The 144,179-nt window shown below is 34.9% G+C and overlaps 1 protein-coding gene across 2 annotated transcripts; it reads left to right on the top strand.

The window, feature by feature from the left end:
• Positions 1 to 47,762: 47,762 nt before the first annotated feature.
• On the top strand, positions 47,763 to 141,673 carry MTN1 (methylthioadenosine nucleosidase 1). 2 transcript variants are annotated; one of them, XM_089828784.1, is made up of 9 exons: positions 47,839 to 48,071; positions 48,265 to 48,328; positions 80,239 to 80,330; positions 80,584 to 80,690; positions 82,309 to 82,383; positions 83,013 to 83,087; positions 83,298 to 83,390; positions 96,133 to 96,230; positions 141,037 to 141,093. In XM_089828784.1, exons 1-8 carry the CDS (start codon positions 47,978 to 47,980, stop codon positions 96,214 to 96,216), a joined length of 684 nt encoding a protein of 227 aa, XP_089684910.1. In that variant the 5' UTR covers positions 47,839 to 47,977; the 3' UTR covers positions 96,217 to 96,230; positions 141,037 to 141,093. The 2 variants fall into 2 exon arrangements, with proteins under 2 accessions (XP_089684909.1, XP_089684910.1); XM_089828783.1 differs by lacking the exon at positions 96,133 to 96,230 and having other exon boundaries at positions 47,763 to 48,071; positions 141,037 to 141,673.
• The last annotated feature ends 2,506 nt before the right edge of the window (positions 141,674 to 144,179 follow it).

The following is a 144,179-nucleotide window of genomic DNA, read 5'->3' as shown; positions in this document are numbered from 1 at the left end:
TTAATAGAGTGGTCTTAATTGGCCTTTGTAAATCTCCTAATATAGTACTAACTTAGTGTGATGTTAAATCCTTTAATAAAGGTAGACCTAACAATATTTTAAGATATTAATAGGGAAGACCACTCACAGGGTAGATCATCAGAAGTGATCAAACATTGTAGCCCTAACAGGTACACTTTATTGTTGCAGTAGTGAAGATCTTTGTGGGTGTCATCCCCACCATATTTTTACCTTCACCTTGGAGGGTTTATGCATTAAAAAATCTTTGTGTCAAGTGCTTTATGTGTTTGTGAGTTTTATTCACACAATTAGATGCTAGATTTAATTTTATATTGTAGTGAATGTTTGATTTAGTATAAGGTTGAATAGAGATAGGGGTTAATGGTGAAGTTATCCAATATGGTTCATGTTTGAAGTGTTAAAGTTTTATAGATTTTGATTCACCCCCACTCTCAGTATCTTACTTTCCCTATTAGATTTCCAACATATCCTTGCTACTATTTTCCACACAACTCCATTACTCCTCTTGGTCTTTTCTATTTAGACTTCCTTAATGTTGTTATGGGCATCTTTCATGTCAAGAAAGGTTTTGGGTAAGCTTAACAACTTCATAGTAGTGTGGAAAAACACTCATACAATATTCTCACCCTTTTGTGTCCTTGAGCAGGTTCCAGAGCTCCTGTCAACTTGGTCACCATGTTCTAAATATCTCAATATTTTGGTAATTGATTGATGGTCTCTTTGGTATATTAGGTTCATAAACCTTGATAAGCTATTTAAAAAATAAAAATAAAAATTAGAGCTTTTTATTCCATCGTTTTTTCTTTCTTCATATATATATATATATACATATATATATATATATATACATATATATACATATATATATACATATACATATATATATACATATACATATATATATGTATATATATATACATATATACATATACATATATATGTATATATATATACATATATACATATACATATATATGTATATATATACATATATGTATATATATATATATATATATATATATATATGTATATGTATATATATATGTATATATATGTATATATATATGTATATGTATATATATATATATATATATATATATATATATGTATATGTATATATATATATATGTATATAATTTAATGGAAAATATAATTGTTGACTTATCAATATTCAAAATGACCTTGACTCTTGTAGATTTTTTCTGTATTTTATGGAGATTGCTAATGTGGCACTTGTTTTTTAGGTGTAGTCTTTACATTAAAACCATTTGATGCATTGGGGAATCTAAAGGTTACTAACAAGAAAATTTTAAGACCAAAATCAAGATGAAGACAAACAAAGAAAAAGGGGGTCACCATTTCCATAGAGGTGGGAATGGGGCATGTATTGTAGAACCACAATATAACCTCAATATAACTAGGTGAGGGAGAGAATCATTAGTTATTCATCCTCCAACTATAGGCTTATGATCCCCTACCCTATCATTCACATGGGTGGACATACAAGGCTAGGTACGATTTGTATATGAATTTGGAGTTTAAACCTTATACAACTTATAGTCAGTTATGTTGTGGTGTCCATAACACACGCCCCATTCCTCACTAGGAATGGGGACCCCCTACTTTTTCGACTCCTAGACTCACAGTTTGAGATTTGAGAGAAGAAAATTTGGTTAGGAGTTAGAATTTTAGAGTCAAGAAGTCAAAAAAACACAAATGAATGTCCTCGAAAGGTTGCTGAGATCATTGTTTGGCATGAGAGTTTCCTAAAAAGTTCTAAAAGAGGAATGCAAGGGATGTTCATAAGAGATCGAATCCACGAAATGACACCAATGTTCTGACTACACAATCTAAGCATAGTCAAGATATAGAATAAGAAAAAAAAGAAAAAAAAAGAAAAAGAAAAGAAAAGATGGTGTTAAGTCTGAAGGATTCTAAAGATCTAAAATGGCTAAAGATATGTTGCAAACCAAAGTGTCCTGTATTCAAAAGTATTGTTTCATCGAACGAAACATGTTGAATGACATGGAGTAATTATTAAAAAGGCCAAAAATTAAAAGAACGTGGCATCCTATCAAGAGCCCTCAAACTAATTCTCTCATCTGGTCAAGCAATTGATTGATAAAAGGCCTTCATGGAGATTCTAAATAAATGAGCTAGGAGGAGTGGAAGATTGTTTTGAGTTGTCAAAAAACTTTGATTGACTACATCCTGACACATTAAAGGGAACGAATACACAATACACACACTGAGCTTGAAGGTTTTGACTTTTGAGATTTTGATTGCAAAATCATTTGAAATACGCTCGAGGTGTTCAAAGTTTGGTTGGTGTTTGACACACATCAGAGGAATGTTTGTTGATGAAGAAATGCCTTGGTCATTTCTTCCTTTTTCCGGGGTTATTTGTTGTGGTGTCCACAACACATGCCCCATTCCTTACTAGGAATGGGGACCCCTACTTTTTCGACTCCTGCACTCATAGTTCAAGAGTTGGGAGAAGAAAATTTGGTTAGAAGTTAGAATTTTAGAGTCAAAAATTCGAAAAAACACAAAAAAATAAGAAGTTAAAAAAAATCAAAAAATTAGAAAAACATTATTAAAAAAAATCAAAAAATTAGAACATAAAAAATTAGAAAAATATAAAAAATTATAAAATTTTGAAAACAAAAGAGAGAGAGAAGGAAAAAAGCACAATGCATTTTTTGTCGCATGTGATTTTCTACCATCCATGTAGCACACCCCTGCACATCCTCACGTGCACCGCACAGCAAGCGTCTGCGCATACTATGTCATGTTGCTTGGCATGCACTTGTAGGCATCATGCAGTGCACAAGCAGGGCGCACCCGTGCGCACCACACAGAGTGCACCACTTGACATGTGCTTGTGTGTGCCATGCAGCATGCATCTACACGTGCTCACATGTGCACCCCCATATGTCACGTTAAGTAACACTACTCGACACGCATTTGTGGGCGTTGCGTAGCATGTGTGTCTGCGCACATGCCACATGCGCTTGCGTACACCATGCAGTGCGCAATCATCCTCTGATCGCATGAACTTGCGCATGCCTCCCTACCACCACTCTCACATGCACATTTTGTGCCACGTTCTCGCGTGCACACCACATCATGCCTACACGCATTCACCGAGTCGCACACACGCATATCTCCTTTTCATATCACTTTAGACTCTTCACTATTTTTTGCCAGTAGTTAATTAAAGAAATGTCTTTTATGGTTTGTAGGTTTTTCATTATTTTCAACTAACAAATGTCATTTTTGTGTCATGTAGATGAAAAGGTATCCTTAACTTGTCGAGGTCATAACTATTGACTCAGAGCTCAAAATTCAAAACCGTCTACACTGTTGGAAAGAAGAACTGAAGGTCTAATTTTAGTCCCTAAAACAAGGAGCCTTTGGTTGCCCAATTTTAAGGACCGACGAAGGTTTCAACTTTAAATTTTGTGCAGAAGACCTCCGAAAAAGCTATTTTAAAATGCCTAGAAAAACTTGGGAAAAAATATGAAAAAGTTTCAAACATTTGATCATTTGGATCACTTGGTTTCTCATCGGGAAGGATAGGGCAGTTGGAGAAAAGACAAAGGTCGAAGATACAGAGGTTGGACACACGAAGCAGAATAGGTTCCTCATCTTTTGTAGCTATTAATGACAAGATTCGACACAGGTGCCTTGGGATTTTAGATTGAAGAAGCAGAAGGAGTTCAAGTTTATGAAAGTGATTGGCTATAAAGAGGGTATAAATGATCAAAAGGGGGCAAAGTATGTACACAAAAAGTAATATAAAACCCCATTTGAGCAAGACCCAGAAACTGTTTTCAAAATTGACAATTTTGATTTTTTGGCGATTTGAGCTATTGAGGTGCGCAAGTCCACAGGTCTATAGCTTCACATTTTCATGCAGCTCCACAGCTCCACATTTTCATGCAGCTCCATAGGTCCACAGCTCTGCATTTTCATACAAGTCCATAGCTCCACAATTCAAAAGTGCACCGACAATTAACTGCCAGTTCTAAAAATAACGCTTTCCATGCATCGAGAATGCATTCTGACGGTAGTTTAACTTCAACACACACCTAGTAAAGGACCAGCTTCTATTTTTGGCACTTCTTGACAATTCCACTTTGACTCAGAGCTTTCTCATTCTTTCTTCTCTCATAATTCTTTATTTTTCAACATGTAAAGGCTAATGCATCCAATTAATGAATAAAATATGGATGGAGTCCCTCTAAGCTCCAGATTAATTGTTAGTCTGTATATATTTAGTCTGTTTTAATGTTTTGAAAGCATTTTACTGCATGAAGATATCTCTCACTCTCAACATAAATTGAGGAGACGATTTCTTATAAATACCTCATTGTAAAATGTAACAAAGGCCACCATTATTATGCAAAAGAATTATGCTTTTGGTGCTCACATTTGGAGTTTAGTGATTCTTGCCTTGATGTGTCATTGTTTTGTGGATTTTATTCACGAAATTGTGATTAAACCAAAAGTTTGTTGCATGATTTCTATTTGTATGATTCTATAGTTTTGGTGTTTGCTACAGGTATACGAATTCCACTGACGTAACGAGCTTGAGAAGAGATCAACAAAATTGTGTATGCATAGCTTTCCGTCTTGCATGAGTGCACTTTCTGTGGCCTTGCGATTTGATGGAAGGTGAAACATCATTTCGGTCATTAAAATTTCTCATTGACAATTACATCAATGGCTTCAAGGAAGTGTTGCTCCTATTTTTATTGGTTTTCCATCAATTTATTCCAAAGCTTAACTCATAGCGTGTTGTGTTATGTAGCTTATGTCGAATTAGGATTTTCAATTTCAAGTTATTTGCTTTTAGTTTTGTTATTTTCTTTACTAACCCCCTTTGTTAGAATAGGAACGCATTTTAGTTGCATTGGTAGTTTACATTCATTCAAAAAAAATAAAAATACAAAATTTTGTTCTTTTGTGTGTGATTCTAAGACAACAAACAGATCCACTTTGATTTCGAAACAAAAGAAAGTGATTAGTACTAGCAAAGGCCTCCTTGTGAAAAATCACATTTATCTTCAACTGAGCAGATTTTGGTGCGTCACAAGACAAATATGGAACCTTTGAGTTGATCCCTAAAAGGATTAGATTTTCAAGAGAGGATATCACGCAACAGATTCCTACCGTTGGCCTCATGCAATACGGGTCCCCAACAAGTTACACAATATACGTACCTCTTAACTAGTATGACCTTTGACTAAAACATGTATCTAGTTCATGTGAAATGATGGTCACATGCAACTATACTACACCATCTTGGCTAGGGTTTAAAAATATTCTATCATGTCTCTTGCTATTTGTATTTGGCACCCTTACTCAACTTTTATAAAATTAATAGAGCTCAAGTAAATCATTAGCCTTAATAACAATCGATACGCTAACTACCAATGTTTACTAACATCAACAATCATAATAAGATTCAAGGGATTGTGACCTACTAACAAGCAACTACTTGATTATCTGTTGACTTAATGATCAAAATGACCTTTAAGGGATTGTGACAAATTAAAAAGATATTATCAATTGTATATTGACTCAATCCCATAATTATATGCAAGGGACGGAGACTTACTAAAAAACATATTGTGTTTCTTAAATTAAATTAATAATGTGTAATGCATAACTTCATTTTATCAAAATTAACATGATATTTAGGCTATTTAAGACCTTCTTACAACTACATGGACATTATCCATCTCTCTTCCACATTAATTTGTGTTTTAATCTAATAGTTAATCTATAAATAAATCCCTATAACAACAATTGATCAAGTCATACATGATGAAGAAAATGACTCTACTATTTTACAAAGATAAGTGTTCAATCCACAAACACATTTACTATGGAACTTTATTATAAAGAAATTGCAATTTTGATTCTTGATATTATTTACTCTTCTGATTCATTAACACAAGGGCAAGGTAATTTAAAATTGAATATATACAACTCTTTTATTTAAGCAGTTTAAAACCAATTTTTGATGGTGAATTACATCTTGACTCAATATATAAATGCACATATTTACTAGTTGAAAATGAGCTTAAAACATGCAATCAATTACTTTAAAAAGCATCCAACATAAATGCATTTGATTCATGATCAATTATAACTAAGTACACAATGTTAATATTTTTATTTTTTTAATACAAAATTCAAACATTCAAGGCTTAGACCTTTTATTTATTTTATTTTATAAAAAAAAAAACATTTGGATAGAGCTTTCACATGCTTGTACAATTGCTTAGTTAAAAATTTGAGAAAACTAACTTCACAGATCGCCAAGAACACCTACATGCAAATAACCTGTACTGAAGAGAAACCAAAAAAGGAAAAAGTAGAGCTTGGAAAATATCAATTGTGTGAGAGCAAATTTGTATTCCAAGTTACACAAACAAAAAGTACAAAAGTTCAACCTTAAAGGTGAATGAAACCCTAAAGGAAAAGAAAACAAGTTTTGCGCATTATAATGAATATAAAATATGTAAAGCCCACACTAGTACCCTATTATAGATCTTGATGAAATAAATATGATTAGGAGAAAATTAAGTTATTATTGACATTTTTGTTATTAATAATGATTTATGAGATCCTATTAGAGACTAAAGCAGATTTTGGTTATTATAAGTGTAATACATGTTCAATAACATTAGTTTGAATAGATAAGATAGCATGAAAATGAGACTCAATATGTTCAAGTCGAGAACTTGGTTGCGAGATTCAAGGTATGATCTATAAGGCAATTAGGAAAGATAAATTAACATTCACTCTAGTGAGAACAACAATGAATGTAGGTTATAATGACAACAAGAAATATGATTACATTTGAAAATTGGTTTTAAATTATGATGACATAATTATGGAAACATTCTAAAAATCCGAGGAATTAACCCTAGAAACTCACATACAAACCCCTCATAAAGTGAAAAAGGGATATTTCTAGGAATGTTGCTATGTTAACTTGATTGACAGGATACTTGTTAACTAGTTTGCACATTAGTGATTTTCACTTAGGACATATATGTTAAGATCCATTTTATTTGTTTTCATGATTTACCAAAGAGGACTTTAGAGTTTCATTGTTATGTTAGAAAGAGTTGTGATAATATTCAGAATGATAATGAGTTATGTTAAGAAAGATAATTGTTGATACACATATTTGATATTTCAATGTTTTGAATATTCATGAGAATGATTAGATGAAAGTTAATTGTATATGTTATGCGAATTATGTGATATTGGGTTATTCTACACTTATTTGTATGTATTTTTATATTATTTCATTGGGCTATTGATGTTTAAGTTGAGTGTGCAAGAAAATTGAACCATGGAAATTATTTGGGGAAACAAGGTTCAAACCTATGTAAACATGGTAAAGCCAAGGTGAATCTTTAGAAGATTGAAAACCTCATTGTATTGTGTTTATTTCATAATTTGATTGTGCATGGGTATTATAAGTTTAATGTTCATGATTAAATTAGTGACATGTCATCATGATGTGTAAAGTATTTAATGTGTGTGTGTAATTTGACACTGTGTTGTCTATGTGTAAATGACATTCATATAGGATTTTTGGGCATGAAGTCACTTAACCTAACTTAATTCCATTATGAAATTAACCCACCTTGGAGAGTGTTAGGATGAGTCACCTTCATGATGGTTTTCAAATTTAAAATTTGGAAGGAACTTTAGAGAGCCTAAAAGTGGTTCCCAAGTGTTATTTTGGTGAAAATAAGTCTTCCACATGGTAGTATTATAGGTTGGGGGTCTAAATATACCCATAAGTTGGCCTAGGGGACTTAGGAGACCCTCTAAACTAGTCATTTTCAAGCCAATTCGAAAATTAGAGTGTCACGTGACTTCTTTCCTCACCCCTCCACTTGGTTAAGTTCTTATTGGTAGAAAGGTACAAAGGTGTAAGGGGGGGGCGGGGGGGTGGGTAGGTGTAGTGCCGACCCCTAGGTTACATTTTTTCTATCATTGTTGAACTCTTTTAGGGCTAGTTTTATGTTGATGGTAAGCAGTATTGTTTTAAGACTATCAGATATTATGCTATGGATTCAATTGATGTGATTAATTAGACTTTACATTTCATGTATGCGTGATGATTATTACATTATTTTCAGTTATTTATTCTATGTTTTTTCTTATGGATACTTACACCATACTTGCATGTGTATGGTGTGCATGTTTGTTCTTGGATGTTGTTTCTGATGTGGTTAAGGAAGGGAGTCGTAGTCACCTGCTAGTCAGGATCTACATGATGCACCACTTCCTACCATTGCCTGTTTAGCTTAGCATATATATATATATATATATATATATATATATATATATATATATATATATATATAGTATGTACATGCATGGTTTTTATGCAGGTTGCAGGTACCGGGTATCGACTTCCCTGAATTGCCAGGATGAGCATACCCTATCGCATTATCTCAATGGTAAGAGAGGGGAGATAAATTCTCAAGTCCAAATCCCAACCCTTTAAGCCATTTGTCCTAATTGAAAATTAGGACAAGTATCTGAGTTGAGTACCCTCTAAATGCATCAGATGATGTAATTCATGATATTAACCCTTGGTTTGATTTTGTATGTATTTTTGCTATGATGGATTTTCATATTTTACCTTGTGAGTCTTTGGAGTATTTTCTATTAATCAAGCCTAATTAAAAGATTTAATTAATGGTTTAATTTAATGGAAAATTAATATGGTATTTTAATATTTATTTTATTTAATTAATTGAGAAATTAATTAAATAAAATAATTAAATTTGAAGATAAAAGTTATAATTTTAAAGTTGGAATGTGATAATATTTATTTAAGTTAATAAATATTTTAGCAATTAAGTTTCGAAAATGAATTTAAAAGTGGAAAGGATATTAAAATTATTAAAAGATTATAGGTTGCATAATGTGTGCATGTGATTAAAAATATAAATATATTAAGATAAAACAAGTGGATTTATTAAAGTGAGTGCATGGGATTTAAAAATTAATAAATTAAATTGAAAAGAGTAAAGTGAATATTAAATAAATTAATGTGCATTATTCTAAAATTTGTTCACATAGGAGTATGCGAACTCTTGTAAGTTGTCATGTTGACGACACAGGAGTTTGCACTCTAATTATGCACATGTTGTCTACACTTAGGAGTTAGCATATTATTTGAGCACATGGTGTCTACAACATTCTAGACACCTCATCATCTTTATCTTCTTATCATGAAAGTTATGTGTCATGCTTATCTCCTAGTTCTTTCTAGACACATTCTAGATGCATCTTAGAGGACTTTAAATAGAGGCTCTCCTAGTGTGTGTATGGACAAGCTTACATGCATTCGAGAAGCTCATATGCTTCTACATGCTCATATGCTTCTACAAGCACTTCTAGTCACTTGGGGGTTTCGATTGGTTTGATTCTTGGAGAAATGGCAATGTTGGAGAAGGAAGGGATTTTTCTATAGAATTTTGAGGCGTAGCAAATTAGCATCAGTATCTAGGTGCACTCGTGATTTTCACATATTCCATTTGCACTCTTTCCCTTCCTATTTTTATCGTGTCTGTTATATGTGTTTGAATATACTCCATGAATGAATCTCTAATCTTGAAATCAGAATCTAGATATGTATGTTAATTTTTATTTGGTTGCAAAGAAACATTAGGAAACCCTAGTTTTATTTATGAAAGAAATTCATCACAAACGGCCCTATCGCTGACCCTTACATAGACCCAAACTCATACATTCATAACTTTTTATCTAGACCAAATCTATTCAATCGCTCCAATCAAATTTGGTGCAACTTGGCCCTCTCCAACATATTTCAAATTCGGCTCAATCCAATGGTTTATTAGGGAGATATGGCCCCTGTATTGGGACTGTTTTATTCAATGACTGTCATTCCTCCATTTTCCATAACCAGGAGTTCTTTGTGCTTAAACTTCACAAAAATAATCTATCAAAGCATGGAATGAATTAAAAACTAAACCAACATAGATTTAAGACATTTATAATCAAGATTTGGAAATTGATTCGGGTTTAGGTTCTAATTAAAATAGAATCTTATTATTATGCATTAGTTTTATATGATTTATTATCTAATCTATTCAAATCAAATTTAATTAAGATTAGTTAATAGTAGAAGAAGTGTAATTAACTATTAGTTGATTTAAGTAAATGGATTTTTAAATGAGGGCAAAAGAAAAGAGATATTAATAAGTGTTTAGTAGAATTAAATAATTGAATTATTAATGAGATTGATTTTACTTAAAATCAATGAAGATTATTTTAAATAAATGATTTTCCTTGAAGTGTTTTAAGGAAATTGTAAACTAATTATTTGAAATTTGATAAGTATTATTCTTATGATTTGAATAATGGGAGATGCTCTTGGAATTAAGGGAGTTTCATTTAATTATTAGTAACATTGATTTTAGTAAATAATGCAATGATTTTATTAAAAGTCATGGGAATTAGTTTAATGATTTAAATAAGTAAATAATTATCTTTTGACTATTTTAGAAAATTGTTTTAAAATAATAGAGGGATAATTCTAGGTTGACTTGGAGATTAAACGAAGAATCTTATATACTTGAAGTATACTTGCAAACAGAAACTAAAACCTCCATACTCAATTCAACTATGTAATTTTAGCAAACCAAAAACATGCGCTTGCATTGTGTTTTCTCTATGCTTCTGTTTTGGGTTTTGGGTTTACTAGTGTTGACCAGTTATAGGAGGTCTACCAAAGGCTCGGGTTTTATGATTGTAATGTCATGATGATGTCTTTTGATCTCAATTCTTTTAAAACCCAACCATGGTAATGTGATGGCATGCTCTATGAGATGTTTGTATTTGCTGATTGTTATTGCTTTCCAGTCTTCTTGTGTGAAGCTAAGGTGTATGTATTTGAGACACTTGACTTAACCATTTTTTGAGTCATTGATTAGTTATCCTTGGATTACTTTCCAGTTGCCTTGATGGGACTGAAGTGTTGTTTTATTCTTGATGATGGCATGTTGTGATATGTTTTGACTCAACCATTTTGGAGTCTTCGATCAGTATGATTCTAAGATACTTTTTGGTTGCTTGTTGAGAACCAATGGATATTGTGATTATCAATGATACCTTCAGTTGCCAATAGAGAATTGTTGTGGTCATGATTATTAATAGATGCTTTTCAGTTGCTCATGGAGATTTGATGTTTTTATTGTGGATTATCTTTTGGTATTTTTCCATTCACTTGTGTGATTTTGAGATTTATGATTCCATGAGTTTAGGGTAGGTTATCTACTTGTAGTGTCAGGAAGTGGCTTGCAATGGGGGTTGGGGCCTTAAGTGACTGCCAGAAAAACTCATTGTAGGTTGTTTTAATAAGTGAAAATATTTACACTAAATGGGGATTAAATGAACCTAATAAGATAATTGTATGTTCTTGCCCATGCCTCGAGTGCTAGTACAGACTAGGATGGGAGTAGAGAGAACGCTTGGTTGCAACCTTGATTTCTATAGTATGCCTCGTTAGTATGAGAGGATACTAGTGGCCGCATAGGGATCACTAGGGGGCCGGGGTCTATTGAGAGACTACCAGGGTAACTCTAGAATGATCCATGCAATGACACTTTCCCACTTACATAGTAGATTTCCTACATGTCTTTGTGTGCATCTAGCATTAGATGTCAGTTTATGATTAGAACATTTGAGTTAGTATACTTTTAAGGTTCCTAGACTTAGAGAGTATTTATGCTATGTGATTTTGATATCTTGTTTGGGACTTGAGATTATCTCTTCAGCACGGTGGGAGTGGACCATTTAGGTACCACATGGTCGAGTGGTAGTGTTTTATCACTCTTATCATTTGAGATCCATCTAAGACACCATAGCTGATGCATTCTTTGTTGACATCTATCTTCATTTTGTTCTTGGATCTTATGATGGATGTTATTTACGGGTATGTTTTCTTACATTGAGGATTTGCATATGTTAGATGATGTTATCTTATGCTTTACTTTGCATGTTAGATTACTTTCTGCATATGATGTAGTATGATTTAGGAGTGACATTCCTACTATGTTAATACCAATGATCTTTTCGGTGATTTGGAATTTTATGCACGGAGGGATGGCAAGGATCCACGATGGTCTAATGATGCTATTTACGGTTGGGAGGAACCATGCACTTAGATATTTATGTTTGATTACTTATGGTTATCTCCTATGATGATGTATCATGTATAAGTTGTGGTTTCATTTATGTTATTGTATCATGGATTAGAGTTAGGATGATGATGTACTTTATTTACATGGATGTATATTCTTTTAAGCCTTTCATACCCTGTGGCATGTACAGCAGATGATTGAGCAATCGAAAATGTAATTTAAGAATGTTGGCTTTTCAGTATTATATCATGTGGATGTAGTATTAGATGGAATCATTAATAATAGTTAATTTAGATGTAATTCAACATTAAGGGATCTTTAAAGAATGTAACATGTTATGTATGTATGTTATGTTTACTTTCAGTTGGGATATTGTTATTGCTTTCACTACTATGTTATGAATGGTTTTACTTTCATGGTTTTAAAAAAAAATGCTACCAAACTTAGTGAAACTTTAGGTTAATTCTTTGGATCTCTTGGCGGGGCACTACAGTAGCTGGGGTTTGAAGTAGAGGTCTTTTTAGGGAGCTTGTGCCAAACTTAGGGGTTGTTCGCCCACTCTCTAATTGTAGAGACACTTAGGGTTTGTAGGAGAAAACTTGGAAGAAAAAGAAGGAAGCTCTTCATCACCATTTCATAACCATTAGCTTGGAAAGAGGTTAGTGCTTCATGCCATGAATTTTCTTATCTCTTGAGAGTTGAATAATGGAGATTTGCAAAAGTGTTCTTGTAGGGTTTATGTGTTGCATGTGGTGTATGTAGTAGTTATTGTGTATGTAAATGAGCATGTTGGATTTACTTGCATTTGATCTTGTTTCTTGAATTTTTTGTGGTGGATTGAATGTTATGTTGGGTGTGAAGGCTTCACTCACCCTTGGGAGGGAAGAGAAGCCTTGGGGTGAAGGGGTTAGTTGGGCTTGACATTAGAGTTGAGAAATCCTTCTCTTGGAGAGTGGGGTAGATTTCATGGAGTATGGGCTCCATTGAAGCCATATGCTTTTCTATTGTTCTATGGGAAGTATAGGTGAGGATATGTGAAGAGGAGTAAGTATTGATAGCCTTGTTGGGGCATGTGTTATTGATAGCCTTGTTGTGGCATGTTTTCTTGGAAGCCTTATTGAATATTGCAATTTTTTCTATGGGAGGTATAAGTGAGGATATGTGAAGAAGAGTAAGTGTTGATAGCCTTGTTGAGGGATGTGTTATTAATAGCTTTGTTGTGGCATGTTTCTTGGAGCCTTATTGAAATATTACAATTGTAAGATTTGTTATTTCATGTAAGGATATGGCATTCTCCTCCTTGAAGAGCCCACCTTCACCCAATGTTTATGATTCCATCTGTGAATTATTGTGCAAGCCTTGGTTGGGGACTGTAAATGTGTTATTAAACTATGGTATTCATGTTGGTTGTTGTTGTTGTGATGTTGTTTGTATGTACCCCAGTTGAGCCTTGTTTCCCCTAGCTCGGGGGTGGCCTCCTTGAGGCCTAGGTTGGGAGGTGAGCCTCCATGGTTCATCATTTTTATCTCATTTGTAGGTTCTTATTGAAAGATCTTGGAAGCTTGGAGATCTTATTGTCTTTCCATGTGCATAGGAGATGAAGACATTTTTTGTTGTATTTTTTTGTTGTATTTGAGTTGAGGCTGTGAGAAAACTCCATTTTGTTGTGTATTTAAATGTATTGCAAGAGTAGTGTTATTGCTTCTCATTGATAAGGAGATTTGGTGAAACATCTATGTTTGGTGCATAGCATTCCATTTTGTTATCATACTATAAAGATTTCAACATCTTTTGAGTACTGTAGAAATTATTTGGAAAACATGTATTATGTGTAGGAAGATAAGCTATCATGTTTTTTTTAAAGTTATTGTGCTCCTTCACTTCTATGTAGATTGTGAGAAAGAGCCTAATTTTCATGGAATGATATTATCATTGCAACTCTCTTGTATAATATTTGTATGTGCATCATTGAATTGGATCTTTGCATGAGAATCCAAAGTTAGATTTGAGCAAATGATTTACCAAATTTCATTATACATAGATAAGTATATTTAGTTAGTTTATGCTTAATTTTGTCATGATATATGTGAAATCTTGTAATGATTTTAATGTTCAAATGTTTAAACAAGCAAAACCATTAATCTAGACTACATATAGTATATTTAGCAATTCTAAAATTACTAATGAAATGACATATCAAGAAACATCTTTGACTATAGGAATGGAAGAATCAAATTGAGAACATATATGCATAAGTGTATAGAATTAACTTGTTGTAGGTGTCATCCAATTCTCTGGAAAATGTATGGAGAACCAATTTAAGTCTTTCCCCAATATACATAGCATTATATATATATATATATATATATATATATATATATATATATATATATATATATCATCTGACCCTTATGTCACCCCTCCCTTGAGTACATCACCAAAAAGAAATAAAACAATAACAATAAATGCATTCATAAGTAAATGTTTATGTCAGAATTAAGGAGCATAGGGTCTAGACCACCTAAGATTAGAGCTAGGAAGTACTAATAGGAAATTTAACCCCACCAAAAGTTTTAAATAAAAAAAACTCTTAACAATTCTCAAATGTAAAATGTTATAATAAATTTAAAACCTCTATAGATCCCATACATACCTTTTTGCAGCAATATCATTATAAATCAAGAAGGAGCTATGGAGTAGACAACCTTGCCTTGCTGCATTAAATAAAGGGGTAATGATGGTACTTGCTTGTATCATTTCTTCCTAGGCGTTAGCATTTGAGAAGAAAACTTGTAAAGTTTTAAATGATCTGACTTCCCACCTACCTCCACTCATATCTAGGCATTATCTTAACAAAAGTCAACAAGGTAGGATTTAATTCAGTTTTGATGTGCTTTGTTATGCAAGCAAAAAATTTCCATATCCATATTACCTAGGAGAAACATGCACTTGGGAATGGGGGAGGGGTAAATAGCACTAGACTGGGTGATATGACAGATTGCAGCAAATTAATCATGTGTGAAAGGATGCCTAGCTTTATGTGTTTAGGGATATGATGGTAATTTACGTGGGGTTCATATTTAAGGTTAGTATTAGGATTAGCATGGTTGAGGAAAGTATAGGTTCTAATAAATATGATGTCGAGTTAGATGTGATTAGGACATAGAAAGTTTGGGGTGTTTTCCTTAAAATATATATATATATTCATAAAAGGGTTTGAATAGTGGATTTTATCTCCTTTTGATTATATTTTTGATTCATGAATTTGCAAGTTATGATTATAGTGAAATTGATTTATAAGTTGATTATAGTTATTAAATCATTTTAAAGGTAATTTTAATATGTAAATTATTTTAAAGATATTTGATTATAGTATGAAGTGATTATAGATCTTTGGGAATGTAATAAGTATATATAATATATACCATTTAGAGATTATTTGTTAAGGGTAGCATAGATAGGATACACAAACAGGACATTTAACTTTAAACTTGTTATGATAAACAAATGTCTAGTTATTATTATTTTTAGCCATAATTGATGATGATATGAGATTGGTGTAAGGAATTATAGGATTGGACAATAATTTGATCTAATTATTATTAGCATTAATTGCGAATATAGTAAATTTAATTTTAATATTAAATAATAATAATGATAACAATTAAAATAAAAGATGTATATTAAGAATAGAAGGAAAGGTGATTTAAAAATAATAATTATAATAATAATTAAATAATAATAATAAAATTAATATAAAGATAACCCTAACATTAATAAAATGATTAATTGATAAAATATCTTCTAGTTGCAATCTTTAAAACTTCTACAACTACATTAACACAAAATTTGAATCTCAATTGCACATCAAAGTGTCTTAGTTTGAGTGCAAAAGATTAAGGGCTTGTAATCATAACATCTTAACATAGATTATGGGCTTGCAACCCAGACCCCGAGTGGAGAAATCTTTGACTTGTCAGCTAACTTAAAAAAGTCCAAGTTAAAGTATAGATCTTCTTATCTATCAACAAATTTAGAACAGTCAGGCAATGTTCGAATCTTCATCATAATCTGTAATCTTAGAATGCAACTTACACATCTAGTTATACAAAGTAACATTCAAGTATAGCCACAACCTAATAGGAGTGTAAACCCTTTCATATTGTACACTGAGCTATTCGACTAAATAATAAACATTAATGTATCTTTCAAAAAAAAAAAAAAAAATTGTGTTGTGTTTTGACTCATGAAATTAAGGCATGACAAAATATTAATTATATGCACCTAAGAGAAAGCTTAAGTAACTAGAGTAATAAATGACTTAATTAATTAAATCAACATGATCTAATTAATAAGTGTAACAAATAATTACTCTAACACCCCCCCTTAAGTGAAGCTCAGGAGGTAAGCAACCTAGCAAAGCTAAGAAAGCACAAAAATGGGTCCCGGCAACAATGCCTAATTAGGTACCCAAAACAAGGAAATCTCTGTAAACTGGAGACACGTGAGAAAACCTAGTGGGAAAAACTTCTCTCCAAAAAGAGATGAAAAAACAACAAAAATAAATGCCTCAAGAGACTCTCACAAAACCATAAGTACACCCCCCCCCCCCATGAGAGAGAGAAGAGACACCAAAGCCCCCCCAGAATGATGGAGCCCTTGTAGAAATGAGTGAACCAGTGGAACTTTAATGTGAAAGGAACAAGGACACAAAATAAGGAAACTTTTGAAAGATTAGAAGGCCTAACTAATGCTCAAAGTAGAAAACATGAAGATCTAGAAAGGGAATCCCCAATGCAGGTGTGCTGACACTGTCATGAAGGAGGAGATGAATGTCCTCTATAGAATCCTCAACAAGTGTACTTGGAGGCTCGATGAATGGAGTTGGAGGGTCCAGTAGAGTGGAAGAAGAATCTTACTATAGAGAAAAAAACCTCAACTAGATGTGGTGTGGTAGTCAAAATAGTGATCTCGAGAACAAAACAAAGGTTCAAGTGTCTTGACTGCACCACATGATGCTCTCACGAAAGAGAAGAGTTGTGATCTAATAGTGGAGATGGTGGACCAAAGTGTGAAAAAGTGTAGAGACGAGTGGTATGATCTATTGTCCCTACAACAATAAGGCATCCTATTATACTATTTCAAATGAAGACTAAATCTATTGTAAACTCAAATGTCTTCCCTGATCCACTGCGTGTAATTTGATAAATTGAGAGAAGGTTTGCAAATAGAGATGGAACATACAATACATTATTAAATGTGCCACCCTAAATGCCAACTGAACCTTTCCTGCAAACTATTAAGGTAGTGTTATTCCCCATTAGAATATGAGGAATTGGAGAAGCCTCAATAGTGGACAAGACCCCTTAAGAAGATTCCATATGGTGAGAAGCAACTAAATCCAATATCCAAGGGACCTGGGAAGGGGATGCAATGGAAGCCCGTAATGTTTGATCCTATCCAAAATTTGGTGTAGATGTCAAAGAGATGGAAGAAGACTGAAAAGCAGACCCTTATGAGGTAGAAGAGGATGGAGATGAAATAGTTTTCTTCTGAAGAAGAGCTTGCAAATTTGCAATCTGTTTCTCATAGCCATCAAATCTCTTCTAAAAATAATGTGACTCATCATGAGGTCCCTTCTGATAATAGGACTAGGTAGGAGACTTAGTCTTCTTTTCCTCCTTCTTAGAAGAAGATGATGAACCAATAGAGTGTTAAGAAGGGGAATCTAATATCTCCTTTGGCTTCTATGTATCCTAAGGTGACTTGGCAAGCAATGGCTATGAATATGAACCTATAAGTGAATCCATCTGAGTGAGCTTGGATTGCTCACGAGTTGACCTATCATAGAATGTCTCAAAAGAGGGCATAATATGTCATGCACCTAGAGCATCCATAGTGGAGTAGAAGGTAGAAGTGAAAATCTAATAAGGACCTCAAATCTTTGAGAGTATCGGAAAGATACACTCATCATCTAACTTTCTTTCCAGCAGCCTATAAAATAGATCGAAGAGACTTGAATTTCATCAAGAAATCCTCAATGTTGGTGAATGATTTAGGAACCAAGGAGGTGAACTCTACATCTAGTTGTAGAACCTTGAACTAATTCATTGTGCCAAACTATTGGAGTCTACAAGTGGGAAGAATACTTCTTAGAGGGGGAGGGGGTGTGAATCAGAAGTACCAAACTTTAAGCTATAAAACTTTTAATTGAAATCAATACATGCATGTAACATTTCTAATTAACATGAAAGCAAAGGCATGCATGAAAATATACAAAACAATATTTGATCACCTAGAAACCCTCCAAAATGAGAAGGTAAAACTGGGGTGGGGATGACACCCACAACTTATCACTGCAGAAATATGTAACTTGTCAAGGTTACAAAGTTTGCCCATCATCAATGGTCTGCCCTATGAGAGGCTTGCCTTGTTAAAGGCTCCAACACCCTATTAATGGTGTACATGTCTAAAGGATTTACAAACATTCACTTGGAATGTCACCCTATTAAAGGATTTACAATATGGTTGTTAAACCAACCTATCTTCACAGGATTTTCATTCTCCTAATATAATGGCTAGAAAGTATAGTAGAATGTGTTGACCTGATAACTTACAATCTTCAATTGCTGATTTCAAATTGATGTTCAGTCCATTTTGATCTGATCCTTCTTTGATCTAATATGATTCTATTTGAAGTGTTGATATTTTGTTGTGTTAACTAATGCTGCAATGATATCAGTGTTGATATTTTGTTGTGTTAACTAATGCTGCAATGATATCATTCTTCTTCTAAGTCTTTTCACCCCTTTCACTTCCTTCAAACTTCACTAGTATTCTCTCCTTGCATGCATTCTTTGCTCGCATACTCTCTCTTACATTCCTAATTTATGGGGTTTCAAGCTCCTTCAAAAGGTTTCATGTCTTAGGATTAGTTATGAATCTACAATTGAGATTCATCCATCTCTCCTGCTCAAATCTTTCCATTTTTCTGATTGGTTTCATGTAGATTTCATAGGGAATGAAATAGATTTGATCTTATCTTTTAATCCTTCAAGATTCATCATATATTGGCTCAAAAAATGGTTTACATCTTAGTTTGTGAGGGCACGAACTCTTATGTTGATTATGTGTTACTCGGCACTTACTAATTACTGATGCTTGGTACATATAGGAATTCTATCTTGCTCGGCACCTATAGTTTACTCGGCACATATATTGGTTCGGCATCTATTAGTCACTTGGCATCTGAATGACTCAGCACTATTTATCTGCTTGGCATCTAAATAACTCAGCACTTGATGAATTTTTGGCTTGGCACATACTGTAACTCAACCTCAACTAAGAAAGTTTCTTAACTGTTTTGATACTCAATCGTCAAAATCATTTTGAGATCAATAATCTCCCCCTTTGACATGAGTGTCAAAAAAAATTAACTATACATGATGAATCTAATCTCTTCAAGTGTAATATACATGTGTTCAGCATATATACAAAACTTCAAAAAATGTTCAAAATTTTGTGAAGATACCTCAAAATTTGTAACTCCCTCTAAGCTAATGTGCCTTTTCTATCTCCAAAACTTCTCATGCTGAATTTGTCTCTCTTTATCTCTGCCTTTTTTTTGTCATTCTTTCTCTATCTGCTCTAGCTGACTCCTCCTTTCACACATCTTCCCTTGTAGTTATTGTTTCCTTTTGGCTTTTCTATTTCTCCCCCTCAAAATTTATCTCCCCAAAATATTATCTCCCCCTTTTTGATACTTATGTCAAAGCGGTCTATACATTAACTAAATATTTAGCCAAAAAGGATTTATTTACCCCCATTACTATCCTCAGAGCAACACCCCAATTTTCAAGTGCAATTTCTAGTGATTTTATCTAGATGGATGACTCTACTACAAGGTGAACTAGGCCCTCAAATGTAGAAAGATTGGGGTCTTTCTTTAACACATTTTCAACATGGGCCAATTCTTTCTACAAAATTTCCATGTGTGGGGTTATGGCAGATTGAATCTATATCAATTTGGCCTTTTTATTTGCCTCATATGTTGTTAACACAGCTAATTCCTTCTAAGTGTAAAGTGCAATGTTAAAATGCTTCTCACTTTGAGCTAGATCATTGGGTAGTTTCATGCTTGATATCTTTTGGTTGGTTTCTTGTGCGAAAATTGATGTGTCACACAATCTTGAGTACAATGAGAATATGTTCTCAAGTATTGCCTTTACCTTTTCAATCTTCTTGGCCAGTTCAACTTGTGAAAATGCAATTTCAGTAGAGATTTTCTCATTTACCTTTGCCTGAAATTTCCTTTCTAAACATTCTAGTAGTTTTGCATTTGTGTCAAGGTCTTCATTCTGTACCTGGTCCACTATATTGGATAGTTTCTCCATAATGGGCTTAGTTTCATTAGGTACCTGCAAGCTAAATGCATCTAGAAAGATGTCTTTTATTTTAATCAAAGCTTGCCTTTGTTTATACTCATTTTTTAGTATCTCTTGCTTCTTCTTCCTCTCAAGTGCCTCTTGCACTTCATTTATCTTATCAATATTCATGGTTTCATGGTCATACTTGGGAATGACTATGTCCTCATCTAATGTAGGGTCTCCACAGTGAAGTACCCTTGCTACCTTTGTAGAGCTCGATCCTAGTGTTGAAATTTGAAGTGGCATTGCTTCAATTCTTGGCTTTTGAGATGTTCCAGTTGGAGTCCCTATTGTAGGAAAATTTATCAATGTTTGTATTGCCTCTTGCTCCTTCTCCTTAAGACTTTCCTTGTCCTCTTCAGATCTCCCCTTATCAATTACTATGATCTTTGGGGGTGTACCTTATTCTTGTGATATAGAGACAGAGGTATCCTTTTGTCCTATTTGATCCTTTATTAGCTTCTCAACAATTCTAATGACTGGTATTGTGGACTCAACCTTTGCAGATGTGTCTACTACTATTTGCACTATTGGTTGTCCACTTGTAGCTATTGGGATATGAGAAGGTGGTTCTTGTGCATTCACCTTATCCCTTGGGATATCAGTTACATCCTTTTATAATTCTTCCACACTCACTAAGACTGGATTTGTACACAATTGTGCTTGTTGTGTAGTCTGATGAAGAATCTTTTTAAGATCCTCTATAGTTAGTGGATTTATGTTTTGACCAGAATTGTTACGAACATCTTGAATAGTTACTGTATCTATAGGTGTGGGAGTTACATGTGGAGGACTTGGTTGTGGCAATTATGTGTCTTGCACACTCTATTCTTGTTGTTGCTCCTTAGCAGTTGCCATACCATCTTTTTGTGTCTCCTTCTCCACTTTTTCATCTTCCTTTTCTTTTTCACCTTCTTCCTCTGTATCATTGTCCTCTTCTTCTTCATTGTTTCTTCCCTCAAAGGGATTTGCCTCTCCTTCTTTCACAGTTGTGAGGCCATAAATTAATTTCCACATTTGAGTGGACTTTTTGACAACATCCTCAATTTTATTTTGTAGAATATTTAATGCTCTATATTTGGGTGCAAATTTGCTCCCATGCTTCTTATTTTCCTTACTAATTTTTCCTTTAGTGAGTTCAGCCATGACTTGAGCCAATGTTGACTCTCTTATTTATTTCTCCATATTGAGGTAGTAATGCCATTTATTTTCTACAATAGAATATAACTCCTTAGGCATTGAATTGTCAAGTTCAAGTGGAGTGTTCTTGAACTTGGCCATCATAGTGTAGACTGACTCTTCAACTATGTTATGTTCTTCTCTAGTCAACTTATTAAAATTAATGCCTTTTAAGCATAATGTTATCACATATATTTTCCAAATCAAACTTAGTGGTGTGACTTACCACTCTGAATTGGCCAATGTCATCAAACTCTATTCTTTCTTCATTTGATTTAGGAGGTGCAACATACTTTCTTCTTAACCTCTTCTTGGTTGTACCTTCCTATTTAGTAGCCTTCTTCTTTTCTTGCTCCTTAGCCTCCTTTTTTGTAGCTCTTTTATTTTCCCTTGTAGTAGGCTTTGGTGGGCTTGGCTTAGTTGTCTTCTTGCCTTTGGGATAAGCTATAGGCTATTTTTGGGCTTTTTTTTTCTTTGGCTTTGGCTTAGGTGCATCCTTGGCTTGCTCTTCCTCCTCAACACCTTCTACTTCTTCTACATCTTCTCCCATGCCTTGAGTCAATGCAAGTGGCCCTTGATCTTGATCTTCTTCATTCTCATCTTCCTCTTCATCCTCCTGCTCACCTTCTGTTGTGCCCTCACCAAATCTAGCCTTAAGCTTTTTCACCAATTTGTCCTTTTTCTTCAAATTTGAAGCAGTTTTCAACTCCATATCCACCTTGGATCTGACAACATCATAAGTGCCAAAGGGTTGAGCACTTTTGTCAATGTCTTCTGCAAGCAATGTTGTGATTATTGCAAATGCCTCATCAATATTGATTTTATATCCAACTGGCCTTAGCCATCTCACCCTTGGTACTGCTACTTAGATGTATATGAAATCAATGTCCACTAAGAAACATATGTCATTGATGTGTTGTTTAACAAGAGAGACATGTATCCTTAGTCTCTGTTTCATTGACTTCTTAAAGTCTTCAAAGTAGCTGGTCATTATAGTTTCAAAGTTTGCCCCCATCTGTTCTATGTATTCATTCACCAGTACTACTATTGACCTATTTGTTTTCTAGCTTACCTTTCCAAAAGAAGGGAATTCATTCTGAGCATAGAAAAATAAACATATCAAAATTGATCCAAATTTACATTAGGCTCCCTTGGACCTTCTTATGGCTCCCAAGTTCTCCATAATCTGTTGTAATTGCAGCTTAGTTAGATCATAAGTATGATCCTTCTTAACAATTTTGTATCCCATATCAACTGCAATACAAGGTACACTGTTGAGTTGGCTTAACTGATAGAATTTATGAGATATGACTCTAACAACAAATTCTACAAGAGGATCTTTGATTGTTTCAATTGTCATCCCTCTCTTGTTCCACTTTGCCCCAATGTTCTTCTCTGTGGCTTCTTTAGAATCACTCCTTAGGGTCTTTGGCCATTCTAGGGTTGGATACCCAATTACTCTATGTATAATTCTTTTAGATAGTTTAATGGGTCCATCTTCCAACCATAGGCATCCATCATGGATTCTACTCAACACAATTCTTACCCATTCCATTTTAAATACTATAGGGAAATCTAGGGCACAAGTTAAGCCCTTCCTCTCAACAATCTAAAACTCTTCCTTCAACACCCCATTCTCACAAAGTTTGTCATATGCTTCCCTAATCTCCATGTCACCAATTGCACCTATTTTAAAATTATAACACCTTCTAACATCTTGCACCATCACAACTTTAGGTGGAATAATGGATAAATGTCCTGCAGGGTCATTTTTGTATGCAACTTTGGGAATTGGTCTAACATCTGGTTGTTTAACTTCATTGCTAACCAACTAAACCCAAAATGGTTCCTTGACATGGGGTTTCCTAGAGCTAGATGCCATTTTTGAAAACTAGGGTTTCAAGATGTAAAAATTGCTTAATTGCATAGCTTGACACTAGTGTAAATACCTCAAATCAATGAAATGATGTTGAATCTTCATTGAAATCTTTGCAAAAGCATCAATCTCTACTTAGAAACCATTTCTATGCTCTTATTGCTCTCTCTATGTTTGTGATGATGAAAAATGATTGAAAAATTGACCTTATACCTTTCATTTCATAGCATTTAATGCTTAGTGCATATACAATTATCCACTCAGTTCCTTATGCAATTCTATTTCACTAAGCTTCCATTGATTTTTCAACACTCGGCATTCATTGAAATTTTCCCTTACTCAACTTCAAAGGAATTTCCCCTCACTTGGCATCCACTACTAACTCAGCTTCTAATGACTTTGGCAAACAACTCAACATATACTAGGATTTTACTCGGCATCTAAAGACAACTTTCCTTACTTAGCAACAATGTGAAAGTTTTGAAGATTTAATTATGGATCTTTATTCATGCTAATCTATCCTTCTTAGTATTGATTTAGTCTTAGAATTGATGTATGATAAAACATTTAAATATCAGTCCCTCATACCTTCTTTTGTTCAGTTGGATGAATTGTGACCACTTAACCTTTTGGGTGAAGTAATCCCTCCATTTGATGTGTTGCATCCATCTTTCTTCTTCTATGTTTTATTTATTTCTCTTCTAACATACTCAACATCTACCTTACCTTTTCCTTTGTTTGAGTCAGAGTTAGGTGCCTTTATCCTTGTTGGGCAGTGCTTGCTAACGTGTCATGTCTTTAAACAACTAAAGCATGTAGTTTGGCTCAACCATCTGTTGTAACTTCCACTAAAGTGTGTTCTTATGCAGTTCTCTAGAATGTGTCCATATTCTTGATAGTAGTAACAACTATGCCTAGTATTGCAATCCTAATTATAGTGATGTCCATGACTATTTGACCTTGCTAGTTGGTTTGGTGTCCACATAGGCTTGGATCTGCATTCAAAAGCTCTATGTCCATACTTCTTGCAATTGTATTAGCGACCTTCAAATCTTGGTGTCCTGATGGTTCTAGTCCTACAATCATGTGCCTGATGACCTTGCTTATTGCACTTGTGATAGTGACCCATGTTTTTAGGTTTGTCATGTTGATTAGCATTCTTGCTCCTACACACATTAGAGCTATGTCCCTTTTTACCACAAAAATTACAAGTGGATTTTGTGTTCTTACCTTTTTCACTTCTTTCTTCTGTAGTCTTTGATGACTCTCCTTCTTTAGTTCTGGTGTATCCTAGTCCTGAAGTGTCATTGTTGGATCATGATGATTTTAGTAGCTATTAAAAGTACTTGATAGCTTCATTAGGATTTTTGAAGCTCTCTACAACTTCCTTCTGTCTTCTCAAGTCATTTTGCAGTTGTTCATTTTGCATCTTCAGTGTGGAGAACTCAATGTCCTTGACATTCAGCTCATGATGGGCATTCATCATTTGGCTTAGGGTGTCTAGTTGCATGTTGGAAACTCTTGCAAGCTCAATTGACTTCTCCTCTAGTATATTAGCAAGGTTTCTCTTATCATCTTCTATCATAGCTTTATCTTCAATAACTCTCTTTTTTTGTTCAGTCACTTCACAAAGCATCATGACTTGTGATTCTTGTTCAATCTTGAGAGTTCTAATCTCTTCTACTTGAGCTCTGTTCTTCTCCATTAGGTCTACAATTTCTACATCAAAATCCTTAGAATCTCCATTGGCAAACACTTTTGTGGTGTCAATCTCCTTGTACTGTGTATCATTCTCAGCTATGGTGATTTATTTTCTTCTATTTAGGGATTTCCTCAATTCTTCCCTAGCCTCTTCCAGAGAATGTAGAATGAGATGTATTTCAATCTCCTGATTCTGTATAATCTTCCCAAGCTTGTAGACTTCCATTTGTAGATCTTTTCTTCAAGCTATAAGGCTTCTCCTTGTAAGAACTAGGCTCTGATACAAATTGTTGGAGTTTACAAGTGGGAAGAATACTTCTAAGAAGGGGGCAGGGGGTGAATCAGAAGTACCAAACTTTAATCTATAAAACTTTTAACTGACATCAATACATGCATGTAAAATTTCTAATTAACATGAAAGTAAAGGCATGCATGAAAATGAACAACACAATATTTGATCACCCAGAAAACCTCCAAAATGAGAAGGTAAAACTAAGGTAGATCACTGCAACAATATGTAACTTGTCAAGGTTACAAAGTTTGACCATCATCAATGGTTTGCCCTATGAGAGGCCTACCCTATTAAAGGCTCCAACATCCTATTAATGGTGTACCTATCTAAAGGAATTACAAACATTCACTTGGAATGTCACCCTGTTAAAGGATTTACAATATGGTTGTTAAACTAACCTATCTTTGTAGGATTTTCATTCTCCTAATACAATGGCTAGAAAGTATAGTAGAATGTGTTGACCTGATAACTTATAATTTTCAATTGCTGATTTTAGATCGATGTTCAATCCATTCTGATTTGATCCTTCTTTGATCTGATATGATTCTGTTTGAAGTGCTAATACTTTGTTCTATTAACTAATGCTACAATGTTGTCCTTCTTCTTCTAAGTCTTTTCACCACTTTCACTTCCTTCAAACTTCGCTTGTATTCTCTCCTTGCATGCATTCTCTGCTCACATACTCTCTCTTACATTCTTGAATTATGGGGTTTTGACCTCCTTAAAAAGGTTTCATGTATTAGGGTTAGGTATGAATCTACGATTGAGATTCATCCATCTTTCTGGCTCAAATCTTTCCATTTTTTTTATTGGTTGCATGTAGATTTCATATGGAATGAAATGAATTCAATCTTATCTTTTAATCCTTTGAGATTCATCATGTGTCAACTCAAAAAATGGTTTACATCTTAGTTTGTGAGGTCACAAACTCTTATGTTGATTTTGTGTTACTTGGCACTTACTGATTACTGATGCTCGACACATATAGGAATTATGTCTTGCTTGACACCTATAGTTTACTTAGCACATATACTAGCTTGACATCTATTAGTCACTCGACATTTGAATGACTCAACACTATCTATCTACTCAACATCTAAATAACTTGGCACTTGATGAATTTCTAGCTTGGCACATACTGTAACTCGACATCAACTAAGAAAGTTTCTTACGTGTGTTGACACTCAATTGTCAAAATCATTTTGAGATCAACACAAACAAGGTGGAAAACTTGTCCCACATAGCCTTGGGTGTATTCAAACCATCCAAGTCAAACAATAACCCATCTAAAATATTCATTGCAATAAGGCCCATTGCATCATCCATCTTATTGTGTTGCATAACAACCTCATAAGACCTCTGTAGAACTGGCTGAGCCACATTGAGGCATGACCATAACCCTTATTCCTTAAGCAATCTGGTCATCTATCATTTTTAAGTCTGGTAGTTGTGAGGTGTAAGGCAAGTGACATAAGAGTCTACCATTGAGAGAAAAAGATTAAAGTAGATGGGTCGACTTTGAAGTAAATTACAAAAAAGAAAATGCTCCCCTCACCACGTATAAATATATCCCTCAAATACCAAAGCAACAATTACTGAAAGCACAAAAACTAAGAAAAGAACCTAGATTTTGGATGCAAAGAGAGAGGAAACTAAAGCCTCTACTTCAATGCCAAAAACATGAGCTCAAATGGACTTGGAATCTCAAAACTAGCTTTTTGGCACTTCTTTTAGATTGAAAAAAGACCGCCATATGTGCAAGTTATGGCCAAAAAATTAATTGCTGCTCCAAAATCAAGCTCTCTAGAAAATTACAGTCACCACAAAAAAATTGATGGTTGTACAGCCGTCAACTAACCATCACCAATAAAAATCCAACTGTCAAAAAGATGATGTCAATAGGCCGATAAATGATGTCAGTTGACCATGAAATGACATCAGTAGATGGACCCGTGAAGATGATGTTAGCAGCTAAGATGGTGATGTCAGACACTGAGAAGATGACATCAGGCTAAGCAGTGGTGGTCGGGTGGCAAGTTGGTTCTACTCCACAGTGGCGGTGGCTGAAGAGGGTGGCACCATTGGTGTCAGCGATGGCTGGGCTGAGAAGAGGTGGTTAGAGGGTGGCCTACCGACAGTGGCTAGGAGTAGGTTACACTGCAGCTGTGCAACTGTTGCTGACTGAGTTCGTGCCAAGCACAAACTGTGCTCTGGTGATGGTGGGGTGGCTACTAAGTGAAGCGGCCTATGCAGTCTCTTTTTTTTATTTATTTTTTATCTCACATCCGTATGGCCCTCTGGGAGGCAAAAAAAAATTGCTAGAAGCTACAGTGACCAAAAATCAAAAAATATATATGAATTTTGACTATATCAGGCCTTGTGAGTGTGATGGTAGCATCTGTTTTGGCCTAATGTGAGCCAAAAAAAGCCCTCCTCCTGATTGAAGGAAGAAAACTCGAAAAAGCTGAGGTTCCTAACTCTGAATCACGGCTTCAAAAATATTCAAACTAGGAATTTGTTTTGGCTAAGAACACCTGCATGCAAATAACCTGTACTAAAGAGAACCTAGAAAAGGAAAAAATAGAGCTTGGAAAATCTCAACGGTGTGAGAGTGAAATTGTATTCCAAGTTATGAAAATAAAACGTACAAAAGTTTAACCTTAAAGGTGAATGAAACCCTAAAGGGAAAGAAAACTAGGTTTGCACATTATATGCACCTAAGAGAAAGCTTAAGTAACTAGAGGAATAAATGACTTAATTAATTAAATCAACACAATCTAATTAATAAGCATAACAAATAATTACTCTAATAAAAAATATATCTAACATAAATGCATTTGATTCATGATCAATTATAACTCAATACACAATGTTAATAGTTTTAAAAAAAGAAAAAAAAATTCAAACATTCAAGGCTTAGGCCTTTTATTTATTTTTAAAAATATATACATTTGGATAGAGCTTTCACATGCTTGTATAGTTGCTTAGTTAAACTTTTGAGATGAGGTTTCCTATGTTTATCCTTCAATTCAATTCTAGATACTGATATTGAAACTATTCAACAAATGATCTCAAATAGTTCTACACATCTATATGAAAGTCCTATCTTGATTCAAATGACAATCATGCAAATTAACATATGATCTTAGTTTAAATGAATAATATATTGGCATAATTGATGTAGATGTATTAAAGAGTTGATAGGAGAGTTATATGATGTCTTGAAGCACATGTTTGATGATGGTTGAATCAATTATCATGTTTTCATTGATGTCAACTTGATAGTCTATATTGAACTACTTATTAAGAAGTTAACCTCTTACCACACATATGAAAAATCAAGTGTGCAATTGGTTTGTATGGTGAGTTAGTATGCACAATTGGTATAGGAGATTTAAAGATGTCTTTAGCTGCTAGGTTGGTAATTTTATATACTACACATTAGTATTGAGTGAGTTATGAATGACTGAAGTAAAATAATTTTATCGAGTTGGTCAATTTTTATTGGTAAACGAATGATTTGATTGGTTTATCAAATCTATGATGTTTCAAGTGATGAAATCCAAGATTTATGAAGCTTACTAAGTTGTTAGACCAATGTTAAAATTATGTTTTATTTGGTTTACATAATGTAATTTTTTTTTAATCAATTGAACAAAGTTTAAGGAGAAAATTGAATAATAAGTTGAATGTTTAAGTTTGACCATGAATCAAGACATTTAGGTCATTTATGATAGATATTGTGAGTTGCTAAGTTGGTTGATGATGTGGCAATGATGTGGAAGCACAAATATTTGATGGATCAGTTATATATTGAATCTTTTGATGGATTTTCTTGGAATTGTGTTCGCTTATTAGAAAAAGTGAAAAGGGTAGATGTTTGATGTAAGATTGATGCTTGATGGAAGAAGTTGATCGTATAGTACCAACTAATGATGGATTAGGATTGTGCAATACATTTTTGTCAAACACTAATGAACATCATAATGTAAAACTATTGGAAGCATGAATGTTGATGATATTCCTATGGGGGAGTATTGTAGAAACATGATTAGATCGTTACCGTGATGATATGTTACATTCATAACTGCATTTTTTATTGATGTCAACATAGCAGTTTTCTGTGGTATCTAACAGAAGAACAATGAAAAGATCAAGTTGCTATGGACAAAGTACTTTTAGTAGTGAGGTTAAAGGGAGATTATACTATGTGTCTAGTATACAAAGGTAACCTCGAAAGCATAAGATATTGAGTTTGGAAGAAGTTATGCAAGTTTTGGTGAAGACTATTTTGAGATAGAGTTTATAGAGGCATGTTCTGGTAAACTTGTTATATCTCTTAGTAGATTTGTTATTATAAGAAGTTGAAGTTAAAGATGTGGAGAAGACATTTTGGAAATGACATGGCTAAGTTTGCTTGTCATAATGATATGTGTATGGAAAAATATTCAAGTTGCAAGGCAGAAGATTAATGTTATCTCTAAGTGTAATGTGCTCTTAATGTGGTCCTATAATAATTAATTAAGAATGTGTAACAACTAACTCAAGGAATTATTTTATGGATCTAGTATAAAGTAAGGACATTTTCCTTTATCATAAAAAAGGAAGTATGGATGAATGCAAATGATTGAAGAGCAGAATGCAAAGTTGAGCAATGCAGAGTGAAAGTAAAGGAAACTTCATTGCTGAGGTTTTATTGTGTGATCTAAAGTTTGACACTTTTATCCAAGGTTCATGACCTGGTCTGCAAGGTTCGACAGTGATTGGTATAGTTGACAAGACAGAGGAAAGAAGTCATCGTACAATACACATAATTATTTTACAAGGAATAGTTGAGAGATTAGTTAGACAGTGAGTTCAGTGGTCTTGTCCAAGAAGTTGTTTGGACAACGGGTCTTTATGTCTTCTACAACTCCTAACAAGGTTGGCACAACTCCTAACATGGTTGGAATCTTCTAACAAGGATTCAAAGTATCCTAACATGGACTCATATGTACTAAATGTTGTAATAGAATCTTAACAGGGTTCATCCTTTAACAAGGAATATTTATATTACTACATCATCTTGTGGGCATCATTCCCACTAGGGTTTTCTCTAGTTAACATATTTGGTGTAATTGTCTATGTGAATCTTGTTATGGTTATTGTTTACTTTGGTTGAATGGATATGATTGTTTAAGGTTGATAAATGTTTTAATTATTCAATAACTAATTCAACCCCTCCCCCCCCCATGCCCATTTTTCTTGGTGGACTATTATTTGTAACAATTGGTATCAGAGTATCAAGTCCTTGAAGATAAAGTTAAACAACTTTGGGAGATCCATGGCGAACATATTCATGAAAGATAGTCCCAAGTCTGGAAGAGGAAATTTTGACACCTGGATGGTGGAAATTCTTGGTGAGTTATCAAATTTGTGTAAAGAATAGAGTATTGAGTTTTTAGATCCAGAATCCTTATGATGTATTCAAAAGAATAGAAGCACAAGCAAAGATAAGTCTAGATCTAAAGAAGACATAAAGATAAAGGAAGGTATTGATCTACTTACAAAAAGAGAGCCAGAAGGTATGGAATTTTTTATTTGTTGGACATGTAAAGAATTTGGTCATTTTTCATCTACATGCCCTAAGAGAGTAAGAAAGACTAGAAAGAGTTCATTTTCGATGAAGATGAAGAATTTAAACCATGTATGGAAAGATTCTTGAATGATTGTGATGATAAAGATAATGAACCTGAATTAGTTAAGAAAGAGGAAGTATTAGAAGAGATAGCTTTGGTAACTATTGTTGATCCAAAGGCTAACCATGAAAATGTGGAAGTTATCATTAGCAATGATTTATAGAATGGGAATCAGATTGAAGAGAAAAGATTCAATCCTAGAGTAGAAGAAAGAGTTGAATTAAAGACTCCTAAACAAAATGGCATTATAAAGAGAAGAAATAGGTTAGTGATAGAAGCAACAAGAGCTATGTTAGCTAATAATGATGTATCCAAGATGTTTTGGAGAGAAGTTGTAAATACAATAGTCTGCACTATGAGCAGAGTGCAAGTCAGGAAAGACACAAATAAGACCCCTTATGAATTATGGTTGTTCACTCACCTATAGTTAAGTATTTCAAAAAAATTGGCAGTAAGTGTTATATCAAAAGAGATGATGATATTAGTAAGTTTGATGCTAGAAGTGATGAAGGTATGTTTCTTGGTTATTCATTGAAAAGCAAGGCTTGTAGATGTTATAATATGAGAACTAAGACTATTATGGAAAGTGCAAATGTAAGAGTTGATGAGAAATTCAAGATACAAGAAAGAATAGTTGATTACAATTTAGATAATGAAGTATTCCTTGAGACTAACAATGATTTGCACAATGAAGGAGAGCTAAGGTAGAAACAAAGCTTTGAACCTTTAGTAGAACCAAGAGTTGGATAACAACTCCTACTGTGGGTGAGAATATGACAAAGAATCATCCACTTGAGCAGATCATCAGAAGTAGAGATAAAGGTGTGATGACAAGAAGCAGAATCAATGAAGAACTATGTTTGATATCTCAAGTTTAACCTAAGAATGCAGATGAATCATGTAAAGTTGACTATTCAAAGCAAGCTATAAAAGAGGAATTGGATCAGATAGTAAAGAATGAGACATGGGAATTGGTCCCCAAACCAGCAAACAAGAATGTGATAGGAACTAAATGGGTATTCAGGAACAAGATAAATGAACAAGGCAAAGTTGTAAGGAACAAGGCAAGATTGATATATAAAGTTTACTCACAACAAGAAGGAATGAACTATGATGAAACCTATGCTCCTGTGGCAAGAATTGTAGCAGTAAGGTTATTTTTAGCATATGCATCATATAAGAAATTCAAAGTATATCAAATGGATGTCAAGTCAAAATTTTTGAATGGAGAACTTGAAGAAGAGGTATACAATGAACAACATAAAGGTTGTCCTTTAATGGATGATAAGGACATAGTATGCAGATTGAAGAAAGCATTGTTTGGCTTGTGTAGACACCTAAAATTGTCCAAATCCCCTTATCCTGACTAATTAAGTAGATATTTATTATTTATTTAATTACCTTACCTTTAATTAAATAAATTTACATTTATTTAATTTCATTTGCCTTTCCTTGATTTAAACAAACTAAGGTTTATTTAAATCCCAACCTATTCCCCTTGCATCCTAACCCATCCCCTTTAATTAAGTACTTTGTTTACTTAACTAATCCTTGCCTAATCCCTCTTGGAATTAAATATTAAATTTAATCCTATTTGAGCACATGGCTCCTAACTTTAACCCTCACCTAGCCTCACTTCCCTAACCTAACCCTTCCTTCTAACCTAGGTTAATCCACTAATTAATCCTAGTTTCCCATCTAATTACATCATTAATCATTTACACAATCCTAATCAAAGGATTAGCAAACCCTAGTCACATGTAACATGTGACTCTTACACACTTACAACTTTGTCCCCCTTCACATGTGAACCAAAGGTGTCTCACACATGTGTGAGAAACTTTGAGCCTCCAACCCTCTTAGACCTGTCATAGACATGTCACATCAAAGATTGCTCACACATGTGTGAGCATATTACCCCCTTTGAATGGTCAAAACCCTAATCCACATGGAGTCTACTTGGCCTCCACCTCATGGACACCTCATTTATCCTAAGGGATCCTAGCCATTCATCTTGCATTCAATCTTAGCCATCCATTTCATCTCTTTTCCTATAAAAGGAGAGCCCTCTCCTCATTTTAAAAGGAGCACTATCTACCCCATTGTTATGCTGCAAGATTTGTGAGCACCCACATCCCACAACAATGTGAAATCATCAATCACTTGGTGATTTGTGAAGTTTGCATAGTGCTATTTTGATTTCATGTTATGTTTAGTTACATGTTTATCTTTCATATTTTGAGGTTTGCATAATCATGTAGGAATATGCATTAGTTGCTTAGTGTTATTTCCTTGATTACATTTTAATGCAATACATTTTGGTTTTAAAAAAAAATTCTTTTAAAATTTTAAAAAAAAAATTTTAAAAAATAAAAAAAATTGATATTTCATTTGAAAAAATAAAAGAAGTTTTATTTTCACAAAAAATAAAATTTAGCTTTTTAAGAAAGTCATTCAGATCTTACATTTCTTTTTTTTAAAGTAAAAATGTCAAAAAACTTTTTAAAAAATTTGCTTGACGTTCTCCTAACCATCAAATTTTTTCTCGCAAGTTGCTGATGTCAACACTGCATCAGCTGTCCACATGCCCTTTAAAACCATAAAGAGCAGCCTTTGGTTTTTTGCTCATAACTTGAGCATACGAACTCCATTTTTGAAAAATAAAATATCGTCGAAAAGCTGGTTCTGAGCTCATCGCGTTGATGTTGGTCTCATGAGATTTTGATACTATTTATATCTCTATTTTTCCTATCAAAGACTAAACTTTGTGCTAACCTTCTCATTGCAGGGTTGTTTCACGTTTGTCCTACATTTTCGCTGCCCTACAGGGATATCTTCTCACTAACCATATTGCTTGCAAGTATTGCCTTAATTTTGTTTTGGGATGAACTTGTATGCTTAAACACTCATCTTTGAATGCATGGTTAAATGCTAAAACAGTCGAACACAGTCTTGAATGGGTAAAAGCATAGATCTGTGTCACCGTTTGTGATACAAAAACCTGTTTTGGTCAAATCTCATTTCTCTATCAAAACTCAATTTTAAAAAAAAACTAAAAATACCCTTTTATAGATTTCAGATTCAATATCATCATTATATAAATTTTTGAGTGTTTTGATTAGTTATAATATGCTATAATCTAAAAATATTATAAGTCGATATTTCAACATTTCAGAAGATGCTCTCTCAAAAAATGAAAAAAAATAGTAAATCATATCAAAAAAATAAAAAATATATATTTATCACTAGAGGAGAGAATCCTCTTCATGAATATGTAATTTTTTTTCAAAAAGGTATAGATTTGATAGGGAAGTTTTGACGGGAGGAAAAAACTGTTGGATTCTGACAAGGTCGAACTTGAGTACTTATAACAAAGAAAATATACATCAAAAATAATTATTTCTTTTTTTGTGCACTAGCTATACATGTCATCTATAAAATATTTTCAAATCATAACAAAAAAAGATGATTCACACATACTTGTTTGACGGGAACTACATCCTATATTTTTTACAGTTAAAAAAGGGACTTCAAAATAAAATAAAATGAATAAATTCTTAGTCAAAAAAATAATAAAAATTATAGGCATAAAATTCATAAAATTCTACACATTTCATCAGTTTACATCATCTTCATATTTTAAACGCAAATACCATTTTTTTTGTCATTAATGTTGAACTGTCACATTCTGATATCACTTTTCTTTATAAAAGGTGACACAGGTTTGTGCTTTTACCTGAATGCCTTAAGGAAATGGACATGTATGCTTAGGCTAGCAAACATTTAGAATTGGTGCTTAAAATGAACTCACACAATCTTGAATGCCTTAAGGGAAATTGATTTCATTTTCAACAATTTTGCTTATGCACACGCTCAATTTACTTTCTTGTTGACGAATCCGTGCTTTCATTTATGTTGATAACGATTTCAAGTTGGAAAGAACATTGTATGGTTTAATCACATGTGTCTTCAACATAGATTACATAACTTAAAGTTTCATTGGAAAAGAACATGTGTCTGTTAAACCCCAAGGCCACTTACATATTCTCTCCCCTCACGCCTTTGGGCGATCTTGGGTGCATAAGAAATAAGTGGTCTTGTTCTTCTTTTTAGGAGGCTTGCTTGGGGATTTCATCACCCCTTGGGATGACCTCAACTCTAGTGTTCTGGCGGAGTATAAAAAATCGGGAGGTGAATTGAAAGACACTTCTCTTGGAAGCATAATATTGTCACTCTTGGCTAAGCCCCAAAGAACTTTATACCTTTGGGAAGTGAAGGAGGAGATTTGCGTTACCATCTCCCCTCGGCTATGTGGCAATATTTTCTTTCATCTACAGATTTGGGCCTCACGTACCTTGTGTATATCAAGGACACCCTCTAGTTGATCCTTGTACATCCTAGTTGCAACCTCATAGGATTGTTGGTGTGTTTAACATGCTTGAGTGTTTAAAACCTCCCCATTTGAAGGGGACATACTGACTACCTTTGCCTTGTATATATTTCATTGTATATATTTTGCATCTCAAATTTGAAAAATCAAAAAACATCAAAAAACATAAAAATCCAAAAAATTATAAAAGTTCAAAAATCCAAAAAAAAATCAAAAAACTTTCAAAAACAACAAAAACAAGTCTTGGTTTAGGTTCCCTCAGTCAAGTTGTCCACATCAATTCCACATCACTTCTTCTTTCCATCACGTTCATCACCCTCATCCATCTCTTGTCTTAATCATTCAAACCATTCCTCCACATCTTAATCATCTCCATTCATCCAAATCATTTCCTTGTCATTCAATTTCATCCATAATCTTCATCCTAATCATGATTCATTATCTGCATCAAGATCCAATTCCTTCATTCAATGATTCATCCTCATGATTCTTAATCCAATCCCTTGTCAAATTCAATAATTTCTAATCAATTTTTAATTCAATCCATTTACATCTTCAATCCAAAATCAATCAATCTTTCTTCATCTATCCAAATCTTCTTCTAATTCAATTTTTCACTTTGGACATAGGAGCATTTTCACGAACATTGGACTTTAATTCCAACATTCACTTGTTTGTAATATCATAGGGTTTTTATCGAATCAAATCAAACCCTCATCCAATCAATATCCAATCAAATCACATCAAATCAAATCAAATTCAATCAAATCAAATCAAGTGCAATCCTTATCATATCAAGTCCAATCTATTCAAATCAAATCAAAGCAAAGTCCAAACTTTCTCCTAGTCCTAAGTTCATATTCCATCCATCCTCAAATCTTTCATCACTCTTCTTCTAACATCTATGGATTTGAATTTGCTTAATCAACTGGTTGACAATCTTCAAAGACAATATGGAGTTATACCTCCCATTCAACCTACATATTAGATCTATCCTCAACACTTCATATCCAACTCTAATCCATCTCATGTCCATTATTCTTCTACCTTTGACAAGGGAAATCCACCTCATTATCCTTCAACTACATACACCTCCATTCATAGTCCACACCATTCCTCAAATGCACATACCCTTGCCATGGAAATGGAACAATTAAAGAATTATCTCCTAGCAAGTCAATAGCAAGAGGCCACCTTCCATGCCATGTGTCCTCTTCCCCCATGTTTCGAAGATCCTAGTTCTCATGCCCCATCCAACCCCAACCCTCCATGCAATCCCCTACCCATCGTTCAACCTTCACATAATCCTAATCCTCCAAAAACCTCATCCCCATCTCATAAGGGGTTTTTCACATCACTCTTGGCTAAGTGTAAAGAACAAGATAAAGTAATCCAATCACCGGAAGTGATACCCCTAATTCCATCTCACAACCTTCCTCCAAAGCATGACATTATAGATGCCTCTTCTCCTCTAGATCCAAGCATTTCTTCATCCCATCGTTCCCTTATCCCTCAAGATCCATTTATCCCTCCTAGTCCATCTCATGATTCCCTTCCTAATCAAGATCAAGGCATTCCATGTACTTCCAATTCCACTCCATCTTATGAGTTCACCTCCATAGATCCTCCACTTCATGAAGAACTTCCTTCCATGCCATCCATTAATACTCCTCCATGTCAAGATCAAATCACTCCATCTCATGATCCATGTATTCCACTCCATGATCCTCTTTCAAGTCAAGATCAAAGCACCCCTCCATTTTCCTTTCATGATTCCACTCCATCTCGCAATCCTATTATCCCTTATAATCCCCCTTGTGAGCCTAATCTTCTACATGACCCTATCACACCTATCCAATCCACTCACGAACCCCATCTATCTCGACTTACATCTTGTATTGAAAATGATAAGTATCCCATTGAAGAAACAATCTCTCAAGATGTTGGTATACCTTCCACTCCTTCCAAATCCAAAACTCCTCCATCCAATCCTAAAGCTTTCCATCATTCATCTTCCAAGTCCATTTTAGGACCTTATATCATATTCCCATTCCTTCCTCACTTCCATCCATTCTAGGTCCTTATGTTCCCCCATCAAACCCTTCATCCCTTCCATCCATTTTGGATCCCTACATACATTCATCCACCATATCCATGTCTTCCACTTCATCTACTCATGCTCCTAGCAAAGATCAACAAAGGCACACATCCTTGAATTCCTTCCAATGTTCACCATCTGTACGCTCTTCATCTCCTTTACCTTCATGCACCCATACCATAGCCAATGGAAGCAAATTGAATGCTATAGAAAAAGTGAATAAAGTCAAAAATCTGCAAAAGCCCAAGGATCAACATGTCCCCTCTAAACGACATGTTCAAGAAAAGACATATATAATCCAAAGCAAAATCAAAAGGCCACAAAGGCTGAAAGTGCAAAAAGAAAAAATTTTGTGGATACCAAAGCTACTTAATGTAGCAATGAATCTCAAAGAAAGATTCCAAATGACATCCAATTTTGCTAATCCAAAGGCTTCCCGCATTCATCATTCATCCCAACTTCCATTTTCTAAATCCATTTTGGATCCTTATGCCCCAAAATCCACCATTCCAAATCTGTCATCTCCTTCATCCATTTTGGGTCCATATATCCCAAAATTTAAACTTTCTCCCACATACCCTCCACAATTTCCTCCTTTCCATCACCCTTCAAGGTGTGTGCCAATGGCGATCTTTTCGTCTCCTTCGTCCACTCACTCACAAGTCTTCCAACCTAGTGTCCACCAACCATGTCTTTCTCCCACCCCCGCCACCCCATTAATCCAACCTTTTTCATAAGACATTCACTACCCTAACAACATGTATGAGAAAATAGCAAAAATTCCTTGAAAATAACAAAGAAAGAAAAAAGGAAAAAATACCAAGGGATACCATCCATGAAAATAGATGCTTGAGACTGCCCTTCATTCTCCTATCATGTATCCATTGCCTTCCAATTTTGCTTATCCATCCATTCACTTTTCCTCTTCCACTTGCACTCTACACTGGGGGCAAGCTCCATCCATACCAAACTTCCATACATATCTTCCATACTTCCATTTACCATTCATTATCCCTTTCCATCTTTGATCTTGACTTTCACTTTCCTTTCATCCATCCATATGCACTTTCCATATCCCTTGCGCATTGTCCATACATTTTCCTACATATTTCCATAATTCTTCCATATATTTGATCTTGACATACTATCCATCTCTTGCATTCCATAGTCCTTGTCATGTTCATTTCATCCCTCTTCCATCCATACACCTACATACTTCCATCCTTATTCTATATGTCCTTGATCTTGGTTGTCCCTACCTTTCCTCCATTTCATGTCCCACATTTCATCCATACTCCCATATCCTTATCCCTTTTTCATATCCTCCCTCCCATATCCCTTATTCATTCCCCTTTCATACCCATGTTCGTGATCAATACTAGAGGCACAATAACAAAATGTTTATACATGCTTTGGAAGAAGACATGCCATCTTTTCCTCCGCATGATATCCTTCATACCATGTTTCCATTTTCACACATCCTTTCCAACCATATTTTCTTCCATTTTCCTATCCTTGGTATGGGGCATTTGGACTCCTTTGAAACATGGTCCTTGGCTCCGCATTTTCCAACACCATATCATTTGGCCCCTCATATCCTTTCACCATTCCTGTCATCCACTGACTCACATTGCTTTCCCATCCATTTACCATGCCTTGGTTCTCCCTTGTCATTGGTCCTAATCCATTCTATTCCACATTCATTCACTCAATTCATTTCTATCCATTATATGCATTCATTCATATAACATTAAATCTCATTCTTCCAACTCACTGCAATCAAATTCATTTATCCTCTAATTCAATCAAATTTCCCTTCTTCTAATCCTTTCACATCAAATCAATATCGATTCTACTCTAATCATTCTTCATCCTATCAACATCATTCTTCCAATCTCATCCATGTTCATTCTTCTATCCGCCATAAAATCAAAAAATCAAAAAAATCACAATCACTTGTGCAATCAATACTAATCCAATCAATCTAATCTTTCCATCTTGTACATCAATCCTTAATCAATTCATCAATTTGACCTATTCAGCTGATAACCAATTAACCATATTCAAACATTCTCATGGATGAATCCTTCCCAATCCTTGGATGTGCATTATGCTTAGCATTAGCTTTGCCATCCTTAATCACTCATCATCAATCAATCCATTAATGAGTTTTCAGCTTGACTAGGGGCAGATTTTTGCTTTGCTTTTGGTTTATCGTGCATGATTTCTTGTTACTTGTATGCATTAGTATGTTTTGCATTTATCATGTTCTTTGCATCCTATTGACCCCAGGAATCATGGTCTTCCATATCATGGTTTCATAAGGCATATGGTTGTATTAGATCTCTGTTTTTACGTACTTGACACATTGTCATCTTGGTTCCTCATACCTTGGTGCATAGTGTTGAATACAATATCAAACTTAGGTTGTTCACACCATTGCAGCATAACTCCCTTCCATCCTCCCATCCATTTCGAGAGAACATCCATGTTCTCCTTTCCACCCTTGTCATCCTTCCTCATCCTTCCATGACTGGGGCATCATGCTACTAGTCTTATCCTCCTAGCCACTATATTTTATTCTTCTTTGATATAACATTACTAATGCTATATCAAAGAGGGGCAAAATGTAGACACCTAAAATTGTCCAAATCCCCTTATCCTCAGGTAATTAAATAGATATTTATTATTTATTTAATTACCTTACCTTTAATTAAATAAATTTCCATTTATTTAATTTCATTTGCCTTTCCTTGATTTAAACAAACTAAGGTTTATTTAAATCCTAACCTATTCCCCTTGCATCCTAACCCATCCCCTTTAATTAAGTACTTTGTTTACTTAATTAATCCTTGCCTAATCCCTCTTGAAATTAAATATTAAATTTAATCCTATTTGAGCACATGGCTCCTAACTTTAACCCTCATCTAGCCTCACTTCCCCAACCTAACCCATCCTTCTAACCTAGGTTAATCCACTAATTAATCCTAGTTTTCCATCTAATTACATCATTAATCATTTACACAATCCTAATCAAAGGATTAGTAAACCCTAGTCACATGTGACATGTGACTCTTACACACTTACAACTTTGTCCCCCTTCACATGTGAACCAAAGGTGTCTCACACATGTGTGAGAAACCTTGAGCCTCCAACCCTCTTACACCCGTCATAGACATGTCACATCAAAGATTGCTCACACATGTATGAGCATATTACCCCCTTTGAATGGTCAAAACCCTAATCCACATGGAGTCTACTTGGCCTCCACCTCATGGACACCTCATTGATCCTGAGGGATCCTAGCCATTCATCTTGCATTCAATCTTAGCCATCCATTTCATCTCTTTTCCTATAAAAGGAGAGCCCTCTCCTCATTTTAAAAGGAGCACTATCTACCCCATTGTTATGCTATAGAATTTGTGAGCAACCACATACCACAACAATGTGAAAACATCAATCACTTGGTGATTTGTAAGGTTTGCATAGTGCTATTTTGATTTCATGTTATGTTTAGTTACATGTTTATCTTTCATATTTTGAGGTTTGCATAATCATGTAGGAATATGCATTAGTTGCTTAGTGTTATTTTCTTGATTACATTTTTATTCAATACAGCTTGAAGCAAGCATTCAAAACTTGATATGCAAGGTTAGACAAGCATTTGACAAAGCTTGGATATAGAACAAGTATGGTAGATAACAATCTCTATTGAAAATAAATTGATGATGGATTAATGATTTTGGTAGTATTTGTTGATGATATCATATTTGAAGGAAATGATGATGAAAGTGACAAGTTTGCAAAAGAAATGAAGAAGGAATTTGAAATGAGTATGATAGGAGAAATGACATATTTTCTAGGATTACAGATTGTGTGGGATAAAGAAGGAATCTTTATTTCTTAGACTAAGTATTTGAAAGAATTACTGAAAAGGTTTGGTTTAGAAACATGTAAACCCATTGGAACACCTATGGTAACCAGACACAAGTTATCTACAAAGGATGAGACACCTACCATTGAGCAGAAGAAGTACAGATCTATGATCAAAAGTTTTCAATATCTAACTCACACAAGGCTGGATATAGCAAATGCAGTTGGATTTGTTGCAAGATTCCAAGCTGATCCTAGAGAAGCACATTATGCAACAGTCAAAAGGATATTTGGATACTTGAAAGGAACACCAGAGTTTAGATTGTGATATTATAAATCTAATGATTTCACTCTATATGCTTATTCTGATGTTGATTGGGCAGATAGTGTGGATGACAGAAAGAACACTAGTGGTGGAGCTTTCTTTCTTGGAGGAAGATTAGTTTCTTGGCTAAGCAAGAAGAAGGATTGTACCTCAAAAAGTACAACAGAAGCATAATATGTTGTAGCAGCAAATAATTGTAATCAAGTTGTTTGAATGAAGTAGATGCTAAAGGATATAAGGATAGAATTCAATGAACCTATTGTCATACATTGTGACAATACAAACACAATAAATATGTCTAAGAATCTAGTGTTGCATTCTAAGACCAAGCACATCTCTATCAAGTATCACATGTTGAGAGAGAAAGTTGATGAAAAGGAAATTAGATTGGAGTATGTGAGTACTAAAGAGCAGATTGTAAATATTTTCACTAAGCCTCTTCCCAAAGATAATTTTGAGTATTTGTGAGGTATGCTAGGGGATATGCCCCTTCCTACATCAGAGTAGAAGATGCAGAATGCATCAGTCTAGTGTAACAAAGCACCATTGTTTGTCTGGATTGAATGTTAATGCTTCCTATATGGGGGAGTATTTGTGATGGACAAAGTCATCTAGGACTCTTGTTGGATGTTGTTTTTGAACAGTGTCGTTGGACACTTGAGCTAAGTCAAAAATAATTGTTGTAGAGTTTGATGGTTGCTAAAACCTTTGACATTGATGTTAATGGGGGAAAAGTTTAGCATGAAAAACAATTTGAGTACATTGAAGGGAGAAGAAAATAGTTTGGGAGAAGTACAACATGGGGGAATGATTGATGAAGAGGATTTGAAAAGAAAGGTTAATAGTCTTTTGCAATTGGTATTCTTGGAACTAGATGTTTTTCACCTATGTTGCCATTAATGCCAAAGGGGGCGATTCTTGGAAGCATGAATGTTGATAATATTCCTATGGGGGAGTATTGTAGAAACATGATTAGATCATTATCATGATGATATGTTACATTCATGATTGTGTTTGTCATTGATGTCAACATAGTAGTTTTTTGTGGTATCTGACAAAAGAACAACAAAAATATCAAGTTGGTATAGGCAGATTATTGAGTACTTTCAGTAGAGAGGTTAAAGGGAGATTAACTATGTGTCTAGTATACAAAGGTAGCCTCAGAAGCACAAGATATTAAGTCTAGAAGAAGTTATGCAAGTTTCGGTGAAGACTGTTATGAGATAGAATTTATAGAGGCATGTTCTGGTAAACTTGTTATATCTCTTAGCAAAGTTGTTATTATGAGAAGCCGAAGTTAAAGATGTGAAGAAGACATGTTGGTGATGACGTGGCTAAGTCCGCTCATCATAATGATACGTGTACATAAAGATATTCAAGTTGCAAGGCAAAAGATTAATGTTATCGCTAAGTGTAATGTGTTCTTAATGTAGTCCTATAATAATTAATTGAGAAGGCATAACAACTGACTCAAGGAATTGTTTTATGGATTTGATATAAACGAAGGACAATTTCCTTTATCATAAAAAAGGAAGTATGGATGAATGCGAATGATTGAAGAGCAGAATGTGAAGCTGAGTAGTGCAGAGTAGAAGTGAAAGAAACTTCATTGCCAAGGTTTTATTGTGTGATCCAAAGTTTGATACTTGGATCCGAGGTTCGTGACCTAGCCTACAAGATCTGATAGTGATTGGTATGGTTGACAGGACAGAGGAAAGAAGTTATAGTACAATACACACAATTATTTTGTAAGGAATAGTTGAGAGATTAGTTGAACAATGAGTTTAATGGTCTTACCCCAGGAGCTGTTTGGACAGTGGGTCCTTCTATCTTCTACAACTCCTAACAGGGTTGGAATCTTCTAACAAGGATTCAGAGTCTCCTAACAGGGACTCATATGTACTAAGTGTTGTAATAGGCTCCTAATAGGGTCTATCCTCTAACAAAGAATATTTATATTAATACATCATCTCATGGGCATCATTCCCACCAGGGTTTTCCCTCTGATCAAGGGTTTTCCTAGTTAAGATATCTGGTGTAATTGTCTATGTGCACCTTGTTATGGTTACTATTTATTTTGGTTGAATGGATAAGATTGTTTAAGGTTGATAAATGTTTTAATTATTGGATAACTGATTCACCCCCCTCTCCCCCCCTCTCTTAGTTATCTTGGTGGACTATTATTTCTAACAAATACATCTAGGATTGGAGTTACGTAATAATGAAACATATATGTATATGGAAAAGAGTTATTTTATAGAGTGTGAGAGAAGAGATCAGCGGTTGTGATCGACAAGGGTTTTGCAATCAAGATGGTAGTTAAAAGCCTACTAGGAGATGTATACGGTGAACTAAAAATGACATGTTCAAGCAATGCAAATGGTTATTTCTGGATCATTATAATTGGTTAATCCTAATAGGTTGACAAGTTAAAAGCCTTAAACAAGGTTGATTTTAAGAGGGTAAGTAAGATCTTTAGCAGTATATGAAGTTAATTCCTTTAACCAAGTGGCTCATTAATTCAAGTTAGAAAACCCTTTCATATGGTTACCCCTAATAGGGTAAAGCTCCTAATAGGACTAGAGGTAAATACCTTGCTCAGGTGACTCTTAACTGGGTTTGTTCTTAACTAGACATTGTTATTAGAAGTTCCTAATAGGGCCAACCCCTTAACACTGTGCATTTTAGAAGAGTGCAAAATATTTGTGGCTATCAATTCCTGTTGTGGTTTTTTCCTTTGACATAAGGTTTCCATGATAAAAATCTCTATGTTATTGTGTTACTTGTGGATGCTTCTACATGTTTCTTTATGGTTAAGTTTTAGAAGTTAACTTGAATGGATGAATGAATAAATTTATGATGAGTTTGGTTTTGGTTAATCAATTTGATAAGTTATTTTTTGAAGTTTGAAGTTGGTGGATTACTTATTCACCCCTCCCCACTCAATAATCTAGAACCTTGGTATGTTAACATAATATGAGCTTGGCTCAAATGAATCACATCCAAAACTAAAGATTTTCTTGGCTTGAATGAATAATGTATTGAATGAAATCCAGTTTCTTTATGTTATGATAATTCATTCTTATTGTTCCCATTAGAGCTTAGCAAAATTGCTTCTTTTTACAATTACACATTGTGAAAAGAAGATCGAGTTATATTCTTGAAATTCCTTCATGACCCTTCTTATAAGATTGAATATGTAACTAAACACAAAATCATTAGAATCGAATTTGAGAAAATTTAATGATAACATGCATGTTTGTCTATACATGCACACACACACAAATATAAATGCATGTATGTGTGTGTGTGCGTTTGTCTGTATAATATATACACATAAATATAGGCACACACAGGTGCGCACATACACTCACAAAAATATATAATTGTATCGGGCACGCGCGCACACACACACACACACAAGCGCGTGCACACACACATGCATGCATATAGTTGATAGTGTAACTTTATAAATACATGTTTGTATACACACATGTGCGCGCACACACACACACACAAATGTGTGTGTGGGTGCCAATATAATAAAAACTTGTCACTCACAGTTTCATAACAAATTACATTAATCTATCGATATATGTAAAATACATATTTCCAATGGGAACATTACATCTCCTAAAATGCAATTTTAACAATTCTACGAACGAGGGATGTAAAAAGAAAACTTGCTACATATGAATGACACCTACATTAACAATCATGGTAGACCATTACACAATGCACTTAAAACACAATTACAAATCATATAAGAAATTGAAAATAAAATGGGCAAAAAATTAAATGACACCTAAAGCACTCAAAGGAGTATTTAAGAGTACTAGGAAGAACATGAAATGATAGTTCAAGGATTCAAACAAAAGTTCTAGTCACTAAAAGACACAATTGATACTTAAGGACACACAAATATTAATTTAATAGACACATATGTAATTTAAATAGTTTTAAATGACCATAAAATTTTCTAAAAAAACCTAGATTTTGAAACAACCATTAGACTAGAAACATGAATTTCTATGTTGTGGGCAACATAATTAACATGACATTGACAACATTTCAATGTTTTGAAATCTATAACAATATATAATTATGATATCTAACAATCACATTCAATTCAACTCTAGTCCTATCTTTTTTTTTCCAAAGTAAACACTTTTGATCCAAAACAATGAGATCATTATTGAAGTTGAACTCTATAAAGAAAGAGATTACTAAGTAAATTTAACTTAGAACTCAAAATCAAATCTTAATTTTTGTTTTCCGTACGACAAGTCTAGCTAGCATCCCAATAAAATTTAAACCTTGAAGATATGAAAAACATCACTACAACTTCAAAATCACAATACACTATCAATTTAATTATCAACCTTATCTCTTATTAATATAAATGTATTATTATTATTATTAGTTCCTGCCGAAGGCAGGATACTATAGCATTCAGTGAAATGCTACTTTCCAATTAAAGTATCCAATCATATTCTTTTATTTTTCAAAAACTTTTAACTCTATATAGTTCTAAAATATATTGATATTTTACTAATTTGCAGAAAAGTATTTATTTCTAATCTTATTGGTTGCATCCTTGCTACAGTCATGAGTTAGCTTTTATTTTTTCACTTTTATTTATTTTTGGTTGAAACTTTATAGCTACCATTAATATGATAGACAACTCACTCAAATGAAATAAATAAGTTTGACAATATGTAAGAATATCTTTGCTACCATTAATATGATAAGACAACTTGCTGAAATGAAATAAATAAGTTTGACAATATGTAAGAATATCTTCTTCATGTTTTGACATATGTTTTCTTGAAAAATTAAATTAAAATATATTTCTCCATAACTTTAGACTTTTCCACAATGTAAATATTTGGAAAATCTAGTTTTATAATGTGAATTAGTTTAACAAATAAAGAAATAAAGCTTTATATCTTTTTTTCTATCTTTATATTTTTTAATTACAAAAAATAAAAATAACGTTTAATAAAAGTCATAAAGTAGTAATATAAACATGTAAGTCTTAGAATAAAATTCTTTTGTAAAAGTTGCAAATTGAACATTGTAAATTACAATTTAATTTTGCTTAAAGGAGAATCTAAATACTTGAATTATATAAGACTTAAGCTAAACATATATAAGTATTAAGAAATCAATTGACATTCTACTAAGATGACTGGTTGTATAACTATATAATATATAAGATGGATACCCTCCTCTCTGTAAACCTGGGTCAGAATATGTCTATCCCCTACTATTGAAAGGGCACGAACATAAGAATTTGGATATTTTTCTGTAAAGGCAATAGCGGAAGAAAGATCTGGATAAGCTACTTTAGCAAGATCTGGAACAACTACGGGACCTAGCTATATTGCATACATTTTTAATATTTTAATACTTTGATCTTATAAGCTTTTGGCAGGAACTTGACGCTATGCGTCCTTGTTTACCTATTGCTCACATTATTTAAATAGCTCATATATATCTACGTTTATATCTTATTCCCACACAATTATCAATAACCAATATACATTTTTTGCCCTTTTTGAAGCCGGGACATTCTATATTCTACCAGTCAACCTAGGCCCATAAATAGGCCACAACGTGGTGGAGCTCCATTGGACACGAGCACTATTTTTTTTTATATCCCACTAGATCTTTCGTGGGTCCCAGTCCCGCACTAGTGCTACACGAATTCGATGCATGATTTTATTGGTCAGTTTTATCGTATAAAACCAGTTCAAAGGGTCTTCGGAGACTCGAATATAAACTGGTACACAGGCTTTTAGAATAGGATTCTGCTTCGGAATTTTGGAAGGAAAACAAAACCATTCAAGCGCTGGAAGAATCGAAACTGCGACCTGTAAACAGTGTGTGTTAGATCAGTGATGGCGCCTTCACAAGATCCAACGCAAACTGTTCCAACTGAGCCTCAAGAGCAACAAGAGGAACGTCCTATTTCAAGCATTCTCTTAGTAATCGGTATGTATAAATGAGATTCTTTTGTAATTATTTTTTCATGCTTGAGTGGTTGAAGCCCTAGGTCTCACAATCTACATCATCTCGGTGACAATCTTTATGATTTACGTCAGCCAAGCATAATGCTTTCACCGCAAACTCTCTCTCCAATCTCCATGCAAGTGCTAACAATGTTTATTTGGAATTTGTTGGTCAGCAATGCAAGCAGAGGCGGTTCCTTTAGTCAGCAAGTTTACTCTTTCGGAGGACCAAGATTCACCGTAAGTTAGAGAGTTTTCCCCCTTTTGGTGTCTCTAATTGTGTAACGTTCTTTGATTCAGCCTTAGAAGACCATCAAATTTGTTGAAATTTTAGTATATATTCCCTTTCAAATCCAATTTTTGTGAATTTAGGCATCTTACTCGGTTTGTGTGCTGTTGGCGCAGTATATATCAGTCCTTTTACATTTTCTGGATCACCTTATTATGTGGCTGTTGGTCAGTTTTTTGATAATAAAACAAAGTTTTACAAGAACCATGCTGGAAATTTTTTACTTGACATCTAAGATCATGCTCCGTTATCCATCGTTAAGAGGAAAATTGTGTATATAGGTTGTAGTCTGTAGATTAAAGCTCTTTATACATAACTCTGTTACGTTCTGCCATTTGGAAAGACAAATATAATTAATTAATGACCATCACTTCATAGTGCTTTTAAATTATTGAAAATTAGAAAGAAATAGCAATTGCTACCAATCTTCATCTTACAACAATTATGTACTGCTACTCATGGAAGATGGTTGATTTTAATTTATCAATGATTAGTCCACATGATTGATCTTAATCCTTCCACTTGATTATGAGCAATTTTGCAAATCTTTTTGATTTCCTCAATCTTTTGAGAGCCTATGTTATTTCAATGCGAATATGGTGATTGGTATAATACTATATTTTTTTTTAAATATTGAAAATTTGAAAGAGATAGCAATTGCTACCAATTTCTATCTTACAACAATTATGTACTGCTACACATCTAAGATGGTTGATTTTAATTCATTAATGATTAGTCTACATGATTGACCTTAATCCTTCCGCTTTCAGATAAAGAGCATTATTGCGAATCTTTATAATTTCCTTAAGCTATCTTTTGAGAGGCTATGTTATTTCAATGCAAAAATGGTGATTGGTATAATACTATAAAATGTTTGCTCTGTAATAGCCGACTTACCGAATCATCTTTTATATCAAAATCCTCCTCTTTTTAATCCTATTATATACAGAATGACCAGTTTCACCGATGTATGTCTCATTAAAGTAATAAATATCACAATTTGGGTTAATTCTAGTCAATTCATGGAAGCTTTTAGCAATTCATTCAGCTTATTATGCCTTACAATTTACAGGGAGTAAAAATAGTATGTATGTGTCTTTTTTTCATAATTCTTGATATCCTCCTCTAAGCAGGAAAAGAAAGCCACTTCACAACTTGATGCTTCTAATGATTTTGTCTTTCCTACTTGAAAACCCTGGCAAGATGCTTTCCTTAATTTAAAAACCAAATGGTGTGTGAAGGTTTTCTTCAATATGCCAATCTTTACAAATATTAAAAGCTCTAGTATCAGGGTTTCAAGGACCTCTTCTGTTTAAGCCTGGTTTGATTTGATGAAACATGCAGATGACACTTTTCATGGAGAAGACTTTCTGTACTTATATTTTCAAATATTTTGAAAGTTTTCTCGGATAGCTGGCTTGAGTTTATTAATAGGTAAATTCTAGTTGTTTAACAGTTCTCTGCCCTGATAAACAAGAAAAATTCAGTATTAGGTGCGACTATTCAGGACACTGACACATCTCAATGTTTTGCCAAGGCTTAAAAATCTCTATGTTATATATCAATAAGCCTATTAAATATTTTGACAAGAATGATTGTGGTTCTGAATAACAATAAAACCAAGCCTTTGTCAAATAATTTTCATGCTTTGATCACTGCTACTTTTTGTGAGGTTTCCATGCCTTCATCCCATTGCAAATGGCGATCCCTTCTTTTGTTTGCAGCTCCAGTTTGCTTAGGCGCATAGGGAGTTTGGCAAGTGTCTTTTTTCAGTGAGAAGAGTTTAGCAGAGAAAGGGGAAAAAGTCTGAAACCGGTAGGTCCTTGGACTTGAGAGTGAAGCCTTCTTCAAGAATAGGGTCAGTTGACTTTGAGCAAGGTGAAAATGATGAGGATGAACAAGTGGGGGTGTTAACAATCAAGTCAAATATTAGACCAAGTACAACCAAAGATGAGACTACTCCTTGCAAATCCCCTTCATTAGGCTTGAGAGGGCTTGGGAGATGCTTAAAATAATAAAGTATGAGACAACGAGGCATAGAAGGCAAAATCCTCAGGGCATGGTGGAATCTGCCTGCCACTTAGGATTCATTATCCTTGCCTATCTCTGATTTCCGCCTTCTTACCAAGCCTCAAAATCCTGGTCCACCCTCAAGTTCTGCCTAGGCATTCAAGTCTTAAGTTGATAAGTGAGCAATATGGCATAGAGGCTCATTTTCTAGGAGAAAATTGAAAATCAGACTGAGAAAAGTGGAGACAATCATGAAATCAGACTTCAAGACATGTTCAATTCAGATTGAAATAGCTACCAATCCTCGTTGAAACCAAATTGCAATAATGAAGAGGTGAGAGGGTGTGAAAATGGTATAATATAAGTTCAAGAGTTGAAATTGTAAGACAATGTCAAAATCCTGAGATAGGGGGGAATCTGCTCCCTACCTAGGGTTCCCAGTCCTCAGAAGGGTAGTGTTTCTACCCTTAAACATAAGGAACGGAGGGTGTTACTTGAGATCACAGAGTAAAGCAAACTCAATTCCTCCTCCAAATATGATTGCGATGAGCAAACTTGAGGTCCAAAGCAAGCACAAACTGAATCCAAATGGGCAAAAGTTGAGGAAGATGTCAAGTAAGAATCCTCTAGAGGGAGCAGAATCCACTTTCCTCTTAGGATTCACAATCCTAGAAACAATGGAAATTCTGCCTTTTGATCAGCTTAACAAATGAAGATGAAATAGGGAGATTTTGCAAGACAAGTTTGGTGATGAAAATGAAGTGAAAAATGCAAGAGGGACAGCGGAATCCACTGCCCTTTTAGGATTCATAATCTCAGTGACCCCAAGAATTCCACCTGCCTATCTGATCACCCAGAGTTCCAATCAACTTAAGGCAAATTAGAATGACAACCCAAAGTAAAACAATGACATTGAGTGGTAGATTCATCAAGGGAGAAGTACTGATAGTTTGGAAGACAAATGGCAATGTTAAACAAAGAAAAAGGAATGCTTGGGGACCAGCAGAATCCGTTGCATTCCCAGGATTCAAAATCCTGAGACACCCAAGATTTCTGCCTAGTCTTGGAGAGAAGAGAATGGGGGTATGGAGAAGACATATTCATATTCCTAATTGAACTCATGAATTCCGCCTTGCATTAATGATGAAAACATGAATACACATAGAGGTTGGGATCAAATCTAGAAGGGTGAGGTCATGAAATTGATGATAAGTTGCAATGAGGAAGTCAGATCTGAATCAAAGGGAAAATAATGAAGATGAAGGAAATGAATATTAGATGTAAATACATGAGAAGTTGAGGTAACGAGCAGATGCAAAATGAAAATCCTAGAGGGACAGTGGATTCTGCTGCCCTCTTAGGATTCCTAATCCTTGAAAGGGCTATAATTTTGCCCTTACTAAGCAATTGCATTCTCCCAATCTCAACTCAGAATCATAACCAAATGAGCACAAAGGAGACAATGATGAGATATTTGAATGGCCTTTATGAAAACATGAGGAAGGTTTGAAACAAGAATCCTTAGGAGGTGGTGGAATCTGCTTACCTCCCAGGCTTCTGAATCCTCTCACCACCCTAAATTTCGCCCAACTATATTGGGGAATCTCTGCCTTGAGTTAATGATAATTATAATGCAAACCAAACCCTCAGTTTGCACAATGAGGAAGAAGAATGAAGAATAATGGGATAGGAGTGATAGAATGTTGACAGGAAGATGAAAAGTCAGATTGATTGATTTAGCCATTGAACTAAGACCAAAAGCAAAGGATGAGGAATCAAATGAGTTTGAATGAAGAAAGAAAAAAATCTCTAGGAGGTTGAAGAATCCACCTACCTCCTAGGATTCTAAATCCTCCAATATATCAAATTTCCACCCAGATTTGGATCAAAGCGATAAAAGGAGACATGGTCCGAATTACTTGGTAGTTAATGATCAAAATTTTCATTTGCCTCCCCTAAATAGGTCGGCCAACATAAGGAAGAAAAAATGATTAAGGTAAAATTTTTTTATTGGCTCAAAAGGTTCAAGTCTGCCCCCAAAAGGACTTGCCTTTTCAAATTCCAAGTTTCCTATATAAGGAAGGAAGGAGGGATTCATTTTCAAGTTGAACACAAGCAGATATACCTCTGCAGTTAGCTGAGAATCTTCTTTTTGTTGTAGACAGTGAAGTACTTCATTGTAGATAGCGAATTATCTCCTTATAGGCAGCAAATTGTCTTGTAAAAGGAGTAAATTATCTTGAAGAGGGAGCAACCTATCTTGTGGCACAAAAATCAAAGTAACCACCAAAAAAAATCAGAGATAAAGTAAAAAACGAAATCTGGGCATGTTCTACATTGCAAAACTTATTTATTTTCTAGATTTCAACTAATTTCATTTTAAGTTGCATGATTAAAAGTATTTTGCCAATAAAATTGAAAGTATTTTGCCAATAAAATCAGAACTCTAGGCAATTGGATTTCAATTCAAATCAGTTAAACACGTCTTTATTCCTAGTTTTCTCATGAAAAGATGATTGGAATCTCATAAAAGAAGAAAATAGGAATGTCTCAAGTTGAATTCTAATTGACCAAGGCACTTGAATGAATTACTTTTGATGGAATTATTTCAAAATAAAAATTACTTCTCTAATAAAATTTTAGAAGTCAAAGCTAATTGTGAATTTTGATGGCAGGGATATAAACATGCTAGGGAGCCAAGGCTGCAAATTCAAAGAAAGATAGACAGCACCAAGCAGAGAATGATACCAAGGACATGATGCTTGAGACAAGTTTCACCATGAAGAACAAGAATATTGGGGATACTAATCTAGGACTTGCCAACATGCTCCGAGCAAGTGATACAATGTTTAGAGGGAATCCTTCTAAAATGGCAAGAAGAATGGTATTGTGCAGGCAACTGCCTTTCTTCCTACCATGCCATGCACCAAACTTGTCCTTGAATGTGTAATGCATTACAATCCTCAAATGAAGGCAATCCACTATGGAAAGAACAAGAAAGTATTAGCTCTCTTATCAGAAAAGGAAATTAGAGAAACTTTTAATATACCATATCACAAAGTGAGAGAAAGACAAGAAAGTATTAGCTCTCTTATCAGAAAAGGCAATTAGGGAAACTTTCAATATACCATATCACAAAGGAGCAAGCTTTAAAGCGCTATAATGGTCAAATGGGTGCATGTGCTAAGAAGATGAATGAAGAGTGGCTAGTCGGACCATGGGGTCACCATTCCAAAGTTTTGAAGTTGTCCACGCTAACCAAATTAGATTTCAAGGAAGATTATGATGATCTCATTGTCATGTGGAGTGTGGTTATTGGAGAGCCTCAAGGAACCATCTTTGAACCTTGGATGTTCTACTTCATAAACAAGATATCCACAAGAGAGGTGATGTTTGAATGGGCTAAGATAATCAGTGACAACCTTGATCATCAATTGAGGATGATAACGAATACAAAGACATTCTACTTGAAATCCTATTTGGTCTACATGTTGGCCATGGTGTTCAAGTATCCAAGATTGTCAAGCTTGAGATGATGTGGAATCACAACAGAAGAATTTCTAGTGCATGAATGCTACCTATAGCTGCACCTTTATAACAACAAATATTTCAAGGTATTCAATGATGCATTTGCCATGAAGATTGTAAGAACTACAGGAAACTCCACATTGAAGATAATTTAAGGAAGTTAAGAAATTGATTAAGAAGCATGGGTCATCCAAAATCCGAAGTTCAGATTCATTCAAGTGCTAGAAAGTACTGATTTCCTTAAGAAGCTCCCCAAGATATCTTACCAATAAGATGGTGATCATGGAGGTGGCAAGACAAGTACTTGCTTATGACAAGATTTTAAAGCACAAACACAAGCTAGGGATTGTACTTTGTTGCATTCTTGGGAGTGAGACTTGCCTATCACCAACTACAGTTGAAGCAACAGAGGAAGAGCTTGAATTCTATGGACTAGGATATTATGAGGCAAGAGAAAACTTTGATCTTGTGAGGAAGATCAAGAGAGCATATGGAAATAAATATCTCCACACACCACACATAGAAGATTCATTAGAGAAGAGATTATAATTAGTTAGAGAGTAGAATAGGAGGAGACTTGTTGAAATTGTTGCCAGAAGGCTATTAAATTAAATGTTGATTCATTGTTGGTCTTCGTGGTGGGTTACTTATGTTGCTTTGGAATATTGCATGGCTTCTTTAATATCTCACTTAGAGTAGATTAAAAGTATTGTTTAGTTGAATGGAAGATATTTTGGATGTTTCCTTTGTGAACTTGCTTAGACCAAACTACTAGGTACTTGCTAATTACAAGGTTGCCTTGCGTGGTTGAATGGTATTATATGAACTTTATTTCAGTTAATGCTTGCACATTGATATGCATCAATGAATGCGTTGATGTGAGTTTTGTTCCACAACAACATGCAAAATCAAATACTTAATGTTTCTAGAAGAAACACCAAACATGCAATCCTTTCTTGATATAAGGTCATCTCTCATGCTAAGCTTGCAAGGTAAGATCGTGAAATGACTTCAAGGTTCCTTCTTAATTGTGAACTCTACTTAGTTTTATGATGTGATATGTTGGTTATCACAAATGGACCATTCAATGGATCACACATGCAATGAAAATATAGTTCAACTGTTCCACTTCAACTCCAACTTAGATTTATAACTTCTATTTCTACTTCTACTTCTAATTGCGAATGAAAGGAATCATGGATGACTTGGACTCTACTAGATGTAATCTCACCAACAGCTCCACCCACCTAGTGCAAGCTTCTAAGGAACACTCGAATGGTTTTCAAATCAATATCTTCTCTCCAATCCCATCAAATGGATGCCAACTAAAGATTGAAGTTAAGTGCATTCAATCATTGACTTACCATGCAAGGCAACCTTACCATCAGCAAGAGGCTAGTGGCTTGGATTTGTTCGAGTCAAACAAGTAAACGTCCACAACAACTTCCACTCAACTAAACCAATTCATCATGAAAAAAATCTACTCCAAGTGAAAGATTGAGAAAACCATACAACACTCAAAAACAATAACAAGTAATCCACCATGAAGAACCAACAATGGACTATCCATTACTTCGAAAACATCATAGCAAAATTTTGATCAAGTCTCTCCCTTAGCTATCCTACTCTATTGTAGCTCTTTAATCTCACCTCCTAAACTAATTTCCTATGCTCATCTAATCCATTACAAATGAGAAGGCCTTGGCCTTTTATATTAGTTCCATTACAATGAAGGACCAAGAACAATTAAGATCAAGGGCAGAGATTTCTTCCCACAAACCCTAATTAGGGTTGCCAAATTTACAATCAATTGCATGAAGGCACCAATCCATGGGTCAATAAGAGAATTACAATGATTTTGACAACCAATGAGAAAATTGGACACTTGTCACAATTTGATTGATTGTGCTTGAAACTAAATTTTTCTATTTGGAGGAGACAAACAATTACCAACTTGTCATCCTTGTCCTATACTCGGAGTCTTGGTTTGTTAAAATTGCAAATATTCCTTGCTCGATTGTTAGCAAGTATCTCTCAATGTATGAGACTTCTTTATCCTTTGAAATTTCCTCATGGAATTGACTTGAATCACTTGCATCTTCATGAACCTATGAACTTGATCTTTCTTGATTCTCCTTGAATATGTCCTCATGTAGTTGGATCTTTTGTGTTTTCCTGAATTTCCTCTTGATTTCAATCTGAATTTGGGGGTTGATAGCTTGAACATGAATTCTTCCTTCTCACTTGGGTCCTTAGGCTTCAGCCATCTTCTTGTAGTATTTACTTGAAGTTTTGAGGCCTTGATCATCATGTTGCCCTCTAGCTTCTCGTTATAGCGCCAACTTTTGTTGATGTGGTGATGGAGGGTATGTACACCAACAATGCTACAATTTTCCAAGAATGATTTCAATTCAGCCCTCCTTGAATTCACCTTGCAAAACAAAGGAGAAAAGCTAAGTTTGTGAAAAAAAATCACATTAATAATGAACAAAATTCATCCCACTTAGCATTAAAATTCATTTCTCTCAAAACTCTCCAATCCGCCCATTTGATTTGTCTTTCAGTTTACATGAGAAAAATAAGGCTAAAGGGAAAGGCGGAAATTCCATGTTGGGAAGATTAACGTGGTGCAAATCCTTAGCGTTAGGAATTTCCACCGATAGGATTTTCTCAAATTTTACCTCATTTCAACATTCCTTGGTGATTCCTTGTTCTTTTTTGCTCATGATGTTGCCCTCATCATCAATTGATCTTTAAATACCTTAAAGGATGGTGGACTTTGGGAGAATTAATGTGGCGGAAAATCCTGAGCATTAATTTCCATCGAGGAAATCCTTAGCATTAATAATTTCCACCCAATTCACTTTTGCCACTTAGACCCCCAAAACTTGCCTTTTCGCTTGTTATGCTCATTCTTTCACCAATTTTTTCGATTTGCTATGCCTTAGCATGATCTTGCATCTCTTTTGCTTTGATGAGGAGGGGGAAATTTTTAGTGTTAGGAATTTCCCCTAGTGGAAAATTCTTAGCGTTCAGAATTTCCCGGGTGGAAATCCTTAGTGTTTGGAATTTACGTTGAGTGTGGTTTGTTCACAATCGTTCTCCTATTTCTTGCTCATGTAAACCTTTCTCACTCAGGCTTAAATTGTACCCTCCCACTAAGACTTAGGCTAAGAAAAAAAAACCTCAGAAGGACAACAAAACTCTCATGCAAACCCTGAACAAAATTACTACCCAATGAGCCAAAATTGTTCAAATTCACCCCAAACTTGGAGACTTGAAAATGTTGTCAACTAAAACTACGCAAGACAACAACTCCTACTTGCTAAAGCAAAAAGAGGGGGTCCCCATATGCAATGGGGAAAGGGTGTGAAAATCACAAAACATCTAGCACCCACCCAAAGAAATCTTCTTGAATAATTCAAGGATTAAACTTGTGCAAAACCAAGACCCTTTTATCGACTCCACTACCACCTATCCAACAACTAGGAGATGCACCCTAAATGGAAGAAACCATGAATTCGGCTAAGCGCCTTCATCCTCGATTACACATATGTGTGCAAGTGTATTTATTCCCAACTTGACAAGAACTTAGAAAGCCTCTTGGATCCATTGGACTTATGTTTTATTGATATCCTTACTCCAAAAGCATCTTGGATAGAGCCTTGTTGCTAGTCAAGCATCCATAGCCCTGATGAGGTTATCGGTGTGGTCAACCACAAACATTGCTCTACCTTTAGGGCCCGTTTGGTTGCAAGCATAGGAATTGAAAATTAGAATGGGAATGGGAATGGAGAATAGGAATAGAAAATAGCAATTCCAATTCTGTTTGGTTCACCTGGAATTTGATTGAGAATATGTTAATCCTTTGTTTGGTTGTACAAAATTGGAATTGAAATAAGGTTAAATTTATATGTTTTTATTTTTTCCTTTAATTTTATTTGTTTTAATTTATTATTTATTATTATTTTTTCAATAATTTAAAAGAAGAATGTTTAAAAAAAAAAAAAAACCTCATTGAGGTTAATGAGAAATTTAAATTATTTCAACTTTTTTAAAATAAATAGATAATATCATGAAAATGTTATACAAAATAAATAATCGTGAAACTAGTAAAAATATATTTATCATTTATATACAAAATCATACAACATATAATCTCCATGATAAAATTGACATGTCGTTACTAAAATTTGTCCACCATCAATTATAAAATTTACATCTCCAATATCTATCTTTTAGTCATATTCGGGCATTTGGCCCCAAACCACCATAACCAATACTGCATTTATAGCAATTAGCACACAAATAACACATCGTGCAAACATGATGTCAACTTTTGCCATGGAAGCAATCTCCCTGGCAGCAGTATCTCGAACGTTGCACAACTTGCAACCATTCCTTTCATCTTCTATATAGTTTGATGTAGTTGACGTAGATGGGCCATCAACGACCCATTGAAACAAATTGCATCCGTTGTCACCCTACATTCCAAAACTACATAAGTGCTTGCCACAATAATTTATTATATTTAAAATAAACATTTAAAAAAATAGTAACAACCTTTCGACTATTTGGACAACATAAAAATTTTCGCCTAGGATTATGCTCTGTGTGTGATGTTTTCATTACTAAAGTACCAACGCCACAATGACACGATGGCAAAGTATCCAAAGACATTGCCCCTATATAAATAATGAAAAATAATAATGAGAGAAAATGAACCAAGAGCTAATAAGTTCTTATTAAACAGCAGCATATCATGGAAGAAAAAAGATTATAAGTTATCATAGAGTAGCATATGAAACATATTATACCACACTAGTTTTCATACAACAACAACCATCAAAATAACATAGCTCGAAATTCCTTCTTTATTAGAGAACAAAATCAGACCTCAAATAGCTATAATAGAACCACAAATTATATCCAATGTGCTTATAGACAAAAATACAAAGATGAAGTTGCTCCTCCATCCTATGTATCCTCTAAAATCTACAGCCAATAAGATAAATGAAGAAATGAAAACTATCTTCCCAATCTGTTGTATGACTCTACTCCAATATGAAATATAGCTTCAATATTTAGTTGAAACTTGAGACAGTCAGCTTCTATAGTTTCTACAGCAGAACTCTTACATCATTAGCAAAGAAAACATATATTTCATAAAAGAAGAAATATAAGACAGTCAGCTTCTATAGCAGCACTCACACATCATTAGCAAAGAAAACATATATTTCAGAAAAGAAGAAATATAAGACAGTCAGCTTCTACAGCAGCACTCACACTAAAAAATAAATCAGTTCCCAATCTACAAGTATATTGTTGAAATACAGCAATGCAAATTTTAGTTTTAGCACCTCTTTCCTAGTGGGATCATGTGGCTAAAATATAGTATTCTACTACATAATGAACAAAATCACTTAAAACAATATTTCCATTTATTACATTATATAATTATAATGATGCATGTTTCAGATGTAAAAGTTGGAAAGACACCTTGTGCTATTATCTTTAAAATGCCTAGTTTAATGAGAATTTGAAACTTTTGTACAAATATTGATATATGCACTAATCAAGATGGGATTCAAAGTGACGATGAATGACAGATTATTTTACGATCTCCACTCCTAGGATTTTTAATATTAAGACAAACATGATAACAAATGTTCCAATAAGTATCCTTTCTTTGATTGGAAGAGCATCTATATGCCACTGACCAAGTCTTGAAATTGATGCCTATAGAGGAAAGGAACAATGCTTGGATCTTTTGGTGAGAGGTTTCCATTCAGCACACAAGAAAGATGGGGTAGAGTAGTTGTTATGATGAGGAAGGGCAATGAAAAAAAGATCCATAGACAATTTTTATTATGCTTGTCAAGGGCTGGAATTGGATGTGTTAATAAAATAACAGAGAGAGGCCAACAAATTGGAAACGATTCAGATTTTTCAATGATTAGAGAACAAGAGAATCTCAGACTGTAACGAAAAGATGCATTGGATGACAAGTGGCAATATTCCATCAAAGTTGTATTTCCAATATTTATTGACAGTTGGAAAGGTTCTGAAGGGACACTCCATAATAGGAGACAAAGCCTGCAAATTTTCCAGAATAATATCAGAAATATTTACCACTGTTGGCAAGGACACTTTACTTTCCAATGCCATCCATAGACCTCATCAAACAGATAGTGTAACAACCGGTTTTCCCGGGTCTAATTTAACATTCAACATACTCAAGGTTTACAGTTACTATTTTCGATTTCATAGGAAGGCAATTACATCATTCATGTTCATGTGAATATGATTTACCATTAAAAACAGTTAAACAAAATTTCTTAACTAAATACTTGAAATACCATTAAATAAAATTACTTTTGAAATTGAAAATCACTTACCTCGGAAAAACTGAGACTGATAATCAACAAAGGATGCTTCTGCAATCACCCAGATTAGTCCACAAATACACTATAACAATTTCACAAGTCAACTATCATCTAAAAACTACTATACAAAAATCATTTGACGATTACAACTAAATACCACTATAATTTAAATTAGGGCATCACATATCATTTTACCAATTAGGGCATCAATTACAATCGGTTCATTTAGGGCTTCTGATACTGCTTTACCACTTAAGGCTTCTGTGACCATGGATTCAATTGAGGGCTTCTGCGACCATGGATTCAATTTAGGGCTTCTGCAACCACAGATTTTATCTAGGGCTTCCGCGACCACAGATTCAATTTAGGGCTTCTGCGACCACAGATTCAACTAGGGCTTCCAATACCACTGTATCAATTAAGGTTCCAGTTGCCACACAATCAATTAGGGCTTCGGATTTCTTTTCCTTCCGATTACTTATCTGGGACAGTATCTCAAGATTAGATAAATATTCGTATAAAAGAAAACAATTCACAAATCGACCAGGTGTAAAATAATGATAACAATGAATTTAACTCAATTCAATCTTACCTCTTCATATTAAAAATGTTAATACCTATTTCTGATAATTAATTGTATGCATAGCTTATCTCTGTCCGACTCATGTCCGACATTTTGAGTGAGGTGAAAACATTGTCAGGGGCTTAACCACTCAACCTCGGACCACAATTTATCCCCCCACGATCTCTAACAAGAAAGGCCCTCCCTACCCGGAATTGACAGGGAACATAATTCCATCCACTGGGCATCATGATATATAACACACCATATGATTTGGTAGCAGGAGATCACCATAACAAGAATATGCATGAGCTATTCATATTAAATGATAAATATTGAAATGTCATAACTGATACTGGTTCATATTATTGATGATTCCTTTCTTGGAGCAAACAGCTTTAACATTTATTCAAGAAGATCATTTAGCATTTCACACTTTGCGATTACCTTATTATATTCTTTAAAGATTTCAAAAACAAATGTTTAATAAATTGAATTCTAATTCCGCGTTATTGCAGAATATCTCCACCTCTTCACCATTTCATTGGCCTCTCTGCCAAGTGAAATCCTCAGTGTCAACATATATATTCTAATTTCATGCTTGGTAATATGCTTAAGTTTTGCAATCATATGGATTCATTCCATTAATCAAGATCATCTCAGTTTCAATGAATTGAATAATTGGTGTAAATTCAGGATCATTAAAATGATTGGATTCATAAAACGCTTCGAATATCAATAGATAGCATAATGGTTTATCTCTTCTAATTATTCTTAACCAGCTAAGGAGAATATGTTGAATCAGATGGAGGAATACATATGCAAGAAATTGTTTTATAATATATATGCTACTCAATTAATTTCTCTATCCTTAAAATCCAGAATCTAGGTATTCTAATGAATGATCAATGTAAATCAAGAACAAGACATTGGTTTTTTTCTAAATCATTAATTGTGGTTGAGAGTTACATATCCAACTATACTTTCTTCTCATCTCTCTGCTCAAAATAATCACCAAATCAAAGTTACCTATTTGTCTATTTTATTCAGACTGTATATATCATGCAACAGTGTTAATCTTATCATTGAGAGATGAATAAAATTGAGCACCGACTAGTATATCAAAGAGGAAGTAATGAATGTAACATGTCGATTGAGATAATTCTTACCAAAAGCATTTCCAAAAACATTTACATGAGCTTACATGACCTCCTTTAAGAAATTTCGAATGGCTTGCTCTTGGAAAGAAGAGTCCAGCTCCCAATTTGAGACCTGCGGCAAGGCATGAAGGAAAGACGGAAAGAGCAGTATATAAATTGGGTTTGTAACTCTCCAATAATTTGAGAGCCTCCGATAGCAAGGTAAAAGTATGGACAAAGATGAGTTACGGGTTGCACGCAGGAAGAGATATTTGGAAATAGCTGTGTGCTGAGATGATGCAAGATACGACAAAGGTTGAATAAATAATACTGAGCCAACTATTCAGCTACCTAGCAGTTACCAAGATCATGCTCGATTCTTTATTCAATTGGCTGAAGGAAAGAATAAAGAAGGAAAATAGAAGGTTTTAAAAAAGTTTTTAATTATTAAAATCTAATACTCAACTTCACTTAATAAGAGCCCAACTCTATGGCTTTCATCCATTACAAGAAACTATATGAATTCCAACCATAATTTTGATGCAAAGCAAGAACATAAAGTTAAAAAGATTATAATGGATTTTGCTTTCCGATTACTTAATCGATTAAAAACAAGGCATAAAAGAATGGAAAGAGGGTTGAAAGATTAAAACTTGAAAATAATAATTCAAATGTTGTTAAAATTCGAACATTATTAAAAATCTTATAAGTAACATCACTTTATTAATTATTAAATTATAATGGTGCTAAATCAATTGTTTATAATTATTAATTAAAATATTGTGATGAAAGATATATATATATATATATATATATATATATATATATATATATATATATATATATATATATATATATATATATATATATATATATATATATATATATATAAACCCTTTAAGGTACATTATATATTTTAACTCAATTATTTTAATTTAAATTATTTATTTAAATAACTCATGAAGTTCCACAGATGTATCCTGTTTCAAATTGCTAGATCCTCTACCTATCTGCCCAGTGATGGTGACACCCTAACTAATTCTTTTCTAACAATGCTTTGACCTCTTCGGCATGCTCCCTGCAAGAATTTTCTTCGTAATTAAATTATAAATTATATGATCATAATTAATCATAACAGTTAACCTTTCATCCTAATTCCATGAATTCGCAATTAACGATGAACTAACATGTCATCTGCACTTGAAATCATAACGACCAACTAACTTACCATTTCGCCAGATTATATCAAATTAAACTGCCAATTGACTTCATGTGAACCTCAACGTCTATATTCCAAGCTAGGTCAAAAATTGGGATGTAACGGATAGTCACCGAGAAACTAGGATGTTACAAAACACTATGCAAATGAATGATTGGTAGGTATCAATCTCATTTCACATATTCTTGAGGTTTTAAATTTCAAAAAAAAAAATGTTTTACTTTCCATCCATTGACCTCATCAACAAATAGTCATAGAGAAACTAGGATGTAAACAAATTGTACTATTCTTTGGAAAAAATCCCCAACAGTTAATCTTAAATGACATTACAAGTCATAAGAGTTAGAGATTTGACTTTAAATAGATTGTAAGTTCATAAACAGTCTCAAAAAGATTGTAAGTTCATAAAGATTATAATATATCACATAACTCCTCCAAACTTACATCTCACATATTCTTCCCTCTCCTCTTCAGTCATCTCTATGAACCCCCAAGCTTTCGTAGGTTCAGAAGTAAAAAAGTCATGTGCAACAATCAAAGTCTCCCTACTAAGTCCGGGCATGGCCTTCAGGGCAGCATATGCACTTGCAATATCATGCTTGACTTCCCTTTTATCAACATTGCTATTATGAGCCTTATTCATGTCTTGATCTATGTTCTGGGTGCTTTCACATATGACATCCAAACAAGTTGCCATGCTTGCCTTCCTCCTCTTTGGCCTCCTTGTTGTTGGCGTAGAAGGATTTGGTCTTACGGACGTAGTAGAATCGTTTGAATTAAGGAAATCTTCATCCAAATTAGGAGTATTCAAGCCCCCATCCATACGTGTATTGAAGCCCCCATCATCCTCTAGATCAACAACCTCTTCGAATAAATGCCCATCATCAGTCTCTGTAGCTGTTGCTGCTGCATTTCCTTCAGCTATGTCATTTCCAACAATGACTGCTAACTCATTGAAATAGGTGAACGGTTGCCTCTTGTACCCTCTAGCTTTTTTGAAGTCCTTTCTCTACATGATGCAAAAATTAATGAATTAGATGTCTTTCATTACAATTGATTAGGACAAATTTTTCTTGCATACAAATATTATCTAGAGAACATTACCTTCAACAACTCTTCCCATACACTATCTTCGGCATCCACGCATTGAGTAGTTTCATTCCAGGCAAAACCACTCATATTTCTCAACTCTTTCATCATTTTGTAACCTTGTTTCCATGTCTTCAACTTATTTTTAGAGTTATCCTTTACAAGATTCATATGCATATCTTCATTAAATTTCTTCTCTATTTCTGTCCAAGCTTCTTTTCTAAAGCCCCCATCACCTTTTCTTCCTAATTGAATCTACTCAAAAAGCAGATCTAGCAATTTCCGTTCCATATCTCTTGTCCACATCACTTTTACATTTTTAGTCGAAGTAGTTGTCCCAGTCACACGTACCTCAGTATCCATGCTCGTTAACAAATTGGTGAATGAAATTTGCAGCTATCAATGGGTAGCTGAAAATTTCCTAAAAATAATCAGCATCCAATATAACTCTAGATCACATCCAATAAAATTATTTTTTCATTACTTGGGTGTTGGAAAATATGTTACCCCTTATTCATTTAAACTTTGAACTAATCAACAAATTAAGATAACCCTCCAACAATCTCCAACAAAAAAGAGACAAACAGCAAGAGGTAGAGGTTATTTGCATGAGAATGAATCGCCAACAAAACAAAGACAACAAGCAACACAACCATAGGCATAAAAAGGATGCACATATCAATTCCTCATTAGTCAAATCTGAAAGTTTTTAATTTTTTTTCAAAAAATCAGCATTTCCAGCTTGACCCATCACCATAAGAAGAATAAGAGATGTTCACTATCAAATCAAAGGAAAAATACATCTGTTGTTGTAACATCCAGATTTCCCGGGTCTAATTTATCATTCAACTTACTTAAGGAATATAGTTACTTCTTATTTCATAGGAAGGCTGTTACATCATTCATGTTCATGTGAAGAAGATTTTACCGTTAAAAAAAAAATAGTTAAACAAAATTTCTTAACTAAATACTTGAAATACCATTAAATGGAAATTGAAAATCACATACCTCGGAAAAACTGAGACTGAAAATCAGCAAAGGATGCTTCTGCAACCACCCGGATTAGTCCACAAATACACTAACAATTTCACAAGTCGACTATCATCTAAAAACTGCTTATCTCAAAAAAAATCATTTGATGATTACAACTAAATACCACTATAATTTAAATTAGGGCATCACATACCATTTTACCAATTAGGGCATCAATTACCATCGGTTCATTTAGGGCTTCTGATATTGCTTTACCATTTAGGGCTTTCGCGTCCACAGATTCAATTTAGGGCTTCCGTGATGACGGATTTAATCTAAGGCTTTTGCGACCACAGATTCAACTAGGGCTTTTGATACTAATTCGGTTAGGGTTTCGATACCCCTGATTCAAATAGGGCTTCCAATACTACGGATTCAATTAGGGTTCCGATACCACTATATCATTTAGGGTTCTAGTCAGCTCTCAAATCATTTATGGCTTCAGATTCCTTTTCCTCTGATTACTTAATTGTTATAGTATCATAGGATTAGAAAATATGCTTATATTTGTTATTCATATATATGAAAGTAAAATGATGATAACAATGAAATACTTCAATTTAATCTTACCTCTTCATAAATAAAAATGATATTACCTGTTTCCAATAAACAATTGAGTTCTTGGCTTATCTTTGTCTGAGGCATATCTGACATCTTGAGAGAGGTGAAGCATTGTCAGGGGCTTAACCACCCAACCTCGGACCACAATATATATCCCCACACGATCTCTAACGAGAAAGGCCCTCCCTACCTGGAATTGGCAGGGGTCATCTTTCCATCTATTGGGCTTCTTGATAATTAACTTCACCATACGACTTGGCAACATGAGATCACAATAACAGGAATGTGCATGAGCTGTTAATTCATTTTAAATGATAAATATTGAAATAACTGATACGGATTTGATTATTACAGATTTCCTTTTTAAAGATCTCAACAATTTGACAACATTCTTCATGAGTGAAACTTGCATGGGCTAAAGTTATTATTTATCATGTTTTTATCTTATTCTGATGACATTCTTGATTTTCCGCACCTCCTCACCTTTCCTAGGCCATCAAGCCAGTGACTTCCTGGTACTAACAGGTTAATTTACTGTGGTACTTCACACCTTCTTCACCATACTCTGGCATTTTGCTTGGTGAATTCCTTGGTGTTCACTTAATTAGATATTTTGGATTTGCTCAGTAAATTTAGATAGCATGTGTATTGATGTTGATTAATTTGTACAATCAGATTTTTGAACACTACTATTTGAATTCATAAATGATGTTTAACTACAAGGATAATTGATGAAGATCTTCAATAAACTCTAAATAATGCAGGAAACCAACAGCAAGATATTAGTCTCAATCTAGCAATACATAGCCGACTATGTTCGTGTTTCCAAATCAAGAAAATAAAAACATCATTACAATGCAATATCCTTATTTTGTCTCTGTTATTAATCTTCTTGAATCCGAATCGTACACATATAACAATGTTAAGGAATTTGGCTATACAGGTCATACATGAATCCAACTCTTATCAAAATTAGAACTGCGCATCTTTATGTCAAGAACAAATAACAAAAATCCAGTTACAAAAAAAAAGATTTCAGAAACAGTATCCAACTGATTCATTTTTAAGAAATGATTTATTCAACGTACATGAGCGGGTGGAAAAATTGCACTCTAATTCAGAAACACAACATAGTCCTGCATAAAAGAAAACTATCATTGCATAGTCTTGAAGACGTTAGTACTAGCAAGCCATTTGGAAACTATCTCTAAGAATCTGAGAGTTATTGATATGGAAAGTACGACTGGAAAGGATTAAGGAAACGACACTATGGGTGTGGTATTCTATACTTATGCTGCAGACTCATCAATTAAATACAAGGTAATGCATGATGGCATTAAATTAATGGTATGATTATCTATTTCTACTTCCACCCTTTTGCATTCGAATGGAAACATAAGCCATCATGACATGAATTTTGATATCTCAATCTTCCGTACTACTGTTGCTACCATAAGGAAGGAAAGAATCTGAGAACCCGCGGAAAATTTAGAGTATTCAAAATACTGGGTTTGTCGTGCATAGGACTAGCAATAAAAGATAAATAATTAAGATGTAATCAGGGCCTTACATGACTCCAAAAGATTCAGAAGACCTGCACTTGATTAAATCTGGATTTCTGAGCTGTGACCCATGGCAAATATGTTAAGGAAGTTTGGCAACGTGAATTCATTCTCTGAGCTCTGTTACCTTGGTTACCGGCGGTAATGGGTTTGAAAGACTAGAAGAAAAAATATCCTAATACGTGATATGACTATGGAGGTAAAATAAATAAATAAAAAGCCTGACTCTATGACTTCCATCCGTTACAAGAAACCTATGAATGCAAAACAAATCGAATTTTTAAAAGAAAAGAAATATAAAGTTGAAAATGATTATACAATTCAAATTGTCAAAAAAATTAAATAGATCTCCATGCCAAGTGTTGTCATTAAAATGTAAAGAATATTAAATCGGAAAGAATAGAGTTGGAAGGTTATAATTCGAGAATTATAATAATTAAAATGTTATTATAATTCAAACATTATTAAAATTTTATATGTACAAGCAACATTACTTTATTAATTATTAAATTATAATAGCGCTAAGTCATTTTTATATTATATGCACGTATTTAAATATTAATTAAAATAATATGATGAAAAGTAAATTAAAATCTTTTGGGATACTTTATATATTTTAATCCAATTATTTTAATTAAATTATTTATTTAAATAACTCATGCGGTTCCACAGATGTACCCTGTTTCAAAACGCTAGGTCCTCTACCAGTCTGCTCAATAATGATGATGCCCTGCCTAATTCTTTTCTGACAATGCTTCCACCCCTTTGACTGCTTCCTGCAAGGAATTTCTCCGTAATTAAATTATTAATTATTTTATCATAAATAATCATAACAATTAACCTTTCATCTTAATTCCATGAATTCGCGGTTAACGATCAACTAACATGTCATCTTCACTTGAAATCATAACGACCAACCATCTTACCATTTCACCAGATTATATCAAATTAAATTGCCATCTGACTTCATGCGAATCTCAACGACTATATTTCAAACTAGGTCAAAAATTGGGATGTAACAGTTGTACCATTGAAAGCCTCTTCAAAGGCCAAATCCCAATGACTTTCAATGAAGTCTCATATGTTTAAAAATGTATACATCTATATTATATTTACAAGTTTTTTTTGGTATTGAGGTATTAAATATAACATAGATGGGTAGAAAAACTAGATGAGACCAATAACATTGATAAAGTTGTTGCCATAGGATAAGGCACATATTAATCTCAGGAAAGCTTAACAGACCAGTTATAACAAAACATAAAGCATAATACCTCATGAAGGCATAACAGCATAATACATCTTCTAAAATGAAGCCATATCAGCATAATACCTCATGAAAGCATAACAAAACATAAAGCTTAAAATAACAACATAATAAGTCCAACTCCAAACTGCATATAAGCTCAATATTGGTGCTCAGCTAACCTTACAATTCAAAGCATCATTGAAGATCCCTAAAACTGAAGTTTTTGCCACAAAGTCATTTTCATAGAAATACCAAGTACAAATATTATAAATACCTCATATACAAATTGTGGGCTGTTAAAACTATTATTACCATACAACAAAAACTCTCTCAAGAGTGCAATATACATAAACTACAAAATGCAATTCCGTTTACTACAAAGTGCAATCAAATGTTCCTATTTTGTAGTACAGCTAAGTTCGAGAGTTGTAGTCTTCCCACATCCTTCAGGCTATTTCATCTTGAAATTTCCCCTAGTCATCTCTATCTCGTTGATTCATTCCATAAGTTTCCAGAATTGGCATAGCTATCCCAGCACGATCATCATCCTCTTCAATATCCACTTCGGATGGAAGACCATCCTCCATTGTAATGAAGTTATGTAGTATGCCGCATGCCAAAACAATTGTAATGAAGTTATGTAGTATGCCGCATGCCAAAACAATCTTTGTTTGGGTAAATATACTGTAGGATGTTGCATGCTTGAGGATAGGAAAACGTTGCTTGAAAATACCAAATGTCTGCTGTATCACATTCCTAAGAGAGGAGTGTCGTTGGTTAAATAACTCTTTGGGATTGCTGATTGGGTTTACTCTACAAAACTCTTTTAGGTGATAACACGTACACCGATAAGGGGCAAGAAATCCTGGTACATTTGGATACCCGACATCAACTAAATAGAATTTTCCTACGGAAATGGAAATAAAGATATAGTCAAAATAGAGCATTAAAGTTTTGATTTAATATAATAAAAACATAATCATATCAAATATGAATTAATATACCAGGAGGCACCGCAAGTGGATCTGCTCTAGATAGAGCTGAAGCAAGCACCTGACTATCTGCAGCAGACCCTTCCCAACCAGCAAGAATGTATTGAAACTTATAGTCGAATGAACAAACACCCAAAACATTCTGTGACAAATTGCCTTTTCTATCATGATATTTTGCTTAGATGTCCACATTGACAGTTACTGGCATATGGGTTCCATCAATTGCACCAACACAATCCTATAACAAGCAATAGTATTATCAAATATAAATTAATATAAATAACTCTGTAGTAATGAAATACATGCCACTAGGATATTTACCTTGAAATACGGGTCAAAACAGTCCTTACCAGAAATTTCTGGAGGAGTGGTTGCAACAAGGGGTAAAAGGTAATCGCTATGAAGTGCTAAGATAGCCTTTAGGACCTTGTGGAAGTGTCGACTCATTGTCTCTCCTGAGCGACCAAAGTTATGACCAATCTTTCAATTCCTTAGATTGTGGCCAAGGGTGCAGAGGAACATTACTAGTTGTTCTTCCAATGTCATGTTTGTCGTATCTTGAATGCTCCCTTTTTGCCTTAGAATATTGGCCAAGTGAAAGAAGGCTACTCTACTCATGCGTATTTGATCATGGCAATATGTGTTATTGGAATGGATAATACGCTTATAAAAAAGGCACGCAGCTCTTCTTTGCTTATGCCTATTTCTTCTAGCCTCTTGTAAAGATGCTACTATAATTATTGCAAGAGTGGCAAGCAAAACAATGAGTATGCGCATGACCTTGATCTTCCTAACTATGGCTCCTTGGACTTCTATGTCATCAATAAGATCCATCGAAAGACCTACAACCACATAATGTTGTTACTATGTTGCGTAATCACATCAAAATATATAGGGATGCTTACTAGAGTTATTGTACGACAAAAAATATTATAAAAGATAAAGGCAAAGAATCATTTAAACGTAAACATAAACATGAATATATGAATAAGGAAAATATATATTACATTCTATAGTTCATCATCTCACATTAAAATTTTTGCACAGTTCTTCCAAACAACTCATCATGTTGTTTTTATTCATGTCATTGGGCATTAGTATAGAGCAGTATTTGGTATTGTATTTCTTTTAATAGCTATGGATAGGACATGATAAAACTCATAGCGGGAGCTTTAATAACTTTTATACCAATCATATGTAGGTTTAGCTTCGTATACTGACAGTGATGGGCTATGTTTTGCATCACCATGCTCCCTATTTTTTGTTTATTAGCACAAATATGTTGTATTTTCTGTGATGCATTGTTTTGCTTGACTTTTGTTGTTCTCAAATTTTATTGATTGGCTGTCTTTACTTTTCAGATCATAGAAATTGGAATTTATTTTGATAATTTGTCATATTACTTAATCTGGAATATCTAAAAAGTAATAATTTTAAGTGGTTGTTTGATGTATCAACAAATTAGTATTCATAATTTTTGTTTAGTTTGATTTGTGCTTCGTTTTCATGTGTCTTTATATGAAACACCTTGATGCACCTATGGGACTGAGAGTTGAAGGTGCAAAATATGAAATGTAATTAAGAGCTTCACACAGTTATGATGGTTTTGGTCAAGATAAGGAAGTGGTGTAACTTATTAACACTCGAGCATCAGCACTGCAGAAAGGTATTTTCTACAAGACTTTACAGTCAACAGTCAAGAAACAGTACACTCCCCAGGCTAACCACACAATTTTGGTCTGCCGATCTTAGGAAAAGCCATAAGATAGCAACTCCATTTTGACCAATTCCAAACTCATTGGCGTGCAAGAAGATTCTAATACTAGTGCCAGTTTTCTTGCAAGATATATAGCACAACAATTAATACCTTATTGAAACCACAAAAGTTTCACCTGACTTGTTAAACACTTGGGAAAAAGCATTTAATTAATATATGGCATAACAGCACAAGATCCTGCCTTTTAAACTACCCATGCATATAGAAATTGTACTACACTAACCTGACCGCCCTCTCTACAGCAGACAATAAGCATGCTACCCTAGCCTCGACAACTGTAAGACAACAAGCTGCACTACATTAGCCTTTGAAAGAATTACTCATGCACACAATAATGACCTAAAACAAAGTGCACATCAATATTGATCAAACAAACTTATCAAATCACACAAAAAAATATAGAAATGCAGCAGGCATCTACTAGTGGCAACTTACCAACTTACCAGACATGGCATTAAATAAGCAAATGACATAACAGCACAAGATCCTGCCTTTGAAACTGCCCATGCATATAAAAACAGTACCACACTAGCCTGAACGCTCTATACAGAAGACAATAAGCCATACAACTAAATGGCCAAAATGCAAGACATGCCAGACAGACCTAATCCCACAAAAGAAAAATAAAATAAAATACAGAAATGCACCAGGCATCCGTATGGAAACTTCTATTACTGACGTACTAGACAAGGCAGTCTTATCTAGTGTACCTCTAGAAATAAATTCTGTACAAATTAAAAAAAATATGTTCTGACAAACAGGAAACAACCATCTTGCAATGCCGATGACAATTAATAATTAGCATCTGTATGACAATTTACTTAACCTCAGAGCGCTAGTAAAGGATACCAAAAATTAGTATTTACTCTAGATTATACATCTTCACATAGTCTCTCTAGCATGCATGTCAAGATAATCTACAGAATTTTCTATTATTACCCCATACAAATACTATCCTGCAGTTGAGTGAATTAGAATAGATGAAACCAAATTCTAAAAACTGGTCTCAGTTGTCAAACATTTACTTTTGGTACCAAAAAGCTACTGACAGCCAGCATTAAATGACAGTGAAATCTAAGATGAGATTACAAATTCAATGAGAAAAGACATTTCTTAATGAATACATAGAGTAGGGAAATGAACTCAAATCATTTTGACAATTTCTTTGTATAGGTGGATTTAAGATTTCGAAGTCTAGCAGTTGATTAAGTATATGAACTAACCTACTAACTATTTGAAATGGTGACAATGATAGTTTTTAATGTTAATTTATACATTCAAACATAGCAATGAGAATGTGATATATTTAGATAAACTAGAAAGATGAATCAACTAATTTGTTTTGGGTCTATTGTGGATGATTAGAGGGGTGGAGTCACATAACCCAGAAAATATGTAATAACAAGATTATTAACAACGAATAAGACCAAAAACATTAGAAACAAGATTATTAAAAAAGGAATAAGAGTACGAGGAGAAAGATTATTGAAGAAGAAATAGCCATGATTTATACAATGAGAGCACTAGATGAGAGGAGGCCATGATTCATCATCAGACATGAGTGCAACTTAGAAGAAAAAGATTAAACATGATCCAAAACTTCATTAAAAACCATAGTATTTGAAACAAAATCTGAACAAGCTCAAATATGCATGAGGTTGATCACAACATACCCTGTAGTGAATCAGTTTCTCCTTCAGGAGACTGTTTTTCCAAATGTGCCATATTTGTCTGTTGAGGAGTGCAAGAGTTGAGAAAACGGTGATGGGAAAGAGAAGGAAGGAGGAAGAATAAATAAAGAGAATTTTGTGAAGACTGTGTGAATTAAATGGATGACCAGTAGGCGTGAAATGCAGGAGAAGGGCTCTTTACCAAATATAAAAGTGGGATGTGTGTGATTTCTCTGACACAAAATATATATACATTTAGAAAGGTAATAAATTTTTACAAAATAAATAAAAATCATACTTAGTTTTGTATACTGTATTCGTTCCTTTTCCATTTTCATTTGGTTATTGCAATTTTCATGAAAAATGTGCTATAGTGAGGAACCACTACCCATTCGGTGTCTTTTGAGGTGTCTGTAATTTCATCGAATCCTTCATTTGCCAAAGTTACAACTTGCAATCACTCCATTTTGTGAGACAACTGCTCTTCAATGCATTAATTTTACATCCCTCCTATAGCAGTTGCCAGCCACATCAAATTTCTGGCATTTGCGACATGGGAAAAGCTCCTCTTGATGTGTCTGATGAGCATTACATTCAGTTGTTTTCATTTGAGCAGACCCCAATCTATTTGATCGACAATTATTAGAAACCTGATTCCTTTCAAGTGATGGTGCTATGGTGTTTCCTATTTTGTGATATGTTCTAATACTTCCTATGTAAGAGCAAAAAGATGGTAATTGGGAGAAAAATACAATTCTTTCTTGAAAACAATTGACTCGATTAACAAATGGACTCTCTTAAAAGCAAATGACCTGGTTAGAAATGACCTTTCTTGGAAGCAACCGACTTACAACGCTCATCGAATTTTTAGCGGACACGGGCTTTGTTAAAGACATTTACAGGGAAAATGTATGTTAAATCCATACAAATGAAGCCTTGAAAATCTACAAAGAAACCAATAACAACAAAAGTGAATTTCCATGCATCTACAAAATGATATAATAACAAAGTGAACTCACATCTAAAACCTCTTAAACTTCCATAAAACGCTTCGAATAAAAGAAAAACTTGAATCGATTGCAGCTGGAGACAAATCATGGGAACCCTGAATCCCCAAAACCCCTTTTAACTCCTTCTAGTAGTGGCACACAACTAAACTTGAACTTAAACAAAAGTTGTTCAGTTCGCTACAAATTTGCTTGGAAAAGGGCTTAAATAATTCAGGATGTAATGGTGGCCAAACCTTGTTACAGAGTCTAGATACCAAACTGTTGTGCTCCCTCTTGAGCGGAGAATTAGTTTGGCAAACACCTCTGAACCAGTATTTGATGATGTGCACTCCTCTATCTCACAACCCACACTCAGCAAACATCCCTGCAACATCATGTCAAAAACCAGTTTTAGTCTTACAATGTCAAAAATGGTGATGCAGTTTCCAGAAACATAAATGGTAAATTAAACCCCAAGTTCCCCAAAAATGAAGGAAACCATAGTGCATATGCCCATCTGTTCAATGCTTGCGCAACCAGTAAATCGCTGCCCAAATCACCTGTTCAATGCTTGCGCAACTAGTAAAATGCTGCCCAAACCACCTGTTCAACACTTGCGCAACTAGTAAAATGCTGCCCAAACCAATGTTGCCCTAAAACGTTGCGCTTCAACCTTGCACAAATGACTTCGATTTTTTGTTCCCACCAAAAACCTACCCAACATACCCATGCGTGGAACCACGGACATGACAAGATTATTGATTTTGGAATAGTAATTTTGAGAATGGGAATGGCCTATTCTAATAACAAGTATTTTTAACAATGGGTAAAAGCTCATTTTGGGGCTAAAATGAGTATACATATTCTTATACCCAATACCAATTCCATGCACTAAACAACAAATTAGAATCATATTCTAATTCTGTACACCTATTCCACTTGTATTCTAGCAACCAAACGGGCCCTTAGTGATTATCTTTATAGCATCGGTAGAGATATTTGCACACCCAAAGCATAACCATTTAATTTTTTCTCATTTTTTATTTTTATTTTTATTTTTTATTTTTCTCTCTTCTTTTGTTTTGTGCCTTTACCCTCTCTTTTCCACCTTTTTGTTTGGCTTACGAGCAGTGAGGCTCGTAGAGGGTTTGGAAGACCACAATGGCATATTTTTACTAATCCCAACTTCACCTTGAGAACCCTCGAAGATTTCAAAGCAATTAAGTGTAACTAAATTATTGTAATCAAAAGACTTAGATACTCAAACCCAACGAATGTATTCAATCCAAATTTAGTACAAATTATTTTAGCAAGATAAGGTTATTAAGAACCCAATCTCCAACTCAAGGAAATAGTCAAAAGAGATATCCAAGAAATATACCAAACAAATCCCTTGGGAGAAATACATGAGTGTGTTGTCTAACACCTAGCCTTTCTCACAAATTTGGATCCCTCTAGCTAAGCTAACCAAGTAGACAACTAAACTATAGGAGGCTAGACAACTAAAGAAAAAAACAAGTAAACTACCTAGGTCAATGGCTCAAGGCAGACCTATAGACTACCTATCTAAAGAAAACTAAGCCAAGCAACTAATTGAGCCACTCAAATAACTGTCAAGTCCAATGACTTGGGGCAATTTAACTTTCCGACTCGACAAGGAAACAACTATTCTAACCAACAGAAAGGAAACCTACCCTAACCCTCTTGAACCAAATGGTTCAAGACAAACCTACTCTAACTATGTACAAGAATCCCCAAGGGATGACACAAACCAAACTAATATATACACTTGATCCAACATGGTTTCTCAAGATTTTCAAGAGTAGCAAGGCTTGGGTAAGGGTTCTCATTTTGGCATTTTTATCCTCGTACTCAAAAAATATTTATTACCAGACTTTCAAACTCAGGAAAATTATCATGCAAGATCAACAGTTAAGGCAATTCATGTGGGCGATGGTTAATCCAAATGCAACTTTCTTTTCCTAAGCCTCCATAGTCAAAATAAAAACTTTCAAGATTTTCAACATTAGAAGCAAGGAAAGAAACAACCTAGCATGTCGCTAGTGGTGGTTCATGTTGAAATCGTTGTTGATCATCCACAACTTCAAGAGGTCGTAGTTGGTGGTGGATTCCCCCTTTGGCATCAGCATCAAACTCACAGGTGCTCAAGGTAGGATTACTCTTTAGATCAACCCCTTGGAATGCATCTTTAGGTGGCTTCTCCATATATAGCACGAACCACGCATGCTTGTGTGTATTGCTAAGTGCATCCTCAAAAATCAAGGATTCATTGATAATGTCTCCTTCAAATATCTTCCCAAGTTGTTCGAGTGCAATATCCGATTGTAACATCATGCCAAACTATTCTTCATCGTCTTCTTTATGGTTTTGTTTGTAGATTTCATTTTAGGAACATCTCGCAATTCTTAATGTAGAATCTCATCAAACATAGCACCCTTGCGACTAAAAGGAAGATCACCCATTATATTCATTAATTCATCATCAAATTCAATATCAAGTGGCAAGATCTTTGGAGGTCAAAGTTGATGGGGAACCATGCCACTTGTAGTAACTTGATCATCTTGAAATGCATATGGCAATGAATCAACTTCTTTCATGATATTGTTTAGTACCCCCCAAAGAACTTGATGGTGATGATGCCTTGAAAGGTCTATCAAATTGTTCTTCATATTTAAATTCGCATGCGATATCTTGCAACTCCTTGTTCAACTGGTCCACTTGACTATCTTATTCCCAAAGGGTGTTTGAAATTCCTTGCAATTCATCCTCAAGAATTTGTTCTTGTAGCATGAGGGAAAGTTGACCAAGGATCACCTCAAAGTTATGATGATCACCTTCTAGTTCTTCAAGTTTTTTATCTTATCCTTCTATGCTTCCCCTTCCTTGAATAAAATCTATTGCCTCCTTAATTTTCTTGCCCACCCCTTCTAGTGAAGTGATGTGTGAAAGTTCTTCCTGATTATCCTTGTTGTTATATTCAGCCAGGCTTCCTTCATGCAACTGATTTCTTTCTTCAACATTTGGTTCCCAACTGGAGTGATGATTTCTACCTTCCTTTGACATCTAAATGGGGAGCTGAAATAAAACCTTCCCACCCGCTGCAGATATTTCCTCATACCAACCCATTTGAAACTTGATCATGTTAATAGTGTCTTGAGAGATGGGTAAGTAGATTCTGAATGTGAAAGGTTATGCACGCTACACCAAGTATTTCCTCTATACCCAATCTTGGTTTTCTAATGATATTGTTTTTGAACTTGAGAATTTTTGCTTCTGAATTGACAAGTACTACAGACTTATATACTTGTGAAAAAGAAATTCTACCTCCTAATGCCAAGTCCACCCTCAAGAGAAGTCCACCAAATGGGAAGAACATCCAACTACCTATCCAGTTGAGAAATCTTTTCTTTTTCAATTTTCAATTTTCTTTTTTGATTTTTCACTTTTGAAGAGATCCACTATCTCAAACATAACTTGAAAGCTCACTTGTTGATGATTCGACAAATGAACTTTGTCCGCCCTCCTTATAGCACCAATTTTTGTTGATGTGAGTTTTGTTCCACTACAACATGTAGAATCAAATACTTAATGTTTCCAGGAGAAACATGAAACACTCAATCCTCTCTTGATATAAGGTCATCTCTCATGCTAAGCTTGCAAAGTAAGATCATGAAATAACTTCAAGGTTCATTCTTAATTGTAAACTTCAGTCAATTTTATGATGTGATATGCTGCTTATCACAAAGGGACTTACTCTATTCATTCGATGGATATCAACTTGTACACTTCTAAAGATTTGGCTTCACAACATGTAATGAAAATAGAGTTCAACTTTTCCACTTTAACTCCAACTTAAATTTATCTTCTATTTCAACTTCTACTTCTAATTGCAAATGCAAGGAATTATGGATGACTTGGACCGTACTAGATGAAATCTCACTAGTAGCTCCACCCACCTAGTGCAAGCTTCTAAGGAACACTTGAATGGTTTTCAAATCAATATCTCCTCTCCAATGCCATCAAATGGATGCAAACTAAAGATTGAATATTAATTGAAGTAAGTGCATTCAGTCATTGACTTACCACCCAAGGCACCCTTACCATCAACAAAAGGCTAGTGGCCCAGATTTGTTCAAGTCAAACACATAAACATCCAAAACAACTTCCGTTCAATTAAACTAACTCAACATGAGAATAAATCTATTCCAAGTGAAAGATTGAGGAAACCATGCAACACTCCGAAGCAATAACAAGTAATTCAGCATGAAGAAACAACAATGAACTATCCATTACTTTGAAAGCATCATAGCAACAATTTGATCAAGTCTCTCCCTTAGCTATCCTACTCTACTCTAGCTTTGTAATCTCACCTCCTAAACTAGTTTCCTATGCTCATCTAATCTATTATAGATGAGAAGGCCTTGGCCTTTTATAGAAGTTCGATTACAACGAAGGACCAAGATTGATCCAAGATCAAGGGTCAAGATTTCTTCCATTAAACCCTAATTAGGGTTGCCAAATTTACAACCAAATACATGAAGGCACCAATTCATGGGCCGATAAGAAAATTACAATGATTTTGATAGCCAATGAGAAAATGGGACACTTGGAACGATTTCATTGACTGTGCTTGAAACTGAAATTTTCTAATTGGAGGAGACAAACAATTGCCACCTCATCATCCTTATCTCGTGCTTGGAGTCTTGGTTTGTTAAAATTGTAAATATTTCTTGCTCGATTATTAGCAAGTATCTCTCAATGTATGAGATTTCTTTATCCTTTGAAATTTCCTCATGGAATTGATTTGAATCATTTGCATCTTCGTGAATCTGTGAACTTGATCTTTCTTGGTTCTCCTTGAATATGTCCTCATGTAGCTGGATATTCTGTGTTTTCTTGAATTTCCTCTTGATTTCGATCTGAATTTGTGGGTTGATAGCCTGAACATGAATCCTTCCTTCTCACTTGGGTCCTCAGGCTTGAGCCATCTTCTTGTCATATCCCTTGAAGTTTTGAGGCCTTGGTCATCATCTTGCCCTCTCACTTGGACTTAGGCTAAGAAAAAAAACCTCGGAAGGACACCAAAACTCTCACGCAAACATCGAACAAAAATTACTTCCTAGAGAGCAAAATAAGACAACGACTTCTACTTTCTAAAGCAAAAAAAGGGGGTCTACATTTGCAATGTGGTGATGGTTTGAAACCCACACGATAGGATGGAGTTAATAGAATGGTGGTAGTTTGAACATCTTGCATTTACCTTTAGGAGATTGCACTAGCTTGGTTGATGTTGATAGACATCCACAATTTCTTGCATTCTATCTAGGAGTAGAATAGTTTTCTCTAAAAGCTTTCCTTGAATTTGTTCAGCAGTGATTGAAGAAGTTAAATTTGAAACTTGAATCCATTGGATGAACAATGTAAGTCCCTTTGTGATAACCAATATATCACATCTTAAAACTGAGTGAAAATCCACAATTGGAAGGAAAAACTTGAGGCTGTCATTTGATCACACAATCCAGATACATTGTTTAGCACATGAGCATCCTTATTCAAAAGAGAGTTGGAAATTTGGTATTTCATCTTGAATATTAAGTATTCGATTCTGTATATTGCAGTGGAAGATAACTCACATCAACAATACTCAAGTAATCACTATAACAACTAATTTCTGTGAGTGTTTATTTGCAATGACGTTTTAAATGATGGTGTGCATTGGTGAGAATTCACAAGACAAGTGATCTCCAAAGCACATAAGCACCTCTAAGTGTTTGTTAGTATTGTGGGGAAACACCAATCTTCAGAAAATCCATGGTATGGGGGTCTTCACCCTCTAGCTTCGTTACCAAGTGACAAATGTTTGTGTGGTGCATTCCTTGGTTTCATATTGATTATCATTAATTAATAATTTCTTCATAAATAAATGTGTATTTATCTCAATGAATTTAATTTTTGGTTTCAAAATATTTCAATTATTTATGCATATATGTTTTCAAATTTCTTGACGAGTCTGTGTCATACCATGCTTTAGGTAGAAATAGAGATTAATATACTTATGTGGTGGATCCTGAACAGGTTTCCAAAGGGTGTGCCCTGGATTAGATATCATGGAAAGTACAAAGATCTTCAAATCAGTATCGTCACAGCAGGAAAAGATGTTATATTTGGTAAGCATTGATTTTTTTTTGCTTATTGTAAAGATTATATATAATCTCAAGCTTTTTTAGCAATAAGGTTAATAGAAGTTTATAAATGCTCACAAATTTTCACTAATTTATTACCATGTGCTGATATTAAGCGTTCACAAGAAGCTTTCTTGTCATTAATAATGCTATAAAAATGTAATTATAGTTCTCTTAATATTTTCAGACTGTTGTAAAATCCATCTATAACCTATCATCTTTGTATTCCATGGTACAGGTGTTGATAGTGTTGGAACAGTAAGTGCAGCTCTGGTGACTTATGCTTCAGTGCAGGCACTAAAACCAGATATTGTTATAAATGTAGGCACTGCAGGTGGATTCAAGGTATTTAACCCATAGGTTTTTCTGACGTTTTTATTTTTTCAAATTTTATTTATTAACTTGGTTTTTTGACTTTAATGGTTTGTGTACTTTTGCGTAGATATGAGACATGCTATCCTTCAATGTCTAGGCTTCGCTAGAATAGTTCAGCAATTTTAATGTATGCCAACAGAAACATTTGTACAAGTCTATGTGGACTGCAAACCTAGTATATGAATACCAGAACCTTCAAGTTCATTATTATCATATGAATAAACTGAATTAGCTCATATCCTTATCAAAGCCCAAGCGGGGCATACATGAAACAACACACTGGATTGGCTCCTTGAATCTGACCAGTGGTTAGATTTTGACATTATTTGCTTTATTTCTGCTGTAGTTGGCATATGTTAATCTCATGGAACCCTTTAGGACATTTTTTTCTTTAAATGTTAATGTTTATTATTTTAAATATGGAAGAGTAGTCCATTTGCTTCAACCTTATATTTGTTGCTTTCCTTGTCTAACTCAACCTTCTGTTTGATTTTAGAGCTGTTTTGCATACTCAATAGCTTTAGTGCATTCTGCAAAATTTGATAGTTGCTTGTGGGACTGGGTACTAAGTTTGTGATTGGTAGCTTTGCAGACCTGAGATCTATTGTCGTATTTCCTTCGTTTAATTTGTTGGCTGATGGAAATGAGGCTATGCAACCTGGCATTTGTTACAATCGCTAGCTCGGATCATAATAAGGACTAGTTTTCCTAGTCCACCTATCCTATGCCTTGTAGTTGCTTCTTTATAGGGGTAACTAATCTCATTTCAATGTCTTCTAGGAATTGTATATCTGTTGCCAGGGTCATATATTTCTATAGGCTGTAGTGCTTATTTTTTGATCTCACAATGGTTTTTGGCAGTCTATTGCATTTTTACATGGCAGACACATTAGGAATCCCTTACTGCTATTATTGTTGGTTGTACTTTTGAGTATGATCAATGTATTCCAGTCACTCGTGGATGTTAATCTAGTATGAATATGATAAATAATATTTTTTTTGTCCTTTGGATGGCCTGATCATGGTTTTAGATTCTAATAATGACATATTAAATAAAAATAGTTGGTTTGCTATGGGAGTTCATAACTGAAACTTGAAAATAATTCTGTTTGAAATTCTTTGCCCAAACTTTAAAATGACAGTCTGACATGATAGTGAAGAAGGATTCCAGAAAGAAATATGGTAGAAACCACTTTGTAGAGAACTCCAGTTTTATTAAATATTTGTGCTATCTACTTGTTCATCACTTTTGATGGAAAAATCTGTATTAATCTATGAATGCCTGTACTGCATCAAATTAAGATTTGCTTCAGGGCTACAGCTTTTGGAATTATACTCCAATTGTTTTTAAAATCTCTCTTTACTGGTTGAATGAGAGACAAAATGAAATATGTAAAGTTTTCTAGCAATGTAATGGAAGAAATGGCTGCTATTTGAAGTCCTTAATTTATAAATCGTGAGCTATATATGTTGAATGGTTCATTATCATTTAATTCCCCCTTTCCTGGGAATCATTTTTTAATATTCGTTTATTGAACAGGAATGATAAAATGAGTTTACTTTGTCTGATTGCTTTCATTAAAATTAGGTCAAGGGAGCATGCGTTGGAGATGTCTATTTGGCAACTGATACTGCTTTTCATGACCGCAGAATTCCAATTCCTGTGAGGTTCTATAACCACCTATTAACGTTTTTTGGTGTTAATATTTGGATCTTTTTTTCCTTTCTACATACACCACCCACCCACCTGGGTTGTCATTTTTTGAAATGGAAAGGATTTGGCATGGTTTATCCCTGTACATGTATTATCAATGACAAAAGAACATTGCTGGTATCTTTATTTATTTGAATTATTTGAGAAACCTGAACCTCTATGATCAAGATGGAAACATTCCATGAAGATCTCTGGAAGTAAAGAAACAAATTATTAGATCTCTGCAAAAAATAGTGTGGTCTATAGGCTGCGTGTTACTTCTAGTTTTTAGAAGTTACAACAACTGTATAAACCAGTTATTGAGGGGTCTTGCTACTGGATGGAGACTTCACTCTGGATGCAATCATGGAAGCCTCTTAGGTTTCTGTGGTTCTACAAATTTAGACATGCATCTAACTTATGAGTTTCTCAGCCTGAATCTGAAGCACATTCAGTTGAATTTGGTTAAGAACTAATAAGAAATGATCATTAAAGTCCAAAGTATTTCACAAGCTTTAGTAGTCAAAAGTAAATGTAACGGTTGAAGGCTAGATCAGTGCTTTGACGCTTCTATAACACTTTCTCTGGGTTTCTGGCAGGTCTTTGATCAGTATGGAGTTAGATCCAGGGCAACCATTTCAACACCAAATCTTGTTAAAGAACTTGGGCTCAAGGTAATCTTGGTTTGCATTAGCACGAGGTCTGCAGTGATAATATTTAATTTTTCTTTAGATACCAAAAAACTACGTGCTTGGAATTACATTTGTGTTCACAACTTTGGTTCTGACTGCTAGAAATTTGTCTGTACAAAATTTAGTCCATAGACTTCGACATAAGAGAAACTTGATATTGTTTATGTTTAGTAATACTTATGCTTCTTACAGGTTGGAAAATTATCGACTGGTGATTCTCTTGACATGTCTTCACAAGATGAAGAGTTGATAAGGGCCAATGAGACTACAATGAAGGATATGGAGGTATGTGAAGGTTTTGTTAGTTTTATGATACTTTGTCTAAAAAATGAACAAATTTCCTTCGTCATTGCCTTTAATAAGTATTATATTTAAAAAAAACTGAAATCTTGTTATGGATATATGAACTAATTAATTGCTACGCTGGATTATTTGAAATCTATTTCGGTAATCTAGAAGAGAGGGTTTTCAGTCATTAAAATCTTTGTTGAAAAAATCTCCAAAAAATCTCCCACACATTTTTGAAAACCTTGTGGCAATTTCTTTCTATATAACTCTCAAGTAAATGCAAAAAAAAACTGCAGGTTCTGTATTAAAAACTCGCCCAAATTCATATAACGCAGTCAAAATGTGATTTTCATTGGTGGTGTTGATGTGAGTTTTGCTCCACTGCAATGTGTAGAATCAAATACCTAATATCCCAAGATGAAATATCGAATCTCCAACTCTCTCTTGGATAAGGATGCTCATATGCTAAAAAATGTAGACAAATTTGGTGGTCAAAGTAGACAACTTCAAGGTTCCTTCTCATTGTGGACTTTCACTAAGTTTTAGTGATGTGATATGCTAGTTATCACTAGGGGACTTATGCTTTTCATTCAATGGATATCAACAACACTATAACTTTTTCAAACACTTCCAACCAAATAACTTCCAAGCAAATAAAAGCTATCAAACTCTAAGAATCTAAGACAATGTTGATGATGGGGTGAGCCTTTGACCAATCCTTGCTTTGCCAAATCAATTAGGCATAGGAGGGTTGTAGCTTCTATAGATGCAAGAATGATTTTCACATTGCCAATACTCATTCAAATACCCTATCAAGGCACAATCTAAATGAATATCGCCAATAGAAGTCAAACATTTGCAATTTAGGCCCAAACTAAGTTTACATTTTTACTTGCAATCAACAAGTAACAATAGGTATGAGCACTAGCTTCACCATTAATCACCATTCAACAAAATCTTCCATCCAATCTACTTCTACTTCTACTTAACATGAAATACAATCTAATCTAATTGAGGAATCGAAGAAACCATGCTATACTTCAAAGCAACATTCAATAATCCACCATGAAGAGCAACAAGGACTCCTCATTTACTTTGATAGCTTTATGACAACAGTTTGATCAAATATCCTCCTACTCTACCTACTACTACTAGCTAACTTCTCTCTAGTCTCCTAACCTCTTGAATCTAACTCTATATAACTCGTTACAAATTGGAAGGGCTTGGTTGTTCAATTACAATAAAGAGCCAAGATGGATTCAAGATCAAGGGTCAAGATTAATCCCTACAAACCCTAATTAGGGTTTCCACCCTATCAACCAATTACACGAAGGCACCATTTTGTGGGCCAATGAGAAAATTACAATGATTTTGAAAACCAATAAGAAAATTGTGCACTTGGCATGATATGATTGAATGTACATGCAAGTGGAATTTTCTGATTGGTGGAAGACACTTAGGTTGCATCTCAGCATTTATCTTGTAGACTTGATCAATCCTTTTGGCGATAAGAAAATATCTCTTGATACTCAACATTGCCAAGCCTTCAATTGTGATGGCATATTCCCAAATTACTTCATCTTCTTAAATTTTCTTCATCTTCTTTCCTAGAAATCTTCTCATTGCTATGACTTGAACTTACATTTTCATGAACTTGATCTTGATCTTGCCTTTGATAATCTGAATTGAATCTCCTTTTCACCTGTAGTTCTCAAGCTTAACCTTGCCATCATTTCCTTGCCTTACAAGCCTCTCCTTGAATGATTTACCTTGCAAAACAAAGAGAGAAAAAAGTATTAAGCTAACAAAATTGATAGGAAATAAACAAAGTGAAATAAATAATGTTGGAATTGCACCTAAATTCCACTTTCCTCTGCATCAATACAAAAAGGCAAATGGCATTTGACCAAATTTCTCTTCCTTCTCGCAAGTCCCATGTTTTATTTTTTACTACTAAGATGATTTTGATCTTGCAACTTCTGCTTTCTGGGAGAAAATCTGAACTTGTTGCTTCCACAATCTAGCCTCTTAGAGTTTCCAAATTATTGGAAGGATGTAATTATTCTCCTAAGATGGACTGCTGCCCTCTCCAATATTATTTGCTTCCTCCTTTTAATAGCTTGCTGCCTTAGTGCTGATGAAATTGCTGTTTTCTGCTATTTGAACAATTGAGATCAAAATCTCAAATTTCGGCTATATTGAGTAGCATTTTGGTGGAGAGTTTAGTTCTAGAGGACAAATCTCGGGTGGAATAACAAATTTGAGAGTAATTTCACCATCTCTCAAATTGGCTTCACGTTATCCTTAATTGCTTGATTTTCCATTAGCGAAAGGACAAAGAGGGAAATTAACTTGTTATCTTCTCCAATTGTGCAAATTTGGTCCTTTTGTCCTCCATTTTCAGCCCATGGAGGAGATTTTGAGAGTTGAGGAATGATATTCCTCTTCCATGAAAATTACGCCCTCTCCAAACTCTTATTTCATTGATAGTCCTCATTAGTGCTTGGCAGATCTCATCATTTTGAGTGTCTAGGAGGGGTTTTAGTTTGTCTTGCATCCCTTTTGGCCTTTTAAACTCATGGCAGAATTCCTAGGATTAGAGGAGTTCGGACCAGACTTGTTCTTTCATCATCTTGACCCCAAAATACTGACTTTACGCTTCAAGAATTTGTCAAATTTCACTTCTCTTTGCCTCCATTAGATTCATAGAATCATTTAATTGATCAAATTTGCAAGAAAACTTCATAATTGAAGGGGGCAGAGATTTTAGTTTTGAGGAATTCTTGATGGCCGAATTCCGCGGAAGAGAGGACTTCTGCCACCTCTACATGCTTGGCCTTGATCAAACTTTCCAATTTGCCTTAAACATTTTATCTTTAAACCTCTCCCTCTTGCTACTTTTGCCTCTTTCCTTCATTGGTTATCTATCTCCTCAACTTGGACATTTAATTTACATTAAGATTTGCCTTCATTGTTGGAGGGCAGTTTTTGGTGAGAGAGGAAAGACTAAGGTCCAAATTCCTAGGATTAGAGGAACCTTGACCTGATTTCATGCCCCTTTCTTGCTCAAATGAAACCTTCTCCTTAGCCGTTTTCATTGATTTTTAATCCTCACAGCTTGGTTACATAACTTCATGAAGAAAACTGCATTCTTCTTTGGCGGAGATTTCAAAAGTTAAGGAATATTATTATGGGGCGTCATTTTCAAGATTAAGGAATAAGGATGGGTGGAAAACCTAGGATTAGAGGAATTCTATCATCCTCTCATACCCCCCTTTGGGCTCAATTCCTTTACATCTTACCTTCATTTTCAGCCACTTTTCAACTTGGGCACTTACCTTTATAGAGGAAGGTGAATTTCATAGGTGGATAATTTTGATTTGAGAATTTTTATGAGCAAAATTCCTCTGATTAGAGGAATTCCAACCAGATCTCATGCTCTTAGTCTTGCCTCCAAAAACTTTCCTTTCTTTCTTATAACTTTATTGATTTTGACATCAATTCTTGTTTCCCAAGCCTAGTCATGTTAATTCCATCAACATTGGGTGCATCATGCTAGGTGGAGTTTTCAAGATGAGAGGAATTTCATGGGGCAGAATTCCCAAGATTAGAGGAATTTCCTCCTGTTTTCACCTTGCTCAGAATTCTCTTTTTGCTTGCAAAATCTCATCATCTCCCTCTCCTTGATGATCAATTTTACATCATCACGACTTAGGTGCTCTGACTTCATCAAATTTTAGTGTCTCTTTTGTTAGAGTAAATAATTAATTAATTATTAATTATTTATTCTATTTACTTAAGCTTTCTTAGGTTAATGCATTTATTTAATATTTAGTATTTAATGCATGTAGCGATGAGTTGTTGACAACATGGGAGTTTGTTCCCTTCTAGCATATTCCACCTTTTTGTGGAAGTGTGCTTGGTTGTCAACCTTATCTTCTGATGCAGAGCCTCACCTTGGAAAACTCAGGAGGAAAACAGTCACTCAACTGAGTTGCTTCGAGGGGCACATACATCTTCCAAGATCAAAGTAAAACCAATCTCAACCATTAACTAATTGATTCGTCTTATACATATTTAAATGAGAACATGCAACATGAACTTCAGGAATGATTAAAAACTCTTGCAGACTGTTAAAAAAAACTGATTTTCTCAATATCCAGTGAAAACTGTCATGCGACATGAACTTTCTCAACCTCTTGTCGCAACATTTTTCTGCACCAAACTTAATAATTTCTGACCCGATTTTTCTGCAATCTGTTTGACATACTTTTTTGGGAAAATAAAACCTAAAATCAACCCGACCATAGACTGACCATCAAATAGCATTTACAAATCTTTACCAAAGCATAACTATCAAACAATATTTAATTGATTCCAACTTATATCACCGTTATACATGCATGGTTTAACAACCTGATAACAAACAACCCAATCAACATAAAACCTTTTTCATTAACCAAATCTGAAAATTTGTTATTCGAACCAAACATTTCCCATATCCCATTCAGATATGCAATTTCAATACTCCTCTTGAACAGACCCAAAAATCAAAACATTGAAATGCATATCGATCAATATTAAAACATATCAGACATATCTCTGCCCACCATATTCGGTATTGCATCTATATTATATGACTCATAGATCGATGAATATATATAAAATATTCAATCGATTTTCATATAGAATCTCGCACGGCTGCCTGTGTCAAACATAAAAATAACAAAAAAAGGAATAAACTCTATATACATACTCTTCTGTAATCTCATAATCGATTGCAGAGAGTTTAATGAGTCTTCATCAACAAAATGACTCTCAAAACGAGTTTTAACACAATTAAATATTACAGACCAACTTCTCTGCACTGAAACACAAAAAAATCTTAAAGGAATAGAAGGGATTCCAAAATAATAGTCTACATACGATCTGCAAAAGTTAATTCATTTGTGGTTTGATAGAATATCGACTTTCAAAAATTGGAAAGAAAAATGAAAAATCGCACTCAAATCTGAAAACATAGAAAACCAACACAAAACATGAAACTTTCTATTCCCTCCATATTCCCATCCATCTGTTACATAAAAATTGGCCTTTTTAAAACAACTTTCCTCTCCAATGAGTAGGAATATGAAACGTCCACACACCCCAGAATAGGGATCTGTTTTGCAAATTATAAATATTCCCAAAACTGCCCCCAACTTCTTGTCACTGTCTAGTACTTGATTTGCTTAATTATTTAAACACTCAAAATCTCTGATTAAACTGTAAACTAACATAACTGAAAACAAACATATGTTGTCCTAGGTGGCTATAATTGGAGAGCTTATAAGAACGCTATTCCATTTATGCCACCACATTGTAGGACATTATTACAAACATTAAACTTTAAAACATGACATTAATTTTCTGCAGAACTTCCTGTAGCAGAAACTGTTTGGTCTGCATTAACTTTCTGCATAACTTCCTGTAGCAAAAACTATTTGGTTTGCCACTGCATCATCTTCTACCACCTGCTAGCTTGTTCTACAAGCTTCCATGAGGCCTTTATATTTGGGCTCTCTCTTTGTATTCTCACATCTCATTCCATTGTAAATACATTTTCATTATTTTGCATGTAGGTGATCTTGGCGACTGCGGAGTTGGATTTCATCAACTCCTACATGGTATCAGAGCCTCCTTGTTGCTGCTTTGTTGAAGGATTTTTGAAGCCGCGATTCGGAGACACAAACCCTATCTTGTTTGTGCATTTTTCTTCAATTCGGGGAAGAGCATTTTTTCGGAGCACATTGGGCCCAAATGGACGCTGCCATTGGATCCGGAAGGCCGTTTGTAGTCGGGATTCATATAAAACTTGTCGATTTTGGAGACAGAGCTCCGGGAGGCAAATTTTTTTTTGCTTGCAGGGCTTTCCATATGGATTGTATGGACGCGCAGGGTTGAAAAAAATAAAAAATAAAATAAAATAAAAATATAAGGCCGCCGCTGCTGTGCGTGGCCCATAGTGGCTGCAGCAGGCAGCGCCACCCTGCGCTCTGCCTCAGCCCTTCCGCCACTTCCTCCACCCTCCATAGACAGCTCCGCCGTGGCGCCTCCCCAGTCCGCCGCCTTCAATAGGTTCGGTGCCAGATCCCGCCGCCTTCGCTCCTGTTCGACGCTGCCGTGTGGGATTCTGTTCACCCAGTTAGCACTGCGTGGCCTTTTAATCTCCTAACACGTGGCATTTCATCTGCAGCAGTCAATAGCCGATTGTACAGTGCTAGCGAGGATTTTCAGCCCCATCAGCACCTGTTAGGGTGTGACACGTGGCAGGTTTGCCACGTGGTCCCTGCCACATCATTTGCTTTGCCACGTGGCACCTTTTTTCTGCGCCGACAGGCCCCAACTCGTCAAATTTAGGCTTGTTTTCTGCTGACATCATCATGACATCAGCATTGCATCATCCACCTCTTGCACATCTCCAAGGTCCTTTTTGACCTACCTTTGGTTTTTTGGCCATACTTGAGCATATAGAGGTATTTTTTCCATCCGAAAGAAGTGCCGGAAAGTTGGTTTAGAGACGGAGACATTGATGTAGGTATTTTCAGGTTTTGATGCAGTTTTGTTGCTCTTTTTTCAGTTGAAGTCCGAAGTTGTGTTTTTGACTCCGGCATGCTTATCTTTTGCGTCCCATGTCAGTTTTTTGAAAACGTTATATTTTTGGAAAGCTGGTTTTGTCACCTTTTCAGAAATGTGGTCTTTTTCCTTGGATTCTGGCCCATGCTCTTTTTATCATATTTTTGGCATTTTTGCTCTATGGTGGATATCTTGGGTGTTTTAGGTCTGAGGATCGTTTTCCTCACATGGTTTCTTTTGTTTTAGGCTGTACTTTCTTTTGTGTCAGCTTTTTCCTTGTTTTGATCATTGTAGACATCATTTGTAAGCTCTTTTGTATATGTACTGAGATAAAGTGTCACTTTTGCATTTGGGGTTCATGAACGTTGTTTTTGAAACAGTTGTACATGCACTATTTTTATAAAGCACCATGGGGGGGATAGTTGTTTACTGTTTTAGGCTTTCTCCCTTTGTCAAGTGTCCCTTCCACAACATTAGCCCCATGCGGCGTCGTTGTGACCGTGTCTTTATAGGTGTTTCTACCTCTTCCTCTCTCGTCGTTCTTGGTTTGTCTGCAAGAGATTTTTGGCCCACCTTCTTAGTTGCTTGTCATCTCACCCCGTCTGCATTAAGGGGGGGTTATGCTATTGTTTTAATGCATCTTTGGTTCGATGGTTCGATAGTGTGAACTATGTATTCAGTGGTTGATCCTATATATGAGGCGATTGCAGTGGCTGGCTACCTATGCATTTTGGTGAGATGGATCATCTACCACATAGACACGTTTGGTTCATGCCTTCTTCTTCCATGGAGGTTCTTCAGATCAGCAGTTTTCTTTCTGATGGCAGATTTTGTGGCTTCTTCATGCATCAGTGATGCTCTTCATGATCACTCCTTGTTCCTGTTTTAGGGGACATTTCCCTGGTTGGAGGCTTCTTCAGTTCTTTACTAGGTTTTTATCTCTTTTTGGGGGAGGGTTTTTCCCACATGGTTTTCTCTCTTTCCCCGTTTACAGAGGTTGCATCTCTTTGCATTGTACATGGGTACCTAACATGGCCTCATTGCCGAGACCCATTTTACATTTTCATCTTAGTTTTATGAACTTAAGGCATTTCCCTAAGTTGCACTTAAGGGGGGGTGTTAGAGTAAATAATTAATTAATTATTAATTATTTATTCTATTTACTTAAGCTTACTTAGGTTAATGCATTTATTTAATATTTAGTGTTTAATGCATGTAGTGATGAGTTGTTGACAACATGGGAGTTTGTTCCCTTCTAGCATATTCCACCTTTTTGTGGAAGTGTGCTTGGTTGTCAACCTTATCTTCTACCACCTTCTAGCTTGTTCTACAAGCTTCCATGAGGCCTTTATATTTGGGCTCTCTCTTTGTATTCTCACATCTCATTCCATTGTAAATACATTTTCATTATTTTGCATGTAGGTGATCTTGGTGACTGTGGAGTTGGATTTCATCAACTCCTACATCTTTTGGGTGGAGGTTTTAGGATTGGAGGAATGATTATGGGCAAAATTTTGGGTTGAGAGGAATTCCTCTATCTCCTATATCCCTTCAAAATTTCACCATTTTGATCCCTTGATCACCACTTTTTTATTATCATGGCTTATATGGTAAGTCTTCCTTAAAGGCTGTGTTTTTCTAGGACAAAGATTTTGAAGCTTGAGGAAAAACATGGGTGGAATTCCTGGGCTGAGAGGAATTTCGCCACCTCTAGCTTTCTTCATCCAAATTTATTCAATTTTTAGCATAGAGGGCGAGGGATTTAGATAAATATAACAATTGTTAAACTTTAAGTTATATATATATATATATATATATATATATATATATATATATATATATATATATATATATATATATATATATATATATATATATATATATATATATATAAGGAGGTACAATAAAGATTCTAGATTTTGGAAGTTTCTAACAAAATTCAGACTTAGCCAAATTTTAGGATTCCACAGCCCTTCGACAGTGTTCCCTCCCACAACCTATCCTAGTGTAACAAACATATTTTCATATCTAAATCAAAGACGTTTTATACTTAAAACCTCCCAACATTTATATAGATAACTGAATCCTTTTCACATGACAATGACTACTTTTAACAATTAATAGAAAATAACTGTAATCATATTCAAGATCGACTATTAACTATTCATAACTATAATTTCATGGTTAGTTGAAATAAATAGATTAATGAGTAACTATCATAACTGTAATCATGATCAACTGAAAATAAACATAATCATATTCAATTGAAATAACAATTAACTATTCCTCACTATAGTCATGTTCAGCTGAAGTCAATAGATTAATGACTAATTGTCATTATTGTATTCATGATTAATAATTAACAAGTAAATGCTTAAAAAGAAAGAAAGGAACATACAAGCATCATCGAAAGATCTTTTATCTGGTTGTGCAAGCCTCGGCATTGGTGAGAGGAGAAGCATTGACATAGGCTTAACCTCCCAACCTCGAACCATACTTATTCCCACACATTCTATTATATTAGAATGACCCTCGCTACCTCAGAATCAAGCTTGGGATGTTCTTCAGTCCAACCACCCGAGCATCTTGGTGTTTTGAGTGTCCACTCAGTTATGCTTACATAACTAGCCCTACAGACATCAAGTGATCATTAGATGACACATATGCCTATAAACTACCTTGGCCAAGGATTTTCGATGGGTTCAATGACTCGATCACCAATGCTCGACTTGACAATAGGTTCCATTACAGGGATAAGCATGAGCTGTTAAGTATATTTCTTTTAAGTTAATCATGTCTGATTTCTCCTTGTTTTATTGTAGATTTATTTCACCTTTTCACCATTTCATGGCTACCAGCCGATGAGTCCTAGGTGCATTAAAAGTTTTATGAGTTCTCTGCTCTTTTTACACCTCTTCACCATTCCATGGTTGCATTGCCGGTGAATCCTAGGTGTTCTGGAAAAGTCATGAGCATTTTGCTCTTAGTATCTTGATCTTAATTTGTGACAACATAAAACTTGTTCTTGAGATCAGCATTATTCATTGGATAGTTTTGCAGATTTTATTGTATTTGAAAAATAAAACTTACTTAAGGGTGATATCTAATTTACTATGAGATTTAAGGGAATGGCAGATAACAAAAGACGTTGAATAAGTTGCAAGGCTTATATTGTATCTTGAAAAATATGTCTGAAAAGAAGAAAATCCTAATTGCCTAACTGGCTGTATTGGAAAGCATAAAAATAAATAATAATATTGATATGCCAGAACATGAGTTGATGTATATACTAGATATGTCTAAATCCCTACTATTTGAATTGGGATACTGCTCTCCTTTTGATGTGGCAACCGTACCAATGCGGAACGCTTCCAAAAAGCCGAGTACATGCAGTAGGAATACTGTTGACATGGACGCTTAGGCTGGAAAAAGGAATGAGACTTTGGCTCATGGGTTGTATTAATATGGGTGCTAGAGATGGTAATATGGAATAAGAAATGCAGAAAGAAGAAAGCTGTGAGATGCAAAAATACTTTCCAAAAGAAATGAGTCTGATTGCAAGGCAATTGAGCATAAATAATAATAATGTCGGACTTCATACACGACTTAATTTAAAAGGAAGGCTGTGCCTTCTTGGCTTTTGCCGGTTACAAAAAGATTATAATCGTTTCAAATTTCCAAGTAATAAATCGACTGTAAAAAGAGAGGGAAGAAAGGATAAAATAAAAAATTGAAAAGAGAAGTTGGAAAGATTATAATTTTCATTTATTATTATAATATATTCTTATATACGTTCATGTAAGTATATCAATGGGGTGACATCATTAAATTACGTTATTATAATTTATTGGTGTCATCTCAGTTTTATATTTATGTGTACATATGTAAGTGTTTATTATAATAATATGATGAAGATCAATTAAAAATCTCTTGAGGTATGCATCATATTTTAATTTAAACTATATTATGTTTCCTTAGATTATTTTTCTTAATAGCTCATGCGGTCCCAAAAATGTATCCTGTGATCAAATCGTTGCGTCCTTTCCAAAGAAGTTTAAAGTCATACTCACCGATCCTAATGACTGAATTTAAGCGAACATTCTATTCCGATGATTCCGTTTACCAATGCTTCCCCTCTCTTCATCTTCTCCTACAATCACCCATAGAAACACTTTTGCCATAATAATAATTCCATAATAATTCATAAAAAAAATATATTAATCGTTATTTTAGATCAAACAACTGCTAATTACCTAATAACAGCCATTGGTTAACGACCATCTTCATGAACAATTAATACAATGTTTTATAAATAACTACCTATTTCACATGATCATGAAAGAATAATTCGTTAAGTCCAACGGTTATGAACAAGTTTAAAATTAGGTCAAAAATTTGGGATGTAATATACCCTCCCCCTTAGATTTTTCATCGTCCTCGATGAACATCACAACAAAACTTTAAACAATACTTAATTAGTTTATATTAAGAAAAGAAAAAGAAATTTTCAGCTTTCAACCCTAGAGAAAAGATGAGGGTATTTTTGGCAAATTTCATGATAATCCTCCCAAGTGGCATCATCTTCTGCATATTGATCCCACTGGACCTTGCATTGAGTCAGCTCCTGATTTCGTATGCACAGCTTACGCTCCTCGAGTATTCTGAGTGGTTATATTTCTACCACCCTTGGTTCTCGCACCTGTAATAGTTTCCAATCAATTATATGATCATGATGGATAATGTATTTCTTAAGATATGACACATGGAAGATGTCATGCATCCTGGCAAGGGCTGGTGGTTAAGCAATTTTGTAAGCTTTTGGATTCACAACTTCTAGTATTTCAAAGGGTCGCACATACCTTTGGGCTAACTTGGCATTCTTACCAAACTTGATAGTACTCTTCTGAGGTTTAATCCTTAATAATACCTTTTCTCCCACTGAGAATTCTCTTGGTGTTCTTTTTGCATCTGCATAACTTTTTTGTCTTTAATTAGCTTCCTTCAATCTTTGACGAATTTGGATTATCTGTTTTTCCATTTCTTTAAGCATTTTGGGTCCAACAATGATTCTATCTCCAAGTGATTCCGACTCACAGGAGCTCTACATTTATGGCCATACAGGCCTCAAAGGCTGCCATTTTAATGGTGGACTGGTAGGAATTGTTATGCGCAAATTCCACCAAGGGTAAGTATATTTCCCACTGATATTGTCGATCCATACGATATACTCTCAGAAGATCTTCTAATACTCGATTTACTCTTTTTGTTTGACCTTCTATCTCAGGATGATAAGCTGAACTGATGTTTAGTTTAGTACCCAATGCTAAAAATAATGTTTGCTAGAATCTAGAAGTTATCCTAGCATCCCTATCTGAAATAATTTTCTCTGGAATTCCATACAATCTGAAAATTTCTTTTATGAATTTATGAGCAATCTCTGGTGCTCCATCAGTTAGATTCCCTGGTATAAAATGAGCAACTTTTGTCAATCTATCACTTACTACCAGAATGGTACTATGTCGATTCTGTGTCATAGGTAACCCTTGTTCAGAGTTCATGAAAATTATCTACCATTTCCACCCGAGTACCTCATTAGGGTGCAAAAGACCTGCTGGGTATCGGTGTTCTACTTTTACTCTCTGATATTCTAAACAACCTGTGACAAATTTTGTTATTTCCCTTTTCATTCCTTTCCAAAAATATAGGGGTTTTATATCAGATAGCATTTTAGTTATCCTCGAGTGTTCTGAATATGGAGATGAACGAGATTCTTCTAGAATCATTCTTCGAAGTTCAGGGTTGTTGGGTGCATAAATCCTGTTATGATATCTCAACAATCCATCCTCTTTTAAATTGAATTCCAAATACTTAGAATCCTATGGGTCCTGATAAGAGCTAGGCTGATTTCTGCATAAAACTCGTCATGTTCTAGATATTGTAAAATCTGGTTTTTTAATCTGAAGTTTATAGAAGCCATTGCAGAAATGTGTCTTCTCCTACTTAGGGCATCTGCCACTTTATTTTCCTTGCCCTTAATATAACTTATGTCAAATTCATAGTCTGCTAAAAATTCCAGCCATCTTTGTCTACCATTTAGATTTGGTTGTATGAAAATGTATTTCAGACCGTGATGATCAGATCAAAGTTCAAAAGGTTTTCTGATCAAGTAATGTCTCCACATTTGAAGAGCATGTACAATAGTTGCTAATTCCAGATCGTGAGGTGCGTAATTCTGTTCATAATTCTTCAATTTCCTAGATTCATATGCAATTACCTGTTCATCCTGCATTAAAACACCTCCTAAACCTTTTCCGGATGCATCTGTTATAACTACAAATTGCTTTTGTAGGTCAGGTACTTTTAGTATGGGTGCTGTAGTTAGCTTTTCCTTCAAGTATTCAAAAGCTGATTGACATTGTTCTGTCCAGACAAATTTCATTCCTTTTCTCTGAAGTGATGTGATTGGATAAGCTATCTTAGAGAAGTTTCTGACGAATTTTCTATAAAATCCTACTAAGCCCATAAAACTTCTAACTTCTGATACATTTTTAGGTATAGGCCATTCCTTAATTGCTTTAATTTTTGACGGATCTACGACTATGCCCTGAGCTGATATAATATGTCCTAAATACTGAATTTTCTTTGATAGAAAGCACATTTAGACAATTTTCCATACAATTTATGTTCTCTTAATCTTTGCAAAATTGTTTCCAAATGTTTTTGATGTTCTTCCTTGTTCTTAGAATAGATTAGAATATCATCTATAAAGACCAGCACAAACTTATATAGACAGTCTTGAAATATGCTGTTCTTTAGGTACATAAAAGCTCTTGGGGCATTGGTTAACCCGAATGGCAATACTTTAAATTCGTAATGTCCATATCTAGTTCTGAATGCAATTTTGTGTATATCTTTGTCCTTAATACGAAGCTGGTGATATCCTGACCTCAAATCAATTTTTGAAAACACTGTTGCACACTTCATTTGATCAAAAAGATCATCTATTTTAGGAAGTGGATACTTATTCTTGATGGTAACCTTATTGAGCATTCTGTAATCTATGCATAATTTCATGGTTCCATCCTTCCTAACAAACAACACTGGGGCTCCTAATGGTGAAACACTGGGCCGGATCAGTTTTTTGTCTAACATGTCTTGTAATTGTATCTGCAACTCCATTAATTCCATGGTAGTCATTCTATATGGTGCTTGAGAAATGGGTTCTACTCTTGGTATCAAATCTGTGGTGAAATCAAAGGCTCAGGAAGAGGGTAGACTGAGGAGTTATTCAGGAAACACATCTTGATAATTCTTTAGATAGGGATATTTTTCTTTGAAATATTCCTTTAACTTTTCTTTGATTTCCCCATCTTCATAAATGTAGTCATCTCCATATGTGGTGTTTTTAGGTTCCCTCATATCCTCAACCCTGACTGTAAAGATCTCACAGCCTATTCTTCCATATTTCTTAAGTTGCATGGTAGATATCTGTTTTGATTTAATTTCATGTTTAATCCTTATAATGCTTGTCGACCTACCTCGATCATCCAAACAATTTACAGTTTTGGCAAGACAATCACCTTGGCCTTATGATCACTGAGCCAATTTATGCCTATGATAATGTCGTAAGACCCAAGAGGTGCTACAGACAAGTTCAATTCTGTTGAAAAGTTTGAGAAGTCAACCTGAGCCTCAAACTGACACTGCTCTACCTTAGCCCTTGACTGGTTTGCATATTCAACTGTCCATGGTTTTGCCATAAAATTAGATCTCTTTGGAAATCTACTTAATAGTCTAGGTGATATAAAACATTCAAAAGCTCTAGTATCAATTAAAATGGAGACAGGGTTCCCGTAGATTTCACCCAGAGTTTCAATTGGGCCTATTTGCTGTTCTGCTTGCCTATTGTCTAGGGCTGCATGGATCCTCTGCTGATAAACTTGCTGTTGTTGTGGAAGAGGTGGTTGTTGTGGCTGATTGGTGTTGGGTTTGTTGGGGAATTTATTTTGCGAAATGATCTCCTCCACAAGTGAAGCACCCTGAAAGTGGTCCCTTCCTCTCATTACTCTTATTATTCTTACTTGCATTAAAATTACTTTTAACATCTTTAACTGCATTTCCCTTTGACTTTGGTTTGCTGTACTTGAAATCCATACACTGTCTTTTCTGAGTTCTAGAATCAGCACCCTCCGTATTCCAGTTTGTTTTCCTTTTATTGTCCCGGATGGAGTCATCCTTTTTAATTTTGTATTCTTGCCGAATAGCCTTCTCTAGAGCTTCCTCCATGGTTCAAGGAGTGAGAACATCAACTGATCCTCCTATTCTGTTTTGTTCAAACCCATAGTGAATTTCTTCACCTTCAGATTTATATCTTGTTGATATGGTGGTACATACTTCAACAGTCGGGTAAATTTCTCCTAGTACTTATGTATTGTCATATCTCCTTGCTTCAAGTTTTGGAAATCTAGAAGTTTTTGATCATAAAAAAGGTTTGGGGCAGCCAGTGATTCCTAAAGATGGTTACAAACTTTTTCCAATTAATCTCAGTGGTTTTAGTGTTCTGCTCAACTTTGGTGTTTTCCACCAGGTTGCAACTTCACCAGTAAAATGATATATTCCCCAAACCGCTTTTGAGATTTCAGAAAAGTTTCTAATTCAAAATACTATTCCATTTCAATTAGCCAAGCCTTTGCATCCTCGCCGGACTCATAACCGACAAACTCAGGTGGTTTGATTTTCTTAATATCTGCTGACAAATCAACCACTATTTCTTGTTTCTTTTGTTTTTCAGTTTGAATGGGTGAAGAGGTTCTCTTGTTATATCCAAAGACTTTCATCTCTGTTCTAAAAGGAGGTGATGATTGTGTTTCTTCATGGTTATGCCCCATCTGGGCTGCCATCTCATTCATTCTCTTTTCCATGTTTTACAACTTCAGTTGCGTTTCTTGCAAAATCTGAAGTAACAAGGCATTGGATGATTGAGTGTTTTCACGGACTATGCCATGATCTGCACTGTTTTTATTGCTGTTCATTTTATTTGTTTATTGGTTTCACCTGTTAATTTACATTTTTTTTGTCAATTTATTGAATTCATTTGAGTATTTCCACAACAAAAAGAGTTTTGCAAATGCATGAAACACATGAATTAAATAAATCTAATTGATTAACTTAAACTTCGCTGCTGTACTCATAACAACTTATTTACAAACATCAGAATATTCATTCTTGCTTTTCAACTTTTAATTTTGGCTCAGATTGATACATATCCTGCACCATCCAAGATCAGTGGAGATGCAAAAGAGAGTTGCCTTGACGAGCCTTTCAGTTTTGAATTAACTTGTTCCTATATGTTGCTTTTCTAGCAGTGGTCCACTTGACTCATTTTTTCTTCATTCGTTGCAATGCCTGGTTCAGAGTTTCGTTATCTTTGGGCATGGAACAGCGAGTATAATAGTATTTAGGCATGTTTTTAATTAAATAAGGGAAAATGGGATATCGGGCCTTCTTGCGTGGTGTTTTATGTACTTGCATCTTGTACAATCATTCTAAGAATTTTTCAGGTTTACATAGAAGGTAGTGTGCCCTAGGTTTAGAGTTGAACCCAACGCTCTAATACCATATGTAACAAGCGGATTGTCATATCTAAATCAAGGACGTTTTATACTAAAACCTCCATTTATATAGATAACTGAATCCTTTTCACATGACAATGACTACTTTTAACAATTAATAGAAAATAATTGTAATCATATTCAAGATCGACTATTAACTATTCATAATTATAATTTCATGGTTAGTTGAAGCCAGAAATAAATAGATTAACGATTAACTATCATAATGGTAATCATGATCAACTGAAATTAAACATAATCATATTCAATTGAAATAACAATTAACAATTCCTAATTGTAGTCATGTTTAGCTGAAGTAAATAGATTAATGATTAACTATCATAACTGTATTCATGATCAGTTATTAACAAGTAAAGTAAATGCTTAACAAGAAAGAAATGAACATACAAGCATCATCAGAGGATCTTTTATCTGGTTGTGCAAGCCTCGGTATTGGTGAGAGGAGAAGCATTGACATGGACCTAACCTCCCAACCTCGAACCATACTTATCCCCACACATTCTATTATATTAGAATGACCCTCCCTACCTCGAAATCGGGCTTGGGATGTTCTTCGGTCCAGCAATCCAAGCGTCCTGGTGTTTTGAGTGTCCACTCAGTTATGCTTCCATAACTGGTGCTATGGACATCAAGTGATCATTAGATGACACATATGCCTATAAACTACCTTGGCCAAAGATTTTCGATGGGTTGAATGACTCGATCACCACCGCTCGACTTGACAACATGTTCCATTACAAGGATAAGCATGAGGTGTTAAATATATTTCTTTTAAGTTAATCATGTCTGATTTCTCCTTGTTTTCTTGTAGATTTATTTCACCTCTTCACCATTTCATGGCTACCAGCTGGTGAGTCCCAGGTGCATTAAAAAGTTTATGAGCTCTTTGCTCTTTTTACACCTCTTCACCATTCCATGGCTGCATTGCCGGTGAATCCCAGGTGTTCTGGAAAAGTCATGAGCATTTTGCTCTTAGTATCTTGATCCTAATTTGTGACAACATAAAACTTGTTCTTGAGATCAGCATTATTCATTGGATGGTTTTGTAGATTTTATTGTACTTGAAAAGAAAACTTACTTAAGGGTGATATCTAATTTACTATGAGATTTAAGGGAATGGCAGATAACAAAAGATGTTGAATAAGTTGCAAGGTTTATATTGTATCTTGAAAAATATGTTTGAAAAGAAGAAAATCCTAATTGCCTAACTGGCTGTATTGGAAAGCATAAAAATAATAATAATATTGATATGCCAGAACATGACCTGATGTATATACTAGATATGTCTAAATCCCTGCTATCTAAATTTGGATTCTGCTCTTCTTTTGATGTGGCAACCGTACCAATGCGGAATGCTTCCAAAAAGCCGAGTACATGTAGTAGGAATATTGTTGATATGGACGCTTAGGCTAGAAAAAGGAATGAGACTTTGGCTCACAGGTTGTATTAATACGGGTGCTGGAGATGGTAATATGGAATAAGAAATGCAGAAAGAAGAAAGCTATGATATGGAGAAATACTTTCCAAAAGAAATGAGTCTGATCGCAAGGCAATCCAACATAACTAATAATAATGCTGGACTTCATACACGACTTAATTTAAAAGGAAGGCTGAGCCTTCTTGGCTTCCGCCAGTTACAAAAAGATTATAATTGTTTCATATAATCAACTATAAAAAGAGAGGGAAGAAAGGATAAAATAAAAAGTTGAAAAGATTATAATTTTGATTAATTATTATAACATATTCTTATATACGTTAATGTAAGTATATCAATGAGGTGATATTATTAAATTATGTTATTATAATTTATTGGTGCCATTTCATTTCTATATTAATGTGTTCGTATGTAAGTATTTATTATAATAATGTGATGAAGATCAATTAAAAATCTCTTGAGGTATGTATCATATTTTAATTTAAACCATTTTATGTTTTCTGAGATTATTTTTCTTAATAGCTCATGCGGTTCCAAGAATGTATTTTGTGATCAAGTCGTTGCATCCTTTCCAAAGAAGTTTAAGGTCATACCTGCCTATCCTAATGACTGAACTTAAGAGAACATTCCATTCCGATGATCCCATTTAGAAATGCTTCCCCTCTCTTCATCTTCTCCTGCAATCACACATAAAAACATTTCTGCCATAATAATAATTCCATAATAATTCATGAAAAAAAAATATTAATTGTTATTTTAAATCAAACAACTGCTAATCACCTAATAACAGTTATTGGTTAACAACCATCTTCATTAACAGTTAATACAACGTTTATAAATAACTACCTATTTCACATGATCATGAAAGAATAATTCGTTAAGTCCAATGGTTATGAACAAGTTTAAAATTAGGTCAAAAATTTGGGATGTAACACCTAGCTTTCTAATGTCAAATTGAAGCTAGAAGGAAGATTTTCTAATAATTCTAACTCATTTCCTCACAAATTGATTGGTTTCAACTTCATTTCCTTGACTAGCCTAGCCTAACTTTCGCTTACATCCCATATAGACTTAACTCCGACCAGGCCAAAGTTTCTCAAACTCACTTCCTTGACTTGGAGACTCGAAATTGTCACCAACTTGAAGCACCTAAGACCACTACTGCTACCCCTAATGGGGTGATGGTGTGAAAACCTCACAACATGTTGTAAAAGATTCAAAGGCTATAATTTGGATTTGGTTGCTGCTCAACTTTGTTAGGGGTGTTGCCCCCAAACAGACACAAGGGCTGTTGCCTCTTGACTACGTTGGGGGCATTGCTCCCAAACCCACACAAAGGGTACTGCACCTTGAACTCGTTGGGGTGTTGCTCCCAAACCCCTATGAGGGACATCGCCCTACCTCATTAAGGTCTCCACAACTAAATCCCCATTGGTTACTAGAATCTGTTGAATAAAATCCTTGACTAAAATGAGGGGATGCCAAGGAATTGAGATATAACTCTTGAGTGCGTCTACTTAGACCTTATTATTGCACGATTTGCCAAAAATCTCTTTAGATAATGCAACTTCTATATATGACATGTCTAATGGAAATAGAATTATAACTCATTTATTGTTGAACTTGTTTTTCCGTCTGTGGTATATTATATATATGATGGAAATTAGTATAGTCATGTTTGTTTTTGAAGACTATCTTAAAACATTTTTATAAAAAATGTTGAATAAATTTGTCGAGTCTTGAACTCTTAAAATTTTGTGCCTCCCAACTTATTGCCAAGTCTGAGTTTATCAACTACAATTACTATAAATATGTGAGGATTTCGTTTCCTTTCCTCATTGAATGAGTTAGTCTTTTGTCATAATCATCAAAACAATTCCTTTCTTTTACAACTTTTGTTTGTTTTGCAGTGTTGTCTTCAGCCGATTGATGGTTGATGCCATAGAAAACTTGCTCAAACCAAAAACTCCCCAAGGTCTGAACAAAATTCAGGAAAAAACTTGGATAGTTTTCAGCAAAAACTTGAGAACTTAAAAATTGCTTAAATTTAATTAGAAATACATTTTTTTTTTCCAAAATTCAATGATAGATGCATCTAACGAGTTAATAAAGAATAAAACAATCCGAGTCTAGATATACTTAATGTAATATCCCTTACATGTAAGAAATATTTAACAAATATATGGATAAATTAATTAAAAGAATATATTAATGAAACATCAATATTATTATTGGAATAATAATTAATTGAGTGATTTTAATAAATTATCATAGTTATTATTATGAAATAATAATAATTAGTCAGTAATTAATTATAAATGATTTGTTTATCAATTAATAATTATTTAATAAATAAATGAATTATTATTAACTAATAAATAATTATTATTGTATGAATGGTACCAGGACCAAAACACTAATTAATATTAAATATAGTTTGGGAAACAATAACTTTCGATTACCAAGATGCATGCCACATAAGCAATGACTATTGATGGAGTTTAGGGAAACGAAGACGATGTCCAAGATGGTGTGTTAGAATCTAATATGCACGAACAAGGATGCCACAGGGCTACGGAATACTCAAAATCACTATTAACAATATCATTGGACACAAATAGTTACAAAGGCCAACACAATAGTTCATAAGAAGCCGTAGCAGAAGAGCCACGTCCTCAAACACCACCCCATCACTCGGCCATAGATAATATAAATTAGTATTGCAAATACTTTCAAACACAACGCAAAGAAAGAGTAAAGGTAAACAAAACATTTTACTAATTAAGTTTGAGATCATCTTGAGATTGTTAGAAATTAAGGAAGACGTTGAGACTCAAAACAATCTATTGTCTATAATCAACAATTTTAATATATTTATATATACTTTATCAGTAAGCCTTGTTCGGTGACAAGAGCATAATACATGCAATCCTATCAATAAACAATTAAAATCCTGGGTTCCAAATACGTACAAACACTAGAAAGTATTTAAATGATAATACTAATTAATGTATCCAATATAATATGATTGCTTAAGACTTTTTATGATTTTTATTATCAATTAAAATCCTGGGTTCCAAAAATGTGCAAACACTAGAAAGTATTTAAATGATAATACTAATTAATGTATCCAATATAATATGATTGCTTAAGACTTTTTATGATTTTTATTATTTAAGGAGGGAAGTCAAGGATGCATTTAGGGAGAAGCTAGAGTGCATTCAGGGAGAAGCTAGAGTACATTCTAGCCAATCAACTTCCCAAAATAGGGTGGGGATTACTGTTCCCAAGCACCTTGTGGGCATCGTCCCAAGAAAGGCCCAAGGGCTTGGATGTGTAAACTTTAAGGGAAAGCCTATTTAGAATTGGTGTCTAAGCAACTTGATTATATCCAAAACATCCTTCTTAATCTAAAATAATAACAAGGTAAACATAAACTAAATAATCATGGATAATAAGATCTCTATTTTGTTAATTAACATATAAATAGTTTTCCTACTCACATAAGTAAAATACATTCTACTAAAACATGGACAAATCTATGATTAACTAGTATAAGCTTGCTAGGTGCCATTACAATTGGTATTAGAACTTTAATCTTTGCCATCCTATTAATGCACCAAAGCCAAAGAGTGCAAAGAGCCTTAGAAAGGGACAAATGGAAGTAGACAAACTATTTAAAGGATGCACCAATAAGCAATGAACTAAGAATGTTCATGGAGATAACAATCAAAACATTAATGGAGCAAAATAAAAGAGCCCAAACCCTCGTGAAAGAATTGCAAAACATGAACTATTCAATAAATGGCCTTAGGAATCCTAGTGGGAAGGACATTAGTACAAATCATTTGGAAAATAACATATGAACAAACAGTCCCCAAGTTGAAACCATCCTTCCTACCCAGAATGGATACACCAAGGGAGGAAGAAGGAAACAATCACCCCCTTCGTAGCACACAATAACTGGCTGTGATGTACTCAAAGTTAAGTCCTGAAATAAAGAGGAACATATCTTTCAGGGATTACTATGAAGTGAAGAAATTAGAAACCCCTAGAAGGGAAAGAGAATGGTCTAATAAGGACTTAAAAGACAAAGCAAATAAGGTCACTATTTCGAATTTTGATGAATCTGACAAAATCACCGCTTAGGGTTGAATGTAAAAATTAAACACTTATTTGACCCTTAATCCCATGATGGAAGAAGATGCAATTTAATTTGCCATCCTACACTTGGAAGATGCAACTCATAATTGGTGGCACCATGGGGTTTACACCCAAGGATATGACAACATAACCTCTTATGAGGAATTCTCACAAAAAATGATTAAAAGGTTCGATTATAAAGATTCCAAGAAATTAACTCAACAAACACAAATAGGAGCAATAGATGAATATATCCAGAGATTCCAAAGGATCTCAACAAGAGTCACAGGGGTGGATGAAGAAAAATTATTTTATTTATTTGTGAATGGGTTAAAAGAATCAATAAGTTGATTAGTGTTCACTTTCAAGCCAACTACTTTAGAAGATGCAACAGAATCAACCAATTATCATCCTCAAACAAGAAGGTTTCACATGACCATACTAGAACCTTCCAAAGAAGGGATTATCACCGCAAGGTCAAGTGGTCCATGGATGAATTAATGAAGAAAATCTTATGTCTCACATCTCAAGAACCATGGGAGAGGGTCATTGCTAGCGTAAGAGGGGATTAGACAAGAAACTATGCTCTAGATGCAAGGAAAAACAGAAACCTGACCACAAATGTAAAGGCCTAGTCCACCAAATGGAAGTAACTGTTAGCCATTTTTGCCCTTCTGCCAAAAATTTGAGTTTTGTTTGTCAAGCATGGCCCATGGTCATATCTTTTCAAATATTCAAAATTTTCAAAGAATGTTATAAGGATACATGTAAAAACCTTGGGTTATCTTTATATCCTAAGTCTCAAGCTTTTCATGCTTTATCCGCTTGGAGATTCAAGTCGTGATCATGCGACTATCTTTCATCCCCTAGTCGCTGCAGTTTGTGACTTAACCACTTACAAGCCGTGAAGGTGCGAGGCAGTTATCTTTGTGGTTGGCGCAAGGTCGCGGTTCAAAGTGTTAATATCTAGTTAATATTTGCAACTGAGCAATCGTGGTTCGATGTTGGCTTCATTGCAGGGTCGCGTTGAGTTAAGGGTTAACCATGGTTCGGGTTGCGAAGCCGCGCCTTCCTTCATTCACATGGTCGCAGGTGATTGAGGATAAATCATGATCAAAGTCCCGATATTGCGAAAGCTCTTGTTTGCATGGTCGCAATGAGTTAAAGATAATCTCGGGTTAAGGTGGCAACTAAGTGGTGGTAGTTTGGAACACAGTGTTCGTAGGGTCGTAGGCATTTCATGTTAGTCAGGCCGCGACGACGTGAATGGTTTGCTAGCGGTTAAGTTCTTAGTGGTAAAATGGTCATAGAGGCAAAGGCCTTAAAAGCATAAAGGTGTGCGAAGCTGTGACTTAATGAATTAAGGGCATTCACACTGTCGCAAATGTTAAGTTCAAATGTTAGTAAGATGCAGTGACTGCGTGATTGAAGTCATATAAGAGGTAAAATCCGATGGGTGCTCAGTCGTGCGGTTAGAAGGCTGTTAAGCCTAAACCGCGGCTATGCTGCAAAGGGTTAGAATCATGCAGTCACAAGGTCATGATAGTTAAAAGAATAATGTGATGTCAAGCTGTGAAGCCACGATCACAGGCAGTCAAGGTAAAACATGAAAGATAGAAGAGTGGCAAGGTGGCAGAATGATATAAAATGGTTTTTTCACGTGGCAAAGCCTGAGGATTGACTCCAGTTTATTGATGACATGGCTGACTTGGCATGCTGATAGCGAGAAATAAACAATTTTCTAATGGCAGATCTGATCTTCTCGATCATCTATTGGTTACTTTCAGTGTTCCCCATGCCTGATAAATGAAAAGGGACACTCCATCACCGCCTGATTATCCATCTACTTGGTTAGGGCATTAATGGCCGCTGTTTCTGTCTTCTCAGGGCTATTTTTGGCATGGAAGATATAATTTTTTTCGCATCTAGATGCGTACTTGATCAGATCTTCTTCAAATTCACAGTAATTGTTCTCTGCAACCTTAAATGCAATTGTACTTTGCCTTAGGGTAGAAGCTATTTGAGTTATGCTTGCACTATAAAAGCAAATTTTGTAACCCTTCTTAGGGCCTACCTTTTTCTGATTCATTGGGATTGCATTTTATGCTTTGCCATTGTAATTTTCCTTTTGTCTATGAATGAATGTAACCCTCTGTCTTACCTCATTCTCCCATTAATATAAGTGCAAAACTTCCTTGCCTTTGTTGATGTTTTACTTCTATTATTCAATTTGCATAACAATATCTTCTTGGCCTTGAATGTCATAGAGAGAAGTTCCTTCCTTGTAGCATTTCAGTTGGTTTTTGATCTATATGTAATTGTTGGATTAAGGCAAAGATTGAATTAGTGCATTTTGAGGTTATGTTGATGAATAGTGCATTGTTAGGCATAAATAAGGCTGAACAACAAGGGCACAAAAATCAACCTCAAGAAATATCACAAAGACGAAAAAAAAATTAATCAATCAAATAATTAGATGCTTTTCTCATCAAATTTCCTCATATTTATAATCTCTGTAATGTCCTCATTTTAGTAGTTGATCAAGTGTGTGTGCGTTAGCCTTGTTCTACATGGTCCCGAGGGCTAACAAAGGGTTTAATGGGATCCTGGAGTGTTTTGGCCTAGTCATTTCCAGTTTGGGCCAAAATGAAGTTGATTTACTCAGTTTCAGGCATACTTACTATTTTTAGTAAGTCGGCAGGACACAGTGCAGGTCAATTTTGGTGATTGGATTTGACACTCCTCAGTGAGAGCTTTCCGATGAGCTATCACTCGCATTATTCGGAGTCCGATTGCTAATACATTTTAATGCCTGAAGTTTTATTAAAGTAATGTCTAATTTAATTGAAAAATATTAAAATGTTACTTTAATATTTATTTTATGGGGATGTGTACCCAAGGGAGACATAAGGGGTATTTTAATATATGTTTTATATATTACACATCTTTTATCCCACATTGCCCATATGAGTTGAGCGGACCCTTGGAAATAGAATAAAAAGAAGCATTTGTGGCTTCATTAGACAGGTTGAATATGAGAAGAAATTGGTGTGTGAGTTGCAGCTCCGTTCTTGGCATTTGAGGACGTTTATCCTCTCTTGTAACATTCTAGACGTCATTCCCTTGGGGTTTGGCCTTTGAAATTCTTTGTTATCGGCTTCATTATCAGGCAGTTTAGTTGCATTTCCAACTACAGGCAGATTTGGTATTTTGCTCATATCTTCTTGACTACTTGTCCGACGCTTATGCCGCTTTGAGGGAATGATATTTCGAAGGTAGTGGATTGATTGAAGGGCAAATTACTGTAGCAGCACTGTTCATGCGGCACTATTCACGCAACACTATTCATGCGGCACTATTCACGCGACACTATTCACGTGGTACTATTCATGCGGCACTGTAGCAGCAAGTTCGAAAGCATGGGCTGGAGTATTATGTCAATAATACTGAAGTAATTAGTGAGTTGATAAATCTGCCATGTATTTGGTTTTATGAATTTTGAAAATAACATTTTATTGGCAGCAGTTCATTTCCACTTTGCATATTATTGTAGTTTCTTTCTTGTTTATGTTGTATGATACCAATGCCATGCACAAAACACAACAAACAAATAAACGTTTGATTTCCGGAGTTATAAAGGGTTTAAAACATTAAACGGAGAAATAAGAGGTTGAATGCAAACTGTTTGACATAATTCCTTTCAGCAATTTGGTTTAGTTTTTTGGGACATTCAGAGGTGCCCATTACAGTGGTATCAGAGCTATAAGTCCTGCCATCCTGTGGAGGTCTTATAGGGAATTTGGAACAGCCGGATAGAGGGAAAAGTGTTTGACGAAATGTCAAAACGCTAAAATCAGAAATAAATAAAAAAAACACAGGCTAAGCATTTATGTTTGAGCATGCGACAGGGGCCTTATAATTTCCGCGATACCAGAGCAAGACAAAATAGGATTTCAAACTTGCAAAGCAAACAGTCTAGTACATCCATGCAGGTGGACATTGAATCCAACTATACAGACACAGAGGAGATATTCTTTGATCAAGACAACAATATGGGTGATCGAGATGACAGGAATACGGGATTAGGCGGAGGCGGGAATGCCGGTCCAGATTAGGGGGAGGTAATGTTCAGACAGTTACTGGATACATTAGAGCAGGGGCAGCGTATGCAGTAGGAGCAGAATAGGTGAATGGACATGATGTTGCAGCTCATGGCTAGACAGATGGGTGTCAATATTAATTCAGGTGATACCAACAATAGAAACAATAACAATGGGGGAAACAATAACCATAGAGGCCAAGGCAACAACAATGGTCCTGAGAATAACATTAATGGTAATAATGGACACGACAACAATGGGAATGAGGCTGATAACTTTAGACACGCTAAAGTATTTAGCGATATTCCTCATGGGGTTCCTCCTGATAGAGGGATGGAACATGTTATTGAGCTCGAGGAGGGAGCCAAACCAGTTATGATTACTCCCTATCGTCATCCTAAGAAACACAAGGATGAGATAGAGAAGGCGATTAAGGATTTGTTGGAGATGGGGCATATCAGGCCCAGTAAGAGCCCCTTTGCTTCAGCAGTAGTATTGGTAAAGAAGAAGGATGGGACAATGCGCATGTGCATCGATTACAGGGCACTGAATAAGAAAACAATTAAAAACAGGTATCCCATTCCTAGGATTGATGAGCTGATTGATGAGTTGCATGGGGCATGCTTCTTCACCAAAATTGATTTGCGATCCGGATACCATCAAATCAGGATGAGAGCAAAGGACATTGAGAAAACAGCCTTTTGATGTCACTATGGCCACTTTGAGTTCATGGTTATGCCATTTGGTCTAACCAATGCTCCCGCTACATGTCAGAGTTGTATGAACCAGGTATTCAAGAAGCAGCTGAGGAGATTTGTCTTGATCTTCTTTGATGACATCTTGGTCTTCAGTAAGACCTGGGAGGAGCACTTACATCATCTGGAGGAGGTGTTATCTATTCTGAAGAGAGAGTCATTGTATGCCAAGGAATCTAAATGTGAGTTTGGCATGACTGAGCTCCTTTACCTTGGGCATATCATTAGTGCAGATGGCGTTTGGGTTGATCCCGAAAAGATTAGAGCCATTGTAGAGTGGCCTACTCCCACAAACCTTACACAGCTTAAGGGATTCTTTGGTTTATGTGGTTTTTATAGGAGGTTTGTGAAGGGATTCTCATAGATTGCTACACCCTTGACAGATCTTACCAGAAAAGGAGCCTTCGTGTGGACAGGGGCAGCACAGAGGTGTTTTGAGCATTTCAAGCAGGTAATGTCTTCATGTCCAGTTCTAGCTCTACCGGATTTCACGAAGCCTTTTGAGCTTCATTGTGATGCATCAGGTAATGGGATTGGAGCAATATTAATGCAAGAGAAGCATCCCATTACATTCGAGAGTAGGAAGCTTCGGGGAGTTGAGAAGAGTTATTCTGTCTATGACCGAGAGATGTTGGCCATAATGCATGCATTGGCCAAATTTTGATCATATTTGGTAGGTGGACGTTTTGTGATCAAGACTGATCACAACAGTATTAAATACTTCATGAGCCAGCATGATCTTAATGACTGGCAACAAAAATGGGTGACTAAATTGCAGGCTTAGGACTTTGACATAGAGTTTGTTAAAGGTACGAAAAATGTGGTGGCTGATGCCTTATCTCAGAGACCTCACTTATGTGCTCTGGCAGAGATTTCAGGAGATTGGAGAGATCGGATTATAGCAGAGTATGTCGGAGATGCTTAGGCTTCTGGATTGATTTCAGGTACCATACAGGATGATCGCTATGAGGTGATAGATGGATTGATCAGAGTTCAGGACAGGGTTTATTTGATTCTGTCATCACATTTGAGAGAGGCGATATTGAAGGCATTTCATGATGCACCCACAGCTGGACATCCGGGGGTCTTCAAGACCTACAGGCAGATCTGAGAGCGGTTTTCATGGAAAGGGCTCAAGGATGATGTTCAGAGGTATGTCAGGGAGTGTGTGGTTTGTCAACAGAATAAGGGAGAGCACACATTTCCTGCAGGTTTATTACAGCCCTTGCCCATTCCTGATAGGAAATGGGAAAGTATTTCGATGGACTTCATCACTGGTTTACCACGAGTGTAGGGAAGGGATTGCATCTACGTGGTGGTGGACTGTTTGACGAAGTTTGCTCACTTCTTTGCTATTCCGTCCACTTACACAGCAGCACAAGTGGCAGATCTTTTCTTTAGAGAGATATTTAGGTTACATGGGCTGCCCAGATTCATTGTCAACGACCGGGATAGTAAGTTTATGAGTTTTTTTTGGCAAGAGTTGTTTAGGTTGTGTGGTACAGATCTTACACCTAGCACTAGTTATCATCTGCAAACAGAGATTGTGAATAAATGGGTGGAAGGCTATTTGAGGAACTATGTAACTGCACAACAAAAGGCTTGGATCAGATGGTTGCATATGGGAGAGTATTGTTATAACACCACTTATCATATGTCCATCAAGATGAATCCTTTCATAGCACTCTATGGTTATGAAGCACCTAGCTTCATGGATTTAGTTTTGGGGGACAGTAGAGTGCCCAAAGCCAAAAACTTATTGCAGGATAGTCAGGACATCCTGAAAGTGCTCAAAGAGAATATACAACAGGCCTAGAATCAACAGAAATTGTATGCTGATCAGCACCGAATAGAGTGTAGCTTCGAGGTAGGGGATATGGTTTACTTGAGGTTACAACCATATAGATAGTCATTGCTCAAGAAGAGCGGAGCTGAAAAGTTGAAACCTAGATTTTATGGTCCCTACAGGGTGATTCGCAAAGTGGGCAAAGTCGCCTATGAGCTTGAGCTTCCAGAGGGCAATCGAGTGGACAATGTGTTTCATGTGTCTAGGCTTAAGAAAGCCATTGGTCAGAGTGTAGTGCCTTCTGCAGATTTACCCCCTTTGGATGAGGAGGGGAAGCTTGTGTTAGTAACCGAGGCTATTCTGGACATTAGAGAGAGGAAGCTTAGAAACAGGATAGTGAAGGAGTATTTGGTCAGATGGAAAGACCTGCCAGAGGAAGATTCCACATGGGAGAGTGAGCAAGTTATTCAGCAGGTTGGACTAAGATTGCTTGAGGACAAGCAATTTCAAGGGGGGCGGACTGTAATGTCCCCATTTTAGCAGTTGACCAAGTGTGTGTGCGTTAGCCTTGTTCTACATGGTCCCGAGGGCTAACGAAGGGTTTAATGGGATCCTGGAGTGTTTTGGCCTAGTCATTTCCAGTTTGGGCCAAAACGAAGTTGATTTACTTAGTTTTAGGCATACTTACTATTTTTAGTAAGTCGACAGGACACAGTGCAGGTCAATTTTGGTGATTGGATTTGATACTCCTCGGTGAGAGCTTTCCGATGAGCTATCACTCGCATTATTCGGAGTCCGATTGCTAATACATTTTAATGCCTGAAGTTTTATTAAAGTAACGTCTAATTTAATTGAAAAATATTAAAGTGTTACTTTAATATTTATTTTATGGGGATGTGTACCCAAGGGAGACATAAGGGGTATTTTAATATATGTTTTATATATTACACATCTTTTATCCCACATTGCCCATATGAGTTGAGCGGACCCTTGGAAATAGAATAAAAGGAAGCATTTGTGGCTTCATTAGACAGGTTGAATATGAGAAGAAATTGGTGTGTGAGTTGCAGCTCCGTTCTTGGCATTTGAGGACGTTTATCCTCTCTTGTAACATTCTAGACGTCATTCCCTTGGGGTTTGGCCTTTGAAATTCTTTGTTATCGGCTTCATTATCAGGTAGTTTAGTTGCATTTCCAACTACAGGCAGATTTGGTATTTTGCTCATATCTTCTTCACTACTTGTCCGACGCTTATGCCACTTTGAGGGAATGATATTACGATGGTAGTGAACTGATTGAAGGACAAAGTACTGTAGCAGCATTGTTCATGCGAAACTTTTTACGCAACACTATTCACGCGGTACTGTTCACGCGGCACTGTAGCAGCAAGTTCGAAAGCATGAGCTAGAGTATTATGTCAATAATGCTGAAGTAATTAGTGAGTTGATAAATCTGCCATGTATTTGGTTTTATGAATTCTGAAAATAGCATTTTATTGGCAGCAGTTCATTTTCACTTTGCATATTATTTTAGTTTCTTTATTGTTTATGTTGTATGATACCAATGCCATGCACAAAACACAACAAACAAATAACGTTTGATTTCCGGAGTTATAAGGGGTTTAAAACTTTAAACGGAGAAATAAGAGGTTGAATGCAAACTGTTTCACATAATTCCTTTCAGCAATTTGGTTTAGTTTTTTGGGACATTCAGGGGTGCTCATTACAATCTCCAAATGACACCAGTTTCTCAAAAGAACTCCACTTAAGAAGCTTCCTCTACACAACATTAAAATATCATAAAGTGCCATTTATATAATTTATCAATTGCTTTTGGCTCCAAAAATGATCTTTTCCACCATAACTTAATATTTTGACATGCAAGGCCACTAATTCTTGTTCCCATGATTTAAAACTTTTCATCTCGGTTCCAACGAGCTATGATATATAAATAGACGCTCCCTCCAAGATTCTTGGAGCCCAAACTGGAAGCTTGAAATAAAAATTGAGAGCATCACACAACTCCTCTAACTTAACTGAGCTCATTAGAACCAATAGTTTGACTTACTATAAATAGTAAGTCCCTCAAATGGAGCCAAAACACACCATACATTGTTGAAAGCCTATAACCCCACAACTGAGACCCTCAAATCCCATTGTTAGCTCACGAGGGTTGCGATGGCGAATTGACCAAGCTAACTACAGGACCCTGCTAAAAATGGGGACATTACAATCATCAAATAAGAATGAGGGAGGAGGATATTCCAAAGACAACCTTTAGATGCCACTATGGACATTTTGAGTTTCTAGTTTTTACCCTTTGGGCTAACCAATGCCACCACTACATTTGAGTCTTGTATGAGTCATGCTTTTAGGAAGCAACTTAGAAGTTTTTTTATTGATTTTCTTTGATGGTATTCTCATATATAGTAAAACTTGGAGGAGCATCTCAACCACATTGATGAGGTATTGGAAATTCTTGAGCAAGAGTCACTTTATGCCAAAGCTTCAAAATGGGTATTTGGATCGGAAGAAATTCAATGCTTAGGCCACAAGATCACCGAACAAAGTGTAAGTGTTGACGAAGAAAAGATCAAAGCTATTAAGGAATAGCCTAAACTTGGAACATTGACTCAATTGTGAGGATTTGTGAGACTCTATAGTTACTATAGAAGTTTTATGAAAACTTTCTCTAAAGTGGTGGTCTCTCTCACACACTTAACCAAGAAAGGAGTTTTTGGATGGAATTAACAAGTCCAACAAGCCTTTGAAAACCTCAAAGGATAATGAGCTTATGTCATGTTCTAACCATTCTCGATTTCTCTCTGACATTTGAACTATAATGCGATGCATCTGAAGAAGACATTGGTGTGAACCTGATGCAAAATAAGCACCCAATTGCTTTTAAAAGTAGGGAACTCCATCTTACTGAAATGTCTATGATAAAGAGATGTTAGCCATCATGCATGCCTTGGGAAAATTCAGGAAAAATTTGGTTTGTGAGAAATTCATGGTTAAAGCGGACCACCCAACTCTTCCTAAAGCATGAGGATCTTAACGATCGTCAACAAAAATGGCTAAGTAAACTATAGGCATACAACTTTGACATAGAGTATGCAAAAAGGAAGAAGAATGTTGTAGCGAATGCATTACCTGGAAGGTCCTATTTGTGTGCCATAATGCATATCACAACAAATTGGGAGCACTCGATCATTACATAATATGCCAAAGACTCCTATGTCAATGATATCATGGAAAGAAACATGCAATTAGAAGATTATAAGGTAGCAGAAGGATTTATTCAATATAAGAACAAAATATACCTCACTAATAGGTTGGAAAATGAAGACAACAATCATTAAGGAATTTCATGACAGCCCCCTAGCAAGACATTAAGGGTACTACAAAATATACAAATAAGTAAGGGAAAAGTGTTCTTGGGAAGGACTTAAGAAGTATATACTTAAGCATGTTCAAGACTGTATGACATGCCAAAGAAATATGGTAGAGCAGACACATCCTGCTTGGCTTGCTTTAATCACTACTGATACCAGATAAAAAATGGGAGTGTTTCCATGGACTTTATATTTGGCCTCTCCAAGAGACAAAGAAAATATTTTATATATGTACTAGTGGATCATCTGATGAAATACTTGCTGAAATTTTCTTCAAAGAAGTTTTCAGATTACATGGGTTATCTTGAAACATTATTAGCGATAGATAGAGCAGATTTTTGAGCATGTTTTGAAATGAACTTTTCCACTTGGCAGGGCACTGATTTGACACCCTGTACAAGCTATCATCCTCAAACTGATGGGCATACAAAAATTATTAATAAATGGATAGGCTACTTGAGGAATTATGTTATTGGACAATAGAGTATGTGGGTGAAATGGCTACACCTTGGTGAGTATTATTATAATACTACACATCAGCTATCTTTTGGAATGAGCCCATTTAAGGCATTATACAGCTATGAAGCCACTTCTTTTGCTAGCCTAATCCTCCCAGAAAGCAGGGTACTGGTACCAGTAGCTAGAGATTTTGTACAATGAAGTACAAACATTATGAGAGTACTCAAAGCTAACCTCCTTCATGCACAAAACCAACAAAAGATTTATGCTGATCGAAATTGGATTGATCAAGCATTTCTGGTTGGGGATTTGGTTTCTTGAGGTTACAACCCTATAAATGGGGGTCTAAAACCAGTGGAATAGAAAAACTAAAGGCACAATTCTACAAACACTACAAAGTTTTAAGAAAATTGGTGAGGTAGCCTATGAATTAGAGTTAATAGAGAACATTAGGATCCACAATGTCTTCCACGTATCATGACTTAAAAAAGTCCTTGGATGACAAATTACTCCATGTCAAGAATTACCTTTACTTGATGAAGGTAAACTCATCCTAGAGGCAGAAAGGGTTCTCAACATGAGGAAGGAGAAGCTAAGAAATAAGACCATTCCAGAATATCTAGGTTACATGGGTACACATACCCAAGTACCAGGTACATGTACCCCAAGTAGCAGGTACTCAGTGGAGAGCATCATAACTATGGACGTTGATTAAGATTCCTGATTTTGTTTCAGTTTTTTGTTTGCATATCAGCTTCTTGTTTATCAAGTTTTTTGAAACTCTGGTAAAATACTGATTAACAGTAAAAGCTTTATCATTGTTCAAGTCAGAAGTTTATCATTTGCAATATGTCATCGTTATATGATTTATGACTCTTGTTCATGTTTAAAGTCTGCTTTCTCTGTTATGCATCTAAATATTTATCATATATTATTATTACAAACATATTGCAAATCTGAAACTGAAAATAACACATTACATTTGTAAAGTTTATCACTGTTCTTATTTTGAAAAACCATTGTCATGACTCATAATTTCTGATTTTCTATAAATATTAACTTATATTATTAAAAAAAAGTTTGACGTTCCCTAGTACTCCTGTCCCCTATTTTTAAAAATAGTCGTACCGGTGCCTGTACCGGTACCCTAAGTACCCAAGTACTCACATCCCAGTTAAACCTTTCAGTGAGAATATTTGATCAAGTGGAAAGGTTTGCTTTAAGAAGATGTAACTTGGGAATGAGCAGAAATTTTTGAACACCGAAACCTTAAATTGCTCGAGGACAAGCAAATTGAGGAGTGGTGAACTATAACATCTATCACATGTAATAAATAATTAGAGAAGTTAATTAAAAGAATATATTAATCAAATGTCAATCTTATTATTAAAATAATTAATTGAGTGATTTAAATAAATTAATATAGTTATTACTTTATGATAATAATAATAAATTAAAATAACTTATTAATTGATAAATAATTAATTAATAAATAAATGAATGATTATTAATTTATGAACTAATAAATGATTGTTATTGTATGAAAGATACTAGGACCAAAACACTAATTAATATCAATATAGTTTGGGAAACAATGACTATCGATTACGATGATGCATGCCACATAAGCAGCAATGACTATCGATGGAGTTTGGGAAAAACAAAGATGACGTCAAAGCTGCCATGCCAGAATCTAATATGCATGAACAAGGATCCTGACAGTCTACAAAACACTCACAATCACTGTTAACAATATTATCGGGCACAAATAATCACAAATGTCAATACAACATTTTATAAGATGCAACAGAGGAGACATCCTCAAATGTCACCCCATCACTCCACCATAGATAATATAAATTACTATTGCACATTCTTCACACCATGGAGAAAAATGAAAGGCAATCAAGACAGTTTCTAATTAAATCTAAGGTCATCCTGAGATAGTCAAACATTAAGGAAGACATTAAGACTCAGAACAATTTATTGTCTTTAATCAACAATATTAATATCCTTATATATATACTTTATCGGGAAGCCTTATTCAGTGCCAAGAACAGAACACAGGAAATCCTATCAATGACCAATCAAATTCCTATTCCAGGTACGTATAGAGAGTATAAATTATTTAAATGATAATACTAATAATGAATATAGTAGAATATGATTGCTTAAGATTTATTATCATTTATAATATTTGAGGAGGGAAGTCAATGATGCATTCAGGGAGAGGCTAGAGTAAATTCCAGCCAGTTGGTTATTCCTAAAATAGGGTGAGGATTAGCAACCCCGAGCACCTTGTGGGCATTATCCCAAGAGAGGCTTAATGGCTTCGATGTGTAAACTTTGAGGGAAAGCTTATTGAGGATTAGTGTCTAAGAAACCTGAGTATATCCAAAGTGTCCTTCTTAAACTAAAATGATAATAAGTTTAGCGCAGACTTAATAATCATTGATAATAAGGCCTCTATTCTGTTAATAAACATATAAATAGTGTTCCTACTTGCATAAGTTAAATTCACCTTATTAAAATTTGGACAAATCTATGATTAATTGGTCTAAACATGCGAGGGGATATTACATTTAAGCACAAAGTGGTTACAAAATCACATTCTCATGAGGAATGCTGATGGCTGGAAGCAAAATAGTAAATAGTTTCTGTAAAACTAAAAGTAAATACATCATTACGATTAGATCTTTGCTCTTCCCATATCTCATAAAATTAAGGGAGAGGTAGAACTATAGGGTCTAGTCCTAAAATTTTGCACTGGGCATGATTGTGCCTCTTCATTTGGTATGTTTACAGTTTGACTCATGTTGTTGCTTGTCCTCCATCCTAAATGTAGTTCTACCTCTAGCTTCTCTTGGCACTAGCAACGACTACTCATCTGACTCATCCTCTTCAATGCCATCCAGTTTGAAACCAAATCTACCTACCTTATCCTCCATAGCTTGCCTCTCAAAATCATTGACATTAACCTGTAAACAATGGAGGCTGATCCTGTGATGGCCAATCACTGTAAGGATCTATATCGCTCAAGTCCATGAAAAACCAGTTAGCAAGTTTTTGGAAGAGTATATTGCCCCACTCTGCAAAATACAAGTGAAGAAATGATGAAATGAAATTTAATAATTAAATTGTTCCCTTTCTTGCCTTTAAGCACTATTTTGAAACTGCGGTTGACTTTTTAACAAAATCTTGCTGAGCTTTTGGTAAAAACTCTGAGTAATCGACCATTTTTTGGCAGTAAAATTGTAGAAATTTGCCAGGCATATAAACTCAGAGATTTTGCAACTCACCCAGTACTTTGCCTGTGGTTCATCTATGGTTGACGCTACCTATACAAATGCGTCTTTTTTTTTGGCTCTTTCAGAAATCATATTAACCTCTGTGAAAAAACTGGCAAATTGTTATCCTCTTTATTGTTCCATAATTTGCAAATAATGTAGATTCTGTTGTCGCTTCTATTTGTTTATCTTGCAATGTTGTTTTTAGTTGGTGCTATTCGTATTACCCATTACCAAATGTTACTTTCTTTTTTACTTTGTTGAATACATCATACTAGATTCTGTTAAAAAAACTAGTGACTTACTTGTGAGTAATGAGCATCACATAAGTTATTCAATACCTTGTTTCCGAGATATGGGCGAGTACTCAATGATATACTTTCCCAAGGACTTGCCAAAAACTTGTCAGCGTTGAGAAAAAATATGTTGCCAAATGGTCTATATATAGGTCAATCTTGAGTTCAAAACATCCTAGAATTAGATCTTAGATTGAATCCTTTGTGAATTCAAATAGGGTTTGTCTACTTGCCTATTTGTGTGTCATAGGCATCACATGAGTTACCCATCCAATAAGTTGTCTCTCAGATATGGGGGAGTACTTGCTTGTTTATTTGGCCCAAGACTTGCTAAAACGTTGCTAGCTTTGAGAAAATACTATGTTGCTGAATTGACAGATATACAAACCAATTTTTGGGATAAAACCTTCTAGAATTGGATCTTGGTTTAAAGTGCTAGTGAATATTATTAAGCTTTTTCCTTTTCCTACCAAAAATGATTCCACTCTTTGCCAGTCAAACTGGATTGACCCTACTGATGATGTGGCATTTGTAGAACAAATTAGGAGTTTCCTAGAGCTGGATGTGATTTTGTAGGTTTTTTTTGTATCAAAAGAGGTCCTTATAGTAGCATTTTGTTATAATGTGAGTTTTATTTGTTGCAGTTACCGAAAACGGCTGCAGAGGACGGTGAATGAGATATATCTACTTTGAACATCGCATTGTTGCTATTTGAACAATTTCTTGAGTTTATTTTGCTAGATGTTATTCTAGGCTTGAACCAACAAGATGGATTGAAAGAAACCACTTCTAAAGGCAAATTCAATAAAACCATCTCAGTAAAGGATATCAACCATAATATTGCTAGGATACTTCAAGTTTCGGGGAGAGGGACAACAAGGGACAAGGATAGAATGGAATCATTTTTTGAGGACAGCATGGTAACAACTATTAAAAAATAGTGAAAGCTTAAAAAAATATAGAGAATTTCAAATATTGATATGATAGTATTGATAAAGATATTCATCATATGTACCATAGAACCTTAACAAAAAAAATTCATTGATGATGATTGGTGGTCCAAAGTGAGGTAAGAACTTTCTGGTTATATAATTAATTAATTAATTTTTTGGTCAAAGTTAATTTGAGTCTGTAAATTGTTAATCTTTTTAATTTTGTTAATTTTTTTAAAACTTTGTTTGCACTTGTAAAGGTGTTTGCTCTGCGCATTGTGCAAGTTATAAGATACATTGATATACTTTCCTGGCCTTGGAGAGATTGATGAGGTCCTTGATAGCATGTCTGGATAGATGAATCAAACCTAAGTCACAAGATTCGGCGAATATCAAGCTTGATATTCAGATATTGCCGAATTTGAAACTTGCCTTAAAAATTTGTTAAAATCCGCCATTCATTCGACTGCCAAAAATCGACTTCGTCAAGTAAATTTAGAAATTGCCGGCAGAGTTTGTAGGCTTATGAAGTTGTGAGATCTATTTAGCAATTTTTACTATTTTGATAATTGATAAGATATATTACATACATCTAGAAAATAATTAAAATTGTATAAGGCGAATTTAATTCAAATTTTTTCCCGAATTTTTACTCTTTCCCGAACTTCATTCGAATTTTATAGTTGCCGAACTCAAATTCAAATTCGAACCTTGTGACTTAGAATCAAACCATTTATAGAAGGGATCCTAGTTGGAATTTTATGATTAGCATTGTAATGTCCCCTTCTCCTTAGTGACTACATGTAAGTTGATTAACCTATTTCACATCATGCTGATAGGCTAATTAGGAGATATAAGGGATGATATGCTGGTATAATATTTATTTCTATTGGTGGAGAAATAAAAAAGGGAGAATAATATTTTATCAGCTCTTATAGTATTATTTGGTGAGAAAAGGGTTACTATATGTTATAAAATAAAACTATAAAAGTAAAGTGACATAATTGATAAAAATCACAATAAAGTATCAAGTCATAAAGTGACTTTGTGAGGAGTAAATACAAATAAAGCAATTTTTAATTCCACATTGAGAGTGGAGGCTCACTGATGGTTTGGGAAGTCTTTATAAAGGAGTCTCTTCCTTCCCGAAGACTCATGCTTTGTTATCATTTGATAATTGGATTTCTCCAAATTTGTTGTGACATTCAGCCATTTGCAAGGACGAAAGCCCTTGGGAATTTGTAGGTTGTTTGGAAACCCAACGCTTTCTGTGAAATGGATTCATCCAGAATTCACTATTGAGCTTATTCACAGAGTTATTGGATCCCATAATGGATCTAATACACAGATTAGAGGTTGCATGAAGATGGGTTTAGAATATCTGACAATGTGTTGATTTAATACGAATCTCCCTACATTTTGGACAGTTAGGGATTAAGGAAGAATCATAGATTGCTAATCATATTTTCATAGTATACAATCATACCTTAGACTGCTACACTGGAAGTAGTCATTCACAGGTGCTGAAGGTATTGCAGAGGTTGCCAAGTCTTCATTCGAAAGCAGAGTTGTTTATGACTTCATCACCTCAGTTGCGGACAACTCCCTCTTATGTGCATCTGCATATGGTACCATTAAGAGCAAGTATGTAGCTTTGGTTGTACAAATCTCAGTGATCGATCATATGGGAATACATATGTGTATATATACATCAATATGTTATTCATACTGATAATTAATATATATATATATACCCCCATTGATTTGTATCCAATAGATATCACTGTCAATAAACTGATGATCACATTGATGATCATCTAAGATCATGGCTCAGTTGATATCAAAACATATTCTTATTTTTGATTGATCAAAATCGATCTGTAATATTACATTATCAGGCTGTGAGTGGATCGACCCTGTTATGGTCGTGAGTACATGTTTAGACTATGTGTTAAGTCTAACTAATAGTGATTGGGCCTGTTAATGAATCACCGAACAGGTGTGACTGTGAATGGTCATGTCTCCATTCAGAGACATGCCCATTCACCATCATCTTCCAATTATATTTATACTCGATCAGCCCCATATTGCCAATCATCAAAATCAATAAATGTAAGGCAAGTCAGTAATATTACAAGCATTCAAATTATAGATTACTTCATACATAACCAAGAAGCTTGAATACAGAATTGGAAGAAATTCTGATCAAATACATTTGAAGTTTTGAACCTGCAAGACAAATCAGATATTAGTCAATTCTAGCCTGTACAATCTGATATAAACTTAATAACTTTACACATAGGCACACAAGCAACCCGTATATGTGTGGATTCGGATCAGAGTTTGCAAATGACAATGTATTGCTTTTTCCTTAGATATAACAGTCTGATAACACTTCATCAGCTCTTATATTAAGTGTAATCAATTATGATTTATGCCTAATGGGTTATCATTCCTTTGAGGTTATATTGTCAAAGTTTAATGCAATTGTGGATTATCATTTTCTATACAATTCTATTGATTTTGGCAATGACCAAATCCCAAAATATATGCAGTAATGAGAAATTCAGAATACAGTAAGTTGTTTTCTGAGTGTTTGATGAAATGCCCAACATTTAAAAATTGAGAAAAAAAATTCAGATTTAGCACGGGTTCTTACAGTGGTATTAGAGCTTGGATCCTGCCATCCTTTGGGTTTATTTCAGCTTGCTCATGCAACCAAGTGTCAGAGAAAGGAGGTATTATCAGAGGGAATTGAAGAAAGTTTGGTAACCCCCTCAAGTGCCCGAGGGGAAGCAGTGCCTGGATTTGTTGGATATTAAAAAAGATTCATCATCTAATAGGGCAAGACAAGCTGAAGATATATGGGTGATAGAAGAGGAAACAATCCACCATGAGATGATTATAAGGAAGCTAGAGATATTATGAGAGATCTTCAGGCAGGGCAGAAACAAGTAGCCAAACAACAACTGATCATTGACATTCAAAAATTGAGCACAAAACCCAGGAGACAACACCATAATCAAGCAGATGATGACAGTAGGTTTGGTTCCACAAATGGAGACATGGTTCCTACATGCACTGCAGATGGATCATTGGCGCCAACTTTCCTAGCTGGGAAAGAAGAATAAGAGGTAGATAATGCTGATGAAGACATAACATTTCCGAATAATGTGATGACCATGCATGATGAGTGGAGTACTTTTCCACAACATGTTTGAGCAGATTTGACCTTCACTCAATAAATGGGACAACGAAGGGAAAGTAGAACATGACAAAAAATAAGGCCAAGGCAATGAAACAAAGACCTTAAGCAAGCTATCAACAATTTAACTCTTCCCACATTTGATGGAAATGGAAAGACAAGTGCAAGGGCATGGATTCGTAAACTAGACACCTTCTTGACTTTCAAACCAATGAAGGAAGTAGATGCAATCAAATTTGCAACCATGTATTTAGAAAGTATAGCTTATAATTGGTGGCACCATAGTTTAGTGACACATGACCATGGGTTGATGGGTTTTTATGAGGAGTTTCATACCAAGTTGATTGCACCATTTGACTGTACGGATGTGTGAGTATACTATAGAGAGCTGACACAATTGATGTAAGGTGGATCCTTGAATTCCTATATCGATGAATTTGAAATGATTGCTATTATGGTTCTGGATATGTCCGAGAAAAGGAATATTATGATGTTTTTGAAAGATTGAATGATAAAATAAAGAGAGCTGTTCAAGTGCTCAAGTCTAGTTCACTTCAAGATGCCATCAAACCACTAGTGGATCTTGATAACTCATCTACTTTATATAAACCACCTAAAAGGAATTTCAAAGGTCAGTCCAAGAACATGCCACCGAAGATGGATTTTGAGACATGGATTGAGTTGAAAAAGAATATATTATGTTTTATATGCAAAGAGCCTTGGATGGCCAAGCATACATCCCTTGGAAAGGGGAAAATACACTACATAGAGATCACTTCTGATGTCGAAGAGGAGCAGATTGAAGACAACAAATTAGAGTTCATTCATGTGATGAACATAATGAACAATGCTCGTTGAGAAGAGACGAGGACAAGGTAGTTGATCATGTTAATGTTGCTATTGCTACACTATCAGGAGCTCTCGAGTGTCATTATTTTGGCCAGGAGTACCAAAGGGGCAATGAGTGTTTGTTTGTTGGATATTGGTGCCATACACAACTTTATTGATGAGTGATCAATTGTGAAGCATGGATTACAGGTAGAGGAGTTCTCAAGCTTTGTTGTGAGAGTTGTAGGCAATGATATCTTCCCCTACATTAGGAGAGTTCCTCTACTTAGATTTAAGATGGGTGTTTGCCATAGTTACACCACCGAGGCTGAGGGGGGGTAGGTTTTTGGGTAGGGGGTATAGAGAGGCCTCAGTTTGGGGACAACGAGGGGATATCAAGGAAATGAGAGGGGGGTGTATATACTGAAACTTAAATACTTGAATATTGCATTGAACATTGAACATTAAATTAAAATATTAAATACTCAAATCAACAAATGGAAGGGTAATAACTTCTACTATATAAATATTAAATAAAAATACTCATAGATATCAAAAGTATGAGTATCTCATCATAAAGATGATTACATTGAGCAACACGATAGGATATTGAATACGATCAATAGAATATTAAAAAATGTTTTATCTTTTATAAACATACTTTATTTTTTTGGTTGTACAGGGGACACTCGGTCATACACTAGAGGGGTTGGGGGGGACACGTCTTTGTGTTACTATGGTGATTACACATTGATGATTTCTATGTGATCAAGCTAGAAGGGCTTGATGTGATACACACTAGACCACTACAAGATGTAGTTAGAGTTTATAGATGATGGAAGGTAGAGTTGGAGGCTTCATTAGATGGCAGGCCTAGAGTAGTGTCAACACACAGGATGGAGGCCATGATTAGACATGATGACATAACAGGGGCTGCCCAATGTTTTTTGTCTTGCAATTAATGGGAGATCAACAATATCGTGTGGATATTTAGACAATGCTAGACAAGCATGGTGGAGTTTTAGGAGACATTCCTCAAGTAGACTACCCAACCATGAATTTGAGCATGTTATAGATTTCAAGTGTGCGAATCCCATCATTAGTACATCTTATTGTCATCTAGGCATTTCATGGAAGAGATTGAAAGGACAACTAGTATTTGTGAATACTTGCATTTTGATCAATAGAAAATAAAGTTGAATGAATTGATTTCATTTCTTGCATTCAAGTTGTCATTTCTATACATTTCAAAAAATTGAAAAAAGCATATACTCCAAAAGTTTAAGAAAAAACACAAACTTTCAAAAACAAAATTACAATCCTACAACATAAATTGAAGAGTGTCAACAGGGCTTATTATAGGATTCCACCCTTACGTGAGGATTCTATCATTTTACATTAATAAACTTCACTCAATTTTCCCCAAACTCACCAACAAACTCTCAAAGTTTATCCTTTTATGCTTCATCTTCATCACACTTCTCCAAAAATGGTTGAATGGCCATTAGTTTGGGGTGGAATCCTTGGTTATAGGAGGATTTAATTCTTGGAAATTGTCGGATTTTGATATATTGCTTGGATTTTGGATTTGCAAAATTAACTCCCCATTTCAATGCTTAGCAACCCCAACTTAGGATCTCCTAATTTGGATGAATTCAAAAGAAGTTTGGCTACGAAGGACATCCTCCATCATTTTAAGCTAGGAAGCTGACATGAAGCTATTGTGGTCGCAACTGGTTTCCCTCTTGCTATATAGTGCCCAAATTTGAATGTGCAAAGTACTATAAATTTGGGCGAAGATCAATTTCCCTTGATAAGGTGGGAAATCTCACCTCAAAAGCAATTGCTGGAGTATTTGGGATTCCAAAGTATCATTCCATAACATACAAGACAAAGGAGAGGGATTTAAAGCTCTATGAATCTTGAGTAGATGGATGTGTAAAAGTCATCAATCACAAGTGGATGCAGAAGTCCAAGCTTCGTCATTCCAAGATGCCAAAGTAACTTGTTGAAATGGACTTAAATAGGAATATGTTGAGATGAACAAATTCTACAAGTTATTCTCTTGCTTGAGTAGTCTGTGTTAATCTCGAACTTGATAAGCAACTCAAAGTTTGCAAGATCAAATTTGAAACAAAATTATTAACTTTGAATGAAATAAACAGGTCAAAGTTTGCAAGATTGAGTTCAAATCCCTCTTGAATGAAAGCACAAAATTCACAATCAACTCAAGAAAATGTCGTCACATGATAGTTTGGATTGATACGAAGTCTCAATACAACCTGCCTCTTTTATTGAAAGCAATTTAATTTACATCTAAGTAAGCTCAAAGTCTTAGAGTGCATATACAAACCAATAGCATTTTATCACCTTGCCAAAAGATAAAAGTTACAATGAGGCTCCCTCCTATATATAGGTAAGGGGTTGAGAAAAAAAAGATGGGAGAAACTCAATAAACTTTGACCTATTCTATAACTAACTTTGACCAATTCAACTTGCAATTCCTAATGGGCATTGTAGTATGGTTGTGTGTTGTAATTTATACCGAGATCTTGATAGCTGTTGAGTTGTCTCCAGATCTCTAGTTGGTGATACTCTTTTTAGAAGCTTACTCTACAAGCATTTTGTAATCATGTTCATTTTAGAATAATATATTGGGCAGCTTTTGGAGTGTTGGTTTTTTCTCTCGAAAGTGGTTTCCCCTACGTTAGTCAAAGTGCTATAGTAAACATGTGCACTTCTAAAGATTTGACTTCAGAAGTATAACTTTGATCCTTCCAACTTCCACTTGAACTTAAACTTACTAACCTTGATTTCTACTCCTAACCATGAATGCAAGGAATTATGTATAACTTGGACTCTACTAAATGCAGCTTAATCAGGGACTCCACCAACCTAGTGCAAGCTTCTAAGTAACACACAAATGAATTTCAAGTCAATATATCCTCTTCAATCCCATCAAATGGATGCAAACTAAAGATTGAAAATCAATTGAAGTGAAGTGCTTTAATCACCAGCTAATCACTTAGGCACTCCCAACATCAACAAGAGGCTAGTGGCTCGGATTTGTTTGAGTCAAGCAAGCAAATATCTACAATTACTCCAACATGAAAATAAATCTACTCCAACAGGAAACCATTCAACACTTCAAAACAATATTAAGTAATTCACCATGAAAAACTAACAATGAAATTATCAATTACTTTGGTAGCAGCACAACAACAATTTGATCAAGTCTCTCCTTTAACTAACCTACTCTATGCCTATTACAATGAGTTACAAATGAGAAGGCTCTTGGCTTTTACAGTTGCTCAGTTATAGTGAAGGGCCAAGATTGCTTCAAGCTCAAGGGCCAAGATTAATATCTACTAACCCTATTTAGGTTAGCCATAATATCAATCAATTACGGGAAGGCACCATTTTGTGGGCCAATGAGAAAATTACAATGGTTTTAAAAACCAATGAGGAAATTGCACTCTTGGCATGATTGAATGTGCAACTGGAATTTTCTGTTTGGAGAAGACAACTAGGTGCCACCTCATAATCTTTATCCTATAGATCTATTTAATCTTTTGCTAAAGTGAAAATACCTCTTGATATGCAACCTTAGAACTTTGATTAACTCTTCCAAAACTATCAATCTCTTGTTAATGAATGTGATGGCACATTCCCAAATTGCTTCATCTTCTGAAATTTTCTCATTGCTTCGACTTGAGTTAGCATCTTGAAAAGTTGCAAACTTGATCTTTCTTGAAGTTCTTTATTTTTCATAGGGTGATGGAATCTTCCTATGGTTGGATCCACCTTGCTTTCTTGAAATCCACCTTGGTCTTGACTTGGGTTTGTATCTTGATATTCTGAAATAAAATCTCCCTCTTCCTTGAAGTCCCTCGAGCATAAGTTTAAAGTTCTTGAGCATTTCCTAGCTTTCTAACTTCTCCTTGAATTCTCACCTTGGAAACCAAAGGAGCAAAGCATTAAGTTCTCAAAATTTAGAAGCAACTATGAACGAAGTCTAAATCTCTTCAAAAAATTAAAAAAGCATTATCACCAAACAAGAAGCCCTAGATAGAGTTTCTCAAGCCCAAGTCTCTTACCACCCTCTAATCTTATATTTTCTTTGGAAGAAATCTGCTGTTTCTTTAAGAATCAATATAAATACAAAACTATAAAATTTGTATCCTAGAAAGAAATGAGAGTCACTTGTCTGCATCTTACATTCCAATATAGATGGGTTTCTATTATTGAATGAGACAATACAAGACCTATGTTAGGGCTCATCCTTGGTTAGGTTGTGTTAAAACAGAGGCATTGACACGTGGACAAAGAAAGTGATATCATCATGTCTAAGGTAGAGAGAAAACTTGTTTAAATTATAATGAACCCCATGTGGATACCATTGTGGGAGCGGATAGAGAAAAAGACATGTATTAATCCTAGTCAGACGGGATGCCATTTACACATGACCTCTTTGTTTCAGCATGGGCGACTCTTGAGTAGGAAGAAATAAAGAAGGGAAAGAGAGACATTCATACCTCTCAATTACGACATCCCACTTGACAGATATAAGGTGGAAACATTCCACGAGGGCAAGTTTATCTTTTTTTCTTTTCTTGGAATGGAAAGTATACTTTAGTGTCAGTGATGACTAAAAGGGAAGAACTAGTATTGAAAATTGCAAGGACCCCATCATATAAGGTAAGTACTCTATGTTATATTATTATTATGAAATATTAAAACTAACATAATTATCTATTAATATTGTTATATTAACATATTTTGCTATTATGGATGGTTAACATTCAAATATCTATGATCCATGGTGATATTGGAGAGTTATGTAGAACATTAATTAATTATAATAATGGAGTTAATGAATATACATTTTTTTTAAAGAATATTAATGTCTATTTGAATGAAAGATTAAATAAAAGGATATTGATGTGGAGATGAGTATTTATTATCCTTGCATTTTATTTATCTAATCATTGTAGTCTCTCGCTTACTTGTATAATTCTATATGAGCTATATGCCTTGATCTTTTCCTCTGAGAATGGTATTGTAGGAATTAAATAAAAAAGAGGGAGATTGAGATTCGGAGGGAGCCTAACATTTCATTAGAGGCAACCTTGGAAAAGTGGGAGCAAATATAGGATTGCAAGATGTGCATAATATGGGCTTAATCAAAAGATCAAACAAATATCTTTGCATGAACAAAGGAAATTTGAGTTGTTGTGAGACATTAATGAATCTTCTAAGAATTCATTTGAACTATCTATGAGTCTCTCTTTGATGAATGAAACTTGACATATGAGTTGTAGATTCATTCATGTGGCACAATTATACTCAATCAAGATATTGGCGTATTGTGGACGAGTTTGTGTTAGCTTCTACTATTAAGCTTAATGAATGTTTGGAGCTTCAATGGATGAAAAGAGCAAGTTGGAACTTAGAAAGAAGTTGTTAAATTTGATGTGATGTAAAAGGGCTCAATGATATAAGAGTGAGAATTTTACATTGTGGGGGGGAAATAGTAAGCAATGTTTCATTCCCACTTGAACCATCCTTAGAGAAGGAGATATTCAATGATCCTCACAGACAGATAAATACTTGTATCTTTTACATTTATCTATTCATTTATTTGTAATTTTATACATACTATAAGGGTTATTTGCTTTGATCTTTTCCTTTATGTTTGAGGATATTCGTATAGGAAAAAGAATGTTGGTACTTTACATATGTTGCCAAATATTGTGCAAACTTTGATAGTAGTTCCAAAGACCCTGATGATCAAGATGGATAAAGTATGGTTATCATCTTTGATGATTGAGATTATGAGATTCTTCTACATTAAGAGGGAGTGTGACACATCTTTAAAGACAATGCAGAAGCTTAGAAGATTGATACTCAAAGGATGTCTGGAAATACATGTGGGTGACAACATGATGTTGATGGGCCTACTCCTACATATACCATGAGGGAGTGATTAGTTCGACAAGCATCCTTGGGTAAAGAGAGTTTCTAAGGAAGTAACTAGAGGACTCGACTTCCCAGGATCGATGTTCATAGGAGAGATTTTGAAATACAATCCTTTGTGGATGATATCTTCTCTTTGAGGAGAAGTTCTAAGAGAAATTCTTTATAATGTGCTCTCCTCTATGAGAGAGAAGTATGAGGTGAAAAACCTTTGTACCACCCTTTGATTGGGTTCATGGTGGTTACTATTTCACACATGATATGTAATGAATGGTGACAATCTTTCATTGACATATATAAACAGAAGGTAACCATTATAAGATGATGATCTTATAAATGATAGACTTGTTATCATGGTTCTTTGGGCCGGATTTTGCCAGACACCATGACAACGAATAGACAAAAGGTAATCTTTGTAAGATAACGATCTTGCAGATGATAGGCTTGTTATTATGACAATTTTTGTTTTGGATACGCCGAAAGTCATTGATAACGAAAGCATTGTGATTACTCTACATATTGTTTCAGACAATTAGAAATCATAATATATGTTATGATAGTGTTCATAACATTGTGATTGTAGTTATTTGACAAGTCACTATTTCAGAGTGTTAAAGTCAGATAATATGTTGTGTATAGATATCCTTGATACGGATATCTCATAAAATGTTTTTGTCACTTATCCCTTGCTAAGAGGGAGTGTTGAAGTATAGCATCAGTCGAAGTGATATACTCATTACCTTGAGTAGTTGTATTCATGATTTATATGAACATTATTTTATGTCTTATATTATTGATAAGAATAATGTATATATAATATATATTATATATATTATACATTATATCTTATTATATAATAATATATTACATATATGGTTAATATATTAGTGTTACATATATACTTAAAGGTGAGTTATACATATAGTTAACTAAAGATGACTAACTATAGGGACATGTCTCTTGAAGAGACATGTCTCTTCTCATATTTATATGAGATTCAAATCTGCATTTTGAAATCATTAATCACATTGGCAATGTTACTACATTTGCAGAAACGATCCTAGAAAAAACAACAATTTAGATTGAAACTTTGATCCTTTTTAAGGTCTAATCACTATGTTTCAGGGTCTGATCTGATTCATTCTTACACCCTCATTCATCAAAATGTTGTCTTCAATCGATCTTACCATTGTTTAGAATCTCCAGTATGCATCAAGACGTTTTTCAATGCTCCTAGATTCATGGCGGAAGTTAGGTCATCATTGGGATTTGACTTGTGTTTGGAGGGCGAAAATTGAGTTTGGTTAGGGAATTCTCCCAAGGAGCCAACAGATTCCCTTAGTGGTTGGGATTTTTCCTAAGAGATAGGCGGATTCTGCCATGTCTCTGGGAATTTTCCTAAGAGATAGATAGATTTTGCCACATCCTTGGGATTTTTCCCAAACATTTAATCATTTTTTTTCCAAAATTTTGCTAATTTGACCCCTCTTCATCCCCAATTTCCACCAAGTCGTTGGGATTTTTCCAAGAGACGGGTGGATTGTGCCATGTTCTTGGGATAAACTTTAAACCTTGACCAATTTTCATCAAAAATCACCATTTTGCATTTTCCCTTCATTTTTCTCTTCAAATTGCACTTGAAACTCACCATCAAGTGGGGCAAAATTTTGGGGGTTATTGGGATTTTTCCGAAGACATGGTTGGATTTTGATCAGGTGTTGGGAATCTTGCTTGCAAGATAACTCCCCAATTAAACACTTAGGCATTTGTTCAACTCAAGAGGCTGGAGGAGCTCAAGATAAATACTATCAAGATGTTTGAGATAAGTTTTGTTGTCCTGCATTTTGTCACCACAAAATGTAGATAACAGTAAGAAATTTTTTCAATTCAGTTTCACATTTCTTTGAGTTAGTTCATTATTTAATTGGCTAGCATTGATTGACCAATCAACTCCAATTGATATAATGAATCCTTGAACTGCAGGCTTTCGTCAAGTCTTTTTAGTTTTTCTATTTGTTGAGTCAATGCTTTATTTTTGAAGCCTTCAATGTCCTTTTTTCTTATTTTTGAGTGTGTGTTTATTACCTTTTGGTCTTTTGGCTTTGCTCAAATCATTGCTTTCGGTTTTCCCTTCAATTCGATCTATCTTACGACTTAATTGGAATTAGTAATCAAAATATATGATTATTTTAGTGCCCAAAAAGTGGACTCGCTAGGTGCAATTGCATGATGTAAAAAGTCATGTTATATTATAATGTTGACATTCACTTTTTGAAAAATATAACTTAAAATCACTTTATGCGATGATTTTAAGTTACTTTATCATTTAAATTGATCACTTGAAGTAATTATAGAGCACTTTATGTTATATTTATAAGTTGTTGCTTTTTAATATTTCACTTAAGTGACTATATTAACTATATGGTGTGATTTATTTTTGAGTAACTTTATGTTTTATTTGAAACATTTAAGTTAAATATCACTTTTTAAAATTACATTTGCTCATAATATGTTAATTCTATTATACAAATGTTATTTTTGACCCAATTAAGTGATATTTCCTCAAAACTCAATTAAACATGTGCTCAGTTGATCACTTACGTTGTGCAAAACATGTCTTTCAACCCATTTGCATGTAAATATGCAAATGCCTCTAGAGACCATGTTTTTGAACTAAAGAAGACATTTTTAAAACACTTGTAAATACATGCATTTTAAAACATGCAACATGCCTTCTAGAGTGAGACTTGCATATTTGAGTCTTTATAAAATATGCAATCACCTACACTAAAAGGGTTATCATAACAAGTTTTTAAAATATGCATTGTTACTCCTAGAATCTGTTTTGCATGTTGAGGGAAAATGCATGTTTTTAAATATGCAATTGCACTCCTAGAGTGCGTTTTTTTAAAGAAGCCAATCAATGTTTTTAAAAATATGCAAATTCAATCTAGAGTGCGTTTTGCATCTCTTTTCATGCATTGGCAAAGAGAGAACCCGAATGTGAAGATTCAAGGGCAAAAAACTTCATGTTTTCCCTGTCCAAGAACTTAGATCTGCCCATGTAATGGCTTGAAAACACCAAGATCAAGGTTGTTTTTTGCATATTTATGCACTCCCATGCATTAGGCATTGAAATCCATGCAAGAAACAATGCATTTTGTGATATTTGGTTTTTGCAAAAAACGTCTTGTGTATTGAAGGAAAGAGACCATGTTTTTGGGGATTCTCATGCAAAACGTCCATTCATTGCACAATAATATCCATTACTTGCAAGTGTTGAGGAAGTCAAATAGTTGTTTGAGAATCCGCATTTGGAGGAGAATTTGTCTTCAAACCTATTAATCCTCCTTATTTGGCTCATTAATCTCCAAGTAAGTTGTAATGTCCCCGTTTTTGGCAAGGCCATGTAGTTGATGGAGTTAGGTCATCATAGCGATCCTTGTGAGTTGACAGGGTGTTTTGGGGGTCCCAGTAGTGGATTTACTATGTTTAGTAAGTCTATTTTTAGTAGTTGCTATTTTTGGTAGTGCAGTGAGTGGCTTTGGCAGTTGGTCGTCACCTGCCGTAAATAAGGTTAATAAATTGCATGCGCTCTTATTTATTCAATAATTATCCAGTTGCATTATTATAATGATATTTATATTATTATAATAATAACATTAAGAGATATTTCTAAAAAGTATGCTGAAAAGTGTCAAGTGTTGACTTCTTTTGGGAAACTTCCACAATTTCTGAACTAGAGTTTTTTAGGAAACTTTGGCCAACGAAAGATTATAAAAGAGAGCTCATTTCATTGGGGAAAGCACGCTTGAATATGTATTTTCTTTTGTTGCCTTTGTGGCTTTTCTAAGGTTCTGATTTTCAAATCCCTTGTTGAGGTATAAGGGTTTGATCTGAGGTTTTTGCTCCATTGCTGAAGTATACTGGAGATTGGTTTCTTGTGAATGATGAGATTTTCATGGTGGCTTCTTATTCTGTATTTCATGTGGCTGAGCAATTGTTGGTTGGGATAATTCAGTGTCTTCTCTTATTGTATTGACTATGGTTGAGAGGGCAATTCTATCTTGGAGAGTTTGGTAATTTATAGATCTGATTTTTGGTAATTTCTAATTTGGATTTCTCAAGGCTGGACGTTTGTGGTTTTGCTGGTAATAAAATCTTTATGTGATTGAGCGGGAATTGTCTAAAGCATAGTAAGTTAATGAATAAATTCAGAATTTGTTGTGAGCCATTTGTTGTTTTAGATTTAAATGTGCAAATTCACATGTTAGAATTATATACTAGTGTTTGATATTTATTTGAGCAATGTATATGGCTAAGGTTAGCTGAATTTGTGAATAATTTTTGCATTTTCCAATACTGTGTTTTGGAATTTTAAATACCATATATTCAATGATAATTGGGTTGTCTACCAAGTGATTGTTGAAATGTCAAATGTCTGAATAAGTGGTATTGCTAGAAGCATAACCAAATAGGGTTATTACATAAGTAGACAAGTTCAACCTTGCTTATTAATTCATGCCTATCTTGCTATTTTGTTGCATATTTTAGCTTGATGCTATACACTTGTTCATAGATATGCCATGAAAAGTGCATTTTGCCTTTAAATATGATGAAAACTCTCATTTTCACATATTTGGATTTTCCCCAAACTCCAAAATTCGAATTTGCACTTGAAAGCAATATGTTTTTTGACATGTTTGAATCTAAGACCAATGGCTTGTGTTTGTTTTGTGCTTGTTTTCATTGTTTGTTTGCTTTCTTTCTCATTTTTCTTCTTTTGGAAGAAGTTGCAAGTTCATTCCCAAAAATGTAAGTGCATTTCACTGCACTCCATCTTCTACTATTTCATGCAAGTGCATCTTTTCATTCCACATTCATCATTACATGCCATAGTATTTTTCATCTCAGACATTGCAGAGACTAAGATCCAGACCCTGCAGATCGAGATTGAAGGCCCACAACAAGAAAGGAAGGGGAGGGAGGGACAAAACATTGGGGGAAAGAAGCATCCTTTAAGAAACATAAGAGAGCGAGTATCCTTTAAGTGAGCAACAGAAGAGAGCGAGATTTCTCTAAGTGAGCAATAGAAGAGAGTGAGCATCCTTTAAGTAAGTGAGCAATAGAAGAGAGCGAGCATCCTTTCCCGTTCACCCTTGATAAATAATAGGGTCTCGGAACCAGCAGAAAGAGCAGCAGCTCCGGGCATGTAGAGCGATGTATTCCGTGGTGGGGATTCGATCCCACTTTTCTTTAGACTCGTAACAACCAAAACTATTAGATTAGTAACAATGAAAACCAATGGTTTAGCCTTAGTGGGTGTTGATTGGATGGATGGCCCTCAATTGCCACTATTTATGCTCATTCTTCATTCTCACTTACACGCATTTCCATCCTTCGAACTCAATCGCATGTCACAATTACATGTAAATCACTTTACATGTAATTGCAACTTGAGAACCTATTTTTGACTAAAGGTCACTCAAAGTCAAAAGTCATCATTTGCATGCATTCCCATGTACCCAACCTTCATTCCTCAAAGCATTTACATAAAACCCATCATTGCCCACATGTAATCCATTCTTCTAAGTTCGACTTTGGCCCTTTCACCCAAATACATATGCTTTCCGATTCATTTCCAGCCATCATATGTGTTTCACAAGTATCTAATCCATACTTCTAGCACTCATATCTCACAAATTCGTCATTGTAACTTAAATGCCAAAGTTTTCATGGATCCAGTTTCATTGAAAGATGTTTTTGTTTGCAAAGAACAATGACATCCTGTCAAGATGTGCTTTAATTCTCAAGAAGCAATTATTCATGTGGTCTCCACTTGCCCAATGGTGGCTTTGGAACATGAGTTCCTATGAGAATGCGCCAAGCTTGCACTTTGCTTCAAAAAAAAACAGAGTTAAAGGTGTTGATAGAAAGTTGTTTCGAGTTTACGTCCTGACAACCATTGAGAATTCATCTACAAAGGAGAATTCATGACAACTTGAACGAGGAAAAACTGATCACATCAAGATTCCAATTGACAACGGATAATTCATTAGATCAGAGGCTATCAAAAGATACAACACCATGATTATCAAGGTGAATGTAGTGGCACGAAATACAGGAACTCTTGATCCTGTGATCATCTGGGATAGCATCGCCAAGTACAAGGCCCTTCAGAACAATCCTTAGGATTGTTTTGATTCTCTTTCATCTTCTTTCTTCTCTATTTCATCTTTGTAGGTTGAAGAGGATGTATTGCATGAAGTTGTGTGATTGCATGTAATACAATTTGCATGTCCTCATGGTATGTAATCCAATTATTTATCTTGTTAGTTAGACTGGGTCAAAGTTGGTTGAGTTGTTCCCATTTTTTCCTCCATCTTTTTCTCAACTCTTTGGCCTATATAAAAGAGTCCCCCCTCATTGTAAAAATTATCTTTTGTTGTATGCAAGAAAGCTTTGCCAAACTTGTGCAAGTATAACTTTGACTGTGTAGTACGAATTTGGGAGAAAAGTGAATAAAAGAAGTAATTGGATTCAAAGCTTTGACTGGAAGCAATTGCGATAGAGTAAATTAGAAGCTTTGATTGTAATTTGTTCCTATTGTTTTTGATTCATGTTATTATTGTGTGTTAAAAAATAGAGCATAGTGAGTTAAGAAGCAATCAGAGCTGAAGCTTTGATTGGGAGTGATTGTGGTGATACATAGACTAGAAGTTTTGACTGTAGCTTGTATTACCATCTCAAATTCACGAAAAATAGAATAGAGATCATCTACTTTTACAAGTCTTTGCGCCCCAATGGTAGTGATTTTTTTTTATAAATTAGACAAACAAGACTTAGAGCCAAACCAATACACTTTCAATCAGCCTTTGAGTTGGTGTTGGTTTATCGGTATCACCGTTTCCAACTACTAGATAGAAGTGTAAGAGATTTCATTTTGCCCATTACTCGCTCCATGCATAAGTGGATTCTTTTCTGGAAGTTAAGAGAAGAAGAATATTGGTAATACTCTTACGAATCTCTCAACTTCTTACTTACATTGAGTTGATCCAAGGAACGGTGAGAAGGGGGAGCCTTCCCTTTAATGTAGGAGAGACTCTATCTCATATGTTGTAGCTGGTCATCCTATTTTGTGACTTGATTTTCACAAAATTGTTGGTTGCAAAATATCCATCGAAGAAACTTTTGCTTTGTAGTAGTTATAATAAGGATTCTAGATTTTGGGGGTTTTCAAAAAATTTCAGACTTAGCCAAATTCAGGATTTAGCTTCCCTTCAACAATGTTACCTCCCACAACCTTTCTTGGCTTTCTAAGGTCAAATTGAGGCTGGAACAAGGATTTTCCAATGAATCTAACTTGTGTCCATCTCCTTGACTAGCTTAGCCCAACTTTTGTGCATATCCCTAATTGTCTTGACTTCCCAGTAGGCCAAACTTGCTCAAAACTACATCCTTGACTTGGAGACTTGAAAATTGTTACCACCTAAGACAACTACTGCTATAGTTGAAGAGGCTGTTTCCCATTTGCAATGGGACGATGGCGTGAAAATCTCACAACACATCCCCATCATAGATTGAAGACATGAGCAAGGTGCCTTGCCGTAGTGCAATTGGAAGTTTGATATATTCTATGGTCTACACAAGACTAGACATTACCCAAGCAGCGGGAGTTCATTTTTGGATATGTCTATTCCTGGTAGAGGTCATTAGTATGTAGTTAAAAGAGGTTAGGTATTTGTTTGGTACTTCAAAGTATTCCTTATGTTATCATGATAATTTAATAGGAAATGAGCTTTCTGTTGATGTTCACGGTTATATGGACTTTGATTAAGTGATATTGATAGAAAACAATCCATTAATGCTTATATGTTTACTTATTTGGTGTGCAATCACTTTGACTAGTGATAATTGTTCGTTGTTTTGTCCACTACTAAAAGTGAGTATATGTCACCTGCTCATGCTTATTGGAATAAAACAAACTGCCGTGACAGTTTATCATGGAAGTGTAATCTGCCTTGTTAAGAATGTAACATTTCATATCAAGACCAGGCACATTGATGTACAATATCATTTTGTAAGAGATATGGTCAAGGATGGTCGTGTAAAGTTGGTTAAGGTTAATACCTTGATGAGTGTTGTAGATTCTTTATCTTAAGCCTCTGAGTGCAAAGAAGTTCAGTTTGTGTTCGGAGTCTAACAAGCCTCTCGATCCCTAGCAATTAAATCATGCCGTTGATCCCCCTGTTACTCTTGCAAGGTGTTGGACAAGTGGGAGAATGTTAGAAAAATGGTGTCTCAACCTTGCAATTAAAAGGTCATTGCTGATAGGTGGGTTTGGGGGTTGCAGGGGAGTTGTGGGAGGGGGTTGTACACTAATGGTTGATCAGTTATAAATGGAGCTGAAGCTTAGCTGAGCTTGATCTAGTGGAATTTACTTGGCACTGATGATTGATTTAGGCTTCTGATGGAAATTTTCCTAAGAAGCCGGGTTTGTTCCCTGTTGCTCGGATTCGGGTCCGGGTCCACGTGGGTCTGGTTTCGTGTTTGGATTTGTTGCGGGTTCAGGTGGGGTCCTTAGTTTGGACTGTGGGTTTGCCTGTGTCCTTGTTGGAGCAAACCCATGGCGAACCCAGGGCAATAGGGTCCAAAATGTGATAAAAAACAACTTTAAAGAGTATTTTTTTTTTTTTTTTTGTGTAACTCTAAAAGGAACCTAATAAAAAATATTTCACTCATCTAATCTCTTATGTTGAGGAGGATGATGATATAGCAGCATATGGGACTATTGGAACCAGTTTGGGTTCCAATGATGAGGATCTAGATATAGTTGCAGTTGGGGATGAAGCCATTGATCCCTCATTTTATGATGATCCATTTGACCCTTGAAGGGCATTTGATACTATGATCATTGATGAACTACTAAACACTTGTCATCTATCATTATGTTTCGAACTTTATTATTTGATGAACTAGTCTATGTTTTGCAATTTAGTAATTCAATGTATGATTTTCTTTACAATCATGAAGATATATTAATGAACAAGTATTTTATGTTTATCGTTGACATTTGGCATTGATCAATGATCAAGCAACAGTTATTCATACTGTGAAATGACTTTGTTTTGCAACTGTGCATAACTTATGTTTATCGTTGACATTTGACATTGATCAATGATCAAGCAAGAGTTATTCATACTGTGAAATGACTTTGTTTTGCAACTGTGCATATTTCTCTTGTGTGTGTGTGTGCTCACAAACCCACCCACGAACCCAATGGGATTTTTTTTTTACCCGAACCTCGAATCGGAATCCATCCCCGAACCCAAATCAGCAACTTAGCAATTACCATACAAAGTCTGGGGGATTTTAATTGCAGAAACATTACAATGTCTGGGGGATTTTGATTGTGGAAACGTTACATGTGAGATGGTTTATGGTTTAACATTGATTAGCTCACATGACAATGTTTTAAGCATTAGGTTTAGCCACCTGCTACTCTTTATCCCCTAGCACCTTTCCTTTTTATTTGTTATGGTGCAGATGACATCATTGCCTATAGTTGACACGGTCCATAGTTCTGAATTGATTGCCTTCATTCAACAGGTGTTTAAGCATTAAGTTTAGCTGCCTGTTACCTTTTATTGCCTACCATTTCACCTTATTCTTTGTGGTGTGGCATACAATCTCAATACCTTAGTGATGTGTCTTGATGAGCAAGACATGGTTTGTGTTGTGTGTCTGGCATAGCAATGATTTATCAGGAAGGTTTTGATATAGGCATATTCTGCGCACTGATCAAATCTGATCCCTCAAGCCTGTTTTTTACAGGTGATCCCACAAGCCTGCTTTTACAGCTGCAGCAATCTATGCTGCTTCCTTATTTATGTTTCTGAATTTCTAGATTTGTCCCACTCTTCAATATTTCTGCAAAAATATTCTGTGGCCAGTAACACTTCTACTTCCTACAAATGACTCTATCAGAACTCAGTCCACCCCGCAGTGCTTTACTTCATCTTACTCATCCTTTCCGTCAATCCTAATTGAGAATGATGAATCAGAAGGATTTTCCAAAATTCATCTCTGCATATGGTAGCACCAAGTACTACTCGTTGCCATCCTTTTTTGTGTTGTTTTTAGAATTCACGATGACTGTTAGTGATGTCCGAGTCAAGAAAGACTTGCACCTTCACTTCCTTGCAAATCTCTTGTGAAGCAGTTACTCTCAGTGTGAGATTGCCTGAAAGATATATCACCTTAATTTTATGCAGAAAACACACAGGAAACAACAATTTAAGCTGCTACTGATCCTAGGCATTTGCTACAGAAGTTACTGTGACTTACTGCCTTGAAAATTTCCATTTTTTGCTGTCTCTATGATATGTTTGGGGTACCCTTGCACTCAGAGATTTTCTAAATTATGTCTCTGTTCAATATGAAGGATTTCATGAATGGTTCTAATACATCAACTTATGATACTATTAACACTTATGCATTCATTCTTTTATCTAGATGTGTTACAAATCGATGTAGTAAGTTAGTAACTGTTATGCTGTATTGCATGAGGGACAAGAACACTGGCACATTTGTTACAATTCGATGGCTTTTTTAGCATTTCAATGTACATTAAATGAAGCTTAAGAAATGAAATGTGTTACTAACAGATGCCATTCTATTTGGTAAAGTTTGGCATGTTATCGAAATTTTCCAGTAGTAGCTGTTTTTTCAAGCATAGTTGGATTTCATTTCATCACTTTCCAATATCATCCAATAAAATGCATGCAATGCTGTGAACCAGGGTGCTGCCATTGCATATGTCACAGATCTTTTTTCTGTTCCTACTATATATATCAAAGCTATAACAGATGTTGTTGATGGAGAGAAACCAACTGCAGAAGAGTTTCTGGAGAATCTCTCTACTGTAGCACTGGCAATGGAGGGAGCAGTTACTCAAGTTGTAGACTTTATAAATGGCAAGAGGCTTTCAGATCTGTAAGCTGTCTTCAAGATCTTTATAGATTAAAGAAGGGTGTTATGGTTATTATTCACTTCAATTTTTATCCATAGTTATTCTTGCTGAGAAAGTGTAAATTAATATAGTTTGCATAATGGATCTATATTTAGCAATTTATCCAAAATTTGCACTGGTAGTTTTCTCCTAAAGTGGATGCCTACTAAACAAAAGAATGCATATATGAGACTAGTTGCTTTGGCAATGCTTATTTTTCCAATTCCATGTGAGGACGGGTCACGGATCTTATGCATTTACATTGTTTCCCAACTTTCCATGCATATTTAATGTGGATGCATTGGATATTCTTTGTATACAAAGGTAGCAGAAGAAATTTGTAATTTCTATGTATATTTTAGTATACTTTACCTTTCTACTTATTAAAAGAAAGACACCAATACAATTAATTTTCTGATCCTGTTCATTATTGAATTTCTATTTCAATGTCTGGAAGAATAGTTATGATGACGCTCTCTTTATATAAAGTATTTCAGCATTCAATAATAATGGGTTATAGCTTTAGAGACATCCATAGCAAGTTTGTGGGTTTACGTTCTTTAGATCTGTTTTGATCTTTGTGATGAAAAATCTCCCTTGGGCAGCAAAATATTATAACAAATTTTCCTTAGTAGTTGATAGCAAATCACTTGTGCTTATATTTTGGTCCAAACACGGAAGAATTTTCAATCAATCTTTCAAGTGAACTGTACATTCCTAAATCTTTATAATTGGTACGAGTATGTGCAGGTAAGGTCACATTTTTCTTTTGATAATTTTGTTACTAGAACAGGCATATCAATTTTAAGACATAAAGCACTCTATATGAAGTTTTACCCCATATCGTCATCATGGCGATCACTTCATCTTATCTTCACGGTAATTACTTAAACTAATTACTAGGCCACGTCCAGGTACAGCCAATTTGTGTATTGCATTTGTTCGAGTTACGTAATTTGGTACATGTTAAATCTTGGGTAACATTACTTTTCACTCAAAATCTCAAACGTCTAGTGAATTTGTGTTCATTTATTACGAATCCGTGGCTGAAATTCATGATGCGATGGGTTTTCCTTGGGAAGGCTGTTATAAGTCAAGACATTCAATTGTGTAAGGTAACTCAGGAAATGTGACTCGGACATTTTGCTGGTAAGGAAGAACGGATTACAATAGAGAAAACAAGTCGAGAATTTAGAACTTAAAAGAGGTAATAAAATTTGGCAGTTTGAATATTAGGGGGTTAGAATCGTTGCTTGCAAATAATATTGTAGCTTTTAGGAATGCTAGAGGTTTAATGCTAACAACCATTCTTTTGTAAAATGGCAGTGCTGCAATTTAATGATAAATTTTTCTTATTAAGCTGTTTTTTGGAAACAAGCAGAATGTTTTGTTATCAAGATCATTTGAAATTTCCTCTACTTCGAAAACCCACAATGTAGAGGCTGGGCCTTATTCTTATGAGGGGGAGGCTAATTTTGTTTCTTAAAAACCAAGTCCATGGATTATGAAGCCCTATACATTTATGAGAGACCGACATTGATGCGTGCTCAAGATTATCGTGACATTTGAGATTTCTTTTTGTTAAAATGAATACGAAAAGCTGAAATGGCTGTTGAAATATGTCATATTTCTCAGGATCATTCTTGTAAAAACTAAGACTTCTGCACCTACAAATTAAAAAAAACTAATATTTTATGATCTTAAAAATAATTTGGGCAACCACTACGAATGAGGGGGATATCCGTTGAAAGGATGACAAAAACTAAAATGCTTGTTGAAATGTGACATCAACTTATATAATTTCGGCGCTTACAAATTCAGATTCTATAGAACACAAATTTTTGAGAGAAGCAAAAGCAAATTTTTATCATTACCAAAATAATTTGGGCAACCCCGTGAATGAGGTGAATGCTATCATCCTTTTATAAGAAGTATCATGTCCCTATGCTGCTACTTAAATGAAATTTCTGTCTAAATTTAAGCAATAAAATCTTTTCCTATTTTGATCAGAGCACTTATTTTTTTAGCAAATAAAAATAAGCTATAACAAAGAAGGGGTGCTGAAAATAAGCAGCGGCTACTTATTGAAAATATGGACAGATGGCTTTATTAAATTCTTTTTTTCCTTTATTTTCCACTAAATTCTTTCTTTTATTTTTCATTAGATTTTCCCACCAAAATTTCAATCACAATTTACATCCAAATTAATGAGTGCTTTAAAAATAAGCAGTAAAATTGAGTTTGCATGAGGCCATTTTATTCCTAAAAAATTTGAGCAGTGCCTGCTAAACAAAATAAGCCTAGTGACATCATGGGGACCTGCTCTAAGAGTAGAGATTAAGATGAAGCCAGGAGAGAAATAAGTAGATTTCTTAAACTGATTTTTTGATCGACAGTAAGCAAGTGCCCTTATTTTTTTATTATCAAAATGAATATATACATGTGAAACTATTTAATGTTCAACAATGTACTTGTTTATTTTGTAAACATTGTAAACTTATTTATTTAGTGTCTTTGCTCATTGTTAATACATCTAATAATTTACCATTTAATTGTGTAATATGGTATTAAAGAGCTTAATTTTTTTTTCAAAAAATTTATAAATTTTCTTATGAGATTATTCACCCTAAATTTTTTGAAATTAAATTTCTAGGAAAAGTCATGTGTAGGAAAAATTGAATTTTTTAAAACCCAAATATTCTTTCTCATTGATCTTGCAACTCGCGTTTGGTTTTCGGTGTCAATTTTTTGCAAAACCGTGACCATTTTCATGTGACCTTTGAGTTTTGGATGCGGCATTTTCTTGTTGCCCACACACATTTTTCTACCTTCGTAGGATTTTTTTAAGCTCATTTTTTAGTCATTCCTTCTCCAAAATGTGGCTCCATTTCCTTTGCAATTGGTCGCATTTCTTTGCAAACGTCTCTCTATCT

This window comes from Cupressus sempervirens, chromosome 5 (genome assembly GCF_028749045.1).
Source record: "Cupressus sempervirens isolate cs-2001-9-10 chromosome 5, ASM2874904v1, whole genome shotgun sequence".
Classification (NCBI taxonomy): Eukaryota; Viridiplantae; Streptophyta; class Pinopsida; order Cupressales; family Cupressaceae; genus Cupressus; species Cupressus sempervirens.
Note: the sequence above shows the minus strand (reverse complement) of the source record. Positions and strands in the feature narration are given on the sequence as shown.

Excerpts from the sequence above, each read along its gene's own strand:
- MTN1 (XM_089828783.1), top strand. The coding sequence starts at position 47,978 with ATGGCGCCTTCACAAGATCCAACGCAAACTGTTCCAACTGAGCCTCAA. Across the intron at positions 80,691-82,308 it reads GCACTGCAGGTGGATTCAAG|GTCAAGGGAGCATGCGTTGG; the intron begins GTATTTAACCCA and ends CATTAAAATTAG. Across the intron at positions 83,088-83,297 it reads TTAAAGAACTTGGGCTCAAG|GTTGGAAAATTATCGACTGG; the intron begins GTAATCTTGGTT and ends TGCTTCTTACAG.